Genomic DNA, 119,081 nt, shown 5'->3' with positions numbered 1-119,081 from the left:
ACCAACCCCCTCTCTGTTACTTGTAGTCAAATGCATTCCTAAACTGATTCAAGCTCCTTACCTCAAGCTGAAAAATATAGATTATTAAATACAGTCCAAGATCTTTCACATTCACATAAAAAGATTTTCCAGAGAAATGAGACTCTTTCTTAAATACAGGATACACTCTTTGCCTTTATTTCAAATAACTTTCAAACTTGAAAGTGTTTATTGTAGAAATTTGGAAATACAATAAAAGACAGAGTACTAAAAATTTTAAAATCACTCAAAATCCCACCACCCAGAAATAAATAAGGTGAGCGTTTTTGTCTGTTTTTTCCTTATATGTTGTGAAATGAAGTCGAGCTCACAGCAGTTAGTTTTTCCTTTTCTCTTTTTATTGATGTAATATATATGCATATACCATTGTGTATCCTGGTTTTATACCAAAAGCATTTCCTATGTCATTACAATTTTTCATAAGCATCATTTTTAGTGGCTGCATCGCATTCTGTCATAGGAAGGTGCTGTGATTTGTTTCACCAAGCCCCAAGCCCCCACTGCTGAACACTGAGGCAGTGGCCAGTTTTTCACTATTCTGTGAGTTGCAATAGACATCTGCGGGCATAAGTCTTTATTTATACCTAGTTTGCTTTAACAAAATGTCCTACAAATGCAGCCTCCACTTGTATCAAGGCATTCAGCAGTGCCAGCCAGGACAGCAACCATGGGTCCTGTGACCAGCCGCCTGGCAGCGCCCACAGGTGGCCTGTGGTTATACAGTGGCTCTGGGACCTCCCTTAGAGTGCGCTACAAATGTTGTTAAAGCCAACTCAGCAACTGTGGTTTGTGTTTGTTTTATGATAAGAATACTTAATATAAGACAGACCCTCTCAGCAAATGTTTGAGTTTTAGCAACTATATCCCTCTTTCTGGACCCTCCCTCCCTCCCTCCATGCACGTTTCTAATGATCTTCTTCTATTCTCCTCTGATCTAGGAAATCAAAGCACCACAACTGCATCAAAAAGGAGAAGAAATGGGCTCTGAGTGGGGCCGTGAGGGGCTCCCCAGGGAGAAGTGCCTGATGGGGGTGTGGGGACTCCAGCAAGACCCCTCTGAGCCTCAGTCTCCTGAGAGGATTAGGCGTGATCCGCCCCCCTCACGGGATCCTGGCCCCATGGAGGTCCTGAGCGCAGGACTAGCCCAGTCTCCCCGCCAGCCTCCCGCATCACGGAGACAAGTCCTGAGGCATGGGGCGGGGGTGCAGCGGTGCTGAATGGACCCTGAACAGAAGGGGCACGGCGGCTGTGGCCACAGGAGGCCTGGGGAGCTGCCCAGAGCCGCCTCATCTCCTGCTCTTCAGATGCACCACGCCTGGCTCACGCCCAGGGGGCCCCTCAAGCCTCTGCACGCATCCCCATCCTTGGCTGGGACCATGGGTCAGTCACAGCCCTGGGCACCAGGGCAGTTTGGACTCCCATTCTCAGTCGGGAGGCCTGGATGTGATCCTGGTGGTGACCACCATCAGTGCCGGGAGGGAGGGGGACCGCCATACCCCAGCCTTCACCTCACACCCTCCCGTCCTCCTGGACTCCCAGCAGACTCCGGGGCCCTCTTGTGGGAGAAGCTGAGGTGCGAAACTTCTGGGTGAGCTGTTGACTGGGGGTCTCGCTCTTTCAGGAAAAGCAACTGAGGCATTTTCCTACCCTCATTCCTCCCCAGCCTCCACCCAAAGTCAGGGGCAGCGAGCCTCCAAAACTTGCTGGTTGGGGGTTTACTGCTTCCTGAGGTGGAGAAATCTCCATCCAGGGGCAAGGATGTCCAGGTCCCAAAGGATGACGCACTCCTTTTGTGATCTCCACTGCCAGAAGGGCCCGTCCACCCACAGGGCCGGGTCCCCAACCAGTGTGGACCAGGTCACCAGGGAACCTGGACTGACAAACCCCAAGGAACGTCCCCGTCTCACACCCTGGACCAGTCGGGAGCGGCTGATGCTGCAGACAGCATCCTGCCCCAGCTTCTCACCCAACCTGCCTCTGCACCTCTGCCCTCCTTCCCGCTTCTGAGGCTCCCCTGCCCCTCCAAGCCCTGCTTCCCTCTACTGGCTGGGCGCCTCTCTCTCCCCCAGCTTTATTGACATGTAATTCACATACCATACAATTCACGCGTTTAAAGTACACAATTCAATGTTGTTTAGTATATTTATAGAGTTGTACAGCCATCACCACAATCATTTTAGGACACTTTCATCACCCCCCAGAATAAACCCTGTACCCTTTAGACATCATCCCTTAACTCCCTTAACTCCCCAGCCCTAGGTAACCACCACTCTACTCTCTGTCTCTACAGATGTACCTATTCCGGACATTCCAAACGGAACTTCTCTTGCCTCAGTTTCCCCATCTATAAAATGGGGATGGTAATGGTTTTCCCTCACAGAGTTTGTTGGGAGAATTTAAATAATACCAGGGCTTAGGATCATGTCTGGCCCAGAGTCAACGCTGTGTAACGTCTGCTGTCGACATCATCTCCAGGGCTGGGGCTCCTCCACCCACCCACATGCCTTCCACTTGCCCTATGAGCTCATTTCGCCCTCATCCAGACCACCCCGCCTAGACTCCAGACCTCCCGGACATCCCCACCCAGACACCCTAACAGCCCCTCAGACTCAGCGTGTCCTTCCTCCCCAAGCCTGCCTATCCTGCTGTGTCCCTCACTCAGGAAATGGAATGACCTTCCACCTGGTCATCCAGGCCAGAACCTAGGGGCATCCTTGATGCCTCCCTCTCCCAGGCCTGCCCCCACCATCTGGTCCATCAGTCTGACTCTGTCCCCCCACCTCTCCCTCCCCTGGCGGCTGCCCTGACCTGTGCCCTGACCTGTCTCCATCACCAGCTTAGTGGTCACAAGCGGGGCTCTGGTGTCCAGTGCAGTTCTGTCCACCACTCACCGGCCTCGGGGCCTCGGGCCAGTCACCTCACCTGTCTGATCCTCAGTTTCCTGGACGATAAAATTGGGATGACCTACAAAATACTGCCTTCTCCATTCACTTGTCTTGAAGATTATATGAATAAAATATGTGAAGAACTTAAGCCCTTTTTTTTTTTTGGCCACACCACGCGGCATGTAGGATCTTAGTTCACCGACCAGGGATCGAACCCACGCCCCCTGCGATGGAAGTGCAGAATCTTAACCACTGGACCACTAAGGGAGTCCCAGAACTTAAGCCCTTAATAAACATTATTGTTGTTGTTAATATTATTCTCTCACCTGGGTGACTCCACCACTCCTGACCCGAGTCCCTGCTTCTGTCTTGCCCACAGCACATGCTGCCTGGGTCGTGACGGGCTGACCACGTGCAGGACACCGAGGGAGGCCTTGCACGTGCTACTTCCTTTCACCTCCCAAGAGGCAGGTGTTGTTACCCTAGTTTTACAAGTAAGGAAACTGAGGGCCCAAGGTCCCACTGCTGGAGTCAACCACAGCCTCAGGGTACACTGTTGGCATTCGTGTATTGATTGAAAACATTTATCGAGCCCCTACTGCGTGCCAGTTACTGAGCTGGGTGCTGGGAAAACAGTCATAAACCAGACTGGCATAGATCCAGCCCATAAGATCTTTCTAGAACACAAATCCGACCCCTTTAAAATTCTTCAGTGACCACCCCACTGCCCTCAGGATCCAGTCCAGTCTTCAGGAGCCCTTCTTCCCTGCCCTCTGCATCCCACACGGCTCTTTCCCTCTGCCCAGCTCTCCCACCTTCCCTGCCCCAGCTCTGCTCCAGCACACGGGCCTAGTGGGGCCTCCCCCCACCAACACATACCGCTCGCCGTCTTCCCAGCCTCACCGCCGACACCAGCTCCGTCCCCACCTTCTCTCTCAATTTCTTTGCCTGGTGAACTTTCACTCATCTTTTGAGGCTCCATGCACGGTCACCTCCTCCAGGAAGCCCTCCTTCCCCCACCTCCCAGCCTGGTGATGAGCTCCCAGGCTGCCTGTCTTGCAGCATGCTGGCTCTTTACTGATATGTCACTCCTCCTGGACTGTGGCTCCTTGAGGGCAGGACTGGGGGCTTCCCTCTCCCTCTGGCCCCCTTGCCCCCCCCATCCCATCCATCACCATGTCGACCGATTTTTACCTCTTCTTGCCATGGCCCGAAGGCCCCAGCCCAGCACAGGTGAGGAGGTTACAGGTGACCGCACACTGCTAGCCCCGTGCGGGTGCTCCCCGAGCGGTCTCTTTGCTCTGCTTCATGTCACTGTAAATTCGGGGACAGCATGAGGTGGAGGAATTGGTGAATATTTGGAGCATCTGAGCACAACCTCCTCAGGCCTCTGGCTTCTGCGATTCCAGACGAGGGAACCAGCGTTGCTGGGATCTGCCTAAGTCCCCTCCCCAAGGCCCCAGACCTCTCAAGGGGTGCGTGGGCAGCAGCGCTGGAGAGAGATGACCAGGGCAGGAGTCACCTGGGTGAGCCCCCAGTCCTGGCTGGGCAGCCTCTCTGTGCCTCAGTTTCCTCATCTGAAAGATGCGTCGTCAGCCCATCCTCACCTGCCTTGCAGGGCTGTCAGGAGGGGAAAAGGAGGGGACAGTAGACAGAGACTGTCTTCCCTGAGAGCAGGCACTTCAATACCGACTGGCTTCCTGACACTCCCATCTTGGACATATTCTGTTTCATTTTCAAAAGAATTCCAGAAAACTTGGTTTTAGGTTTTCGCTGGAGGCTCAGACCCATCTCGGTGTTTCCCGTGGGACGGGGTGCATCCTGAGGGCTCTTTCCCGGGGAGGTTTTGGGGGGAGGGGCACACGGCTGGGTCCAGCCGCGGCACCTGGTTAGGACACTCACCCTCCGAGCCTCAGCCTCCGCCTTGGGGGGAAGATGGGTCGTCACTCCCACCCCACGGCTGCTGTGCCGTTGGAGCGGGATGGTGGATGGGAGGGGCAGCTTGTCTGGGAGCAGGGAAGAGGCCTGGGGTGGGGGCGGAGGGTCCCCCCTCCCTGGGGACACGAGGTGCACCACAAGAGCTCACATGGTGCCCCGGGCACCCCGTACCCTGCCCCCCGTGGCCTCCCAGAAGCCACCTGGCCGCCCGCAACGCGGTCGCCTCGGCCACCAGGCCCTGCGCCCGCTCGCGGGGCGCCAGGGGACGGAGGGCGCCACGGCCAGGCCACGGTCACTCCTGGCGGCCCGGGGGTGCAGCGCAGGGCGGGAGGCGCGGGCAGGAGGGAGTCGGAGCGGGTGGGTGTGTGGGGGGCCGGGGAAGAGCCAGAGAGAGGGGCAGGGAGGGGAACAAAAGGTCCCTTTGTGGAGCGGCCGGGAGAAGAGGAGCACATTACCCAATGCCCAGAAGCCATGTTGGTAACAAGAGAACCATTCTCTGCCTCGCTTGGAAAACAACTTGGAGCAGAGAGAGACAGGGAGAGAGTTAACCCCATGGGCGCGGGGCGCAGGAGCCTGAGGCCACTTTGGGAGGCGGGAGGGAGCGAGGGCCCACTGGGGGGCCTTTCCGGCCCTGAGCCCGCAGTTTCCTGTCTCCCAGGCCTGGTCTGCGGTCGGAGGGCCCAGAGCCCCAAGATGGCCGCTTGGCCGAGGCCCAGCTACCTTTAGACGGGGGACTGGAGCCATGGCTTCTGCTGCCTGGGCCTGGCCAGACGTGTGACCCCTGCCTGCTTCCAGCTTCAGGGCCGGCCCACCCCACCCCGAGGGCACCCCTCCACTCTAAGTCCTGAAAGTATGGCCGCAGGTCCTAGGGCTGGTCCCGGCTCCAGGGCTGCCCAGCCTCCACCAGCCTCCCTCTGCTGACAGGCGGTATATTTCCTCCTGAGGAAGTCCCTTCCATGTTTGCATAGTCTTGCTGCAAGTTTTTTCTAAAATTTAATTCAATCTCTTTCAGCCCCACCCAGCTTTCTCCCCTTCCCACTTCTACCCACGAGCCCTGGTTCTCAGGCTTCTAGAGACCACATCTCTTATGAAGGCAAAGGATACCGGAAGAAGTCACTGTGCTCTGGGCTCTTCACGTGCACCTTGGGGCCAGCCTGGCTGAGGTGAGCTGTGGTCCCTTCTGCTGATGTCCGTCGTTCTAAAAGCACCTAACACTGGGCCACGTGTGGGAGGCACCCCATGAATAAGCAGAAGAAAGAGGTCCTTCCTTCCTTCTGCCTTCCCTTCCTTCCTTCCTCCACAAATGCACACGGAGCCCTGTGCCCAGCACTGACCCGGCTCTGGGGCTCAGCAGTGGACCAAACAGACCACCCTGCCCTCAGGGAGCAGATGATGAACAAGTAAACAGGCTAATGGCAAGTGGCTACAAGCTCGATGATGACAAAGCAGGACAAAGGGAGAGAGTGACAGGGGGGGTTATTACATTAGAAATGGTGGTCAGGGAAGGCCCCTGCAAGGGTGTGCCATTCGACAAAGATCTGAATGGAGAGAGGAGGAACATCTGGGCAGAGAATATTCCAGTCAGTTGGTACAGCACATGCAAAGGCCCTGAGAGGGACTGTGCTGGTAAGTCTCAGAAGAGCTAGGAGACCAGAGTGACTGGAGCAGAGTGAGCCGGGGGTCAGACCACCAGGAAGGCTGGAGGAGCCCAGGTGTGAAGGGCCCACAGGAGCTTGGAGCAGGGCTCGTGTCGTCTGAGTTCCATTTCAACAAGGACCCTCTGGCTGCCGTGTGAGGGATAAACTGCGGAGGTCAAGGGCGAGAGCTGGAGACATAGCAGGACTTTTGCCGCAGCCCCTAACCCTGCGCGCTCCCCTCCCTCGCACTCCTCCTCCCCAGCTTCCCACCCTCCCATCAGAGATGCAACCATTCTCTGAGTAAGTGCTGGCCCAGCACCTTCTAGGTGCTAAGAATGGCGCACATGGTCCTTGGGCCAGGCAGGGCCCTAAAGAGAGCAAGGTTCCCCACCCCCGGGGGGGGCGGTTCACAGATGGTGGGGTCCCAGGCGTCTGAAGGGGACCCACTGGAGCACGATCCTTGCCTGTGGACCTGTGGTCGAAGAACGAAGCCTCTTCTTCGGGCAGTTTTTCGAGCTTCACAAAGGGCTCTCGGGAGCCCCCTCCCCCCAGCCCCACTGTGTTGTGACATCAGCAAACAGCCCAGAAAAGCAGGGGCTCAGCACCCTGCCTTCCACCTCAGGCAGGTCCCTGGCCTCCCAGAGCCTCAGATTCCTCATCTGTAACGCCACATGCGCCTCGCAGGTCTGGTGGGTACAGATCAATCCTCAGGGGGTGGAAATAGGCTCTAAGAGGTGAGAGATGGCACATGGTCACCAGCTGAAGGGGCAGTGCCTCCTGACCCCTAATGCTAGGCCCTTCCCTGCACCTCTGCGTGTTCCGATGCACCTGTGACCCCAGCTCAGCCCTGTCAAGTGCCTGGAGCTGTGAGGTGGGGCGGGGCAGTTGCTACAGAAAGTAGTGACAGTATCAGGGGGCTTCAGACAACAGAGGGGCCAGTGGGTAGGAGAGGGAGGCTGTGAGGCCCAGAGGGACAAAACAGGACAGATTTGGGGGTTCCAACTGAACAGAAAGCACCCCAGCCATGGTAGGCACCGTGGGACAGGTGAGAGAGAGACCCCTGTGATCCTGTCTGCCCTCACTGACTTTCTGTAGGCAGCCCAGGCCTCTCAAGCCTCTGCATCCTCATTTGTCAAATGGACCTCATCCTTTCTGGCCCGAGAGGGTGGTGGTGAGGATCAGATGAGGTGAGAGCTGTGCACACACTGGGGTGGGTGTAAAGCTGGCAGGGAGGCGCTATTGACGGCGGTTAATGGTCACGGGGTCCTGCTGGGTTCCAGGCCTGTGCACCACTTACAAGATGGTCTAACAGGGTGGATTTGTGCAACAGGCAGGGCTGCAGAGAAGTGAGAGAAAACAGGAGCAGGAGAGAGAGGGAGTGGGGGAGGGAAAGGGGCATGACCAGGGCAGGGGGCCCAGAGGCTTCCTGGAGGAAGCAAGTTGTAGTTGTACGTATCATGGGGGATGGGTAGGGTTTGCATAGGCCCAGAGGCACCAGGAGGGCTTGTAGGTGGAAGGACCAGCATAATAAAGGCACGGAGCAGGGAAGCAGCTGGGAGAGCAGGAAAGATGAGGGCAGCGCCCTAGCTGGCAAGGTGGGGTGGGGAGGCTGGGGTGGGATCCTGGGTAGCCCCAGCCCCTCCTAGGCCAGAGCTCCGAGTCTCACCTCCACCTCTTCCAGCCTCGGGCTTAAAGCTCCCAGTTTCCATCTCCAGCCTCTGCTCAAGCCCTGCCCTCCCTGTGGAGCACCCCCCCCCCCCTTGTCTTTGCGGCTGATTCTGACCCACCGTTCAGAGCTGTATGGCACAACTCCCTCTAGGGAGCCTTCCCTGAGCCCCAAGCCAGGTTGAGAATCCCGCCTGTGGGAGTAGTTCATTCCGTCCCAATGGGAAGGAACTATTATTATACCCATTTTACAGAGGAGGAAACTGAGGCTCAGGGAGATGTCATCATCATTGTTGAGGGGTGCACAGCTGGTGTCAGAGCTGGGATTCTAACGCTGGGAGAGGCCTGGCTCCTTTGAACTCTTGCGTTACCTCCCTCACCCCACCCTGTGCCAAGCACCTCTATCTCCTTAGATCCAGCACCAAAGCACAGAGAAGGGCTGCAATTCAACTGCTGCCACTCAGCCAGGAGGTGGCGGAGCGGATCCTGAAGCCAGGAGAAGCTGACCCCACTCCTCGCGCCACCAGTCTGAGAAGGTGCAAATAGGCCCAGGACGCAGGGGGGAATGAAAGGGGAGAGGCCAGGCCTGAGGCCAGGGACCGGAGCGAGGGCAGCCCCGGAAGGCAGGAAAGACAACCAGTGGGGACGTGAGCCCAGGGTGGCCAGGCTGGGGCAGTCAGGGACCGATGGCCTGTGGCAAGGCAGCGGGAGGAGGGGGAACTGGCCATGGAGCTGAGAGGGGCAGCTGGAGAGGTCGGAGGGGAACTGGGAGAACTGGGGTCCTGGGTGCCCGGCTATGGGGTTGTGCTGTAAGCGGGGTCAGGTGGCTGTCGCAGGCACTCACAGTCTAAGGTTTGGGCCCAGTGGAAAGAGCACTGGAGACGCTGCGGGTCACGCGGGAAGTCACCAAGCGCGGGCCCGGTGCCCTGGCCCACGTCACACCCTCGCCAGGACGGAAGCCTCGAGGCGCTTCCACGCGGCACTGTCGTCAGTCAGGGGAGTCACGTGGGGGGCGGGCAGGGGGGCCGTGGTGCCTTCCGGTGGCCTCCTGCCTCCACCCCGCCCCTGGGGATCCTGCCACCGCTCTTGGAAAACAACTGAGGAAATCAAGTGGAAACACAAATCCGCCACCCAGTCCCTCCCGCTTCCTCGGGCCAGACCCCCGCCCCCAGCGCACCCCAGAAGGGGGCTCAGTGGCAGAGGCCGCGCCAGCCCAGCATGGTTTGCCCTGGCGAGACCCAGTGGGCACGATCCTCGGTCCTGGGCTCCCAGCAGCTGGACCCATCGGCCCATCTAGTCCCACAGAGGCTGCCCCTCCCCAGGAGGACCTGGGGCACCAGGCTTGAGCCCCCTCCCTTCCTCCCTCTCTTCCCAGCAACCTCTAGACTCTGGGATCCAGGACCAGGGAACTTCCAGGCCTGACTCGGCCCAAGACCAGCTGGTCACCCTGGGCAAGCTCCTACCCCTCTGTGGGCCTCAGCTTCCTCATCTGTAAAATGCGAGCAACAAGCCCTGTCCAGTCCCACCTCACAGGAAAGAAAGACAAGGGCCTAGGGAAGGACAGCACTGTGTAAACTGTAAAGTGTCAGGCCCACAGATTGTCACTTTGATTTTTTTACAGAGGAGCTGCCTCTGTGGCTGGGGGAGTCAGCTCCATTCAGGGGACATGAATTACAGATGGCGATAAGGGGTCCCTGCCGTTGCTCGCCCCTGAGCAGCGGGGAGCCCGTCCCTGGCCCACCCGGTCCCTCTCAGCACTGGCCACGCCAAATGCCTCCCAGTCCCTCTACCCACGCCATGGGCAGGCTGCTTGCCCCGCCGGAAACATCGTTCCTCAACCGAACTCCTCCTCGTCCTCCAAGACCCAGCTGAGCGGTCCCTCCTCTGCGAAGCACCCTGATTCCTGGGGACTGAGCAGCACACACTGCCCCTGGTGTGTCCGGCCGGAAGAACGTGATGGGTGTGGCATCAGCCATCTTAGTGTCCCAACAAGTGCGTGAGCTCCATGGAGGCAGGGCCCGTGTCTTAACCATCCTGGGGTCCCTGCCCCACGCTCAGCACTAGGCATAACAAAGAGCAGAGTCAACAGATGTGACTGAGCCAATGTGTGCGTGGACATGTGTGTGCGAGCCAGGAGGGCTGGCTCGGGAGGTGACCCACTCGGGACATGACGGGGAAGGGTCGGCGTTTACTATGTGCACCCCCAGGCTCCACCCGGGGCTACCTCTAGCCCCAAGACCGAGACCCCAGTCTCCCCCCGGGCCCACTCAGCCTGAGGGAGCAGGCCGGCTCGTTGCTGACAGAGTCAGGGCAGCTAATCCCATGCCGGTCACAGGGGTGCGTTCCTAGGAGGAGCGTACTTGTGGCATTTCCGGAGCTCTGCTGGGTGTGATGGAAGGTGAGGGGACACTGGCCAGTTAGAAAGTGGACGAAGTCATCCAGACTTCAGACAGAGGGGACTAGACTACCAGGGAGGGACAACGGATGTGAGCAGCGTTTTGAAGGCAAAACTGTCGTGGCTGATGATTAGCTGCAGGGGGATGAAGGGGCGGATGAGTCGAAAATGACTCTGAAGTTTCACGCCCGGGTCGCTGGAGAACAGTGGAGCCATTGATGGGGCGGGGAAGCGGGGTGGGGGCTGGTTTGGGGGCAGGATGGTGACTTGGGTTTGGGACATAGACTCACAGCATTTGGGGCTGGAAACAACCTCAGAGATCATCCAGGTCACAGGTGAGGAAACGGAGGCTCCGGGAGGAGCAGCCACTTGGCCGGGACACTGCGTGGGTCGATGTCACGGCGGAGGCTGGGGACCTGGCCAGGATTAGTCCCGGAGGCAAATCAGACCCAGTCCCCACCTTCAGGGGTTCGGTGTCCCCTGGAAGAGACAGACATGGCCGTAATTGCAACCTGATCGAAGGGGTATCCACGAGGCAGTGTGGGGACACAGAGGGCATGGGGGAAGGGGGAGTAACAAGGAATAATAATATCACGGTTATCAGAAGTGGGGCCCCTGTGCCATGTGCATCTCATGTAACCCTTGCAACCATCCTACAAGCTACTAGCCTCCTTGTCCCCATTTTACAGGTGAGGTTGAGAAAACTGAGCAGATGGTCCAGGGCCTCATAGGTCTGATGAAGCCCAAACTCGTGCTCTTAAGCTCTGCTTCTTGGTAGAGGTGTTCTGGAACTGAGGCCTGATGGGTGAGTAGTTTTCCAAGTGACAGAAAGGGAGGTGGCAGCATCAGGCAGAGGCACCAACATGTATCAAGGCCCAGAAGCCCACCCTTCCATTGTCAGGGTTTGAGGTGTTGGTCTGTAAGCCCACCTTCATACCTCTCTCCCAGGGCCTCCTACCCTGCTCCCCACCCCCCTTCCCAAGCCCCTCACTACACAGGACCTCACCTGTGCCACCCCCTACTGATGATCTGATGGATTTGTCAGGCGAATGAGCTGGGGGTAGAGGGGTTGGGGGTGGGGCTGTCCCCTATCCCCAGGGAACCGTTGCCCCTGCTCCCATGGCCTTCACAGCCCAATCCTGCCCCATCCCCTCTTCCCCACTGTGCCATCTTCCCATCCCAGGAGTGATCCTGCAAAAGCGAGTCAGCACAGAGGAGGGAGGGGTTGGCCTGAGTCACCCAGCACGTGAGCAGCTGAGCTAAGGCTCAAACCCACAGGGCCTGGGGTCTCAGACGGTGGCGGAGCCCCCTGAGCTTGGACAAACCACAGAGTGGTCCCTTTCCGTACTTCTCCATCCTTGGGCTCCCATTTATGGTCACCTTGGGAGTGAATCAGGAGAGAAGGAGGGCTGAGGGTGCAGTAGTGTGCTGGTGTCAGCTCCTACCAGCTCGTGAGAGCCAATTGCTAAATCTTCTGGAATTTTCCAAGCCTGTTGATGTCACCTTGGAAGCTTGAAATTGGCCCCGGTGGGAGTTTTTACAGTGTGAACACTGGCAATTCATCCCTCTATGGCCACCCCCTCCCTGACAGAGCTGGTTGTTAAGCACTTACCAGCACACCACTGACCAGGAGTCCCACCTCCTTCTGGGTTCTCTCAGCCCAGTCTTGGGCTCTTGGGGGAGTTGCTCTTGTGCTAAATCCAGTGGGATCTCCTTCTTGCCACAGGGCAGTCCAGTCCCAGCATCAGCCAATCTTTCCTGTTGCATCTTGGACTGCTCCCTTCCTGCCCCTGCACTCCAGCTACAGAAAAGCAGATGATGCTTGCTGAATAGGCATTTGCTTATGTTGTTCCCTTCTTCTGGAATGCCCTTCCCTCATCTCTGCTTCTTGAAATCCTCCTTACTCTGTCAGAGCCTGGGGCTCTGGGAAACCCTGAATCCATTCCCCTGCCTCAGGACAGAAACACACCAATACCCTCCTGCCACCCCCAGCCTGCTTGTGGTCTCCAGCGGAATGGGGTGTTAATGGAGGACAGACTGGTTGCTGCCCTCAGGGGTGGCAAAAGCAAGAATCGACTTAAACCACCCAGGTTACCTGGAAACGAATCCCTTCATTCCCTGTTCGGCCTTTTGAACTCCTCTTCATCCTTCAAAGCCCAACTCAGATGCTACCTCTGCCAAGAGGTCTTGCCCAGATCACAGTCCTCCATCACCCCCTCACCCCTCTGCCTTGTACATGCTTTGATGGTTGCGCTCATGGCGCTGGGCAGGGCTTATCTGTCTGTGTGTCCATCTTTCCACTGAACCACGGCCAACTGAGGCACGACAGGCCCTTATTTAAGGCTGAGCCCGCAGCCTGGTGCCCCACAGGCTTAGGAACTGCTTGTTGAATTGGCTCCGTCGCTGTCTTGGGCAAGTCCCTCTTCTCCCTGGGCCTCAGTTTCCCCCCTGTATGAGCTAGACTTGAACGAGGTAATCTCCAAGGACCCACCTCTCACATTCTAAGGGTCTGTGAATATATCCCCCTCCCGCCCCCCATCAGTCTCTCACCTTCTAGTTTCCTTCCCTAATTCCCCAGTGGGTGACACCCCTTCCTCTGCTGCCTTCACCTCTCCCCGCAAACACCCTGCAGCCGACACACCGCTCAGGCTCAGACCCCTGGACTCCATCTTCCTGGGTGCTCTTTTCCGTCAGACCAGGGGTTTCTCCGAAAGGGCAGGGGCCTTGCGCGCCCACCCCTGGCCCTGCCCACAGGCCAGGCACGCGGTCAGCATCCACAAGTGCCAGTCAGCGGGCCGTGATGGAGCAGCCAGGACTTGCAAGGCCTTTGGCTAGTTTCAGCGTCCCTGTTCAGACAGGCCCGGAGCTGCCTGCCCCTCACAGCCGGGCCCCCCCTGGAGCCCCCGGGGGTCAACAGCCGCATCCCGCTCTCTGCCCGTTGTGCTCCGACCTTCATAGGGTGCGTGCGTCCGGGAGTGCGTGTGTTGGGGGGATGGGGTACACGACAGACAGCCCCTTCCTCCCCAGCCGGCACAGAGGACTCAGGTGGCTGTGGGGCCACTGTCCCTCTCACTCTCTGCCCTCTCCTCCCCTCCCGAGAGCGCGCGCACACACACACTCAGAGAGTCCTGAAGCGGCAGAGCGGTCAACCTGCGCCGGCGTTTGGAGCACAGAGAGGTGTCACTTGTGCCATCGGGCGTGTTGAGCAAGAGGGGACCAGATGGGATTGTTAGAAGGGGCTCTGAATCCCTTGTTGGTTCCGAAACCCAAGGACCAAAGGCTATCCCCGCCCCTCAGGAAGCGCTGTGCAGCCAAGCCTCCCACCCCGGCCCTGCCTCCTTGTCTAAGTCACCAAGCCCCTCACGGCTCTCGTGGGGCGACACCCTGAAGCTCAACGCAGGGTCTCACAGTCTCTCACAGGCACACGGGGCAGAGTCAGGGCCCAGGGATGAAGCGAACAGAGCAAACCACAGGACGTGGGAAGGAGAACCCAGTGTGGGCCAGTCCATCCCGGAAGGCTCCAGGGAGCGGTGGCTCTTGGGCGACGCTGGGTTTACAGCCCAGACTCTGACGGCTCCTCTCCTGGGAGCTGGACGATCTTTAGCAAAATCCTAACCTCTCCGTACCTCAGTTTCCCCATCTGTAGAACAGCGGTAGGTCACAGCTCCTACCTTATGTAGTTGTCACAGCTGAGTGAATTGACAGATGTGCCTGCATCTGGTGTCTGGCACGCAGTAAGTGCTCAGGAAACATTAGCGCTGCCGTTAGAAGTATAGCAGAGGGGCGCCCAGCCCTCCTTGCTCCATTCCTGAGCACGGCCCCTGTGCTGGGTGCTGGGAAGACACCCAAGGCCATGGCCTCCGTGAGCTTCTGAAGGTGGGGGAGGGTGCAGACAGGGAAAGAGCGGCTCTCGGGCTGTCTCTGGGTGTGCCGAGGAGACAGACCAGGACAGCTGAGGGCCCAGCCCTGATGGCAGAGGGTCAGGGGCCAGGAGAGGTGTGGTCTCAGAACAGAGGAGAGTGCGAGGAAGGAGTTCCAGGTGGAGGAACGGCCTGAGCGAAGGTGCAGATGGTGCACTCTGGTCAGGGAGGGCGTGCTGCAGAATCCCCCGGGTTTAGAACCATCACCACCAGCACAGGAGGCTGCTCTTGACCCCCTGTGCCCCCATACGCACAAGGCCCCCATCCCCATGCAGGACGACACACCTATTTTCATGCCTCTGCACATTCGATCATGAAGCCCCCTCCCACAGGTGTCACCTCCTCCAAGCAGCATGTGAAGTTAGTGCGCTTCATTGTAATCATCGGGGCCTCTCTATCTCTCTGGGACAGGCGCACCCGAGACCTGCCCATGGTGGGGACTCAATAGTGATTAGTTGAATGAATGAACAAACGAATGAACGAGTGAACAAAGCAGTGACTGCCGTGTCCCCCTACACACTGGCGATTCACCCGATGACGGACACCATCATGCACCCTGTAACCATAGGGCATAAGCCGCAGGAACTCTGACACACACCCCGCCAGGCCATCACCACCCCAGCGAGCCACGTGGAAAGCTGCTCTCTCCCCGCATGCCCCCGCCCCATCCATCCTCCCACCCGCGCACACTTTCCCTCTCGCCTGGGGCAGCTGGTGGGAGGGCGGGGGGCGGGGGAGGGGCAGGGCCAGAGGGACCTCAGAGGCAGTGGGGGCAGGGGGCTGGGGGAGGCTGGGAAAGTCCAGGCTGTCTCTCCTGGGGGGCGGTGGGCGGCATGGCGGGGCGCTCGCAGTGATGAGGGAGGGAGGAGGGTCTCGGCCCGGTACAGCTGCGGTCCCCTCCCCAGCAGCCTGCCCGGGTGCAGAAAGGCCTCTTTGTTCTCCGCCTTTAAAGGGTAAGAGAAACACTTATGCATGGCAAATTAGCCCAAAAATGTATTTCTCTAAAACACCCAATTGTCTCACCAGGCCTGCAGCTGCAGGGAAGTTCCAGGGAGCCGGGGGAGGGGGCGTCTTTGGGGTGACCCTGAGGGACAGGGAGAGGTGGTGGGGAGAGAGGGGCCATCGCTCCTTACCGCCTCTGCTCTCAGAATCTCACAGTCGAAGAAGGGCACAGCTGGGGAGGGCCCGAGGGTCAGGGAACCCCCCTCCAGTGGTACAGAGAGGGAAACTGAGGCCCAGAGAGGTGGCTGGTGGCAGAGAAAGGGCTGATCCCAAGTCCCTTGGACTCTTGCGTCTGTACCCACTGCCTTGTCCATGCTGGAAGGGAAGGGGACCCAGAGAAGGGGCCCCAGGTCCCCAAGGTCAACCAAGCCAGCTGCCCTAGGCATGAAGGAGAGAAGAAGAAACTGGGCGGCTCTGCTCGTAAGCTGCCCACTCGGGGCTTCAGTGCCCAGGAGGATGGCCAAGGGCACCCACCACGCCCGCCTCCTCCCCAACCTGGTGCATCTGAAGGCAGCATGCCTGGGGCGATGGGGGATTCAGGCAGTGGCACCTGTAGGGAGGCCTCCACCAAAGCCTTCCCAAGAGCAGGCAGGAGAGCCCCCCTTCGTCTGGACCTGAACCAAATGCATGTTCGGAGAAGGTTCGGGATCCTGCGTCGTTCTCCCACTCGAGGCACATCCCCGAGGAGCCTGATCTGTGTGGCCCACAGGAGCATCTGGGCTCCCAGAGTTGAATCAGAGACAGCCCTGTCCCCAAGGAGCTCCTAGTCCCATGGGGGAGACAGATGAGCAAACAAACAACTAGCATGAAAGAGTCCCGTGGGGAGGTGAGGTCCAAACTGAATGACGCAAACATGGAGGACGAGGATATTGAGGGGTGTCTCCCGACGATGGCCCCAGGGCCGGGCCCTGAAAGGGAGTCTGAGAGTGGGATGGGGGGACATTCTAGGCAGTGGGGACAGCACAAGGACACAACTGAGGCTCCTGAGACCACCCCTTGACATCAGAATTCGGAATCATTGATTTAAGAGAATTTATTTTTGTTTGTTTGTTTGTTTTTGGCTGTGTTGGGTCTTCGTTGCTTCACGCGGGCTTTCTCTAGTTGCGGCGAGTGGGGCCTACTCTCGGTTGCGGTGCGCGGGCTTCTCGCTGCAGTGGCTTCTCTTGTTGCGGAGCTCGGGCTCTAGGCGCACGGGCTTCAGTAGTTGTGGCTCACAGGCTCAGTAGTTGTGGCTCGTGGGCTCTAGAGCGCAGGCTCAGTAGTTGTGGCTCACGGGCTTAGTTGCTCCGCGGCATGTGGGATCTTCCCGGACCAGGGCTCGAACCCGTGTCCCCTGCATTGGCAGGCGGATTCTTAACCACTGCGCCACCAGGGAAGCCCTAAGAGAATTTATTGAGCATCTTCAGAGTTCCAGCCCACGTAGGAGAGACAAGAGGAGAGAACATGGCTCTGACCCTGGGGTCAACTCGACAAGGTGAGTCTATGACAGGGAAAAGCTCTGATCTGGCCGTGAAACGTGCCACAGGGAGGCTGCAGAGTTCGGACCCGGCAGCTCCTGGGGCACCATCAGCTCCCCAGGTGTTTGTGCACCTGTACGATGCGGGGATGGTAACCACCCAAGAAGACCGTCGTGAGGAGACGTGGGAAGAGCCAAACCCAGTGACTGACACCCATGGTTTCTCAGTAAATGTTAGTTCTGCCCCCTCACCCCCCACAGAAGTCTGGAAATGAGAGAGATGGGAGGAAGTGGGGGAGGGGAGATTGTGTGTGTGTGAGTGTTGCAGTCACATGTGTGCACGCGTATGAGAGAGTGTGTTTATGTGTGCACATGTGCACATAGGAGTGAGGGGCGTTGTGAGTGTGCGCATGCACGTGTGTGCGTGGTGCTGTGGTTGTGTGCAAGTGCACAGTGAGTGTGCATGCACATGTGTCTGCAGAGACAGAATCACATCCAGAATGCTTCTTGGGGAAGGGGACTGAGCTAAGACTGGAATGTCAAATGCGTGAAGAGGTCAAGCAGCCGGAGAATGTCTTCTCAAGGCGGCCGGAGAGACCAGAAAGGAGACCAGGCCCCTTGGGTGGGCAAGAGGCCGGGAGACACCAAGAAGGGAGAAACCTACTGTGAGGCAGAGGCCTCCTCTCCACCCGGCCTCCCCTGGTTCAGGGAGGCACCTGCAGTTGAGCCTGACCTTGGGGTGGAACGGTCTTACCTAGGTCCCCCTCCCAAGCTTATCCAAGAATCTCCCTGGCTTTCTCTTCCCTATAGGAGAAACTCGGGTTCTTCAAAGGGTCGACTACACCCTCTACGGCCTCGTCCCTGCCCCCCTCTCCCCACTCTTCAGCCAGGTCGATTCACGTGCCCTGCGCAGATGCACCACCTTCCAGCCACCCTCCGAGCCGCGCCCTCCCCACACCGTCGACCTGGGGAATCCCGAGTCAGCCACCAAGTGCCCGTACCGCCCCACTTGCCCCTTCCCCTGCCTTCCTGCGCCTCCATAACGTCTTGTGCTCCCACATACAACTGTGACCATCCTCACAGCATGCTGTAATTTACAAAACTGTGATCACTGGACCCAGAACCACGGGAAAACTTGTCAAAGAATCCTCTCTGTAAAAGGCACCGGGATTTGAAAGCAGGGATTCGAACAGGTATTTGTACCCCTGTGTTCATAGCAGCATTATTGACGATAGCCAGAAGACGAAAACAGCCCAAGTGTTCACTGACACATGAACGGATAAACAAAGTGTGGCCTATACATACAACGGAGTATCATTCAGTCTTATAAAGGACGGAAATTCCGACACATGCTACAACGTGGTGAACCTTGAGGATGTGATGCTAAGTGAGAGAAGTCAGACACAAAAGGAAAAGTAGTGTTAGCTTCCACTCATATAAGATACGTAGAGTAGTTAAACTCATAGAGATAGAAAATAGAACAGTGGTTATCAAGGGCTGTGGGGTGGGGGGAGAATGGGAAGTTATTGTCTAATGGGTAGAGTTTCTGTTTGGAAGATGAAAAAGTACTGGAGGTGGATGATGGTGACGGTTGTGCAACATTGTAAATGTACTTAATGGCATTGAATTGTACAGTTAAAAATCGTTAACATGGTAAATTTTATGTCATGTGTAGTTTACCACTGGGAAAAAAAAAGGCACCAGGCACAGACAGTTTTTCAAGGAAGTTCTGTTTAGATTTTAAGAAACCATTTTCTTAAAGGGAACCCTCCTACACTGTTGGTGGGAATGTAAACTGGTGCAGTCACTATGGAAAACAGTATGGAGGTTCCTTAAAAAACTAAAAGTAGAGTTACCATATGATCTTGCGATCCCACTCCTGGGCATATATCCAGAGAAAACCATAATTCGAAAAGATACATGCACCCCAGTGTTCATTGCTGCACTATTTACAATAGCCAAGACATGGAAGCAACCTAAATGCCCATGGACAGATGAATGGATAGAGAAGATGTGGTATATATATATATATATAGACAATGGATGGACCTAGACATTATCATACTAAGTGAAGTAAGTCAGACAGAGAAAGACGAATATCATATGATATCACTTACATGTGGAATCTAAAAAAAAATGACACAAATGAACTTATTTACAAAACAGAAACAGACTCACAGACATAGAAAACAAACTTATGGTTACCAAAAGGGAAAGGTGGGAGGGAGGGATAAATTAGGAGTTTGGGGTTAACATATACACACTACTATATGTAAAATAAACAACAAGAACCTGCCGTATAGCACAGGGAACTGTACTCAATATTTTGTAATAACCTATATGCGAAAAGAATCTGAAAAAGAATTTATGTGTATATATATATAACTGAATCACTTTGCTGTACATCTGAAACTAACACAACATTGTAAATCAACTATACTTCAATTAAAAAATAAATAGGGCTTCCCTGGTGGCGCAGTGGTTGAGAATCTGCCTGCCAATGCAGGGGACACGGGTTCGAGCCCTGGTCCGGGAAGATCCCACATGCCGCGGAGCAGCTGGGCCCGTGCGCCACAACTACTGAGCCCGCACATCTGGAGCCTGTGCTCCGCAACAGGAGAGGCCGCAATAGTGAGAGGCCCGCACACCGCGATGAAGAGTGGCCCCTGCTTGCCACAACTAGAGAAAGCCCTCGCACAGAAACGAAGACCCAACACAGCCAAAAATAAATAAATAAATAAATAAATATTTAAAAATAATAATAAATAAATAAAATTTTAAAAAAGAGAAACAGTTTTCTTTCTGTGTAACCTGTCAAGAACAATAGAAATAGATGAATAGACATCACCGACTCCCTTCAGGCAGATGTTGTGTCTCCTCCTTGACACCTCAGACCCAGCACAGGGTGAGGGTGGCACAGAAGCAGAGTGAAGTGTGTTGGTAACCGACGGCTTCTATGACTAGGTTCCCTCAGACCCTCTGGGATAACCACTCTGGATGCATCCTTCCCCCTCAACACCCCTCATTTCAGCCTAGGGATCTTCCAAGAGGGGTAAGGCACCCCAGGGGAAACACAAAATGACCCAGTGGGGTGCAGAAAGAAAATATTAGCATTTCTTTCCATTTAAATTTTGACTCTCTTGGGCTTCCCTGGTGGCGCAGTGGTTAAGAATCCACCTGCCAATGAAGGGGACATGGGTTCGAGCCCTGGTCCGGGAAGATCCCACATGCAGCGGCGCAACTAAGCCCGTGCGCCACAACTACTGAGCCTGCGCTCTAGAGCCCATGAGCCACTATTACTGAGCCCGCATGCCTAGAGCCCGTGCTCTGCAACAAGAGAAGCCACCGCAGTGAGAAGCCTGCACACCACAACCAAGAATAGCCCCCGCTCACCGCAACTAGAGAAAGCCTGCATGCAGCAACGAAGGCCCAATGCAGCCAAAAATAAATAAATAAAATAAATTAATTAAAAAAAATTTTTTTGACTCATTTTTTTGGAAACTTCTACTTTGCATATGTTTAATATAGAGTACACGTATATAATTTGTAAATAAATAAACAAACAGGTACGCCTTGAGATCTGACTTAGGAACTGAATAGATTCTGTTCTATCTGTTCTGTTCTAATAGATTCTGTGATATCTTTCATACCCCAAACTCAGGAACCAAACGTATTTCAATAATGGCCTCAGTAATCAAACTTGGCATCGTATTCTTGCCATTCAAACTCAGGAGCCAGACAGATTCTGATAGTGAGGAATATGTGTACATATTTGGGACATTGTGCCCCCTACACTTTTACTGAGAAGGACACACAATCAAAAAAGTCAGAGACAGGGACTTCCCTGGCGGTCCAGTGGTTAAGTCTCTGCACTTCCACTGCAGGGGGCACATGTTCCATCCCTGGTCTGGGAACTAAGATCCTGCATGCCGTGTGGTGCGGCATGGAAAAAAAAAAGTCAGAGACAGCTGCTTGGACCATTAGAGTAGTGAAGTCTGTGGCCCCATTTAAAGGATGGAAGAGGTGAGACTATCATTTTCACACCTCTCCCAGGAGACAGATGCCATTATGCCCTTTTATAGATAGTGAAACTGAGGCTCAGAAAGGTTCATTAGCAGGACTTCTCCGGTGGTCCAGTGGTAAAGAATCTGCCTTACAATGCAGGGGACGTGGGTTCGATCCCTAGTCAGGGAACTAAGATCTCACATGTTGCAGGGCAACTAAACCCGCACTCTCTCAGCTAGAGCCCACGTGCTGCAAACTACAGAGCCCACGTGTCCTGGAGCCCGCGCGCCACAACTAGAGAGAGAAAACCCGAACACCACGACTAGAGAGAAGCCCGCACACCACAATGAAGAGCCCGCACGCTGCAACGAAAGAGCCCACGTGCCGCAAATAAGACCCAACACAGCCAAAAATAAATAAAATAAATAATAAATAAATCTTTAAAAAAAAAAAAGAAAAAAAGGTTCATTAGCTTCTCTAAGGTTACAAGGCTAGAAAGCACCACCTGGGTCTAACCCTTGAACTATACCATTTCTTCTGGAGTTCATCCCGAGGAGCCATGAGGAGGAGCTTGGCAAAGCAATCCCGAGGCCAAGTTCCCTCTTTATCAGCAAGTTCTGGGCCACTCCCCGACAACACATACACCCTGCCTGGCCTTTTCCTCCTTATCTGCACACCTGAATAAGGTTCAAGGTCGCCTTTCCCCAGCTGGGCAGTCCCCTAGCCTAGCCCTCCCTTGCTGGCTGTTGTCCCCCAAGGTGGCAGTGGGCTCCCCAAGGACCCTCCTCTGTGCCCTGGATGCTTGGCCGGGGGCCTGGTACACAATAGGGCTCAGTGAATGGTTGAGTGAAGGGGCAGGAGTGACATACACAGAGCAGCCCTCTTACTCGGGCCGCACGTGTGGTTGTGGCACTCAAGTCCCTTCAGACAATGACACCCTATAATGACCCTGAGGTAAGTGAATGTGCAGCCGACCTTTGGATGAGAAAGAAACCCCAGAGATCTGGGGGTAGGGGGGCTAAGAAAAAGGAGAAGGAGAACACAAGAGGACGAGGGCATAGAAACGTCCAGGGGCCATATTCCACCTATTCGGCTCCTGGATGGTGACGGCAAAAAAGAACCAAGAAAACAGTGGCAATGTGGTGGGGGTGGGGGATAAGCAGGAGACCTTCAGATCGCACCTGACCTTCTCAAAAGGCACTGAAGATCCCGGCTGCAGTGAGCCGCCACACCCACGTGCTGAAGGGATGCTGCCTTCCTCCCTGACAGTGGCCTGGCCTCAGCTGGTGCCCCCACTCTGTGCCCACCCTTGTCCTCCCATAGGACCCCCTCTGTTTGCCTTGGGCTGGTCTATTTCCCTCGACAGGTTCCTGTGAATTTAGGTTGAGCTTGGGTGATCTGGGAAGTGTGTGGTCCACAGGCTCATAACCAGGACCCATAAGCTGAGAGTCTCACTCCCCCACCGCCTCCTGAGGATGCTCTCGGCAAGGTCATGGACTGTTCCAGAGAGGGCTGCTCCCGGAGCGCCTCCTGCTACCAGACAGTGGGTCACGGGCTCTCAGCTGATGGGTTGTCAAGGGCTCAGATGCCAGTCATGTGGGATGGCCAAGACCCTCGGGGGATGCAGAGGCTGAGGGCTGAAGAAGGGGCACCAGCAGCTTGGGGATGGAGGGAATGTAGAGGGTGGAGGACAGTGTCACCCTACCCCCATGTTGACGCCACCCACAGCCATACACGTGCCCCCCAAACACATGCATGCTGTTACCATCACACTCCCAGACACAGGCACATCCATACACACAAGCCCACAGGCACAAGTATTTCCCCATCGACACACTCCCAGCCCACATACCTGCACACATGTCTACACACACATTCACGATTCACCATGCAAGGCATGTCTGCGCAGAAAGAAGGGCCAGATGCGCCTGAAATTGCGCTTTCTCTCCTGTTCCACCCCGCCCCACCCTGGCCATTCTTCTCCACATCAGCCATGTTTCCCAACCCCAAACCACCCCCAGGAATCTGTTGGAAATCCTGAGGGCAGTGGCCTGGTTCTCACACCTCTGGAGAGTCTGGAGAGGATTTCACCTGCCCAGGCCATCTTGACCCTGACCCGTATCTGACCCGCAGCCTCCCCTGCTCACATGTACCGCACTCTGGTCTTCTCCCATGGGCTGCATGGAGAGATGTTGCCTCGCTGGCAACCCTTGTGCTGTGCTCTCCTGGCACACCCTGGTGCTGCCAGCTCTGGTGATGGCTTCTGGAGATTGGGGTCTGCCATGAAAAACCTTGGTGAGCTGAGCCATTGGAGAGCAAGATGCAAAAAAAAAAAAAATGCATGTTCAGGAGTTCAGCCCCAAACAATGTCACCTAATAGTAAAAAACACAACCTCCGACTGAGTCCTGACCCATATCACAGCGGAGCCCTGACCAGCCACAGACAGAGCCTTGACTCCAGTTAGAGATTGTCCATCAAACCTGGGTGATAGTCTGAGCCTCGACCCCAGCCTGCGCCTGAGGCCTGACCCTGACCCTGACCACAGCCAGAGGCCTGACCCTAAACCCAAAATGAATGCTAGTAAGCCTTCTTGGCCACAGATTGGATCCTGATCCTGACACCAAAAGCGAACACTTCCCCTGTTCACAGCCTGAGTCCTGACCCCAGACTGAGCCGTTACTCTAGCTCCAGGATAAACTATCTCAGACACTATCTATAAACTGAGCCCTGTTCCAAACCATAAGGATCCTGATCTTGACCCCAGAATGAACCCTTATCCTGGGTCAAGCTTGAATCCTGATCTTGACCCCAGACGGAGCCCTTACGCTCTCCCAGAATGAACTCACCCCAGCTACAGCCTGAGCCCTGACCCTGGCCCCAAACTGAGTGCTAATCTTGACTGCAGCCTAGCCCGGATCCTGACCAAAGCCTGGGGCCTCACCCTGAGCCAGTCCTCTCAGAAAACTCTGCCTTTATTCACAGAAGCAACGGCCCCACCTTCCTTTCCCAAGGACAGGAAACCCTAGCTGAAGTCTAGGAAAATCTGGAGAACTTTCCACAAGAGCCACATGACAGCCTTTGCCACGTGGCAGGAGGGCAGGGACTATCCTTCTCATTTTACAGGCAAGGAAACCCGATTCTCAGGGAGGCTTAACTTGTTCCCTGTGGTTCCAATGAATAGAACTGGAACCAAAAGGCAGAAGCTATAGGGAGACACATTTCAGAAAGAACTTCCCAAAATTCTGGGCTGGGCAAGGACAGAACGAGCCACGTGCAGAGGCCTGAGCTCCATGTCACTGGAGGTGTGCCAGCAGAGGTGGGTGACTTGTTGGCTGGTGCCAACGGAGAGGCCTACAGGAAGTGGAGGGCCCCTCCAGCCCTGAGATGTCAAGGAGGCTTCATGCCTCATTCAGATGCTCTGAACTCTTCCTCCCAACCCAGCAGCCCCCTAGATACAGCGCAGGTGGCCATACCTGGAAGGCCCAGAGTCCCACCATCTGAGGAGGGAGAGACCCAGCCCAACCAGGTGGGACCAGAGCTCCAGCGTCCCCTGCTCAGGCTCCTCCCACCAGCCCTCTACATTGTCTGGACCAGGCGTAGATGGGAGCTGAGGCCCACCTTCCCAAGCTGGCATCAGGCACTGTCACTCTCGGGCAGTGCCAGGCTCTCTGCCCCAGTGTGAGTCCCCACTCCGCCGCAGGCTCAGAAGTACACACCCAGGACTGGGAGGACATGCCACCGTTTTCAAAATGCCAGAGCAGCCATTCTCCCCCATCATCCTCATTTTGTAGACCTTGGACACCAAGACCCAGAGAGGCTCAGTGGCCTGCCGTGGGTGGCACAGCAAGGCAGGGGCACATCAGGATGTGGACCCCAGACCCTGGCACCTCTCCCACTCACACGGCCCCACAGCTGCCCCAGGAGGATTGGAGGATGGTGGGGGGACCTGGTGCCAGGCGGCAGAGGCTGGCATGGGGGGCTGCATGGCCCCTTGCGCCACCGCCCCCCAGGCACCCCGGCCTGGCTCCATCCACCGGCCGCCCAGCTGCCGGCACATCCGCCCAAGCCCAGACATCAATCCACACCAGGGCCCTTGCTCCCTCTTTCTCTTCTGCCCTCCTCTTCCCTCCCCAACTCACGTCTTTTTTTCCCTCCTCTCTCTCTTCCAACATGTCATTACAGTAGAAACAAAAAGCGCGGGAACAATGCGGGCATTGACGAGGGCCCCCTCCCGGCCCCCTCCCCCCACGGTGCGTGCCAGCACTCTTTCCACCCGCCCAGGGCTGGAACCACTGCCAAAGGAGCCCTGCTAATAAACAAGAGGAACCAGATAAACCAGGAACACAATAGAGGGATTTGTTGCACTTAGAATGGTGGGAACAATGTCAACGTCGCGCGCAGCTGCTTCTAAGCCCCCACCCCACCAAGTCCTGCCAAGCAGCCCCCTCGTCCCCTAGCCCCTCTGATTTATGAAAGGTCAGAGGGCATCATGGCTAAAGGGCCCCTTCCTCTCATCCCTCGTTAACCCTTCGGACACAATGGTCCCTTCTCTGGGAGGTGGCGAGTGGGGGCGGGTGTCATGCACAGCACTTCCTGGAGCATCCTGGAGTTGGCTGGCGCAAAGGGAGGAGGAGCAGACTCCAAGATGCCTTCAGGCCAGGGGCTTCGTCTGGAGTCACGGCCTCATTGGCGGAGGCCTTCTTCTTAGTGACCCCCCAAGGGTGTGACCAGAGCCACAATTGGGTCTACAAGATGGCGACCTGGGCTGCTGCCTGAGCAGTGCATTCAGGGCAAAGGATTCATTCTCTGATGTCTTAGTGGGTGCTGAGCTCCTCACTGGATGCTGGGATGTGAGGATAAGCCAGACATAGTCCCTAATTTGGGGAAGCACAGGTGATGAGTGTGTGGGAGCCCTGGGAAGTGGGCCTGAGACTGCTGGCGCACGGCAGGTAGTAAGGAGGACAGTCAAGGGAGAGTTCCAGGAGGAGGTGATGCTTGAGCTGAGGAGGCAGCACCGGCACGACAGAGAGTTCCCAGCGGGGCTCAGGAATCAGACACCCTCCTGCACCACTTTACCACAGCTTTTTCATTAGCAACTTGGTGATAAGAAAAATACCCATCTCACAGGGTACTTGGGAAGATGAATTGATCCAAATAAGGTACTTAGAAAAGAGCCTGGCACAAAGTAGTAAGTTTCAATAGCTGTGGCCATTTTTATTTTTGTTGGTGGTGGTGATGGTTGTGGTGCTCACAGCCACCCTGAGCTTCATAACATGGTCCCATAGATGGGGCAACTTAGGCTGGGACTCCCCTTGGATCACAGCTGGCATTTACAGAGCCAGGATTCCAACCCAAGTTTCCATACTCCAAATCCAGGAATCCTGCCTACTTAACTGCTTTGGGATGGACACTTAAATTAGGAATATGGGATTATGGGACAGAGGAGTACTAAACGACCTATTTGGGAGCTAATCCCACAATGAACTTCAGCCCGTCTTCCCTCAAAAAAAAAAAAAAAAAAATCACATGGAATCCTCTTAGTCCCTTCACATTTAAGCCCAAACTGGAAGAAGTAAGCTGCATAGGAAAGTCTCCTGTTCACCCACCTCTCACCTCTGCTAAGCAGGGACCTCCTGACAATACCCTGACCATTCCTGCCCCCACAACCATCCCTACTACTCCTGCTGGGGCCTCAGGCTCCTTCTGTGGGCACTGACTATTCCTCCAGCAGAAGAAAGCCAGTGTTCATAATAATCACTAAATATCAATCCTTTAGGAAATCACCTTAGCTTTATCTTCAAAAGATATCCAGAATGCCCAATCTCACTTCTATCCTACATTGTACTAGAAGTGCTAGCCAGTGCAATAAAGCAAGAAAATGAAATAAAAGCCATACAGAGTGGAAAGGAGGAAGGATTACTACCTTTATTCACAAGCAACATAATCATCTATATAGAAAATCATAAATACTCTACAAAAAAAAACTACTATAAAAAAATGAGTGAGTTTAACAAGGTTGCAAAATACAACATCAATATACAAAAAAACAATTATATTTTTATATACTGGGGAAACAGAAATTAAAATTTTTTACATATTATTTAAAATAAAACCATAAAATGTGAAATACTTAGGTATAAATTCATATTACAAATGCATGGGACTTCCCTGGTGGTCCAATGGATAAGACTTCACACTCCCAATGCAGGGGGCCTGGGTTCGATCCTTGGTCGGGGAACTAGATCCCGCATGCATGCCGCAACTAAGAGTCCACATGCCGCAACTAAGAAGCCCAAATGCCGCAACGAAGATCCCACATGCAACAACTAATACCCAGCACAGGCTAAATAAATAAATAAATAAATAATTTTAAAAGATTTTAAAAAGAAAATGAGTACTCCATTAAAAAAAAATGCATGATATAATAAGACTTAAGAGGCTAGAGAAGAAAAGACCTGACCTAAGTAACTTTGTACAATGGTATATTTACTAGATACTGTAAAGCAAGAAACAAAAGGAACTGTATACAAATACTATACATTGGTAAATTAGTTTTTCACAAGGCATGGGTTGGCAATTCTGAGGCAATTTTATATGTACACTAAGTTTGAACAAATAGGTAAATATGCTACAGATAATGAGAGCCATATTTCTCACCGTTAGAGAAAGAAATTACAAATAAGCAATGAGGAAAGCCTAGAATAAACCCTGTGGTGCTGGAAGAGGAGCTTAATTTCCCTCTCCTTGTCTGTGAGCCGGACTTAGTGACTCACTTCTAACAGATAGAGTACGAATAGGAAAAATAGTATCTTTACAGTGAAGGAACCTGGCAAACACAACCTTAACCAAATGGTCAAAGTTGACATCACCATTAATAGGGCCTATCAATGTCATGTTCCCCTTAATATGATGTGATGAGAAGGAGACATCCCCTATGCAGCGGTTTTCCCCAAAATTCATACCCTCAGATTAATAATGAGAAAATATCAGAAAAACCCAAATTGAGGGACATTCTACAAAATGCCTGACCAGCACTCTTCACAAATGTTGAAGTCATGAAACACAAGGAAAGACTCCTGAGGAACTGTCACAGATGGGAGGAGACTAAGGAGGCATGACAACTAAATGCAATGTGGGATCCTGGCTTGGACCCTGGAACAAAAAAGGGCATTAGAGGAAGCTGGATGAAGGATATATAAGGACTCTTTGTACTGTCTTTACAACTCTTCTGTAAGTCTAAAATTATTTCAAACTAAAAAAATTTTTTAACCTTATCACTTAATATAGCATAAAAATACAAAATACTTAGGGATAAACTGGACAAAAGGTGAAACCTGTAAGACATTGTTGACAGAAATTAAAGAAGGACTTCCCTGGTGGCTCAGTGGTTAAGAATCCACCTGCCAGTGAAGGGGACACGGGTTCGATCCCTGGACCAGGAAGATCCCACGTGCTGCGGAGCAACAAAGCCCATGCGCCACAGCTACTGAGCCTGCGCTCTAGAGCCCAAGAGCCACAACTACTGAGCCCGTGTGCCACAGCTACTGAAGCCCCCGCGTCTAGAGCCCATGCTCCACAACAAGAGAAGTCACTGCAATGAGAAGCCACTGCAATGAGAAGCCCACGCACCGTATCGAAGAGTAGCCCCTGCTCGCCGCAGCTAGAGAAAGCCCGTGTGCAGCAATGTGACCCAATGCAGCCAAAAATAAAAATAAATAAATAAATTTATTTTAAAAAAAAAGAAGTTAAAGAAGACATAGATAGAGGGATATAACATGTTTGTGGATTAAAAGACTCAATATTGTTAAGATATCAATTCCCCCCCAAAATTGCTCTATCGGAGTAATTGAATCCTAATAAAAATCCCAGCAAGCTATTTTGGAGAAATTAACAAGCTGATTCTAAAATTTATATGGAAATGCAAAGGATCTAGAATAGTGGAAACAATTTGAAAAAGAACAAAATCAGAGGAATTATACTGCCAGATCTCAGGACTTATTATAAGGCTACAATAATCAAGAGTGTGGTATTAGCATAAAGAAAGACATATAGATGAACGGAAAAAAACAGAGAGCTCAAGAATAGACCCACACATATGGTCAATTGATTTTCAACAAAAGTGCAAAAGACAAGTCATCAGGGAAAGGAGAGTCTTTTCCACTCAAACAATTGAATAGCCACTTGCAAAAAAACCCAAAAAACAAAAGGCAAAACAAAAAAAACAAAAACAAAAACAAAAACCTTGACACTTATCTCACACAATGTGCAAAAAACAATAAACAAAAATCAACATCTCATCATCTCCAAACAGATCACTATAAAATTTCTAGAAGAAAATATAGGAGAAAATCTTGGGGACCCTGGTCAGGCAAAGATTTCCTAGATACAACATTAAATGCACAACCCGTAAAAGAAAAAATTTATAAATTGGACTTCTTCAAAATTTAAAAATTTTGCTCTTCTAAAGGCACCATTAAAATAATGAAAAGACAAGCCAAAAACTGGGAGAAAAATATTTGCAAGTTGTACATCTAACAAAAAACTCTGATCAGAATAATGAAGAATGCTCAAAACTCAATAATAAGTAAATAAACAACCTCATTTTAAAAATGGGCAAAAGATTTGAAGAGACACGGCACCAAACAAGATATACAGATGGCAAATAAGTACATGAAAAGATGTTCAGGATGATTCGTCATTAAGGAAATGCAAATTAAAATCACTACACATTTATTAGATGGCCTAAAATTTGAAAGGCTGACCATACCAAGTCTGTGGAGGAAGTCGAACTCTCATACACTGCTGGTAGGAGTGTAAAATGTTACAACTACCTTGGAAAACGGTTTGATAGTTTCTTTTCTTTTTTTTTTTTTTTTTAATAATTCTTTACTTATTTATTTATTTTTGGCTGTGTTGGGTCTTCGTTTCTGTGCGAGGGCTTTCTCTAGTTGCAGCAAGCAGGGGCCACTCTTCATCGCGGCGTGCGGGCCTCTCACTATTGCAGCCTCTCTTGTTGCAGAGCACAGGCTCCAGACGCGCAGGCTCAGTAGTTATGGCTCACGGGCCTAGTTGCTTCGCGGCATGTGGGATCTTCCCAGACCAGGGATCTTCCCAGACCAGGGCTCGAACCCGTGTTCCCTGTATTGGCAGGCAGATTCTCAACCACTGCGCCACCGGGGAAGCCCTGATAGTTTCTTAAAAAGTTAAATATACACCTTGCATACAACCCAGACATTCCACTCCTAGGTATTTACCTTCTAGAAATGAAATCATATGTACACACCGACTTTACATGAAAGTTCACAGCAGCTTTATTTGTAGTAGACAAAATTTGGAAACAACCCAAATGTCCATCAACAGGTGAACGGATAAACAAATTGTGGTCTATCCATACAATGGCATATTCTTCCATAATAAAAAGAATAAACTGTTGATACACACAATGACATGGATAAACTCAAAACAATTATGCTGAGTGAAAGAAGCCAAGCCAAAAAAAAGAGAGTACACACTGTATGATTCCATTTAGATATAACTCTAGAAAATGTGAATAAATCTACAGTGAATGAAGCAGATCATGGTTGCCTGGGGATGGGGTGGGGGTGGAGGGAGGAATGACCAAGGGACAGGAGGAAAGTTTAGGAGGTGATGGATATGTTATTTTCTTGACTGTGGTGATGTTTCACACGTGTATGCAGGTGTGTCAAAACTCATCAAAGTGCACATTTTAAATATGTGCAGTTTATTGTATGTCAACTATACCTCAATAAAGCTGTTAAAAAATAGTAATTTTTAAATTTTTTTTTTATACATTTATTTTTATTTTATTTATGTATTCATTTTTGGCTGCACTGGGTCTTCGTTGCTGCGCACAGGCTTTCTCTAGTTGCAGCGAGCGGGGGCTACTCTCCGTTGCGGTGTGTGGGCTTCTCATTGCGGTGACTTCCCTTGTCGCGGAGCATGGGCTCTAGGCGCGCGGGTTTCATTAGTTGCAGCACGTGGGCTCAGTAGTTGTGGTGCACGGGCTTAGTTGTCCGCAGCATGTGGGATCTTCCCGGACCAGGGCTCGAACCCGTGTCCCCTGCATTGGCAGGCGGATTCTTAACCACCGCACCACCAGGGAAGCCCCAAAAATAGTAATTTTTAAAAAGGAGAAACAAACACAGCCAGGAATCTGCCTACCACTCACAGCCACGCTGGCGCCACCCTGGCCATTGCTGCCACCACCTATCCTCTGAATTACCTCAGCTGCTTCCTCACTGGTCTCCCGGCTCCTGCCCAGTCCCTCAGACGGTTCTCAGGCCCCCTCACTCACTGCTCTTGTCCCTCCAACACCCCAGACACACTCCCACCTTAGGGCCTGTGTCCTGATTGCTCCCTCCGTCTGGAATGTTGTTTCCAGACACCCCTATGCCCAACTACCCCAAAAACCTCAGGTCTTTACTCAGTGAGGCCTACCTTAATCACCCTGATTAAAGCTGTGAGCCACCCTTCCCTCCACTCCTGACACCGCTTTCCCTGCTTGACCTCCCCCCTTATCACATCATATACGATTAACTTATTTTGGGTTTTGTTTGTTTCCCTCGATTGGAGTTTGTATTTTTGTTATTGTTCACTGATGTAGCCTGAGGGCCCCTAGTAGGTGTTCCATAAATGTTTGTTAAAGGAATGTGTATTGTATTCCAAGTGTTCTAAGTGCTTTTCATAGCTCACAGTGAGCTCCAGAAGGGGCACTGTAATTCTCCCCACTTTACAGATGGGGAAACTGACGAACAGGGAGGCTAAGCGTGCCCAGGGTTACTCCAGAGCCTTGCTCTTAACCAGTGTGCTCTGCCATCTCCTCCCCAGGGACTGGGTCCCCAGGTCTCAGCTTCTGGTCACACCTGACAGCTACACCCCCATCCCTCCCAACCACCGGAATCCAGGCCCCGCCCCTACCCCAATTCCAGAGGTTGAACCAGATCTTATAACAACAACAACGAGAGCCTTCCTGGTTTCCTCTTGATGTTCTCTCTGCCTTGGTCCAAGAGAGACAGTAGAAGGGTCCATAAAATACAAATGGCTTCATTAAAAAGGGGGCAGGGGGGACGTCCCTGGCGGTCCAGTGATTAAGACTCCGCACTTCCACTGCACGGGGTACAGCTTCAATCCCTGATTGGGAAACTAAGATCCCGCATGCTGCGTGGCCTGGCCAAAACAAAAGGGGGGGGGGGAGGCAGGGAGTTAGAGAGAGAGAGACAAGGGGGAATGTGGCAACACGCAGACCGCACTCTGAGTGGGGCATGAGCCTGCCAGCGGGTCACAGGGAGCCGACAATACTGTAATTCACAATGTTCTCAGGACAGAAATCGGCCTCGGCTACGGCTAGTTTTAGTTCCCTGTCTCCCTCACTCAGGCATTCATGTGTTCACTATTCATTATTCAGCAAGTATTTCCAGGGCCTGCCGCGTGTGCACGGCACCTGTAAGGAGCAGAGTGCCCCAGGCCCGCCTTCTTGGGAACCAGAGGCCCCGTGGCCCCAGCTCTGTTGTTTGCCCCCCACCAGAACCCCCGGGAGGCATCGCTCCCACCCTCATCTTGTAGTCGTGGAAGCGGGGCTTGGAGGCACGGCGGCTGCTCCACAGTTTGAGCCCAGCTTGACCCCCCGCCTCTGACCACCAGATGCTTCGGCTTCCTCCACCAAGCAGGAGGAAACTACCACGGCTACCACGGCTCCTGCCCCTCTCCCCACCTCCTCTGAGCCCAGGGCCTTCCTTTTTCTGGCTCATCCTCACAGGTTAAGACCCCGGTGCCTGCAGCTGGGCGCCCCCTCCTGCCCGGCGGCCACCCTGCCACCCCTCAGGGTCTGCTATGTCCCCGAGCATAGGTCTGCCTGCTCCCCTCCGCCCGCCGCCCTCTCAGGAGGTGCCCCTACCCCCAGATGCAGTCTGGGGCAGGTGCTGTCAGAAGACCCAGTGAGGAAGGGGTGGGGCCCGGCCAAAGACACAGTCACTGCTGTTGTACTGCTCCCTGCAGGCTCGCGGGTGCCCGGCACTGTGTGCTGGACCTCAAGTCAGGAGTCAGGTTCAAGCTCCCAAGCTGCTGCTCACCACTGGCGACCTCAGGCTCGTCCCTGACCCTCACTGGACCTCTTGGTTTTATTCACTGAAAAATGGAGCTCTTGTTACTAGTAAAATCCAAGTTCCTTCCAGATTTTTCGAGCCTTCCCCAAAGACCTTTGGGCTTCTTGTCTCCATCCTCCAAGCTCCAGCAGCCCTTCTCCCAGCCACTTGTGTAGAAATCGGGTGCCCCACCTGGCACTGTTTTCAGTTCTGCATAGGAAAGTGCTCTCAACCCAGGAACACTGTAAGCGGCTACTCAGAAATCCTCGAATTGGGTTTCCCTGGTGGTGCCGTGGTTGAGAACCTGCCTGCTAATGCAGGCGACACAGGTTTGAGCCCTGGTCTGGGAGGATCCCACGTGCCACGGAGCAACTAGGCCCGTGAGCCACAACTACTGAGCCTGCGCGTCTGGAGCCTGTGCTCCGCAACTAGAGAAGCCGCGATAGCGAGAGGCCCGCGCACCGCGATGAAGAGTGGCCCCCACTTGCCGCAACTAGAGAAAGCCCTCGCACAGAAACGAAGACCCAACACAGCCAAAAATAAATAAATAAAAATAAATTTTAAAAAAAACTTTATAAAAAAAAAAAAGAAATCCTCGAATTCCCCACAGCACTAGGCCCTGCAGACAGCAGGTGCCCACTCGTAACAATCTTTTATTTTTTTATTGTTTTATTTATTTATTTTTCCTTATTTTTTTCGCTGAATCAGGTCTTAGTTGCGGCACGCAGTCTCTTCGTTGCGGCACTCGGGGTTTCCCTCTAGTTGTGACACGCAGGCTTCTTTCTAGTTGTGGCGTGTGGGTTTTCTCTCTCTAGTTGAGGCTCGAGAGCTCAGTAGTTGTGGTGCGTGGACTTTGGTGCCCCGCGGCATGTGGGACCTTAGTTCCCCGACCAAGGATCGAACCCGCGTCCCCCGCATTGGAAGGTGGATTCTTTACTACTGGACCACGAGGGAAGTCCCTATTTTTTTTATTGTATTTATTTTTTTATTTTTTTGCCATGCCGCACAGCGTGCGGGATCCTAGTTCCCTGACCAGGGACGGAGCCCGGCCCCCTTTAGTGGAAGCGGGGAGTCCTAACCACCAGGGAAGTCCCAACAACCTTTTATTTTTAATGCAAGACTTTTCTCCTCTAGTCACAATAACGCTGTGAAGTGGTTATTAGTCTCTTTCATTGAAAATGAAGATTTAAAATATTAAGGGACTCTCCCCCAGCCACACACCCAGTGAATCTCAGAATCAGGATTCCAACTCAGTTCTGTTGGCCTCTGGAATTCAAACGTTTAAACATCTACAGTGTGTATTTGTTTGCTGATGGTGAAGGCATACCAAGAAAACACTGATGACCAGGGCTTGCAACCTTATGATCTGACGAGGTTAAATTTAGGTCAAAAAGCATTAACAATGATGAGAAAGTGAAATTTATAAAGCTAAAACTGAACATAATAAGGATATAAAAATATAAATATTTATGCACCAAATAACATAGTGTCAACATCGATAAAGTGGAAACTATAGAAGATTCAAGGAGAAATTGAAGCCTGCTAAGAATAGGCGACTTTAGCCAGCTTCTCTCAGTCCCTGACAGATCCAGTGAGCAAAAATAAATAAGAACCCATGGGATTTCCCTAGTGACGTAGTGGCTAAGAATCCACCTGCCAACACAGGGGACATGGGTTCGATCCGGGAAGATCCCACATGCCGCGGAGCAACTAAGCCCTTGCACCACAACTACTGAGCCTATGTGCCACAAATACTGAAGCCTGTGCACCTAGAGCCCATGCTCCACAACGAGAAGCTACTGCAATGAGAAGCCACATGCCTCAATGAAGAGTAGCCCCCGCTCGCAGCAACTAGAGACAGCCCGCGCGCAGCGGCGAAGAACCAACACAGCCAAAAATAAATAAATAAATAAGTAAGTAAATAAATTTATTTTAAAAAATAAATAAGGACCAGAACAGCTTGCTGCCCATGAAGCTGATGTAAACCCAAACTCTCAGATACACACATGTACACAGATAAACCCCAAACATCTACTGTGTCCTCCACCTAGAGGCAAGCTCATCTACTGTGCGCTGAACTGTTCACACAGACACACAGGCACATTCAGATGTACACATAGCTGCACACACACAGGGATAAAAGTGTGGAAACATTTACGTCAAACTGTTACCACTCTCTGAACAATGGGATTAAGAGTGAGTTTTACTTTCTTCTTTTTGTTTCTCTATATTTTCTAATTTGTCTGTATCTCAGTTACATGTTTTTTTGACTTTTTTTTTTTTTTGGCCATCCATGCTGCTTGCGGCATCTTAGTTCCCCAACCAGGGATTGAACCCTCGCCCTCAGCAGTGAAAGCACAGAGTCCCAACCAGTGGACCGCCAGGGAATTCCCCAACATTTTTTTAAACGCAGGGCACCTAGGACTTTGGTTAGTTGAAGGATCACACAATGCAGATTTCCGTTAAGTGAAGCCTGTCTCCTGTTATGAGGATTCAGCCAGGAGATACATCACGAAAGCTCCAGGCCCACAGAGAGCACTCGGGGGATAGCAGGTGTTGGTATCACCACCTGTTTCCAGCAGCATCTTTCACTCCAACCACTGCCTGATTAGTTCTCAAACCTCTCCTCCCCTTCTCTCTCCATCTTGGCCCTGTTCCAGCACAGGTCCTCATCATCTTTCACCGGGATTAACACCTCAGCCTCTCCACTGGCCTCCCTGCCTCCAGTCTCTTCCAGCACCTCCATCTCCTCCCCCGCAGCATGCATCTTCCATGATGCTCTGAGAGTGAACTTAAAAAATCTGACTGTGTCACCACCCCCCTCTCCTTCTTAAAATTTCTCCATGGCTCCCCACTGTCCTCAAGATAAAGTCCCCTGCCAACCTTTCTAGTGTCACTCTGGACCCTCCCCTGTTCTCCATACCCTAAGTCCCAAACATCTTGCTCTTCTCCCAAATTCTCCATGTGCTTCCCTTTCTCTCTCCCTTTGCTTCAGTTGCCACTAGGCTGCTTCTACTTCAATTGCCATTAGGCTGCTTTTCCCTCTGTTCAACCCCTTCTCTCTCTTTAAGGTTTGCCCCCCAAATATCACCTCCACTGAGAAGCCTTCCTTGATTGCCGCAGGCAGAGCTCCCTTTGCTAAGCACCCTCAGTCCCTGGTGTGTAGAATCATTTCATAAGAGGGTACCAAACTGACCCCACATCATGTCAAACACATTAAAATGTATTCACATCACATACTACTGGGTTGGCCAAAAAGTTCATTCTGATTTTTCTGTAAGATGTTAGTTACGGAAAGACCCAAATGAACTTTTTGGCCAACCCAATAAATATAATCATTTAGCTTTAAACACGTTTTAAAGGACTTTCGTGATTCTTCATTTGAAATTTTGATTAATTTCTATTTTGCCGCTTTCTTCACATACTTTGAAGCTAGTGATTTTTTCTTTAGTTCTCAAACTTTATTTGGGTCAATAAAAAGCCTTCCCTGCCGAAAGTTAAGAATATACCCCCTGGTATTGTCACCCCCCAATGCTGACCACTATTGGGTACAATGAATTAGGTGTTTATCTACCATCTCCTCCTCAGGACCATGAACCTCAAGGTCAAGGGGCAGTGCCTGACTCCTCTCTGTATCCCTGGTGGCCAGCAGACAGGCAGCACGGAGCAGGCACTCAGGCACTGTCCACAGAATGAGTAAATTCATGAATTCCCCTGAAAACCTATCTTTCGTCGCTATGAATCTAAGACAATGCAACTTGTGTTTATTTCTGTATCTGTCAACTGTGTCTGTGTAAAATATTTCTATAATTTACATCCGTTCTCTCCAAAGACCTCTGTTCGTGCCACACTGTGTGAGTGCCCAGCGTGCATGCACTTGAGAACCTGCATGTTTTACCCCTCCTGAGTCTCAGGACAACACCTTGAAATAGATCCTATTATCCCTATTTGACAGATAAAGAAACTGAGCCTCAGAGCAGGGAACTAGCTTGCAAGTAGGAGGTCACAGAGTGAGGACATAAACTCAGGACTGCCTGACTCCCTGTCCTCGACCTCCGTCACCACCCTGCCCTCACCGGCCGCAGGGCCCAGCCATCGCTCCTCACTTATTCCACGTCCATTGCTCTGCTTCCAGGCAAGACGCGGACCTTGCCTCCATCTGTACACTTCATCTTGCCAGCAGCGGGGTTGTCTCAACCATCACCCCATTTGATCCCATAAACGTTTCCTTAGTACCATGTCCCAAGCGCTAGGCTGAGAACTAGAGCTAACATAACGAGTGCCAAGGTCACCAGGCTATGAGCTCCTCAAGGGCAGGGACTGAGCCCAGAGCAGAGAGACAGTGGGACCTCATCAGCCTGCCCTTCACTTTGAGGATGTTGGCGAATGTCACCTTCCAACACGGGGCCCACCTCCCAGGCTGGGCAGGGAACTCCTGGGCTGTCCCCACCTCTCACCCAAGGTGACTCTGTCCCTCTGGGAGGGGCCTCAGTCTAGCAGCCTCTGGACCTAGACCCCTAAACGGGGTTTGTAGAAGAGCACGGGGACAGGCCTGGCCAACTGCTGATCTCCTCCCAGGGCCTCTAGGCCAGCGAGGTCCCAAAGTGGCCCTCCTGATAACCCCCCAGATAACAAGCACTTTACAGTTTGCCAAAGGCTCCTTCTCCTTTCTTTCAGTTGATCCTCTCTCCATCCCAGCTGGGGGTATGGAATTTTCCAGGCCCACTTGGCTCCTCAAGGCAGAGTTTGGACCAGGACCCAGGAGTCTAGACTCCAGCCGAGTGCAGAGGGGCTTGCAAGCTCTGCTCATCTCTCAGTACCTCAGAAAAGCCCCTCTTTTTTCTGGATCTCCGTTCCCCACCTCTACCATAAGGGGATCTGATTGGACAACCTCTAAATCCCTTCAGCTTCAACATGCCCAGAGTCTACCACGGCGAGGAGGCTGGCCCTGTTACAGAGGAGGAAACGGAGGCCTAGAGCTTTCCAGAGCTCCCAGAACGGCTGCACAGTCTGTCCCTGCACCAGGCTGTCGGGGGAGAGGCACCAAGTTCCATAAGGACCAGCAGGATGAGTCACCAGGTGTGGAAATGATGCTGGCACCAGGAGGTTTGGGGGCTGGGAATCTCACCCCCACCAAAACCACAGCCCAGGAGCTGTAACCATGGGATTCCTAAGATTCACCCAAGAGGACACAGCCTGCCCGGAGCGGATTCAGGCAAATGGTGCGCAGGTGTGCCTTTCAGTCCAAGGGCAGTGGATGCTGCCCAGACCTCCAATAATAATGACAATCGCGATACAAATCACAACAGCACTCAGCAGCCTACCATTGTGTCAGGCACTGCACACCTGTTACCTTCTCTTACCTCACAACAAAGCTGCCAGGTGAGCGTCACATGACCTCATTTACAGATGAGACCGACCCCCCCCCCCGCCCCCGCGGGCTCAAGAAACTAACGAGCTCCACTCCTGTCACACAGGCAGGAAGCAGGAGCCCTGCTCCGATCGCCCCAAAGCCCCCAACCTCTGCCCAGTGGCCTGGGACGCCCTCAGTGGGGCGGAGTCAGGGCACTGGGCTGAGAGACAAATGACCCGGGGGCAGGCAGTGTCTTCCTGGGCCTCAGCCTGCAGGTCTGCAAAAACAGGAGTTGGACCTGGAGCTTCTCCAAGGCCCTTCCTTAGGCCATGACATTCAAGATGTCTCGGAGGCCTGCAGGACCTCACCCAGGGGCTACAGCCGAGGCTGACACAGAGAGGGGAGGCTGAGGCCTTGTGGTGGCTGAAGTGTCCCAGTGCCTACCACAAGCGCACAGCTGAAGGTGCCTGCTGTCACCAGACAGGAATGTGTCTGAGCTGGACCTGGAGCCAGGCCACTGGACCCTGGGACAGAGGGTACAAGTCGGGAGCCCAGGCTGGCAGTCCACAGCCTGGGGCCTGTTTCCAGAGGGAACACCAGGGACCCTTAGGCAAACACGGACTCAGACTGGGGACGCCCAGGAGAGCAAACCCGATGGTCCGCCCTGACAGGCCCATAGCCCAGGCTGAGTTCCAGGCCTCAGGGAAGACAGTCACGTGGGGATGGAGGGTGCAGCCATTCTGGGAAAGAGGGAAGACAGAAGGAGGAGACCCTTGGTGAGGGAATGACGGGAGGGGGTCTCCATCCCGAGTGGGGCAGGGGCACAGCTGTGACGAAAAGCCAGACTCCCATTTTAGGGCCATGGACCCACCCGCCAGGGCGGGCTCCTGTTCCCAGCCGGACCCTGATGCCCTTCCTCTGACATCTCTGCCTCAGGCCCCTCCCCCCACCCCCACCCCAACTCTTTTACTCTCTCTCTCTCTCCCTCTCTCTCTCTCTCTCTCTCTCTCTCTCTCTCTCGCATTCCTCTGGGAGCCGATCAGGGCTTGAATGACACCCCAGATGACTCTTTGCTATTAATTCCCACACAGAGAATGGGCCCCTTGTTCTCCTCTCCCGGAGGAATAGCCGTGGCCAAAGCCATCCCAAGAGTTCCTGACTTAACCCTTCTCCTGGCCGCTCCTCTGCATGTCCCCACACCCGGGGCCATGGGGCCATGGGGCCAGCAGGCGACGAGGTGCAGAGAGGGCATCCAGGAGAAACAGGGGCTCCTCCAGCCCACAGCACCTAGAATGAAGTCTCCATGATGGGAGAGTAGGACCACCCCAACCTTCCGGGGGGAGCCTGACCCCAGCTCCGCGCCTGAGGCTCTCGCCAGACCCTGGTGGCCAGAAGGCCTCTCCCCCGAAGTGTGGGAGGCCCAGGATCTACAGCCTTCCCCCCGGGCCAGCCTGATGTCTCTCCCGCTGAGAGGCTCCTTCAAGGGGCAGCTGGGAGGCTTGGACCCTTGGCCCTGCCCTGGCCCCGAGGGGGTTAACAGGACCAGAGGCCCGACACCACCTGTCCGGGCAGGTCACTGAGGAGAGACAAGAGGTGCCCGTGGCCTCTTTTGATCCTCTGAGCCTGGAGGACAGGGAGGAACTGGCCTGTTGAGTCAAAACCCACTGTCTCTTCACTCCCTGTCCTCACCCCCACCCCCACCAGTTTAGACAATGAGACTAGGAAGAGCTTCACGGGCCATTGAGGCCAGCCCCTCACTGCTCAGATGGGGAAACTGAGGCCCAGAAGGGAGAGAGCATGGCCCCCGTCCCTCCACAAGTCTGTAGCACAGCCCTGTCCCCAGGTCCCTGGCTTCTGGACCAAGACGCTGTCTCCTTCCCCATCTCCCCTCCATTTCCACGTTCCACTCTCCCCCTGCTGCTGTCCAAGTCCTGCAGGCCTGCTGTGCGATCTTGAGCAAATCATCTTGGCTCTCTGGGCGCTGGAAAACTCATGCACAAAGGGAACCCAAAGACCTGCTCTGCCACCAATATCTGCAACCTTTGCCTCTTGCCCCAGAATAAGGTACAGATCCTTGGGTCTGACTCAATGAGGAGCGTCCCAGGGAGGCTTGAACTCATCCTCCGGCCTCATCTCCTGCCTGTCCCCAACCCAGACTCAGAGCCGTGGGAGCACGGGGCAGGGGGTAGGGGTGGGGCGGAGGGAAGGCCTCAGAGGCAGCGGCAGTGATGCTGGAAATAGAAAGAGGGAGACGGGGTGCCGGCACAGGCCCGAGGGAGCAACAGGGGGACCAGGGCATGGCAGCGGACCGGGCAAGGTGGCCTGGGGTGAAGCAAGCTGGAGAGGTGGGCTGGAGCCAGGCGGGGAGGACCCTGAAGGTCGGGACAGGAAGCTCAGCACCCTCGGCGCCGAGAGCTGCTCTGCAGCGTTCGTTCGCACAAATCTCGGTCTCTCTAAGTCGCCTCTCCCCACCTCTCCCATTTTCCCAGGGCCCTCCGCTCCCTGGCAGCCTCCCCAGACTTCCCGGTAGACAGCGATAGGGCAGGTGAGGGATGGAAGGGGCGTGAGACAGAGATATAGAGAGAAACAGAGAGGTAGAGACAGACAGAAAGATGAGATTCTGAGAGCAGACCCAGGGGCTGGAGAGAGAGCGTGAGGACAGAGACAACTCCAGCCAGGGGCAGAGAGGGCCGGAAAGGGAAGGACACCAAGACAGAACCACCAACTGCAGGGTCAAAATGACGGAGCTTCCCAGAGGGGGCGGGCTGCGGACATAAAGAAGAAAAGTGGAAGTGATGGAGAGAGAGAAGGAAGTCAAGGCAGAGAGAAAAACAAGGCCGTGGACAAGAGGCGGTGACAGAAGAGGAAAAGGGAGAAAGCGAAGGTCAGGAGGAAGGAGAGGGGCGGACGAAGTGGGGGCAGCCCTGGCTGCTGCTCAGGCCCCTCCCAGGCCCCTCTGCGTTTCCAGCAGGTCCACACAGCCCCCATGGGCCCCTGCAGCCTGCACACCCACAGCGCTCCAGCGCCACGCAGGAGGACTCGGCCATTGGCTTTGGAGGGCCCGAGCCGAGCCTCTCAGGACACAGCAGGCAGGAGGGCACCACGGAAGTCCAGAGGGGCGGCCTGCCCAAGAGGCTGGAGACTTGAGGCTGAGGATGGGGGCCTTAGAGACCATCTCTTCCAGTAGTTCCCCCACCAGCTGCTGCATAATCACAGTGGAACTTTCAAAAAGAAATCCCACCCAAATCTACGACTTGGAATAAGACCTAGGAATCAGTATTTACAACAAGCTCTCCAGTGAGCTTGCAGCGACGCCAGGTTTGGACCTCACTGACAGATGAGGAGGATGCTGGTGGCCAGAGCGGGGCTGTGCCCCACCCAAGGTCACACCACAGTTCCCTGCAGAGCCGGGCCTCACAGTGAGGCCTCCCAGGTCCCAGCCCGGGGTCACAGGGTGGTCCGCACAGTGCCAGGCACACAGGAAGGGCTTAAGTGGGCAGTGCCCTCTCCCTTTCCCTCTGTCCCTCTAGCCTCAAGGTTCTGGATCCAACTCTCCAGGGGTAGCCAGGGCAGTCGCCATCCTGAGACCCAGAAATCAAATGGGGGAGAGGAAGGCATTGGGCCAGAATGGGATTTCTATCCCCCATTTCCCTGCCCCCGTCCCCCTAGTGCCAAGGCCTGGGGCTGCCAGCTCTAGCCAGAGATGGGGGTGGAGGGTGGGGCAGGAGGGAGGGGGAGAAGACCCGGGTGCTTCCTGTCCCCCAGTCCCCCACACACACACCCTCCGCTCTTTCCCTCAGCCTCCTTGGGCTCAGGGCTGGGTCCCCCGGGGCGGTGGTGTCTGAAGCTGACAGATCTGCCCTGTCCTTCCTGCCTGCTGGGGGAAGGGGTGGAGCTGGCTGGGGAACTGGCTCAGATGCCCCATCCCCTCCTCCCCTTCCCTACGTCCTCAGGGGCTTGGTGTCCCACTAAACCCAGCCTGACCCTCCAGGCGCCCCGCGTTCCAGAAGGAGGAAGAGCACTGGACCGGGAATCAAGACACTTGCCTCCATCACATGAGAGACCCTGGACAAGTCTCCTGCCCTGGCCCTCAGCCCCTCTCCTCTCGTCACCTCTCCAGCCCTCCCCCCACCCATCCTCCCCATGAGGCTATGTTTGTTCACTCATTCATTCATTCATTCATTTACTGGGCACCTCTGGTGTGCCAGGCACTCAGCTGATCACCAGGGGTTCATGAAGCTGACATCCTTGTGGGAGGAGAGACAATGAATAAATAATCTCGGGAATTCCCTGGAGGTCCAGTGGTTAGGACTCTGCGCTCTCACTGCCGAGGGCCCAGGTTTGATCCCTGGCCAGGGAACTAAAATCCCGTAAGCCGTAGCACAGACCAAAAAAAAAAGAAGAAGAACTAATCTCACAATAAATATATAATCATAAGTTGCAGTGAGTGCTGTAAAGGAAAAGGCCAGGGGGCTGCCAGAAAGAATAACTGACACTGGAGGATTGGGGAGGTGACTCTGCAGACCGTTAGGCTGAGCCCAAAGGAGAAGCCAACGAGGTGACAGTGGAAGCGCATTCAGCGGAGGGAGAGCATTCATGGGGGCTCAGAGGCCTAAGTTTAGGGAGGTGGAGGATGGCCACTCTGGCTGGAGTCCGGGGGTGAGAATGGGGCCAGGTCATGCCAGACCAGGCTAAAGATTTGGGATTTTGATCCTAGGAGCCATGAGAAGGAAACATTTATTTGATCCATCTGCAATCTGAGGCTTTATTCCCCTACATGCATGTGTGTCTGCGGCATCTATGTGCATTAGAACACATGGGTGAATGGCTGACCATGGAGAGTGAACCGAGGGTCCCGTCCGCAAAGGGCTAACAGGGTGCTGTGACGCAGGCCAGCGGACAGGCTCTCTGGGGAGAGGAGACGTGGGGCAGGGCTGTCAGTGGGTTCTCTCCCTGGTCAATGAGATTCAACTAGCACTCACTGAGCACCTGCTATATGCTCACATGCCCAGACCTTAGCAGCTGCCTCAGGGAGACAAAACCAGATACTAGCATTTTCCTATAGAACCCCAAAACCCCTGACAGTAAGTCTGAAAGCGCCCCCAGATATCTCAGAGGCCAACTCCTGCATTGTACAGATGAAGGAATGAGAGACCCCAGAGAGTGTGGCTGACCTGCCCAACGTCACACAGCAAGAGTGGAGACCTTGGCAGAGTCGGGAGCAGCTCCTCCCACTGCACCTGCCGACGCTGAGGCACGGAGACTTCCGCTCAGGGTTCTAGCCCCAAACAGGAGATCTTCAAACTCTGACTTCTCAACCTGCCACCTGGATACAAAATCCCCGTGCCTGGCAGCCTCAAGGATATATTACACATTCTGTTTGAATCAAAGCACCCCCAGGGCTGTGCCAAGTCCTGTGCTCTTATTGCAGTAAGTACAACTCTCGCCCCTAGAAAAGGAAGAGATTTTCCTGGGTGCATTATATCCACGGCATTATTTTACCTGACACGACCTGGAAAATGCTGGGCATCAGCCAGCAGTTGAGATGGGTAGAGAAGGCAATGACCAAAAGGCCTGCCTTTTGTCCCAGGCACTGTGCTAAGCACCTGCCTTTCCTTGTTTCTTTCACCTTTGCATTCCCATGAGGCAGGTAGCGTTATCCTCATTTTACAGATGAGCAAGTTGAGGCACAGGAAGATTACAGGACTGGCGCGAGCCCACTGCTGGTTAGCGGGGCAAGGACTGGATTTGAACCCTGGTCTCTCTGGCTCTGGGTCTCAGGCTTATCGTCACTCAGCTCCTTTTTTCATTATAAAGTGAAAAAATTATATTTTTATATATATAATATATATATTATAAAGTGACACCGATGAAGGATAAAGTAATCTCATTGTGGGGAGGCTGTCCTTCAAGCTCACACAAACACTAAAATCCCACTGGGTCACCCATTTCCACTTTCAGGGAACAGAGGTAACCTTGCGAGAGCAGGGATGCACTCACAGCACCAACTTCAAATGGGCGTCCTTGGCTCCATTTACACCCAGCCCAGTCCCCTGCCATTCGGCATCCACAGCCTGGCCCTGGGCAATGCCCTGGATGACAGAGAGAAAGGACAGGGAATCCAGAATGGGAAGACTCGGGTTTTTCCAGTCACCCCCTAAACTGGGAAACGTGGATAAGCCCCTCCCCACAAGCTGCCCCGCTGTTGCTCAGAGCAGCAGCCCCCTCCAGGGACAACACCAAGGGTCCCATCTGATAAAGGCCACCCTCATCCCTCCTCCCCCATCCTTTCTTTCCTCCACCATCACCACTCTCTTCATCCTCACTCAAGTCTGCCTAATAGGTGTGTGGGAAAGTCCGAATGAATGAACCAACTCCCAGCTCGTCCACAAGCTCCCTGAACACAAGCTGAGCGCTCGCCTCTCTTTATTACCTCACAGACAGCAGAGGGTGGGTCTTCAGGAAACCTGGGGCAAAAAGTCCTGGCAGAGAGGTCAAGTTCCAAGACCAAACAGTCATGTGATCTCAGCCAATCACTTCCCTTTCTGCTTTTGTTTAGTGGGATGATGAACCTGCCGATGGGAGAACATCTAATAGCAGCACTTGGACGGGACAAGAAGCAGTGACTTCTATCAAACCCAAGGTCAACCGACAGCCACCCTTTGAGGCAGATCCCCGAGATGCTAATAACAATAGCTGCCACTTACTGAGCCCCAGAATGTGCCAGGCACTGTCCTAAGTGTTTACACACGTTATCTGGTTTAATCCTCACCCTGACTTGGAAGGAAACTGAGATTCAGAGACATTAAGGCATTTGCCAAGGACACACAGCTAGTGAGTGGGGCTGCCAGGATTCAAACCCTGAGCTGCCTGACTCAAGAGCACCACACCTCGCTGCCTGTGTATGTCCATCGACCTGCAAGTCATTCGTTCATTTGCATCACGGTGCACCTTCTGTGCACCAGGCACCGTGGAGGAAGGTGAGAAAGACTCCGCTCACAGACCCACACGCCCGCAGGCACAATGTCCTGCTGGAAAGGTGACGGAGTCAGGACACAGGGGAGGCTCCATGCCTCGGCCAACAGGCAAGGCGTCCTGTGGGCAGGGCTTGGCCTGCGGGGTTCGGGCCACACAGGGTGGTGGGGAGAGTAGACGTGGCTGCAGTTTCAGTCAAGGGCGGGGGTAAAGGGGGCATGGGGGTGGTGGAGCTCTGTGCTGGCACTGAGGGGAGTGAGGAATTGAGGACCACGCCCTAAGGGACACCCAGGCTCCTCACGGGAGCACCGCACCTTCTTCTTGACTCTTAGGAGAAAGGAAGGAGGAGAGAAAAGGACCAGAGTCAGAGGAAAGGTGTTGTTAGGAGAAGAAGGATGAGGAGGAAGAGGAGTTGGGGTAAGTATTTTAAACAAAGATCCATTTCTTGGGGCTTCTCTGGTGGTGCAGTGGCTAAGGATCCGCCTGCCAATGCAGGGGACACGGGTTCGGGAAGATCCCACGTGCCGCGGAGCAACTAAGCCCATGCGCCACAACAAGAGAAGCCATCACGATAAGAAGCCTGCGCACCGCAACGAAGAGTAGCCCCTGCTCGCCGCAACTAGAGAAAACCCACACTCAGCAACGAAGATCCGACACAGCCAAAAATAACTAAATTAAACAAAGAAAGATCCATTTCTTAACTGCAGCAGTTAGAACTTTTAACACCCTCAAAGGCCCTGCATCTTTAAAAAGAAAAAGTGGAAAGCAGTATTTCCCAAACTTACTAGACCACAAAACTGTCTCTTCAAGAGATGCTGATCAATGTCTAAGGAACACCAAGGGCCCTGAGGCAGCACCTTGGAAACACTGGGTCAGGCACTGGCCTCTTGTTTTGAAATAAAATTCAAGGGCTATTGAATCTGGAAATACCCTCTGAGATAACCTAGCCTGCCTCTCATTTTATAGATTGGGAAACTGAGGCCTAGAGAGGGAAGAAGGCGACAGAGGCAACACAGGACCCCCACAGCCCAGCTGGGACTTGACCTCCCTCACCCCCGTTTGGCCATGGAGGACCTCGGCCGTGCCAGGGTTCCAGGTTTCCATGCAGGTCTCTCTCATCAAACTCTGAGCTCCTCAAAGCAAGGTCTGGCCTCCACCACCTCCCTACCCCAGCTCCTGGCCCAGTGCCCTGCACAGAGGGTACATTCACAAAAGTTCACTGCAGCGTGAGAGGTTTGGGGAGACACCAGGAAGGGCTTTCCGGCAGCTGGGTTCAGATGACAGGAACGAGCAGTCTCCGCTCAGGGCTTCTAAGAAGAGGGCAGAGGCCAACTGCCCTGAGGCAGCGCTGGGCACTGGCCCCGGCTTCCTTGTTCCCGGAGTGGGTGCGGTTGGGAGGGGAAGGAAGACACAGGCCCCAGGAGCTGCCTTCCTGGCGCAGGTCCTCAACCCTCAGCTTGGACCAGAAACAGGGACGGGCGAGAGCGTTTGTCGGGACAGGCCTGGAATGCTGTCCTCCCCCCTCCTCCTCCCCCCACCACCAGCACTCAGGCTCTCCACCTCCAGGAAGCCACTCCTGCCCACCCCAGCCTTCCTGATCTTTCTCCCCTTGGAACTCTGATGGCAACTCCACTCAGGGAAGACTCCCTGAGGTTGTGCTGGGGCCTCGAGAGGCCAAGACCAAGAGGAAGGCATGGCCCTGCCCTCGGGGGAGCTCCCGGGAGGAAGCGGAGACCGGCCTGGACGCCGGGCTGTGCAGTGAGGAGGTGAGGCAACTACGAAGCCATCATCCTCTCCTCCACGGGAAAGTAATACAGGAAAAGAATTCCAACCAGGGCATGTCCGGGAGTGCATCCCCGAAGAGAGGGCCTCTGAGCTGGGCTGCAAGCAGTGACGAGGGGGAGGGGAAACGCAGAGCAAGTGCAAAGGCCTGGGGGGCGGCGGGGAGGCTGTGCCTGGGGTCCAGAGGCAGTAGAGCAGCGTGATCAGAGGCTGGGCTGCGAGGGAAACTGCGGGCACCAGGCCGCGCCCTCCCGTCATTAGCTGGGTGAGCTCGGGCTCATCGCTGAACGTCTCTGTGCCTCAGTTTCCTTCCTAGAAGGAGAATAATGACAGCACCTACTCAGAGAGTTGTTGAGACTCCAGGGACAGAGGGGCCCGGATCTGGGCCGGCCCACAGTGGGGCTGTGGAAGTGTGGGCCTTCGCTGTTGAGGGGCACAGCAGGAGAGGCCTACCCATGAGGAGGTTACCACACACCGCCCTGGTCTGATGCTGGGATTCAACAGGCAGATTACAACACCTGTGCACTTGAACTGAAGTCAGCATTCCCCACCTCTCAGTCCCTAAACTACTTTTTCTAACTACCATTTATTGAGCACTTACTCCACACCAAATGTGTATGTGTGTGTGTTCTTTTTTTTTTTTTTTTTTTAATTTCGCCTCGCCGCATGGCTTGTGGGATCTTAGTTCCCAGAACAGGGATCAAAGCCAGGCCCCAGCAGTGAAAGCGCCAAGTCCTAACCACTGGACCACCAGGGAATTCCCTGTGTATTCTTATTTAATTCTCCCATCCACTTGGGAGACGGTGATATATAAAATCATCAACATTTTATACATGCAAAAACCAAGTCCTGAGAGGTTAACTGCATAATCCACCCAAGGTCATATGGATACTAGTGGCAGGATTTCCTGACTCCAAGACCAGTGCTCTTTCCACTGCACCCGAACCCAGAAGAACACACCTGTCCAGAGGCGGGGGAGCTCCCACCACCCCCCGACCATACACCCACCCAGGCTAAGCTTTTGTCTCAGTCAGTATTGTACCCTTGACCCTGACCTGTGCCCCTCAGCCCTCCCCCTTTCCAATGCACAGCCCCTCCCCTGCCACACCCCACAATTCCCCAGGGTCACTGCAGTTCTGGCCTCCAGCTCTGGGGTCCAGAGCCCAGCACCCTCCCCTCTCCCTGGAGATTTTGGGTCCTGCAGAGGGTCACCGCCGCCTCGGGGTTCCAGAGACCCCAGTGAGGGAAAGCAAGGCCTCCCAGAGAGCTTCAGAAAGGAAACATGTCTGGACCCCATGCCCAGAAATTCAGAATTAGCCAGGCTGCAGGGGGTCCAGGCTTCAGTGTTTCTTTAAGGCTCCACAGTGACCCTAACGTGGAGCGAGATTTAGAAGCGGTACTCAAGGCGATTGCTGGGAGCTGGTCAGAAACGGGGAGCTGGGCCCAGGCCTGAGGAACGAGTGAGAGGACAGCCTGGCCCACGCAGGTCTCACCCCCACTGTGCCTAGAGGTGGTAAAGTGCCTTCCCTGCTCGGCCCTGGCTCGGCTGAACAGGAGATTTCCCCATCTCATCTTGGGGTGTTCTGAGAGACAGGCCAGGCGAGATGATCATCACCCCAGGGGACAGATGAGCGACTGGGACCCAGGACGGGGAGCCAAGGGTGGGCCTTCCACAAAGCAGGACCAGTGCCCCAAGAAGAGGACTCGGGGAGCTAAGGGGTTAAGGGTCACGGCAAACCCGAAGCAGCTCCGCCAGGCAGGGGCATCAGCGGGCTTTGGGCTTTACGTTTGATTGACAGAATTTCATTTGCTCTCCTCCTCTCAGGGGCCCATCTGAGGAGTAAATCTGGGACCAGCTTCACAGAGCCCAGGTTGGATTGCAGAAAAACCCTGATACTCCTGAAAGGCCTCTGCCCAGGGGAGGAAGCCTGAACCTCACCATTCTACTCTCATGCTGGGCCCTCCTTGCTGGGGAGAGAAAACAGGCCAGAGAGTCCACCAGGCACCACACCTCACCCGGAATGGGCAGGTGGGATTCGGGGTGTGGCAAGGGGGTCACCAGCATCCTTGGGGAAGGGTCAGGAATGAGGGGGAAAAGGACCCCTCCCAGCCCGAGCAGGGAAGGGAGCAGAAGCGGGCGCTGGCCAGCAGGTTGTTCTGTCAAGGGCGGAGGCGCCGGTGTCCTCATCCAGGAGCCCTGCCCCTCTCCAAACTCCCTGCTCTCCAGGGATGAATATGGATCCTTCACCCTCCCCTGCTGGAGAGAGCTGGGCCCCAGGGGCCTGCAACAGATGGAGGGGATCAGAGTTGCCCGCGTGGTGGGCAGTGTGTTCACAGCACGGGGTACCCCACCCACGCACAGCCTTGGGTATCTCACGGCACTGTACCCCTGACCCCCTGCAGGCCCACCTGCCTCATCCAGCACCTCTCAGCAGAGAGCCCACACAGCACTGTGGAAACAGGAAGAGAGGGACAGAGAGAGACAGACAGAGGGAAGGGAAGAGAGAGGCCCCTTCTGTCCAGTGTGGCTTTTCTGCAGACCCAGAGCACCCACTGCCACCCCCACCCCCATCCTGGCACAGCTGGGCCAAGGAGGGTAGGGGAGGAGGCGGGGAGTCGAAAGGGGAGCTGTGGGACCCCACACCTGGCTTCCTACCCTCCACAGCCGCCTCTCCCTGCCCCAGGGGGTCTCAGGCCAAGTCACAGACGCCACAGGCACCACACCTCCTCGAGAGGAGGAACCCAGGGGTGGAAGGATGAGCGGGGACCCACCGGGATCGAGAGATGCCAGGCAGGCGGGCAGCAGCGGGTGTCGGAGACTGCTGAGGGTAGCCAGACACGACCGGCTGGAGGCTCGTCCCTCTGTCCCTCTGTCCATCCAGGGCGGCTCCTCTCTGGGCGGTTCTGAGGCCAGGCGGGCGCTGTTAAAAAGCTTTTTATGTGTGTGTGTGTTAATCACATGATTGCCGTTCACCTGTATTTCGAACAAAGACAGCTCACTGTTTCAAGGCCCCGAACAAGAGTCTGGGCACAGGGAAGAGAAGGGAGGCGGGGGGTGGGGGGGGGGGAACGGGGGGGAGGAGGGTTGGCAGCGCCGGGGGTGGCGTCGAGGAAAACTGGGGGGAGATTGTCCAAGGCCGGCGAGCGACAGAAAGAGAAAACCCTTATCAAACTCCTAATTCACTGGGCTCCGAGGGCCCAGACACACTGGCCCGATTGTCTGGCTGGTTGTGTGTGTGCGAGTGTGTGTGTGTGTGTGTATGTGTGTGTGTGTGTGTGTGTTCCAGTGTCCGCTCCTCCCACCCCCAACATGCCTTCGCCTCGTGTGACTACCTCATTGTGTCCCACTACCCACCCCCTCCACCCCCTTGGCCTTTCCCAAGCATGAGGCCTTGCCTAGACCCCCTTCCCAGCCCCACTCCAGACAGGACTCCCTTGGGGTGGCCCTGGGGCCTCGCCCAGCTGCTGAGGAGCTCAGAACCATCCATGGTCGCCAGTGCGGCCCAGGCTCCATCTGTCCTCCACACACACCCTCACCTCTGCCTCAGCACCCACCTTTTGAGAAGAGAGAGGGGCTGCGATCTTTGGAGGAGAGGCCTGGGAAAGCCTTAGGTGATGAGCAGGACAGAAAAATGGAGAGGTCACCCTGCTGGGGAGGGGACTGAGGGGAGAAGTGAGGAGAGAGGCAGGGCAACTCCCCACTCTTTCTCAGGGTGGGGAGGGGGAGACATGATAACCAGGATTGGGACTCACCCTACCAGGGTGGAGGGAGTTGGGTGCCAGGAAGTGGGGCCCCAGAAGCCTTCCAGACCTACTGGAAGAGGACCCCAGCCCAGCTGACGGCCAGCCTCCTGCACATGTTAGTCCTGTCTCTCTATCTTGAGCCAGCCCAGCCCTTGCGGTGCTGGGTGTCCAGTGAGAGGGGACCAGGGGTCAAGCTGGGGCATCTGCACTGGGCAGGGGGTGTGCAGCTTCTCCCGGCCCCACCAGGTATGGACCTGCGATCTTCCTCTCTTGCTGTTTAAGGTGAGAAAGAGAGGGCAGCCCGGGTGCGGGCAGGAGGTGGGGTGAGACAGGCTGGCACTCAATGAGAGGTCTTAAGTGAAGCGACACAGGCCAGAGGCCCCACATGTGACAGAGGCTTCACCTGCCTTCTCCTCATTCCTCCCCAGTCCTCTGCCAACTGCCCATCCGTCCACCTGAGGCAGAGGTGGGGGGGTCCCAGCTGAGCCCAATTTTCCTTCAAGCTACAGGTTGTGACCCTGCCCACCTGCATCCATTGGCTTTCCTGGCCTGACCACCCCACTCCTACACCTCCCAGGATGGGCCTGGGGCAGCAGCGCAGGGAGCGGGAGTTGGGGGGGGCCTGGCGGAGGAGCCCTGAGTGTTGGGGATGAAGGAAAGCGCTGGAGGCTCCACCTTCTGCCCTTCCCTCCCTCCCCTCCCCCTCCCCCTCTCCCCCTCCTTCCTTCCCCAGCCCTCGGCAGCAGCTCAGCGCTCAGTCAGTCTCAGGCTGTCCGGCCAGGGTGGTTGGTGGTGAGGATTCAGGCTCCGTCCTGACAAGGCCGTGGCCTGAAGCTCAGGGCCCCCAGCCCCTCCCTCCCAGCCCACCAGCGTCCCCCACCCAGCCCCGAGCTGGACCGCACACCTTGGGACACGGTTTTCCACTTCCTAAGGACGAGCCCCAGACTGGAGGAGAGGTCCGAGGTGAGTGAGTGCGCAGCCCGCTCCTCCCTTCCGGGGCCCAGGCCTGGGACCCTGCGGTGGGGCGTGGGGTGGCGAGAGGCTGACACCCGCATCTGCCCCCCACGCAGCTCCTCTAGGCACCGTCGGGGGCAGGCGCAAGGGAAGAAGGAAAGGTGAGAGAAAAGGTGGGAAATTCCAGGAGCCAGGATTAGAGCAGAATAAAGAGTCCGTTTTTCTTCCTTTCCATCAACAAACCTCCACCCAAGAGGAGGTTTTAAAAAAAAAAAAAACCCAAACCCACCCACACCAAGAGACGGTTGGGACCAGGTGACGGGAAGACACGGAGGCGGGAGCTAGGAGGCCGAGCCAGGGTCTGGCATGTGCGCGGGGCCCAGGGTTTGCGGTGGGTTTAGGGGGAGCCGGGCAGACGCCACCTCGGGGCTGTGCCTGCGTCGCGTCCCGCGCCGCGCCGCCGTCGGGGCTGCGCGCACGGCTCCCATCGCACCCGCCTTCCCGTCCAGGTGGGCGTCGGACTCTTCGCGAGGACCTCGGCGGCGGGCCCCGGGGAGGCGGCCGAGGCGGCGGCGGCCGGGGGCGACATGGCGGAGGAGCAGGACCTGTCCGAGGTGGAGCTGAGCCCCGTGGGCTCCGAGGAGCCGCGCTGCCTGTCCCCGGGGAGCGCGCCCTCTCTGGGGCCCGACGGCGGCGGTGGAGGCGGCGGATCGGGCCTGCGAGCCAGCCCGGGGCCCGGCGAGCTGGGCAAGGTCAAGAAGGAGCAGCAGGACGGCGAGGCGGACGATGACAAGTTCCCCGTGTGCATCCGCGAGGCAGTCAGCCAGGTGCTCAGCGGCTACGACTGGACGCTGGTGCCCATGCCCGTGCGCGTCAACGGCGCCAGCAAGAGCAAACCGCACGTCAAGCGGCCCATGAACGCCTTCATGGTGTGGGCGCAGGCAGCGCGCAGGAAGCTGGCGGACCAGTACCCGCACCTGCATAACGCCGAGCTCAGCAAGACGCTGGGCAAGCTCTGGAGGTGAGCGCCCCCGACCCGCCTCCGGGGAGCTCCCGCGGGCCCTCTACCTGCGGGTGGATTCGGGCTAGACGGGCACTGCCTGAGCCTTTCTCCTGGGGCAGCCACCGCCTTGATGGTGGGACTGGAAGGCCAGCTGGGTGCATCGGACCCGCCCTTCCCCCAGTACCCCTTTGTGGTTGCGCTTGCTCGGATCTCCAGCGGCCTAGGCCCGGCTCCCCAGCCGGGGCAGTGGGCTGGAAGGCGCCCCCTCGCGGTTGGAATTCTGTCGGTGGCAGGCGCTCGGGCCTGGGTTTCTTGGGGCGAGAGTGAAGGCGGAAGGGAGGGAAGGCTGGTGGAGGACTCCACACCACAGGGCTCCACTAACCCCTTTCCTACAGGCAAGCCACTCAAGGGTGCCACTGCCACCGGTCAGGGGGATTCGAGGGAAACGCTTGGGAAAGAACTGAAGGCCAGGCTGGAGAGGCAGGGAAACTGAGGCAGCCAGGTGGAAGGCTGGGGAAGTGAGATGGGGGGCGGGGGGGCAGACAAGGAATTCAGATCCAGGTCTTTGAAAGGGTGAGGGATGGAGAACTGCTGAGGACAAATCGGCCACTGCAGGATCTTGTCCTACCCCAGCTGCCTTCTCTGTGCCCTTCTGACCACCCCTCCTTCAGGCCAGGGGCTTCTTCTTCCCCCAGGGACAGGGACACATGCAAAGAAGCCTCCCCCTCCCACCCGGCCCCAGAGCTGCCAGGCCCGTCTCTTCCCCTCCCTCCCTCTCCCAGTCCAGGCGCCATCTTCTTTTCCAGGGCCCCACCCAGCAGTGAGTAACCTCCTACCACTCCAGCCCTAGACCTGAGAGCCCTGGCCAGGAGGAAACGTTGGTGCCTTGCCTACCCAGGGTCCCTCAGAGTCCCAGGTTCTCTGGAAGCAGCCCAAACCTCTGGGGAAAACATCCCTCGAGGAGGAAGTCGGCCTCACCTCAGGTCTGGGGCTTAGGCTGGCCCCTTGGGGATATGTTGTTGACCAGGGCAACCCCACGCCCCAAGAAGTCCTGGGCAGCTCAGAATGAGAGCAAGGGCTCCAGAAGATGCGCGTCTGCAGAGGTTACCTGATTCCCCACTGGACTGCCCAAGAGATAGGCCCAGAGAGGCAAAGGGACCACCAAGGCCACGTAACAGCTTGTGGCAGAGCCAGGGCCAGAACCGAGGTCTCCTGACTCTCCGTCCAGTGGTCTTCCCACACACCATCCTTGGTGACAGAAGTGGGTCACGCCTCCACTCTAAGACATGGTCAGGAGGTTGTGAGGGTGAGGGCAGAGGAGAGCAGGAGTGAGGAGCATCTGAGTTGCAGAAAGTTTGGGTTTTGTCAGAGGAGCCTGCCACCCTCCTGCTGCTGCCCTCCCCTTGCCGGCCCCAGCACAGTGGAGACTGGCCTAGAAGGCCAAAGGCTTAAGGTGGTGGAAGGAGCAGGAGGGCCCCCAAGAGACCCAGAGGAATTCCCATCCAGCCCCCTGGCCCCGTCCTTGGCCATGTGTTTGCTAAAGGCCTGGTGCTCCTGCCCCTCCCGCTCTCAGCGCTCTGCTCACCCCAGGAGGTGCTGGGCTCAGTGGCCAACCTGCTGCGTGGACTCAGAGGGTCTAACCCTGCCCAGGAGCAGAAGTCAAAGCTAGCTCCTCTGCCCAAGGTCCACCCACACTGTGGCAGGGCTCAGCGAGGCCAGTACCCTTGGTGCCATGGGACAGAGAAGAGCAAGTGAGAGACAGACAACCAGGAGGGAGACAGGCAGACAAAATAGGCCCTGGGGACCACGAGCAGACCACAGTGTGGGCCCAGTGAGGGCATCAAAGTGAGGATGGACACCCTGCTTCTCCCCCATGCCATTGCCAAGGATTTAAAATTGGACCCTCCATTGTCCCTGTCTGTCCCTGTTCCCTTAGCCCAGAACTCCAGGCATGGGCTCCCTCAGAAGGATTTGTTCCTGGCCGCCACCCAAGCTGTGCACACAGGGGCCCAGGATGCCCCCCAGGGGCCAACCTGGGGTGGGGCAATCAGGAAAGCAGGCACTGCTTACTCAGGACCCAACCCCAGACAATGGCAAGGATCAAAGGCTACGCCAACAGGGGGCGGGCTACCTAGATCCTGGGTGGGGGCCCCAGGAAACATCTGTATATGCACTGGGCTGGCCAGTCTCTCCAGGGGCTCCTCCTGAAATCCTCCCCCCGGCCCAGGCTCATGACTCCCAGGCTGTCAGGAAGCGGTATGGTTATCTGGGCAGAACTGGAAATCAGGGGCCCTATACCTGAGAAGAGAAAGACATGCATACAGACTGTGTGGGGTGCTGGAAGGGGGTTGGGGTCAGACACACCAGCGTCCAGGTCCTGGCTTCTAAGTGGCTGGGGGAGCGCCGACAGTCACGCTAACCTTCGGTGCCCGCCTGGGAAAGGACTGTTAGCTGTTGTTCACGTGGTGCTGGGGGTATATAGGTTGACCTGCCCGGAGAGAATAATTACAGCAGGCTGGAGCCTCTCCCGACCCCCAGGTCCCTTCCCTGACAGGAGCAGGTGAAGTGGCAGCCAGTGCCCCACCGTGGAAGCCCCCCAGATGGGGACTCCAGTTTGGGTGGGGAACCAGCCTACCCCCTCCCCATCCCTATTCCAGACCTTGGAGACCCAGAGATGAAGTGAAGTGCAGATGAATATGAGGTTTGTAGTTAGAGCTGTGGTGACTGAGGGCTGGCACTGGAGTCAAGATTAAGTTTGGGATTGGGTTTATGTGGTGGGGCAGGGCGGGTTTGGGGTCAGGAGAGAGCCTGAACAGAGCCGAGATTGAAGGTCTGGGTGCGGCTGGGTGGTTTGGGGGTGAGGTTAGCATTGGGCTAAAGCTGGCCATCCCCCCACCCCGCCCCCGGGTTAGATTTCTATCGAGGTTAGGGTACTGCTGGGAACCAGCATGGGAGGTGCCAATGGGATACAGTGTTGGAATCTTCCCTCTCTTCTGGCCTGTGCCCCGGCTCCGTGCCCCCTGCCATTTTCTTGCTGATTCACATCCGGTTGCCAGCTGGACAGAGGGCACAGGGAAGGTTTGGGGTGGGAGAGGGAGTGCAGTGTCCCCAGCCATCCTGGGAGCCTCTGTGCCGGGGCCACAGCTGGCTGAGGCGCCCTCACGTGCAGCTTCTTCTCCCCTCACCACACACACACCATTGGGCCTGCCCCACCTACTCCCCTGGGCTGGCTGGGGTTGGGGGGTGGGCACAGCTGGGGTGAAAAATGCTGCATCCCACTCCCTCACTCCTGAGGCCTTGGTCTGGGGTCTCCATCCCATCACTCAGCTAGAGGGACCCTTGGTGAAAGTTGCACTAGGGCTGGGCCGGGTGGCCTAGGGGGAGGGCAGCCAGGGGAGGCTAAGCTGCAGAGGAATGCCGCTGCCCGCTAGGAGGTGCCTGGTATGACCACCCCCTCCCATCCTGGGCAGGGAGGGCTCAGCCTTCTGCTGACTGGGTGAAGAGGGCGCCCACTGCAGGGGGGGGGCGGGGGCGGGCAGCTGGAGAGAGAGGCCCTTTGGGCCAAAGGACAGAGCTGCTCCCACAGAGTCCCTTATGTCTCGGAGTCTGAGTCTGTGTTCTTTCCCCTGAGCCCCTCTTTGAGGTACCCCATCCTGCCCTCCTCACCCTGGAGCAGCCAAGCCCTGAACTCCCCTGGCCCCAGCCCTGGCCTGAGGCCGGAGTACCCCTGCCTGAAGTGGGCAGGGGTACTGTCTTCAGGGGCTGCCTTCCATTGGCTGGGCTTGGACTGGGGAGAAGGTCTGTCTGCCCCTGTCCAGGGTCTCAGAAGAGAGTCTAGCTTCCTTTACCCTCCGTCACCCCCCTGGACAAGGAGATCTGATCTCCCCCAGGAGGCAGGGGCCCCTACATAGTAAGGGACACTCACATCCTGCCCTCTAGGCCCCACCACACTGGGATTCACAAAAATCCGGATTCTAGAGTTGAGGGGTTCCACGCCAGGTCCTCCTGTCCACCCACCCCACAAGCAGCATTAGAATCGCACCTGTTTCTCGAGGTGCCAGTCCCCCATCCCCAGGTCTGGTGCACAGCGCTTCACAGCCATTATCTTGGCCAATCCCACACCTGGTGAAGTAGGTATTATCATCCCCGTTTTATAGGTGAAGAAACTAAGGCTCAGAGAAGTGACTTGCCCACGGTCACACAGCTAGTAAGTAGCAGGCACTGGGCTCTTCCCCCTCACCATGCTGCTTCTGTTTGCACACCTCCAGTCTCAGGGAGCTCACCCCCTAACGAGGCAGCCAGCTCCACTTGCAGACAGCTTTGACGATGAGAAAGATTTTCCCTTCCTTGAGCTGAAGGAAGCTCTATGCCTCCCGTAAGCTCTATTCTAACTCCGTCCTCAGGGGCTGCCAGGAGCAGCAGGCGGATTCCTCTCTCAGACTCCAGCCCCCGAGAGATCTGGGGCAGAGATCACTGCCCTCTGAGGCTGTGGTGCCTTGGGCTCACATGTTCCAGTCCATAAATCAAACGGCACAGCCCCCTGCCCGCTGGGCTCCCCGTCCCGGGGCCTCATTTCCTCCAGGGCAGACACTCATGATGTCTCCCCCTCTGCTGCCTCCCCCAACCACCCCACCCCAGGCTGCTGAACGAGAGTGACAAGCGCCCCTTCATTGAGGAGGCCGAGCGGCTCCGCATGCAGCACAAGAAGGATCACCCAGATTACAAGTACCAGCCGCGGAGGCGGAAGAACGGGAAGGCGGCCCAGGGAGAGTCAGAGTGCCCAGGCGGGGAGGCCGAGCAGGGCAGTGCTGCTGCCATCCAGGCCCACTACAAGAGCGCCCACCTGGACCACCGGCACCCGGGCGAGGGCTCCCCAATGTCAGATGGAAACCCTGAGCACCCCTCGGGTGAGCACGGAGCTGGGAGCTTGGGTGGGGGGAGGCTGGGCAGTGGGGAGAGGCAAAGGCTGGATGGCTTGAGACCCGAGGCTCTGGGAAGGGCTGGCCGGGCTGGGTGGTTGCCCAGCTGGGGTGCAGGGGTCCAGAGGGAGCTCAGTGGGGACTCAGGTGTCAGGGGAGGCGGCTGGGCAAGAGGGCTCTGACCAGGACTGATAGAAGGGGCACTGCTTTGGGGTGAAGAGACCAGTTAAGGAGGCCATGGAGGCCAGTGGGGGAGTTACACCAAAGAAAAGTGGGACAGGACAATTCTTGAGAAATGGGAGAGCAGATGAAGGGGAGGTCACTGCCTCTTTCCTACCTCCCAGTCTGATGGGGGAGACACGGCATGTGACATTGAGCACGTGCCATGGATGAGCCAGACACAGGGTATCCTGTTTCCTTCTCATTAATGATAATAACAGCTAACATTAATTGAGTACCTACTGTGTGCCAGGCACACATTCAATCACTCTAAACTGTGATGAGGCAGTCACACTGCCTGGGGTTAGACCTCAGCTGGGGCAAATTACTCTCATTTTACAGAGAAAAAACTCTACAGAAAACTGAGAGTAACTTGCCATACAGCTAAGGTCTAAGCCCAGGTGGTTTGGCTCCGGGGCCTCTGCTGGCACCACAGCTGCCTCACTTGTGTTCATAGCATACAGAACACCGTGCTTGGGGTCAGACACGTTGGCAAGTCTCAGTGAGCAGAGCTCTGCCTTCAGAAGACACGCTCCGAGTACTCCTTTGTGCCAGACCTGGAAGCAGACACCAGGCATACAAACGAGAAGCCATGGTCCCTGGCCTCAGGAGCCCACTCTAGAGGGATGAAAACAACTGAATTAAGTACAGGATGAAACAAGTGCACACAAAGCCCATGAGGGGGCATGACCTCTAGGGAGGAGTCTTCGACCTGTCCACCCAGTCGGTCTCCAAAAATACCCAGCTACCCACCAGACTCTGGTCAAGGAAAGCTTCCAGAAGGAGGCCATGTCTGAGCTGCTTGGTATCATCTTTGTTTTACTGATAAGGAAACTGATGAGAAGATAGGGGGTCTGCCCAGGGTCACACAGTAAGTGACAGAGCCAGGATTCAAACTCAAAGTCTAGACACTCTGGCCAGCCCAGGACTCAGCATTGCCTCTGGTCTGATGGAGGCACAGGCCTGCCCTCAAGGAGCGCCTGGTTTCTGAGACCATGAACATGTTCTCTCTCCGATGGGATCCTCAATCCAGCCATTCCGCCCTCACACTCCTTCAGAGCTTCAGGGACACAGACCCACCAGAAGACCTTGGACCTTGTACAGAACAACCAGCTCACTATATTACTGTGGGCCTGGGCTTTCTCTTCCCCTTCAACAGCTCAGCTACTCCTCCTCAGTGAGACCTTCCCCACGTCCCCAGGGCAGGGTGAGCAGCTTCCTGCACTGGTCCCCTGAGCCCTTCACACATCCCCTCATCACAGCACTTCGGATGCTGCCCTCTAGCCACGTGTGGGTCCCTGGATCTCCCCCAAGACTAGGAGCTTGTGCAGACAAGGACCCATTTGATTTACGTTTGTATCCCCTACGCCTGGCACAGTGCCTGGCACTTAGCAGTGCCCCCTAAGTGTTTGCTGAATGAATATGTGAATGAGCAAATGGACAGACAAAGGAACGGGGTAGAGCAGGTCACTTATCTCATTGCTCTCCTGAACAGGCAGGGAGAAAGCTGGAGGAACAATGGGACAGCGCAGTGTGTGATGGGAGTTGAGAGCATGGTCGGGGGCACTGGGTCAGAGGGAAGCTTTCCTTGAATAAGGGGCACTTGAGGTGGCCTTGGGAGGATGGAGGGGGTTGGAGGTGACACATCGCTGTTCAGGGCCCAGGGCTGGAGGAGGCCCAGGCAAGCCAGCAAAAGTGATGAGGGCGGGAGAGGTCAGCAGAGGGAGCGGCCAGCAGAGGCTGAGTGTGCTTAACAGAGAACAGGCGAGCCCAGACCTACAGGCCAGACCCCATCGGGCTCAACAGTTAAGGAACAATGGGAGCAGGGAGGGAAGCCAACTTCAGCTGGTGTGAGGAAGAACTTTCCAATGGGAAGGGCTTCTCAAAATGAAGCAGGCCTCTCCAGGAGGTGGGTGACATGTGGGAGTCCTATTTTGGTAGGAGACAGGACTCATTCCTAAGATTGGGGAATTTCATAAATAACTGGAGATCAACCCAAGATCATTACATAATTACATGCCACCTCGGGCTGCCCAGACATGTAAAACTTACAAGGTCATGCAGTGATCAGTCCCTCAGCCTCTGGAGGCATCTTGTCTGAAAGTGAACCATCAGAATCCTGCAGCCTCTGACCTCGGTTCCTGCTTTCTCTCTCTCTGTCTCCCTACCCCGCAGGCCAGAGCCATGGCCCGCCAACCCCTCCGACTACCCCAAAGACAGAGCTGCAGTCGGGCAAGGCAGACCCCAAGCGGGATGGGCGCTCCATGGGGGAGGGCGGGAAGCCTCACATCGACTTCGGCAACGTGGACATCGGTGAGATCAGCCACGAGGTAATGTCCAACATGGAGACCTTTGATGTGGCTGAGTTGGACCAGTACCTGCCGCCCAACGGGCACCCGGGCCATGTGGGCAGCTACTCGGCAGCTGGCTACGGGCTGGGCAGCGCCCTGGCTGTGGCCAGTGGACACTCTGCCTGGATCTCCAAGCCTCCAGGTGTGGCTCTGCCCACGGTCTCGCCACCTGGTGTGGATGCCAAAGCCCAGGTGAAGACGGAGACCGCGGGGCCCCAGGGGCCCCCGCACTACACTGACCAGCCGTCCACCTCGCAGATCGCCTACACCTCCCTCAGTCTGCCCCACTATGGCTCTGCCTTCCCCTCCATCTCCCGCCCCCAGTTTGACTACTCTGACCATCAGCCCTCAGGACCCTATTATGGCCATTCAGGCCAGACCTCTGGCCTCTACTCGGCCTTCTCCTACATGGGGCCCTCACAGCGGCCCCTCTACACGGCCATCTCTGACCCCAGCCCCTCAGGGCCCCAGTCCCACAGCCCCACACACTGGGAGCAGCCAGTATATACGACACTGTCCCGGCCTTAAAGAAGGCCCTGTTACCACCACCCTCGCCCTGCCCCTTCCCCCAGCCCTCGCGCCCTGTTCCTCGCCCATCTCAGGCCCGGTGGCGGCTGTGGAGGCAGCTGCAGAGGCTGACAGCTGAGGGAAGGCCTTCTGTCTGGCCCACTGCCTTTGATGACCCCACCCCGTCCTATCCAGACTCCAGCCCAGGCACAGCCCTGGGCTACTCGGCTGGGCAGAGGAGAAGGAGGTTGCTTGTTGCCCCAGACTGAAAAACGAGGGGCTGCACCTTCCCCCCAGGAATGACCCTCGATCCCAGGATCTGAGCAGGCCCCGCTCACCCTCCTCTGGGAGGAGGGGAAGCATCCAGGGTCAGATGGGAATTGGAGGCCTTGCCACTCCTGTGCCCATGTTTCCTCTTCCGTGGGCAATAAGGGGACTGACATAACCCGTGCCACCCGTGCCATGTGCCTAAGAGCAAGGCCAACCAGAGACCTGTGTCAGTGCCTGCAGCAGGCTCCGTCTGCCCCTCGGGGGCTGAGGACAGTTCTGAATAGCCTCGAGGGAGAGGGGGTGGGGTGGGAGCTCAGAGGGAGGTCTCCTCAACCCTTCAGTGCCCCCTCCCCTCCTGAACACAGGAAGGAATTGGCACAGAGGCCCCCAGATCCAATTTCATGCCAGTAACCTCATTCTTTGTCTAATGGAGAAAGAGGGCCCAGGTCCTACTCCACTACAAGTTCCCAGACCTTGAGGCACATCCCAGGAGATGAGGCAGGGACCCCAGGAAAGGATTCGGAGACAATTCACAGAGCCTTCCTCCTGGCTCCCCACCAACTCCCTCTCCCCTCACCAGGCTCTGTGGCCCCTGCTCTGTCAGCCCCAACTCCTAGGGCTTCCCAGAGTTATAGGCTGCTCAGGCCCAAACCCTCGGTTCCAGGGGGAGACCCAGGGCCCAGCACCCAGGTTGCTGGCAGCAGGCTGAAGACACTAAACTCCTGACATGTACATTCTGCCCTGGCCTTTTGCCCTTTGCCTCCCAATGGTATTTGAATAAAGTATGTAGCTCTGTTCTGCCCCTATTTTCCTGTTCTGCAGCCCCCCAATCCACATGTAACTCATTACTGCCCCCCCTCTTATTTATCTCAGTAGCTCCCTCTCCCCCTTCCCCTCTGCTAGGTACTCTAGCCCCTATTAACTCTGCATTAAGCATTCTACATAATAAAATTAAAGGTTCCAGTTACCTGCTTGGTGGGCCTGACCTGGCCTGTCTCTTGGTCTCTTATCCCTGTACCTGTGCTTTTTCAAACACTTTCTGAAAGTGGCTAGGGGTAGAATGCAAAGAACAGACAATCCAAAGGTCTCCTCTCTCCCAGTGCAGCAGGTTAGGACAACTGGCATCGCAGTGGGGTCAGTGTGTGCTCCGAACTGAGGCCTCAGATGGGAGCTCTGTCCCCAGCCCAGCTGTGCCCACATTGCAGGTGGGCCACTTGCTGACCCAGCTGGAACTCAGCGAGAGCGCCTTCCAAGCAGCCCTTTCTCGCCCAGCAGAGAGGGGGCCTTGCAAAGAATTCAAGGAACAAGTATTTGAAAGGTAGATCAGGCCTGATGTCTTGCTGTCTGCAGCCAGCAGGCCTCGTCCTTTAGGATGGGTGGATGGGCCTTCTCTCACTGTACCCTCCACTTGCCACCTCCCCCAATAACACACACACACACACACTTGTCCAACACCAGGATCTAGCCGAGTCCTCATAGCAGCTGCCATCTAAGTATAAACCAGGATGGCAGACGTGCCATCTAATCCTTCAGGGCTTCCTCCCCAAAAGCTCTTTGCTCAGCGGAATTCCAGCCTGCACTCTGGCGCCAGGAGCTCCTCCACCTCAGGGACAGGGGAAACCTCTTCCCCTCTTCCCCGTGCTCCATTGATAGACACCTCCAATGGCTGGAAGTCCTTCCTTACACTCAGCTCATTGTAACAGTAATAGCTACCATGTACTGGGTGCTCCCTGGCCAAGTGCTTTATATCCTTCAGGCCTATGAGGGAGTGGGTCCAATCGTTATCCCCATTTCCCAGACGGGGACCTGACACTTTGAGAGGTGGGTGCTAAGAAGTGCTGGTGCAGATTTTGAAGCCAGCTGACTCCAAAGCTTGCGCCCTTAACCATCTCTTCCACCTGCCCTACTTCCGCTTGTAATCTGAAGCGATGCTTCTTTCACGGCTCCAGACCAGCATCCCCAGATCTTGTATCTATTTCTTCTGTCTGTGGGCTCCAGCCCCTCACCTCCTAGTCAGGACCTTGGGCGGGGTAGAGAGCACCAAGAACTAGCCCAGTCCTCCCGAGTGGCCAGACTGCCACCTGGAAGCTATGTCATGCAAGCTCTTCAGGCCACTTCGCCAAAACCGCTGGCTCCCATGAAGCGGAGTGGTAACTACAAACCCCTGCTCTTGTAGATGAAACCCGCGGCCAAGTCAGACCATCTGTATACAATAGGTTTTCTAGTGTTTTGTTGATGTTGTTGTGTTGTAGATAAATGCAGGATTTTATATTGATCTTTAACAGATTTCATCTTGTTGCATCTGACCATTTCCCCACCTATATTAAATCCTTCAGAATTCTGAATCCAACTTATAGTTCTCCTGAGCTTTATGTCTGAAACTTGAATATCCTCATTCAGGTCACTAATGAAAAAAGGTTGGAATGAAGAGGGACATGCCCTGTGTACACCACTAAAAACCTCTCCATCTATTCTATTATCTATACTCTTAGGGAAAAGACTGTCCAATCAATTCTGAATCTAATTTTATCACCTTGAAGTACACGCTTCTCCATCATAGCCGCACAGAAAGACTGCCTGATGCCTTGTTAAAATCAAGGTTCACTGTATCTGTGGCATTCTTCCAACCTACCAGACCAGTAACCACTGAAAAAAGAAAATTTGGTTCACTTGCTGATATTCTTAGAAACCCTATGCTAGCTCCAGGATCTTTTTATTATCCAATTGTTTTCAAATATGCAATAGCCTATTCTAGAATTTTGTTAGGGATCAATCAGTACCAACCTTATGTGCTCTTAATTCTTACAACCCACCCTTTCCCTCTACTGACAAGCAGGACATTAGTCCATTTCTAGTCTGTTCAGTATTTCCAGTCTTCTCCTGTGCTCAGTGGGATTGTGGACATGGAGCGGGCAGGGCAGGTGGGAGGGGCTACATCAAGAAGATGAAATCACCACCTCCAGGACCTCGTGAGGCTCACTGGAAAGTCACTGGGGATACGGGAGAAGGGGAAATGGCCCAAAAGAACAAATAACCCGACAGAAGTCGGGAGACCTGGCTTGTGCTCGTGCCTTAGACCTGAGATTCTGGATGAGCTCAGGCCTCAGTAAAGTAGTGGCTCCACATGTAAACAGAGAAGGCACAGGTGTATCTGGAGAGGGTTGAGGAGACTATGCCCTGGCCTGGCCAGCTGAGCAGGAAGGGGCTGACTCCGTGAAAGAGTAGCAGAATGGGAAGGGGGAAATGGGAGGAAAAACACCCCTTTCTCCAACTCCTCTACACCCTATCCCCTAAGGGTTAACCCCCTCCCTCTCCCAGCCGCTTCTCTCCTCCTCCACCCAAGCCCCATCTCCCTTTAATCACATCTGATACTGAGCGGCCCAGCAGGAACAAAGAGACCATTTAGAGAAACGGGGCCAAGAAAGTGACCCCCACACTCTGGGGCGGCCTGCTGGATGCCAGCACAAAGGCGGCATTTCAGAGCTGAAATTTCAGCACCCAACTTGATTAAAGGATTCCACAGGCTTGGAGGAGGGTGGAAGGGGGTGCGAAGTCCACGGCTCCCTAAATTAACCCTTCTCCAGAGCAGCAAACACCCCTCCTGCTCCTGGGGATGCTCATCACTCCCACCCTGTCCAGGGGGCACCCACCCCCAGGGTCCCTGCCTCTTGCAGAGGTCAGGCAAACCCAGCTCCTCCTCTTCGTGGAAGGGGAGCTGGCAGCAGAAGGGAGGTCAAGAATGGAATATTCAGGAAGCCAGTTTTCCCTTCTATCCCTGTTGGTGTCAGTATACACCCTCTCCCTGTCATCTGTTCCCCCCACCCACCAACTCCGAGAAAGGGAGGAACCAGCATGATTGATTGGGTAAGCAGAGTGAAGAGAACAGGACCCATTAGAACCTAGGGCAGAGAAAGGGGAGCTCCAGTCCTGATTTAATGTCACGCCTTGAACCCAGAAGCCCTGCTCCCCTGCCCACCACCATCCCAGCACCCATCCTAGTGAAGGCCTCGGAGGATCAGGGGCCCCACACAGAAGGGGAAGGACATCTTCCAGAAGCTGGGAAGGAGAGGGTATGGGTGTGGCAGACCAGAGAGGTGGGTCATGAAGGACAGTGTGTGGGGAGTGGCCTGACGAGTGGGGATTGGGGCGGGGGGGGGTAGGGGAGGCAGGGGTGGGCAGGTGCTCGGCCCTTGGTCCAGCTGCTGACTTGCCCGGCAGGGCTCTCTCGGGGAGGGCAGGAGATCACTGCATCCCCAAGCTTCCTGCTGGGGCACTGGCTCCTGAAAGGGGATCCGAGCCCACGATAAGAGGCTCGAGGCAGGTCCTTAGGAAACAATGGGTGGCTTGATGAGACCTGCTCTGTGATACTCCTGAGAAGGGAGAAGCCCCTGCAGCCAGTCCCCACTGGAAAGGAAATTGGGGGTTTCCGTGGCAACCAGCTCCCTGGGCACAAAGGCTCGTCTGTCTGCTGGGAAGGCAGCTGAGGTGTCTCCTGCAGCAGCCTCTGCTCTGGTGGACTGCGAGATGGAGGGAGGGACGTGGGGGAGCCACAGGGGGTCAGGGCCCCTGGTGCTTCCTAAAGAGCTGACAGTCGCAGGGCCACTGGGATGGGTGCACCCTCCAGGCAGCAGGGCAGAAGTGGGTAGGCCTCCCAGGCAGCTGGAGGCGGAGGGGTTGAAATGTTGAAGAATTTATTATTTACACGTATAAAGAACATGAGACTAGAAACTGGGGCTGAGGCAGTCAGGAAGATGATTCCGGCTCAGTCGGTGATGATAAGCTCGTCTACCCCCCAGTCTTCATAGCTCCCGTCAGGCAGGTAACGGCGAATGATGATGGGAATCTTTCGGGCCCTGTGGCAGGGGAGAAGTCAAGGTACACGAGGGCTGGTGACCCCAGCCCTGCAGCAGAGGGACAGAAGGTGCAGAATGCAAGGCAAGAGAAGTCTTAGCAGCATCCCCTTGAGACTATGAATGCACTTTGTAGGAAAGGAATTACAACAAAAAAAGTTCCTGCATCTCTGAGTGTGGGACTTGAGTCTGGAAGGGCTCTGCCATCCCATGGCTGAAGGGAGGAGGGGGAAAAGTAGAGGGATGTTGGTAAGGCCAACTGCAGTAGGAACAGGGAAATTCGGACAGACAGCAAAGGTCCATGTCTCATCAATGTCCTCCCCTCCCGCTTTGCCTGCCCCCTCCTCCCCCTCCCTCCTCCTCCCTGCAGGGCTGACTCCCAAACAAACTAAGGGTCTACAGGAACAAGAACCACACTTCCCCAGGAGGGAAGTGGGGGAAGGGAGTGCAGCAGAGAACCCAAGGGATGCCTCCCAGGGCTCTGGAGCAGTGAAGCATGATCTGGGCGACTTACTTGAGCTCTTTCATGGCGATGAGCAAGGGATCTGTCTCCCCCTCCAGCTCCACCATCACGGGGGCACACATCCTGTAGGTACAGGGACAGGTGTTGGGCAAGACTACAAACACAGGGAGAAGGGCCCAGCATGAAGTCGGGGGTAGCTTCACAAACAGGATCAGATCAGCATCCCAGTCCTCACCCAGAAAGGGCACCTTCCAGGTAGGCGGGCACAGCGGATGCGGAGCGGCAGTTCAGGGGCACTGACAGCGAGGGTACGCGAGTGGGAGCCTGCAGACTAGACTTAAACTTTGCCTCCAAAGATACTGAATTTTTTCCCCAAATCTCACTATCCTCATTTGAAAATGAAGACAAAAAGCCCTGCCACGCCTACACAACAATGATGCTAAAACACTACTGGCTAACAAGCAAAGACTAAGTGCCATAGCTGTTCTCAGCCCTTCACAGAGTACTGTATCTGAGGTAAGTACTCTTGTTACTTCCGTCTTACTGATGAAGAAACTGAGGCACAGACGGGTCAGTAACTTGCCTAAGGTCACACAGCCAGTAAGTGGTAGAACCAAGATTTGAACCCCGAAGGCTCCTCCCTACTGTGCTACAACACCTCCCATTATTTTTAAAAGCTGGTGATTCACAAACTGAAGACCGGTACCGTGAACGGGACAAGTGTGAGCTTTCATCACTGGGCCGTGTGACATGCGTCATGTCAGCTCCCCTGCCAAGGGCCTTCCCCAGGGCCCATCACAGACTCCTGAGCCTGCAGCCACAGCAGAGTGTTCCAGCACAAAGGACCCGCACGTGCACAAGCTCACCCTTCTGACCACTCTAACTCGACCCCGCAGCCCTGCCTCAGGGCCCAGCTCGCCTCATTTTCCTTCTCTGTCTTGGCAATACCCCCTACAAGGGTCCTGGCTCCTCCAGCCTCTACACAGGGCCTGTGGTGGGGCGCTCACCTGCTTACCACCCTTCCATGACACCCCACAGCCATCAGGCAGGCAGAACCTCACCTGGCCCCTGCTTACCTTTCTAGTACCTTCTCATGCTACCTGCCTATATTTACCCCACATTCCAGCCATACCAAATTACTACAGTTCCCTAGACATACCCTGTTGTTTCCTTTTTTGCATCCTCGTACAGCCTCTTCCTCTCCCTACATGCCTGCGAGAGGCTCAGATGTCTCCACTATGGAAAGCACTTGCTGAAGCCTCAGTGCCCTGACTCATTTTACATACACTTCTCTCAGCACCACTATCACTACACTGTGACTACTTGTTTGAAGTTTTCCAACGAGACCTGGTGGCCCAGGACCCCAAGCCCTAGCACAACACTTGGCCCACAGCAGAGGCTCTAGAAACAAACAGGCCAGTTCTAGGCCACCTCCTCTAGGAAGCCACACTTATTGATTCCAGCTCAAGTTTACACTAATGGATCCCAAACCTGATAATCATCAAAATTACTGGGAAAGTATGCTAAAAATACAGGTTCCCAGGTCCTTCCCCAGACCCTTCCCCCTCACTCTCTAGTGAAGGATCCTGAGAACCTGCATTAGCAAAGCTCTCCAGGTGATTCTGATAACCAGCCAGTCTGAGAGCCACCAGTTCACACTAAATAATCTGCTAATTTCATTGCTAAATATTCTGATGTCTGTTACTCCCCAAAGCCTGAAAATTTCCCAAGGGCAGAGACCAAGTTCTTTAACTTTCTCTATATCCTCTCTCAATAATTATTTGAACTTCCCCAAAATGTAAAGCTTTAAAGAATGGGGCAAAATGCTTTCCCTGATCTGCATATGCCTTATTTCTTTCAAGACACAAATAATTCAACAGCATTCATTCATCCAGCCCTACTATGTGCACAGGAAGTGTGAGAGTGCGCCCGGAACATCTCCACCTGTGGCAATCATTCAGCCGCCAGGTGGGGCTAATGAACCAGAGAGAGGCTTCATCCACAAATATCCAATAAACATCTGTTCAGCATCTGCTAAGTGCAGGATTGCAGGCCTAGTACTCAGGATAAGCTCCAGCCCTGGCTGTCCAGGGGCTTACAGCAGCCGGGGAACCACCAGACAGCATCCTAGCCCTCAATCGGAAAGAGCACTATAGACCAGACTAAGCTAGACCGAGTCTTGCTCCCCAAGGAAAGCAGGACGCTGGGCCTCGGTAGTGTTTTAAATGCCTGCTCCATACTGTCCACCAAATGCAAGCCCATCTTCTGAACTTCTCAGTCAATGAACCAGTGACATCTTTTCCAGTCTTGTGCCCCAAGCTACTTGCCATTCCCCCACCGCAATCCATACATGCCTGCCTCTACCTGGACTTTTCCTAGTGCTGTTTCTGGTGCCTGGGATACCTTCAAAACCACCTCGCTTTAATTCTAATCTCTTCATAAGGCTTCCCCAGTCACCCCTGCCATTACTCCCTTCTCTCTTTTGTTTCTCCTGTAAAGCAGCAATCCCATCCACCTTGGGTTCTGGATATTTAGAACGGGTCCATCTCTCCCACCAGACTGTAAACACCTAGAGACCTGGGGAATTGTGTCTTTAATCATCTCTGCATCCCCAACAGGTGCAAGCACAATATCTTATTCGATGCTGAAAGACTTTAACTTGCATACAGTCTATTTGTTTGAAAAATAATTTATGAATTGTTCTTTCTGCTTGATCATGTTTAGCAGACATAAGCACTGCCCAATCAGTGCTCTGCAATGATGGAAATGTCCTCTATCTGCACTACCCATTACGGTAGCCACAGGGAGCTACTAGGCACACGAAATGTGGCTAATGAGACCGAAACACTGAACTTCTATTTAGTTTTACTTTAATTTAAATGGCCAAATGTAGCCAGTGGCAACCATAACTGCGGTGCAGGCCTAGAGGATCCTGACCCCAGCGATACCAAAATCATCATACTGAGTGCAGCTCTCATTTCACCCAGACCAGCAAGGAGTACAACCAGGCTGGCAGGAGGCCTACTGCTGCCGAGCGGGTGAGGAACGATGCTGCCCGCCCATAAAGCCCTCTATCGAGGTGAACACGGTGGTCACGTTCACTCCACAGACTGGAGGAGGTGAAGCCCAATGCTGTTTAAAAACCTGGGCGGGGTGGGGACGGATGGATGCATAGACTGAGCGTCACCACTCCGCCAGCACGCGTCGCCCCACAACTCTGGCCCCAGCTTTTCTTTCAAGCCTTGTTTCCACTACTCCCTACTTGAAGCACCCCCTCCTCCAGGTACCCACCATTTCCCACAGCAGCTTGTAAGAGGTCTGGGGTAGTGCTCCTTTCCCCGGCCTCACGTTTCCCCGCGGAGGACGTTCCACAAGAGCCACAGTAACATGCCCGTCCCGTCTCTGTCCTCCCACTTACTCTCGCCACAACGGAGGAGGAACTCATCTGACAAGGGAGCCTGGCGGGGAAAGCACGCATCTGTGGTCCAGCCTCTTCAAGAGTCCCTGCTTCCTCAAAGCCGCCTGATCTGTCCTCCACGATGCCCACAAGCTTAGCAGGCAGGCTGACGCCTGCACACAGGGCCTCTGGTGGCTGCCGTGCCCGCGGCTGTTGGGGTGGACGCGGAAGCATCGCACGTTGCAATCCCCACCTGCCTACTGCTAGCTCCTGAATCGTGTTAGTCTTCAACTAGCTCCAAGCTTGGGAGACAAAGGAAAGGCTGCTAATTTCAAACCCCCAAACCCCCGCCACTGCTGTGCTTTCACATTTCTAGCGGGACCTCTGCATGGAGGGCTCCCCCACTCCTCTGGGCTGGCCCTCGTCTATCGACGCAAGAACCACCTTAAGCCCAGGGGGTGCTGCCGCAGCACCCCTAACTAACCAGCCCACAACGGTCGAGGGCTGATCTTATTTTATTTATTTATTTATTTCTGCTTCCCTAACTGACAGGCACTCGTTACACTCTGTATTCTTATCACTATTCTTCTACTGTACTGTTATTTGACTTCTCAGATGTTTATGTCCTATTTCTCCACTGGATCACAAACTCTCTGAGGGAAGGGGCTCTAGCACAGTGCCTGGCACACAGGGACAGCACCACCCTTGTTTAGCGTGTGAGAAGAGGGAAGGTCTGTGGTCAGATGCCAGGCTGAGCCGCATCAACAGCTTGGAGGTTCCCTGTAGCCTGTCTGATGGAAAAGATGGTTAGGAGGCTCATACTCACGCGATCTGGAGGGCTCGGGTGCCCAGCACACGGGCTCGCTCATACTTGGTCATATATGGTGTGGTGATTCGCTTCTGGTTGGCCTGTGGTCGCTCTCCAGAAGGGAGGATCTCAACGTTCTCCTGGCCCTCCTGGACACCAAGGAAGAAAAGAGGGAAAAATCTCAGGATGCGTTATCGGGGGTGAGGGGCAGGATGACGACGACAACGATTATAACCACCACTATGCTACTGCTTACTACGTGCCAGTGACCGTGCAACTGCCTTATTGACACCTCATTTAATCCTCACAATAACCTTATGCGGTGGGGATTACAATGCCCATTTTAGAGGCTTGGAGAGTTAGCTAACTTGGCCAAGGTCTCAGACCTAGTAAAAAAGGACTCATGATCAGGGAGTCCAAAGCCAGCTGCCTCATCCAGAAGAGAAGTCCTTGAGCATCCATACAAAGAAGTCCTTGAGCACAGACAACAAATCACCCTAAGCAGGAAGAGGAACAAGCACCCCATCTTCACATATTCATATATTTAACAATCACTTATTAAGCATCTGTCATGTGCCAGAAAACATAATAGGTGATGAGACAGAAAGCTAAGAGTTTCTGCTCTCAAAGAATACATAGTCTGGGGAAAAAGACAAGAGTAAACAAAACAACAAGTGCTATAAAAGTATGCAAATGTGATGTAAAAGAATGAAATTAGAACACTCCCTAACACCATACACAAAAATAAACTCAAAATGGATTCGAGACCTAAATGTAAGACCGGACACGGGGGCTTCCCTGGTAGCGCAGTGGTTGAGAATCTGCCTGCCAATGCAGGGGACACGGGTTCGAGCCCTGGTCTGTGGGGATCCCACATGCCGCGGAGCAACTGGGCCCGTGAGCCACAATTACTGAGCCTGCGCGTCTGGAGCCTGTGCTCTGCAACAAGAGGGGCCGCGATGGTGAGAGGCCCACGCGCCGCGATGAAGAGTGGCTCCCGCTTGCCGCAACTAGAGAAAGCACTCGCACAGAAACGAAGACCCAACACAGCCATAAATAAATAAATAAATAAATTTAAAACGCACCTCATTTAAAAAAAAAAAAAAAGACCGGACACTATAAAACTCTTAGAGGAAAACAGGAAGAACACTCTTTGACATAAATCACAGCAAGATCTTTTTTGATCCACCTCCTACAGTAATGGAAATAAAAACAAAAATAAACAAATGGGACCTAATGAAACTTAAAAGCTTTTGCACAGCAAAGGAAACCATAAACAAGACGAAAAGACAACCCTCAGAATGGGAGAAAATATTTGCAAACGAATCAACAAAGGATTAATCTCCAAAATATACAAACAGCTCATACAGCTCAATATTAAAGAAACAAACAACCCAACCCAAAAATGGGCAGAAGACCTAAACAGACATTTCTCCAAAGAAGACATACAGATGGCCAAGAAGCACATGAAAAGCTGCTCAACATCACTAATTATTAGAGAAATGCAAATCAAAACTACAATGAGGTATCACCTCACACCAGTTAGAATGGGCGTCATCAGAAAATCTACAAACAACAAATGCTGAAGAGGGTGTGCAGAAAAGGGAACCCTCTTGCACTGTTGGTGGGAATGTAAATTGATACAGCCACTATGGAGAACAGTATGGAGGTTCCTTAAAAAACTAAAAATAGAATTACCATATGATCCAGCAATCCCACTACTGGGCATATACCCAGAGAAAACCATAATTCAAAAAGACACATGCGGGGCTTCCCTGGTGGCGCAGTGGTTGAGAATCTGCCTGCCAATGCAGGGCACACGGGTTCGAGCCCTGGTCTGGGAAGATCCCACATGCCGCGGAGCAACTAGGCCTGTGAGCCACAATTACTGAGCCTGCGCGTCTGGAGCCTGTGCTCCGCAACGGGAGAGGCCGCGATAGTGAGAGGCCCGCGCACTGCGATGAAGAGTGGCCCCTACTTGCCACAACTAGAGAAAGCCCTCGCACAGAAACGAAGACCCAACACAGCCAAAAATAAATAATAAATTAATTAATTTAAAAAAAAAAAAAAAAAAAAGACACATGCACCCCAATGTTCATTGCAGCACTATTTACAATAGCCAGGTCATGGAAGCAACCTAAATGTCCATCGACAGACGAATGGATAAAGAAGATGTGGTACATATGTATAATGGAACATTACTCAGCCATAAAAAAGAACGAAATTGGGTCATTTGTTGAGATGTGGATGGATCTACAGACTGTCATACAGAGTGAAGTTAAGTCAGAAAGAGAAAAACAAATATCGTGTATTAACGCGTGTATGTGGAACCTAGAAAAATGGTACAGATGAACCGGTTTGCAGGGCAGAAGCTGAGACACAGATGTAGAGAACAAACGTATGGACACCAAGGGGGGAAAGCCGCGAGGGGGTGGGGATGGTGGTGTGCTGAATTGGGCGATTGGGATTGACATGTATACAGTGATGTGTATAAAATTGATGACTAATAAGAACCTGCTGTATAAAAAAATAAATAAAATTCAAAAATTTAAAAAAAAAAATAAGAAGTTCCTGTGGATGTAATCACACCTTATGTACTGTTTTCTGTATAGCTTCTTTCACTCAATGTTATATTTGTAGATTTATCCATTTTGTTGTGTCTACCAGTACTCTGTTCATTTTCATAGCCATCTAGGATTTTATTGTTGGAATATACCACAATCCATATAATCGTTCAATTATAATGAGCATTTGGACTATTTTGCTATTATGCTATGAATTTTCTTGTACATGTCTTTTGGTCAACGTAAGTACGCATCTGTGTTGGGTATACACCCAGGAGCAGGATCACTGGTTCATAAAAAATATACACATATACTCCCCTTTAGTACATAACTCCATAGAGTTTTCCAGAGTGCTGGCCCAATTTACACTCCGACCAGAATAATATAAATGTTGCTCCAATTGCTCCACATCTTTCTTCCTACTTGGTATTGTCACTGTAAGATGTTTGTTTTGTCTGGTTTAATTTTAGCCATCTCAGTGGGTGTGGAGTGGTGTCTTCTGGTTTTACTTTCCAGTTTCCTGATGACTAATGATGTTAAGCATCTTTTTTATATATTTATTAGCTATTTGGATATTCTCTTTTGTGATGTGCCTGTTCAAATCCCTTGCCCCTTTTTGTACTGGATTTTCTGCATTTTTATGATTGATTTGTAGGAATTCATTGTATAGATGTACTTTCTTAGTTATATGTTTTGCAAATATCTTCTTTAACTCTTTGTCTTTCCTGTTCACTCATTTACTGGTTGTAATTTAATTCATCCAATGAGTGCCATTTCACTAATTTACAGAGTTGTAATTGTGTGTGTGAGTGTGTGTATTTAAATAAATAAAATGGAATATTAAAGCACTTCAAAAACAAAAAAAATTAACAAGAAAAAAAAAAAGTATGCAAGTGTGCCACAAACTTAACAAGAAAGTGAGAGACATCTACCTCATACTGGGGGTTACAAATACAGTCCAGAGATGAGACTTGGGCTAGTCTAGAAGCATGAGTAGGAGCTGCCAAGCTAACGAGGAAGGAAAGGGCATTCCAGGCAGGCTAAAATGCATGCACACAGGCACAGAGGAGGGAGAGAATGTACTAGGTTTGGACACCTAATTGTGGAGTATGATTAGAGCAAAAGGTGTGTATAGGGTTATAGGCAGAAGAATAAATTCTATAATAAAGAATTAAGTCAACAAATATTTACTGAGTGCTTACTACACGTCAGATAGTATTCTAAGCACTTGGGATAGTGCAGTAAGACAGATAAAAATTCTTTCTCCTATAGAACTTACATTATAATGAGATGAGATAAACAATAAACAAAATTAGTTAAGTACAATGTGTAGTATAAGAACAGAGAAAAGACAGGGAGTGCCAGGGTGGTGATGTTGGAGGAAGGGGTTAATGCGGCAATTTTAAACAGGATGGTCAGGAAGGCCCCACTGAGGTGACATTTAACAAAGACCTGACGAGGCTGAGGAGCAGGTCGTGTGCGTATCTAAGGGAAAGGAAGAGGGAATAGCACCGTCAAAAGTTCTGAGCTGGGGTCTCCATGGCATGACAGGGACAACGAGAAGAGATAAGGTCACAGAGGGAGCAGGTGGCCGGATCATGGAGGACCTTGTACATCTTTTTTGGCATTTACTCTGAATGAGGTAAGAAGCCACTGGATGCAGATTCTGAACAGAGGAGAGACAAAGTGACTTAAGATTTAAAAGGATCACTCGATACTTTGTTGAGAATATTCTGTAGGTGGAAAGGGCAAAAGCAGAGAGACCTTTTAGGAAAACTAACAGTAATCAATCATGTGGGTAGGTGAAAAAGACGACTCTGGCAGCAGAAAGGCAAACAGCAGACTGAAGGCAGGAAAACCGGTAACACATTTCTGCAGTAATGTGGGTGAAAAGCAATAAAGATCCAAACCAGGCTGAGGCACTAGGAATGGAGAAACAAAAACAGGACCGAACCACATATAGGAGGCAGAATCAATAGGACAGAGATGGAAAGGGATCAGAAGGATAGAGAAGGAGGTTTCTGACTCAGAGAACATATAACCTCAGAGTGCCAGGCAGACAGGAAATCCCAAAAGAGGGCCTTCAGTTTCCTAGCCTTAAAAAAAAAAAAAAAAAAAAATCGGGGGCTTCCCTGGTGGCGCAGTGGTTAAGAACCCGCCTGCCAATGCAGGGGACACGGGTTCAAGCCCTGGTCCGGGAAGATCCCACATGCCATGGAGTAACTAAGCCCGTGCGTCACAACTACTGAGCCTGCGCTCTAGAGCCTGCGAGCCACAACTACTGAGCCCACGTGCTGCAACTACTGAAGCCCGCACGGCCTAGAGCCCGTGCTCAACAAGAGAAGTCACTGCAATGAGAAGCCTGCACACCGCAACGAAGAGTAGCCCTCGCTCACCACAACTAGAGAAAGCCCACGCACAGCAACGAAGACCCAATGCAACCAAATATAACTAATAAATTAATTAATTTAAAAAATAAATAAAAATCTTTATAAAAAAAAAAATCGAGGGATCACTCTCTCTCCAAGAGACATAAAGCACTTCTCCCTCCATCAGTCACAAGAGACAGAAAGCCCTATTTTATCTATGACGCTAGTAACTCATTCACCTAGTTCCTCAAGCTAGAAACATGGGAGTCATCCCTGTCATCTCCCACTTTCTCAGCCCCATATCCAAACCACCAAAATATCTCTTTCATCCGTTTTCCCATCACCGACACTACCAGCACCCAAGTGCAAGCTACAGGTCTCACCTGGAGGTCTATGAGAGCTCCCTAGTTGGGCTCTCTTTTACCCTTGCTCCTCCCCAATTCACTCCTCACTGGATCATGCCGCTCCCCAGCTCAAAACTTGTCAGTGGCTTCCCGATACCTTCACGCTACAAAATCCTGCCTGATCTTGGCCCTTACCTCTCCAGCCTTATCCCAGGTCACTCTCCCCCTTGCTCTTTATGTAGCCCCACCTTGCAGAGCTCCTGGTACGTAATAAACATTCAACACGTTTGCTCAATGAATGAAGGGAATATTTCAACTGTCAGTAAGCTAACTGCCCCAGAAGCCATGCGCTGTGCTCCAAGTGGACAAAAGCCTTCAGGCCCACCCTGAGGGGCTCCTCCACTACCCAGGACCAGATCTCTCCTCACTCTAACTGGCGGTGCCCTGACCACAAACAGGAGGCAGATGCATTCAGTCAGTCATCACTGGCTGGGCTATGTGGCAGCTTGGGCTGCAGAGAGGGGAGCCCAAGGCTAAATACTGACCTCCTCGGCATTCTCCAAGTCATCTAGCCCTTCATCCTCCTCCACGTCATCAAAGTCGTCGCCATCAAAACTGTACAAGAAGAAGAAGCCAGTTAGAGCACCACTTAGTAGAATCAAAGAGGGCAGAGATCTGTGTCTCATCTGAGTTACTAGCATAGGAGGCGCTCAATAAATATCTACTTAATGAGTGAATCACTTAATAAATCATTAAGTCATTTGATTTCCTCGTCTAAAAAAACAAACGGAGCTTACTTTTCTACTCCCTCCTCACAGAGCTCTAGTTCCATGCTCCCCTTGGGAGCAAAATTCTTGCAAGAGTTGTCCATCTTCACTGTTTCCGATTCTTCTCTTCCCATTCTGTCATCATCTCGCTCCAAAAACTTTCACCTCCATGATTCCACCCAAACCATCCTTTCAAGTTTGTTAATGTTTTCCACATTGCTAAATGTGGTGGACTATTCTCGTTCTCATTTAGCCTGATCTGTCAGTTGGCCCACAGGCCACTCCCTCTCACTCAAAATACTCTCCTCACTTGACTGCAAGGACACCTCATGCTCTCGGTGTCCTCCCACCTCACTGGCTACTCCTTCTCAGTCTCCTTTGCCGGTTTCTCCTCTCTTCCCCCGAAGCACTCCACGTTGGGATGCTCTGACACGCAGTCATCTCCTCTCCTCTACTGACACCCGCCTGATGATCTCCTCTGTTTCTCAGCTTTGACTAATATACTTATGCTGAGAACTCCCCTATTTTTATCTTCAGGATAGACCTCTCCTCCAACACCACACGTCAGGCAATCTCCTGGGCTCTAGCTTCAAAATAAATCCAGACTTCAAAACCACTCCTCACTACTTCTACTACTATCACCCTAGTACAAGTCACTACCTTTTCTCGCCTGGATTACTGCAAGCCTCCCAGACCTCTACCACCTCAAAGTCTCCCCAGACCCTCCTCTGGATTACTTCTATACTACAGACCTACTACGCAATGCACACGACCCCGCATTATGTCTATGGGCCTGCCCCCTCTTCTAGAAAGGGACCCCACCTGGAGAGCAGAGACTATGCCTAATACACCTCAATATGAGGTATTGACACAGAGCCCGACTCAGCGGAAGTTTGCTAAAAGATACCTTTTTCAGTGATCCTCTCTGGACCCTCGAGCCGGGGTCTTTCTGTGCCCAGCCTCTGGCCGGGTCTATGCTGCCGGCTCACCGCCCTACCCTTCTCCAGCTTCGCGGGCCCCCTCAGCACCCCTAGTCCCCTCAGACACTGCCCCTCGACGCCTGGTTCCTCAACTTCCTTCGACCCAGGCTCCCGCTTCACCCGTCCCTTGCGAGGCTCCGCAAAAGTCACTTCGCTTCCGCACTCACTTGTCCTCGTTGTCTGACATGACACCCGCGCCGCAGCTACCGGGTTCTGCGTCCCAGACCCGAGCGGAGACCCGCAAACAGCGAGCCTCTGCCTCGCTCAACGCCACGCGTACTCTGCGCCTGCGCCGTGACCTAGAGGTAATCACTTCCGGGAGGCAGGCGGGGCAATAAATGTGCGCATGCGCCGAGCGGCGAGTGCGCGTTACCATGGTAGCCAGACAGGCTAGCTGCGGGCTCTAGTAGCTGAGATCTCAAAAGTATTTCTGCGGCGCCCCGGCGCGGGTGCTGCTTCAGAGCCCTGGTTACGATCTACTGAGCCCAGCCTCCGCTCTCTGTGAGGAGGGGCTACCCAGCCAGGGTCTTACTTTAGGGTGAGGTTTCCGTTTGGGCGTGTCACCCAGCGGGCACGGTTACCCTAACGCCCCTTTCCTCCCGAGGGGACTTCTCTGACACAGGCGCCAGGTCAGGTTGAGGTCTCTGTTCGCGTGTGGATCTGCCAGTGGATCTGTTCGGGGTGGGAGGATCGGGCACTGTCGCGATGTTCACAGACGGCATCACGATTCTCTTGCGACCCGACCCCTGCTGCCAAACTATGAGTGGTGTTGGGGGTGTGGGAGCAGAGGTTGGATCTGGGAGACAGGGGGTGTGTCGTTGCGTTTTTCCCTCCTCAGAGCCTTCCCATGGCTTCCCAGGAGAGGGTGGAGACAGTGACCAAAGGAACAGCGTTCTGGCGCTGCCCCAAGCCAGCCACTTACGCCCCAGAGACCTGCGAGCTGCTCAGAGGTCAGTGCGTTAAAGGACACAAGAAGAGCGGTGGTCACAGTTACCCTCTGTAACTCAGTTCTCCCCTACATGACTTATGGTTTAGCAATTGCTGTTTCCATTTTACATATAAGGAGCCTGGAGTTCAGAAAGATTCAGGGGTCCTACAACTTGGAAGTGGCCAAAAGTCAAAGAACTAAGAATTTTAGAGTAGTTAACTCCCGTGCGTCCCTTAGATCACACTTTCAATTTCTCCAGGGAAGCTTTATTTCTTCCCCACCCACCACCACAGTGCAACCAACTGTTAGGCGCCAGCACTCTACCAAATACCTTTTCCTTTGTGGGCTTAGTAGTCAGATACTTAGTAGTCAATTTCCTTCATTGGCAACCTGTAGTCAGATACCTAGTGTGTCCCGTTGAACTAAAATTGAATTAACAGCCATCTGCCCCTCTAGTTCATGAACTCCATCAGGACAGGATGCCTGTTTTAGCTACATTTGTAGCTACAATTGTAACTCCAGCCCCTGGCACATGCTTAATGAATACTTGTTCATTCATTCCTTCATCCACTCAACAACAAAAAAATTTAAGCCCACTATGTGTTTTAGACATTGTTCTAGGTGCTGAAAATACAGCAATAAAAAAGAGAAAAAAAAAAACAAGCAAAAATTCTTGGTCCCATGGAGCTAATATTCTAGAAGGAAGGTAACAAATAATAAGTAAGGTACATAGAACTTAGGTAGTGATGAGTGCTATAGAAAAAAAACAAAGCAGGAAAGGAAAGGAATTCCCTGGCGGTCCAGTGGTTAGGACTCGGTGCTTTCACTGCCAGGGGCCTGGGTTCAATCCCTGTTCCAGGAAACTAAGATCCCACAAGCCGCAGTGCGGGGTGGCCAAGTCTTTCTCAGGTGCTGAATGGGGGCAGGAGGTGATACAATGTTAAATTTCAGTGGGGTGAGATGAAGGCATCTGCCTGCAGCTCAGGAGGCCTCACTGAAGTGCTTTGTCCTGCAGTGATGATGAAGGAATCCAAACTGACACACTTCCAACAGCGCCACATCATGGACACCATGAAACGTAAGAGGCCATCCGCAGAAGCTTCCAGGGCAGAGGGATTCTGGGCCACATTTTTCATGCTTCTCCATATTAAGGAGTAGGGGACCTCATTTTAAAAGAGAAAAAAAAATTGAATAGTATTTCTGACTCTTGCTCCTGGGGAACTGACTTTGCAGGGTCTTTGCTTCTTCCCCAGACATGGGTCACGGCACATGAGCCCCTCCTGCAGTCTGGCTCCAGCCATCCTTCCCAACAGATCACAGCCCATTCGAGACTTCCTGCCCAGCCAAATACTCTGAACGCTGTCAAGTCTACAATCTAATCCCGCCCTCTTACACACATACCATACGAGCTCTCCAGAGGAGAGGACTGTGTGTGTCTCATTCATAGTTTTATTCATTCATAGCTTAGCTGGCAGGAACAAGATTACTGGCAGGCTTCCAACTTAGGAAAAATATGCAAAACCTTTCCACAGCTCACCTCTGACCACACATTGTATTATTTATTTTTAAGGAAAACAAAAAAGTGGATGTACATGGGCACAATAACAAGGTGCTCTCTAAGATCTTAAAAACAACCTTGCTTTCTGAGATTTAACTGAATCAACATGTAGTGGATCAGAACAGAGATCTGTAAAGTTACCTTTAAGAGGATGCCAGAAGGTCAAAACCTGCCAAATTTCACTTGAATCTACCAATAGCTATTGCTGTCTCTCTAGAAAGAAGGTACCTATCAGGAGGCATCTGGTCAACCACAGAGGCATAGGGATGGGAAAGTCGGAGAGACAAATATTGACAGTGCCTGCCCAGCCCTGGCAGGGGGAGGGAGGCTCAGGCCAGTTCAGAAGTCAGATCTCCTTCCTCATTGTAGACAAGGAAAACTCAGGCTGCCATTGCCTAGCACCACAACACAGCTGAGTCACATAACTCAATCTCCATACTCAGCAATCTACTAATCATTTTGTGTCCCCTATAACATGACTACAAAGAGAATATGCTAGAAATTCCACTAAAAGTAAATACCAGGAGACCAAGAACTGGGTCTGCCTTGTTCACCATGGTACCTTGGCTCCCAGGCGCTCAATATTAGTTGAAGGACTAATTGCATTAGTGGTTAGGGCAACACAAGTCACCGGTTTGCCTGGCAGTTTTGTTCTCCTTAAAAGGTTTGTCTTTAAAATATTGCCTCCAAGCATTGGTGTTGAGTCTGGTTTCTTCTCCTAGAATCATCTCTCTATTCCTCTCTCTTTTTTTTTTTTTTTTAATTTATCTTATTTATTTATTTTTGTCTGTGTTGGGTCTGCTGCACGCAGGCTTTCTCTAGTTGCAGTGAGCGGGGGCTACTCTTCGTTGCGGTGTGCGGGCTTCTCATTGCGGTGGCTTCTCTTGTTGCAGAGCATGGGCTCTAGGCGTGCGGGCTTCAGTAGTTGTGGCTCGCGGGCTCTAGAGCGCAGGCTCAGTAGTTGTGGCGCACGGGCTTAGTTGCTCTGCAGCACGTGGGATCTTCCCGGACCAGGGCTCGAACCCATGTCCCCTGCATTGGCAGGCGGATTCTTAACCACTGTGCCACCAGGGAAGCCCTATTCCTCTCTTCTTAACCAAGTCCTACTTGTTGGTTTGAGGCTTAGTTCAAATTCTGTTGCAAGCCACAAATTCCTCTCCTTCACCTGGACTCCCAGAATTACTTGGGCCATAATTATCTGCTGAGACTGAGCCAAAGGAAGAGGTAGCATTTGGTACTGGACAGGTAGAAATAGCAGAGAGAGTAGGAGGAACATTCTAGAAAGCACAGCATCTCTTCAGAGAAGAGAGATAAACCATGGTGTGGCCCTAGGTAGAGGGCGTAAGAAGGGAAAGGTAGTGGGGAATAATGGCAGCTCTATCCTTCCGGTTCCTCAGGGCAGACACCTCAGAGACATCCTGTCTCCTCTTTCTCTTTCTCCCAGACCCCACATCCAACCCATCAGCAGTCCTGTCTGCTTGCCCTTCAAACCATATCCTGACTCTGACTACCTCTACCCTCGACCCCCAACGCTGTATTTTTTTTTTGGCCGTGCCGCGCAGCTTGTGGGATCTTGGTTCCTGGACCAGGGATTGAACCCATGCCCCCTGCAGTGGAAGCACAGAGTCCTAACCACTGGGAAGCCAGGGAAGTCCCAACGCTGTATTTTCAAGGGCAGCTAAAGGTCTCATGTCACTCCTCTGCTCAGAACCCTCCGATGGCTTCCCACCTCGCACACAGTAAAAGCCAGTCTTTCTAGAGGCCTACGAGGCCCGGTATGTCTCTTGCCCTCTGTGACCTCTGACCTCTATTCCCATTACACCCCACCCCTTGCTCAGTCCACTCCTGGCACCCTAACCTCCTGGCTGTTCCTCAGACCCTCCAGGCACATTCCCACCTCAGGTCCTTTACTCTTGCCATTCCCTCTGCCTGGAATGCTCTTCCCTGAAATAACTGCAGGGCTGGCCTCTAACCACTTTTGGGTCTTTTCTCAAATGTCTCTGTCTCCGTGAGGCCGTCCCTGGCTACCCTATTTATAATTGTAAATCCTGCTCTGACACACCCTGTGCTCCATCGCTGTACTGTCACCATCACCATCTAACGTACTATATATTTCACTTGTTTTATCATCATCTACACCCCAGATGTTAAGTGCCATGAGGGCAGGGCTTCATCTTACTTACACTTTACCCCCAGTGCCTTGGGCCTGGCACAGTGTACACGCTCAATACATATTTGCCAGGTGGATGATAGAAGAAGGCTGGAAATGTAAGGGAGGTAGACAGGGGCCAGATCAAAACAGTGGCTGGGCACTGTGCTGAGCTGGGCTTTAAGGCAATTGAGAGGAGGGGCCAGTCAACCAGGTAGGAGGTGACACATTTGGCTGGCCGGGGGGAGGAGCCCCAGATCTGGGTCAAGGCAGTGGGGGTGGACAGTAGGAGGGATTGGTGTCTAGCACCAGCCAAACCATCCCTCCCTGCCCAGGGACCAAGCAGGTTTTAGGAATCCATCTATAGAAACAAAAGCACCAGGACCAAGGCTTGATGTACAAGAATGTTTATTACATCATTGTTTGAAATAGTTTAAAAAAAAAATAAAACTGGAAATTGCCTGAATTTCTGAAACTAGGAGACTCATTGAATAAATAATGTTTCCATTCTAAAGACTAGTATATAGCTATAAAAAATAAGTTATATGTAAATGGAGTGATCTGGAAAGATGTCCATGATAGATTGTCAAGAGTCTATTACTGAATAGAATACAGTATGATCCAGTGTTTGAAACATGAATCTTATATATGCACACGTATCTTTGAACATGTTTATGTAAGCATCAGAAAGAATGGGCTGAGACCACCAAATTGTTATCATGGCTTGTTGCAGAGGGGGGCTTGGAGGGGAGAAGGGAAGACCCTTCTGTACTGTTTGACTTGTTATAACAGGTAGGGACCACTTTTCTAAATTAAAAAAAAAAAAGCCAGGTGGCCCCCTCCCCCACCCTGACCCTTCCTTCCCCAGGAGGAGACACTCTCCCCCTACAGTGCAGCCCAACTTCCAGCCAGAGGGTGTTGCCTTCCAAGCAGCCGGCCTCAGCCATCTACTTGCCTCCCATCCTGGCCGTCCGGTCCCACCTCCGGCCTGCCAGCATGTGCCAAGCCAACGGGGCCTACAGCCGGGAGCAGTTCAAGCCTCAAGCCACCCGTAAGTGAGGGGCCTCCAATAGAGCCCCTCTTCTACCTCCCTCCGAGGGGGTGGGGGGCAGGGAGACTCGCAGCCCGCAGAGCACCGAGCAGGCAGCTAATCAAATTCTCACGTTGTTTATACCGATGCTCTTGAACCTCAGCACATGTTAGCTTGGGGGCTGCATGGGAAACCAGTTCGGTGTTCGTTTTCATACATTTTTCCAGAACTCTCTGTAACAATTAACTGGTTTCCGCCCATCTCTGCTGAATGTTTGGCAGTCAGGCATCACAGCCACTGCTCTCTCAAGCTCAGACGGTGCCTGGAACCCAGGGCTCTTCTGCGCTCCAGCCTATTTCAGGGAGCCCTTCCCCCGCACCCGTTTCTACTTGGCACCTGACATGGCTCTTGGCCTAGCCCCTCCGACAGCTCCACGCAGCCTCCCCATCCCGGCTGCACCGCGGCGGTCACTGAGTGTTCTTAGCCTTGCTCTGCACCCAGGCAACGTGTGGGTTTTGACGAAGCTCTCTTGTGGGTTCTTTCAACCCCTTCCTGCCTATCATGACATGACCAGCTCAGGGGCACCCAGGGTAGAAGGTGCTGGGTTTGCAGAAGCCCTACCCATGTTACCCTGGAGCGAGCGTGCCCAACTGGGAACACAGACCATGAATGGGGGTGCTCTTCACGCCTTAACTAGGCCACGTCCGGGCCCGACAGGAGATCTGGAGAAGGAGAAGCGAAGACTTCAAAATATTTTTGCCACCGGGAAGGAGCCAGCGGAACGGAAAAGAAAGCCCCTTCCTGTGCGGCAGGAGAACCCAGCCCCTGAGCTGGACCGGTTTGAAGAACGTGAGCCCCTGATGGGCCAGTTACGCTGGGGAGGGGAGTGTGTGGAGGGGGGAATCCCTGAGGGGCAACGAGTGAGAAACTGACCGCAGAACTGCTTCCTGTTCCCGAGAGAAGCAACCTGCCGTCCCTGCCATCCCTCCTGGGAGCCTGAGGGCCCCCGTTGCCCTGTACACTGACGGCCCTTTCCCTTTCCAGTGGTAAAGGAAATCCAGGAGAGGAAAGAATTCCTGGCTGACATGGAGGCCCTAGGGCAGGGCAGACAGTACCGAGGGATCATCCTCACTGAAATCTCCCAGGTAGGAGAAGCAACAGGGAAATGGAGTGGGGGGGGGGGAGGGGGCGATGCACCCCTATGAGTGTGGAGGACGAGATGTGAGCGGGAATAAAGGGTCAGCTGCGGCCGTTTCGGGAGTCCAGCTCTACCCTCACATCTGTGGTGGCTCCTGGAGTTCCTTCCCTGATCCCCAGCTTTCCCTGATGCCCTCTGCAGAAACTACAGGAAATGGAAGACCTTGACCACAAGAGGAGTGAGGAACTTAGGAAGGCTCTTGCCACCACTTAATCTGCCTCCGGAGGGGGGCGGGGCAGCCCAACCTCTACCACTGGAGCCCACCCCCTTGCCAAGCAGGGTCACCCCCAGGTCAGCCCACCCACCCCGGCCTTCAGCCATGTAAATGGTTATATAGCACTGCCCCCACCTAGGGTACCCTGGACATAGCACCCTAGAAAATGGACCACGTCTCAGAAAATGAGCTGATTCTCCTTGAGACTCTGCCCAGGGATCCTCGGTCAGCTGAGCCTCTGAGACCAGTCACAGATACAGACACAGACACACATACGAGTCTCTTCTTGGGGAAAGAGCCCCACACACAGTGAAAGCAAGGATCCAGGTCTCACCATCTTGGGTGTATGTCTAAGGGCATCCACTGGGCTCCCTTCCCACGGCCTCACCCACTGCGTGTCCCTGTGTCCGGCACATTAGGTTTTCCGAACTTAGTAATGAATATGATTCCTTTCTTCCTACCTGTCTTAGGACCTACTTATTTGACTTCCTACAGCTTTAGGCAAATATTTGACCACTATGATTAACAGGCTAATAAGACACATTTAACATAGGTCATTACGCACACCATTTTGTTTTCAGAGGGATAAACCTTATTTGTTCAAGGAGTTAGAATTTTTCAAGCCCAGTTGGTTTCTAGCTGTTTTGCATATTTCAAGTGAAAATGGAACGAAGGCTCCTGGAGCACCCCATGGCCGGGCGCTACGGTAGGTGCCGGTGTCACTCTCGGCTGATTCTCTCAATAAACGCCTGCAATGGTTCATTATCCCTATGTGAAAACCAGAGCTCACCAAGATGCTATGACCAGAGTCATTTAACTAGCAAGTAGCCTACTCAGGATTAAAAGTTAGCTTTCTGTCTTTCCACCGAACGCACAGCCCATAGAAAGAAACCCAAAGGGGTGGGAGGGACCCAGACTGAAGGGGCCCTGCTTTGGAAGTCCACTCCCAGCCCGTGCAGTCTGAGCCCGGCAGCCTCGTCTCCGACGGCTCGCCTGTGCGGCCTGCCTCAAAGGGCTGCTGAGGTGACATCCGCCCACAGGAGCAGTGCCCCAGGCCTGGTGCACAGCACATGGCAGTCCCCATGTCTTGACAACCACAAGCCTTATGGTCTCCAGTATTCTGTCATTTTCCTGTCCCCATAAATCAAAGTATTTCAGAAATTTCAACCAACCATCCCACTTGGAGGGATTCATATAATCCTCTCGGGCCACATGACCCAAGTTTGGGTTTGCAGAATAAACATGGCCCTGCAGCCTCAAACAAATAAACAGAGAGGACCAGATCAAGGGCTGGGCTCTGGAACATTCCATGAGAAGCCTGTATCCACACACCCTCCAGAACCTGAGGGCCAAGGGTGCAACATGACGAGGACAGCCGCCCTCCACCTTGAAGGCCCCAGCACGTGGCCCAGGGGCAGCGAACCAGAGAACCCAGGACAGCCCAGGACAAAGTCAGCCCACCCGTGACACCACAGCAGCCTACCCTAGATTTAAATTCGGATTCGTTGCCAACATTTACAAAGTACACACACGCACCATCTGGATTTCCAGTTTCTCTTGAAAAATGGAAAGATCTGGCCCCACTGGGCCCACATCCCACAGGCTACAGTCGACTTAAATGAGGGAGAACTTCCCCTCTAGTTGCGGCGTATCCACCCCCATTCACCCCAGTCCCCACCACCCGGGTATCGGGGCCGTCCCTCAGGACACACCCAGCCCGGTTCACGTGTGTCACCTGCCGCTGGAGTTGGTGACCCCAGCTGCAGGTCAACAGGCATGTCAGGAAGGAGGTGGCCGGGGGCTGCACAGGCGCGGGAGCCACCTGTCCCTGCAGAGGAAGGGGTCCTGCCTGGGGGGCAGGCAGTGAGGGCCAGGGCCCCCGGCGGTGGACAGCCCCTCCACGCCCTCCTCGGCAAGCAGAGATGCCGGCCTCGAGGCCTGGCAGAGGCAGGGAAGAAGGCAGGCCTGGCGAGGGGAAGGCACCTCGAGGCTGCAGGGCACTGGCGACTGAGATGGTCTCCGTTTATTGTCGGTGAGGAAAACCCTCTCAAATTAATACAGTGCGATCTTTCCCCATAGGTGTGCTGAGGGAAGGGGGCCCTAGAGGCACCCCGGAAATAGCTTACAGCAACAGTGCTTTGACCAAGAGCTGCTGGGCACATTCCCTGGGGGGAAGGTGGTGGTCCCCATCGGCTCCTCCGCTCCCACAGCCATCCCAGGGGGTGAGCGACCATGAGTCCTTCGGTAGCAACAAGTCAGGAGAGAACAGACAACAGACGAGTGTGAGAAGACAGGCTGGCGATGACCGCCCGGGAGTGGGTCCACTGCGCCCCAGCCCTGGGGTGGCGGGGAGAGCCTAAAGGAGGGGCCGGGCCGCAGTGCCGTAAAGGACCAGGGTTGGCACCTACGGCAGCAGCCCCGCCTGCTGCCGATCTGGCTGAGGGGCAGGGGCCAGAACTGCAGCTGGGGCCTGCCTCCCCGGGACCCTCCCTGCGGGGGCTCAGCACTCGGCTCCCACCCACCCCAGCACGGTGTCCTGGACAGGGAGACCTCCTACAGAATAAGGGGAGACGAGGGAAGCTCCTAGAACTCTGAGGAACAGAGGGAGGGATCTGTCCCGGCCCACTCGTGTCTGAGGACACAGTAACTACCTCAAACTTAATTAAGAGACTTCATAAATAGAGGTCCTGAGTGAGGAGAAAGAGAGTCAGGGCCGCCTGCACCGAAAGGAAGACAGGGACTCAGAACCAGGGCAGGGGCGGGAAGGCGCCAGCGTGGCCGAGCCCGGCTCACTGGCCTGCCAAGAGGGCAGAGCCCTGGGGGCAGGAGACCCAGGCCAGAGGTCCACCCTGGGCAGACCTCGTGGGCAGAAAGACCCAAAGACTCTGAGAGGTAAGGATCCCCTCTGCACGTGGTACAGAAGGGAAGAGGGACCAAGGAGCTGCCCGGCACGGCAGGCCAGGTGCTGGGTGGGACGAGGGGCGGGTGTGCTCGGCTGCGGCCGCTCCCCGGACCCAGGAGCCGGCTCGCTCCCTGGGTCAGTCACAGCATCTGGGGTCATCACAACCAGGCTGGGCAGGGCTGAGGCGCAGCTGCCGGTGGCTCAGAGGAGAGGGAAGAAAACTCTTTGGCCCAGACCAGCCAGAGGACCCTGAGGAGGGAGAGGCCATCACCCAGAGGCTCCCTCCCCTTAAGTCATCTTTCCCCTGGACTGATCCTGAAGGGAAGCTGGGCGTCCCTGGCAGAGCACAGCCCGGGGCCGAGCCAGGAGCGGTGGAGTCCCCAGCTGGCAGCCCGTGCTGTTAGCTCTTGTCTCCCGGGGACTTGCTCTTGGTATCACGCTTGTTTCCTAGCAGCTTCAGCACCTTCATGGTCTTGAACTTCCCCTTCTTCTTGCCCTCGGGTTCAGCCTCCTTCTGGAACTCTGCAGAAGGGAGAGGGGAGTCGATCGGAGCAGGCCGGGGGTGGTGGTGATGGCCTAGGAGCGCCGGCCAACAGGCTCAGCCCACCGCTACCACCTCGCCTGGAACCGTGGGCACGCCCCTTCACCTTTCTGAGCCTCCAGGGTTCTTCGACTCTAGGACGGAACCCTACCCCTTCCCAGTGTTTCGGCAGGGATCAGGAGACGAGCGCCGTGAAAGCAATGGGGGAGCCCTACAGCGTGGCAGACATTCATCTCTAAAAGGCTTGGTTCCCCTAGGCTGGTGCTCACAGCTCTGTGGGTTACAACACGAACACTGACTGTCAGAGGTAGAAGAGACCTCAGAAATCATCTGGCCCAGCCCCTAACTTATTACGGACGAGGAAAATGTGAGTTTTGAAACAGACTAACACCAACCGAACTTTTTGCAGGTGCCAGGCCCTGGACTAAGTGCTTTATACACATTACCTCAGTCATCCTCAGCACACACCCGGGAGGTGGGTGCCTCCATCACCCCCATTCCACAGACAAGGAGAGCGAGGCCTAGAGGGGTGAAGTGGCTGGCTCCAAGCCACCCAGCTGGGAAGTGCCAGAGCTGGGACTGGAATCCAGTCTAACTGGAGCCCAGACTTAACCGCAAGGCCACAGAATGAGTCACTGGTGGAACCAAGATTAGGCCCAGGGCTCGTGCCTCCCAGTCCAGTGCTCTCTTAACCATTCTAGGCACTATCGTATCTGCGGGACGGCCTGCAGTTTGGTCCCACAGACCCCTCCTAGACCAGCTGCAGATCTCAAGGAGGAAAGCACAGTTTAAGGCAGACGCGCCCTGGGAAATGCTCCCATACGCCACCGTCCTTGCTGTGGGCACCAGGGCATCCCACACCCACTCTCCTGGCCGTAGGCTGACCTGCCTTGCTATACACGGCCTTCTTGGCAAAACAGGGGCTAGGAGTTTGCACACACCGTCCCTGTAGAGCCCACTCCAACCCTCTGTTCAACCTACCCCCCACCCTCCAGGAGTTCAAGTGGGCCAGAGCCCCAGGAGGGGCCTCACCTTTCTTCTTGATCATGGCTTCCAACATCTTATCTTCCTCTTCCTCCCTGAAATGAGAAAGGGAAGCTGAGTGTCCCACAGGAGGAAGGACGAGGTAATCTCTCAGGCCCCTCCAGACTCTGAGTCCACGCAGGCTGAGCAAGCGGCGCTGGGATGACTGGCAGTGAGGGCCCTGCCCCCAGGAAGCCCCAGGGAACCCCTCCCCCAGCCACGTCACCTCTGCCGGTCCTCATCTAGGCAGCTGACAATGGCGTTGCGCTGCTCGATGAGGGTCACGAGCTCCTGCATCAGCACCTTCTCTCGGCCCCGGTCCTCTTCTGTCCAGTCCTTTTCTGCCCAAGGAGAAAAGTTGGGGACATGAGTCCCAGGAACTGAGGAACTAATGCCTAAGTGCTAAGGGTGGCTGCGGACCAGCCCCACGCTGGACACTCTGAGGGAGGGGGCCCAGATGGGCGGGGATTACAAATTTTTGGAGAAAGGAAGGTTGTCACAGGAGAGACCAAGGATACCAGTCTGCCTACCAAAAAAACTCTCCAAGGGGGCTCCGGGAGGTCCAGCACAATACGTGTTCTGAGAACACAGACCAGCACGTGCCAAAGAGTTTCCTGCTTTGTTCATGCACTCATTCAACAAATGTTCACTAGGTGGTTTCTTGGGGGAAGGATTCAGGCTGGGCCTGCTGAGAGCCTCCAATGGCGAGCTGGCCAGAGTGGGGCAGGGGTGGGGAGATAACAGGGAACCCCAGGGGTCCTCATGCAGGAGAAGCAATGTGACCCAAGGGGCATATTGGGACATTCATCTAATGCCATGAAGGAGGGTGGACTAGAGGGGTCCCTGGGGGCAGGGAGCCCTGCCAGGAGGTGTCCCTGATGTCTCAGACACCTGCTGCCCCTCCAGCCTCCTCTCAAGAACCTGAGCCATCCTACGGAACCACCCTCAGAGGCCCACCTGCACCTTGGTATTCCTCTCACCCAGCCCACAGGCTCCCAGCGGAGGGATGCCCACACTTGACCTTCCCTCCACAACATCTGCCCCTACCACCTCCTCTTGCCAAAACTGGAACCGCTGACCCAGCATAGTTCTGGGGACAACGTGGGTTTCAGAGCCACCACCCCAGTTCAAATCCTACTCTGCTGCTTCCCAAATCTGGGGCCTGGGTAAGTTATGTCCCCAACCTACATGTGGGAAAACCGAGGCTTGCAGAAGTTAAGTCCTTGACCAGTGTCACACAGCAAGGGTGGAGCCAGTGCTTGTACCCGGCCAGCCTTGGAACGCTTTGATCCAAGCTACAGCCCTTACAGTGTCTTATGGATCTCCAGCCCACCTGGGGCCTTATAAACCAGTCTCACCCTCCAAAGGCAACAACCAGGACAGGATGACAAGCCCTGATGTGTTGCTACCACACAGAGAGGATTGGAGAAGCAACACAAAAAGCCCAGGGCCACGCTGGCCTGGGGTACAGAGGTGCTGTCCCCAATCCGGCCACAAGGTGTCGCTGCGGCTTCCTCTGAGTGGTGGCCCCCAGCCTCCAGAGAGTTGGGAGTGATTCATAGGTGGCAGCAAAGAGCTGGGACATTCTGTGACTTCCTCAGGGACACTCCTGCCTCTGGGTCACATCCAGCCTCCCAAGTTCCCTGGTCAGTGGAAAAGCAGGGCCACTGTCCCAGCCGGCAGGAGGGGCTGCGTGTGCAGGGTCATGCCCAAGTCAGAGACATGGCTAGAAGCCCAGCTCCACCCCCAGTGTGCAAGACTCAGCCTCTCTGGCTCTTCATTTCCTCATCTGTTGAATGGGAACAACGATTCCTACCACCTGGGCCAGAGGAAGTGGTCAAAAGCCCTGGCTCCAGCCTCTGGACACTCCACAGTCCTGTGGTCTCTCTCAGCCCACAGCTGTGCTCACCCCATGTCGTGGTCAGACCCCAGCTCAGCCACATAATAACCATCAGCCATCAGCCCCTCATAGGGCACAGAGTGTTTCCACATCCACCGGCTCCTGGGCCTTAGAATACCCTCCCAGGTGGGCACCTTCATCCTTGTCTTACACATGAAGCCATTGAGGCTCGGTGGGGCTAAGGAAGCTGCCTAAGGGCACCCAGCAAGTTAGCAGCAGAACGCAGGACTGTGTGACTCCACACCCAATCCTCCCATTGCCCCCCTCCATTCTCAGCACATCTCATCCCTCCCTCCCAGAGTCACCCTGAGCCACGCTGTGCAGGGGCACTTCCACCGGCCCTCCCCCCGCCAGCAGAGCCCTGCCATGCTCTGGCCTAATGGCCATGAGCCCAGAGCTGCCTCTAGACAGGTACCTGCTCTCCCTAGCTCAGCAAGGCAGCCCTGGGCCCTGGAGCCTGACCCCTCCCTGCCAGGAGCCCACCCACACCTTCCAGGAGAGGAGGGTACCAAAACAAGCCAGTCGAGACTTCCCTGGTGGCACAGTGGTTAAGAATCCGCCTGCCGATACAGGGGACACAGGTTGGATCCCTGGTCCGGGAAGATCCCACATGCTTCGGAGCAACTAAGCCCGTCCGTGCACCACAACTACTGAGCCCGAGTGCTGCAACTACTGAAGCCTGCGCGCCTAGAGCCCTTGCTCCACAACAAGAGAAGCCACCGCCGTGAGAAGCCCGTGCACCGCAACGAAGAGTAGCCCCCGCTCGCCACAACTAGAGAAAGTCCACACGCAGCAACGAAGACCCAATACAGCCAAAAATAAATAAAATTTTAAAAAATTAAAAAATATTCTAAAAAATTACTTTATAAAAAAAAAAAAAAAGCCAGTCTGCTCCTGGTCTTGGTGTTCTCTGCAGGCCTGTCATCCCAACACCACAGATGTCACAGCCCCACACTGGCCATGCTGTTCCCTCTCCCATCTTGGCTTGAGCTTATTTTTCACCTGTTATGACCCAGACAGCACCTCCCGCCCTGTTCCCAGACTCTGCCTGTGCATCCTCATCAGGGCCCGGTCTGTCCACTCCCCAGCCCACTCCTCCATGTCACCAGGCCCCAGGGCAGGTGTCTGGGGAGTGGGTGTGGCCACACTCACCTGGCTTGTTGAGAAGGCACCGGAGCTCATACTCCACGTCGGCCTGGCGGTGCTCCAGGTTCTGCTGCTTGAAGCTGGAAGGTGGGAATAAGGTGACGGTTAGTTCTGCGGCTGCCTGCCCCGTGTTGTCACTGATAAGGGAAGAAGGTGAAGATTCCCAGTCCTAAGCTCTATGGATCCTGGGGAGAGGAGCCAGGAGCCAAGGGGAGCAAGGACTCACACATAGATGAGCTCGGACTCCCGCCGAACCAGCAGATGCTTCTCGTGGATGAGCTTGAACCAGTCCACCAGCATGTCATCCTCACGGCCCTCTGGAAACCAGATGCCCACTGAGGCCAGGGCTGGGGGCAGTCCCCACCCTCAAAGGGGCCATGGCGGCTCCTACCCTGGAAGAGAGGCTCCCCCTACCCGAGTCCCACCCGCCAGGCCCCCGGCAACTCCCGCACCGTTCACTCCACCACGCAGCTTCTCCTCCAGCAGGACCCCACGGTGTTCCAGGGTATCCAGCTGGCGCTCGATGGTGTCCATCTCTCCATGGATGTCCTCCTCGGGGATGTACTGGTCAGCCTGAACCTGCCCGACAGCGCCCAGTTACCTGAAGGTCAGCCCGCCCTCCCACCTGTTGGCTGCCAGGTGCAGGAGCTTCCCTCTTCTCTCCGGCCAGCACTGGCCTCCACAGGCCCTGCGCCCTGGCTCCGTCCCACACCCCGGTGTGGCGAGGGGTGGGTGTAGGGACGGCCACGCCCCTGCCATGCCCCTGGTCCCAGCATCGACAGGCATGCCCAGAGGGCGATACAACTTCCTCCTTTTCACGGCAACTTCCTCCCCTCCTCTGCCACTCCAGAAAATATATCACAATGTGCGAAAGTGATCCTATTAGAGGGAGAAACCTGAGAACACTCTAAGCTGTTTAAGTAGAAGTATGTCATGTGAACGCTTTGATCCTTGAACTATTATTAGTAACAATTTAAATGCATCACCCAATGCTTTTGGTCAGAGCAGCGAATCTGCTCAAAATCCCCCTGGCTGCAAGTTAATAAATCTCCCAGCTGGGCCTCCCAAGCATGCCCCCTCCAGCATCTGAGGGAAGCTGCCCAGGCAGCCCATCCTGTGGCAGAGTCCCACGGGAAGCCTGAGGCGGCCAAGGGCGGGGGCCCGGGCCCAGGCAGCCAGGTGTCTGGGGCTCCCAGCTGTACCTTGCGTTTGATGAGCGGGAAGCCGTGTCCTGGGGCAGGTGGTCTCGCTGGCTTGGAGCCCTTGGTGGCCTTCTTTACAGTTGGGGACGCTGTGGGTGATGCCTTCCGGTTAAAAGGATTCTCCTTGCAGGAAGACTAAAGGCAGGGAGACGTGGCAGAAGATAAGTCAGGGAGGGGTCAGTAAGACCCAGGCAGCTTGGTCACATGGGACCATGGAAAGCAGGCGGTAGGGATCAGGCAGAGAGAGAACCCCACAGCAGCCAGTCTCTGAGGAACTCAGTCATTCAACAAACACTTCCACTTCCCAGCGCCTCCCGTGTGCTGCTGCCGCACTGGATACTTCTCTACGTTCCTGTTCAATTTTCACAACCACTCCACAAGGTGGGTAGTGTCGTGCCCATTTTACAGCTGAGTAAACTCAACTTCAGAGAGGTTAAGTAACTGGCTCAAGGTCACGCTCTTCCCACGGGCCCAAGCTGCAGTGAGACTCTATTTCAGGCTGGGGCAGCCCTCCGGCGCTGGGGGCAGTGGTCAGGACGCGCAGTTTAGGGTGGGACAGAGCTACAGTAGCTCATCCAGGCCTCACAACCACGCCTTTCCCAGCGGGGATTCCGGGGTTCAGCTCCTTGCCCAGGGTCCCCCAGCCAGGAAGAGCAAAAACAGGGAACACACTAGCAGTAGAGGGAGGAGGAAGGTAGCTCCCTTCCTGCCCAGGAAAGACCCCCATCCTCTGCTGCCCCCTAGCTCTGCATTTTTCTGTCCTTCTGGGGTAAACCCTGTCCTGAGGCCAGCACAGCCGGGCAGGCCCCCCACTGGGACAGGTCTTGCCTGCCACGTGGGCAGTGCCAGCATCTTCCAACCACCCTCCCCAGCTCATCAGAAACAGGCATCACTTGAGGCCATGGAGTGTTCCCAGGAGTATTTACCGGGCTTTCCAACAGCTGGGGGGAGGAAGGAGGAGCCCCGCTCACCTCACCTGTGCCAGCCTGGGGGAGATTCCTTCAGGCTGGCAGCTGCTCTGGGATCTGAAGCAAGGAAAGTGCCAGGCCGGAGTCCAGGCGCAGCAGGGAGATAGTCTGGGCCCCACAGGGCAGCACCCGCCCAAGGGGCCTGCCTGTCTCCTGCCCCCAGTGTCTCGGATTCTCTCCGAATCCTGGGGTTAGGGTAAGGGATGGGGCACCCCAGGAGGAAGTCCACTTGGGCTCTGCCCACACCCTCCACAGTCACACCCAGAGGGGCCCAGCAGGGCCAAACAGCCCAAAGGCCCCTCAGTCCCTCAAGGGTTCTCAGCCACAGAACTCCTTCAGACCAACCTTTCACAGACCTCGGGACAGGAAACATGCTGAAAGGCAGCTGCCTGTAGGGGGCAGGGGAGGGGCGTCCAAAATCAACTCCCTCCCCCACCTCCCACCGCAAGGAACCCTGGGGCTCCTCAGAGCATCCGGAGGCCCAGAGATGGGATGGGCCTTCTCCAGGTCACACAGCAGGTGGTGACAGAGTTGGACAGGAGGCGGTTGGTTGCCCAGGCAACCGGGAAGGTTAGTGGCATTTGAAAGGTGCACAAACCAACAGCTCAGGCTCCTCCCCAGACTTATCCTCTGTCAGGTCGGTCAGACCAGGACTACAGCCGGGCCCTCAGAGGGCTGCAGAGTACGGGAAAAAATGCAGAATCAGAACCTGGTGGCGCAAAGGGACTCTGGTGGCAGGAGAGGCCCCCTCATGAACTAGGTGCCCAGAGGAATGTCCTGACCCCTGGTGACCCCTGGTTCTTGGCGTGACACTGAGAAACAAGTGCTTCACCAGCCACAGAGGTCAAGTGGAAAACGAGCTCCCAGGGATGGGTGTCCAGCAGACCCTCCTCGTGCCCACTGCAGCCCCCAGAGGGGATGGAGCGCAGGGCCAGCCTGGGAAGGGGCCTGGTAAGGGGAGCCCACAGCACGGGCTGTCCGCACCCCTGCAGTGGCACACAAGAGAAGCACCCAGTAAAGCTGTTTCCTCGGCCCTCTGCCTGTTGAGGGCCGACCCCTCCTCTACCCGTCCTCCCAAAAAACAAACTCTACACAAGGCACAGTCACCCCAGTACCCCACCCCGACCTGGCTGTGAGCACCTGGGGGGCAGGGATCGCCACAGTCATCTCACCTCTGGAGCCCAGGCCAGCCCATACACACAGGAGGGACTCAATGAACACCATCTGCCCCATTCTATAGGAGGGGAGACTGAGGTCTCTGGAGAAGGAAAATGACCCCCAGAAGGGAGTCATCCCCTCCCCTCTGTGCTCTACCCCAGGGGGCCTTGTAGAACAATCATCTAGGCCTGTCTCCCTGAGCAGCTTGTGAGCCCCTAGAGGGCAAGGACAGGGTCTCAACGCCACTGTGCCAGGGTCTGGCACAAACAGGACCTCAGTGAACGGAAGGGTGAACAGAAGGATGTGTGGGTAAGTGGTGGCTGGTGGATGCGTCCCAAATGGGCACGTGCGTGTGCTAGGCAGGTAAATAAGAGCTAGACGCCTCAAGACATGGAAGACCAGGCAAGTGGAGACATGAACAGATGGACGGGAGGTCTGGCTAATGGGTGAAAGGTTGGAGAGGTGGAGCTGTGCCTCAATGAATGGAGTGGTGAATGGGTAGATGGGCACAGCCAAGGTCACCCCACAAGTCAGGGCCAGCAACGATGGAAGGGTCAGAGACCCTGCCCTGAGACCAGGCCCATGGCTACTAGACAGGACAGCAGCCTTTAGCGAGGGTGAGGCACTCACCTTTACCTGGAGCTGCGGGGACGAGGTTCCAGGGGAAGGCGCAGGGCTCTTGTCTCCAACCAGCACGAGAGGGGTGGGAGCAGCGCCACTGCAGGGCTTGGCTGGAGGGGGACCTGGGCTGCCCCTAGTATTGGGGGCAAGGCCAGGGCTGGCTTGAGCTGTCCGGTCCACACTGGGCTGCACCAGCTCCCCAGAGGAAGACAGGGAGGAGTTGGCAGAGAGGCTGGCCGAGGTCCCAGGGGTGCCAGGGGCATGGACAGCAGGCTCTGAGGAGCTCTTGGGCACAACTGGCGGCTCCAGAAGCTCCCCACTTGGGGGCTGGCTGGAGCTCTCAGATGACAGGCTTTCCACGCTGAGGGCTGGCGACGGGGTAGCTGAGGGTGGCTCCGAGTGTGACAGGCGGGAGGTGTGGAGAGCTGTACAAACAAACACACAAGTGGGTGCCACATGAGGGGGCACAGTCAGGCCTTCCGGCCTCACCTAACACGCTCCACTCTCGACAGAGCTGCAGGCCCTGGCAACCCAAGTCCTCCACGTCCAGACAGGCAAGAGCCCAGAGGACAGCAAAGGTGTGACTGGACCAAGGTCACTGGCAGACAAATCATCCAAATTCACCCTGCGCTCTTCGGGCTCTGGCGTGCGCCTCGTGGCGCGTCGTAGCCCTGGTTTCCTTACGGCCCTCGCTTCCTCATCCAGCGTGGCTGCAGCCTCCACTTCCCCTCCCACGTCTGATCTGACCCAAAGCAAAGCCAAACTGAAAAGGCCAAAAAAAAGCCTTGCTTCTGGGCTTCCCTGGTGGCGCAGTGGTTGAGAATCTGCCTGCTAATGCAGGGGACACGGGTTCGAGCCCTGGTCTGGGAAGATCCCACATGCCACGGAGCAGCTGGGCCCGTGAGCCACAACTACTGAGCCTGCGCGTCTGGAGCCTGTGCCCCGCGACGGGAGGGGCCGCGATAGTGAAAGGCCCGCGCACCGCGATGAAGAGCGGTCCCCGCACCGCGGTGAAGAGTGGCCCCCACTTGCCTCAACTAGAGAAAGCCCTCGCATGAACCGAAGACCCAACACAGCCAAAAATAAAATAAATAAATAAATAAATAAAGTAGCTATAAAAAAGAAAAGTGCTTTAAAAAAAAAAAAAAAAAAAGCCTTGCTTCTGTCTGCCTTCTCTGCCTCTGACCCAAGCAGAGGTGGGAGGGAGGGCAGCAGGAGAGGGAGGAGCAGGCAGCCCTGGCGGTGGCCGGCTCCAGGCCAGGCATTGCCCCGTGCCACTTTCATCATCATGCGTTGAGGGACACCATGCTTCAGAGTATCATCTGTGCTTTCCCAGTGAGGCAACAGACTCAGAGAGGAGAAGGGCTGGGATTGGACCAAGCTGTGGCCGACTCAGAGCTCATCCCATTGGCTGCATCTCCCACCCGCCCATCACCTCCAATCAGCTGACCCACCACGCTCAGCTGGAGGGTCCCAGGGCACCAGCAGGGGCCGGAGAGGGGGGCCTGGGCCACCTGAGCACCGGCCTCCGGTCATCTCTAATGTGCTCTCGGACCCACTGTCTGAGGGGCTCCCACTGAGGTCTCAGAGGCAGCTGGACCCCAGCCGTGGTGGAAGGTGACCAAGCACAGGGCCCGAGAAGATTGCAAGACGGCGAGAGGGAGGGCTGGGCAGAGGGAGGCACAGCGCCTGGGAGCTGGCCCACCACCTCCATATTCCGGATGGGGAGACGGAGGACAGACACAGGGGAGGAACTGCTCAGAGTCACTAGCGCCCGTGTCACACAGCCAGGTCAGAGCCCGAGCGCCTGGCAACTGGAGGAGAGTGACTAGATGGGCAGGACTGGAGCTAACCCCTGCCCAGCGCTTTCCACGAGCCTGACTCGGTGTTATGCACATCGATGGATAACACGTTTAATTCTCATAACAGCCCTGTGAGGTGGGTTACAAAGGGTTAGGAGTATAGTCAGGAGTCTGGGTTCAAATCCTGCCTCCACTGCTTAAGCGCTGTGAGGCTTTGGGCAAATCACTTACCCTCTCTGTGCCTCAGTTTCCTCACCTGCAAAATGGGGTATGATACCTACCTCACAGGTTTGCTCAAGGACTGAGGACAGACATGACACACACGGCACCTGGCCTGGAGGGGATCCTGTGGCACCACGTGCCCTTCCCTGGCCCTGGGCTGACCCAGGTGCCCAACCCCAGAGTCCCAACTGTCAGGAGAGCTCCCGAGAACGGCACTCACCAAGGGGGGATGCACTGGGTGCTCGGGGGGCGGGGCGCTTCTTTGTCCTGGGGCTGCTCGTGGGGGTGATGCCGTACCAGGGGTGCAGGGACTTGGGTGTAGACTCCGGGTGAGTCGGGGCAGGGCCGGTGGCTGGGCTGGGTGCAGCTGCGGGCTCTTCCTCCTCCTCCTCAAAGGGGTTGTAGGGCTTGGGCTCCGGGCCAGCCACCTCCGGGCCCCGTGGGGCCACCTCATCCACACCTCCGTTCTCCACCTGCCTGCTGTCCCGGCCCGGTGGCGGCGGCCTGGGGCTGCTGCTCGGGGGCAGCGGGGCTGGCTTCTTCTTTGGCTCTGCCTGCACCAGTGTGATCCATGGGGGGTCTTTCCTGGGGGCTGGTGTCCTGGATGGAGGCAGGAAGCAGCAGAAACCATTAGGAGGCAAGGGGGGCAGTGTCCTTCTCTCCCCAGACAGTCTTGAGTGCAGCCCAAAGGGGGTGGATGAGAAACTGGACACTTCTCCTCTCTCACCCCAGCCCAGTGGGGCCAGTCTGGGCCCAGAGCTGAAACAGAAAGAGGGGGGCCTCTCTCTTCCCCTTCCTCTGTTTCTGTCTCTGTCTCTCTCTTCCCTGCCTTCTCTCTCATGGACCATACAGGGGAAACACAGCTCCCAAAGAACAGCTGGCAATCGATGTCCTCGCCTGTGACACAGGGTCCCAGGGCTGGAGGATCTGAGTCAGGTGTACAGCTGAGCTTTGCTGGGTCTTCTATACTCTGCTGCTGATTCGCAGAACGACTCTAGTAGCGAGGCCTAGGCCTCCCTCGTTCCACAGGCAGCAGAGACTTGGAGGGGTGAAGGGACCCCAGAGGCAGCCGTCTCCACCAGGCATTGCTGCCCACAGGAGAGGGGGTCCCAGGGGAGCCACAGGGAAGGGGATGCGGGCACAGGCTCCTGCCCCCAGAGATGAGCCCCACACCTTCTCGGGAGGGTGTGCTGGTGGGTCACATGGTCTTGTTACCCGCCCAGACCCCAGGGCACTCCCCTTCCCCCTACCAGGGCCCTGAAACCCCTCAGGGCCAGCATACCTCTCTGACAGCTTGGGTGTCCCTCTGGGCTTGGGGATGGGGGGTTCATGCAGCTTCCCTGGATGGGAAAGGAGAGTGAAACAAGTCTTCATGCGCAGCTGTGAGCTGGGCAGCAGAGTGGGGCACCCAGGGAGCCAGCCCAAGTGCCTGCCTTACCAAGGATGCCCTTCCGTCCCACCTGGCAAGTCATGGACTCCAGGTGGCCATGGCAACCTCACCTGCACCCTCGTACCTCCCCAGCCCAGCACTCAGGGAGATTAGATAAACACCAAAGGTGACAGGTAGAGAAGGTCAAAGGGGCAAGGCCAGGACACCTAGAGACCCCATTCGTATTTCACTTAAGAAGGGGGAACCCTGGACTTCCCTGATGGCGCAGTGGTTAAGAATCCGCCTGCCAATGCAGGAGACATGGGTTCGAGCCCTGGTCTGGGAAGATCCCACATGCCGTGGACCAACTAGGCCCGTGCGCCACAACTACTGAGCCTGTGCTCTAGAGCCCGCGAGCCACAGCTACTGAGCCCGCGTGCCTAGAGCCTGTGCTCCGCAACAAGAGGAGCCACCTCAATGAGAAGCCCGCGCACCACAACAAAGAGTAGCCCCCGCTCACCACAACCAGAGAAAGCCCGTGCGTGGCAACCAAAACTAAATAAATAAATAAATAAATTTATTTTTTTAAAAAAAGAAGGGGGAACCCAAGTGCCCCTCTGACACTTCCCCAAAGTGGACAGGAAATACTGTCTCAACTCAGCCCCAGGGTCACCTCCTCCTGCAAGCCTCCCCTGACTCCCAAGTGTCCTCCGTGAATCCCACCATAGCCTCTGCTCCCCCATCTTAACAGACATCTACATTCTACCAAAATCCTCATGTCTCTCTCCATCTCTCCCTCGAGACTGGCAGCACCTCAAAGGCACAAACAGGTCTGAACAGTATCTCTATCCCCAGCGCCCAGCTCAGGAAGAGGCCTCTGCGAGTGCGAAACAGAATGAACAAGTCCCAGGGGGAGACCCTGGGAGTCTCCCTGCCCTGGGCCTCCTCTGATAAGAGTTCCCCAGCACGTCTCAGGTTACAAGGAACCATGTTTCCATGAGCTCATGGAAGCCCAGGGAGGTCATGTGGGAAGGTCTGACAATGAGGGGTGAGGCAGGGGTCTCCACTGCAGAACAGGTCAGCCTGGGGAGTGCCCCAGGGGCCCATCTGACCAGGGACACCCCCTCCCCTACCCCCAGCCCCTGAGCTGTCCCCTGCCAGACATCCAGATGTGGACAAGCACACAGGCTGGGCCTGGGAGGGGAGGTCACCTGAGTGTGGACACAGAACCAGACACACTCGGGACACAGGGACACATGATGTACACTCCCTACACCCCGAAACTGAAGCACACAAGATGGACACAAGAGGACACACATCCTGGGCACACAGAATGGGGCAGGGATCTGTGTCCTTGCAGCATGGAGAACAGAGCGTGCACCGGGGGGCCTCAGTAACTATTTGCTGTGTGAATTAATAACCTCAGCACCACGGTCGTCCCCAGCACATCCACAGCACACACAGGCACGGACAGCGCGGCCCCACGAATACTCCCAGGCACGTGTATGTTTAAACGCCAGGCACACCTCAGGAAGCGCCCAGCCCCAGTCGGGCCCTTGCTCACCATTCACCAGGCCGCTGCTGCCTCCCTGCTCCACCAAGTTCTCCTGCTGCAGGCTGGACCGGGGCCGGGGCGTGGGGAGCATCAGGGCTGTGCTCTCAGAGGCCTTCCTGGGGGCAGGTGTGGGGCGGCTGCCCGGGGGGCTGGCCAGCTCCTGTGGTTTGCCGGGAACCCGGGGCTTGGAGGGGATCTGGGGTCGGCCCTCGGGGCTGGCCTTGGGTACGTCCACCTCGGCCCCGGCAGCCGCGTTAGGGCTGGGGCCGCCTCTCTCCACATCCTTGGCTTCTTCTGTAAGTTGCTGCTGCTTTGGCTGTGGGGGGAGTGCAGGCCTGGCCCCTGACCGCCCACCGGGGCCCAGCCTGGCGCACTGCTCCACACACACGAAAGTGCCCTCCTCTGGCCCACTCCTGTAAGCTCCGGGGAGCAGGGTGCTGGAGCACCGCCGACACCTGCCAGGGAGAACAGGGGTGGGGTGGGATGGGGGGATCAACTTAGCCAGGCAGCCCGGCCCAGGGTGCTGGCCACCCCTCCTCCCAACTGCCAGCCTGGATCCCGTCTCAGTACCCAGAACTTCCCAGCAGAAAAGAAAAAGGGTAAATGTCAGAATCACAGCACAACAATAAAACCATGTGAAATCAGCAACATAAATTGTGAAACACGCCTTCAGTTTCTGCTGCAAGAGGAAGTAAAGGTTCCCCCAGCTCCACCGGAGGTTCCATCCAGCGTGCGGGCTGCCACTCATTAGTGGCTCAAGAAATCAATTTAGTGGTTTTCAACCAACCAGGTTTTTTTGTTTTGTTTTGTTTTGTTATGAAATAGAATAAAATACGATATATCAGAATGTATCACACTTGTTTTATGAAACTCTAATTCCAGTTGTGCATCTATTTATACAAGTTTGATTTCAGGGATGTACTTACAACTGGTCACACTGTCAAATGTATGTCACCATAAAAAGTTTTTAAAACACTGCCCTGATGGCCAGACGTGACTGTGTTTGTGCAATGGTTCCCTTCCTCGAGATTTTTCCCCCATGACACCTCAGTTCTGCAATCAGGTGCCTGGGGTTCCAGGTCCAGCCACCACACACACACACACACACACACACACACACACACACCCACACACACACCACAAACACACCACACACCCACACACACCACACACACACACCACACACAACATACCACACACACACCACGCACACACCACACACAACACAAACACAGACACAAACACACACACAACACACACACAACACACGCACCACACAACCCACACACCACACACACACCACACACACCATACACACCACACACATACACCACACCGCACACACACCACACACACTACACACCACACACACACCACAAACACACACACACCACACACACCACACACACACCACACACACCACACGCACACCACACCACACACACCACACACACCACACACACACCACACACCCCACACCACACACACACACACACACACCACACACACACACCCCACACACACACACACACACACACACACTCTAAACCACAACTGAATACACACTATAACTCCCAGTCACTGGTTTCCATGGACTATTCAATTTTCTTTGCTGATTTTTTTTTCTAACATATAAAACGTTTTCATACATTCTCTAAGCTATTTATATTTTCCCTGCCTCTTATTCCATTTTCCTTAGACCTGGCTTCCCCTGGGAGCCACACACTGAAAGCAAGTTGTTACTATGATTTCTTTTTTTAACTGCTTTCTTTTAGAAAAAAAAAAAAAAAAGGAAGAAAAAACAAAAAATAAAATAAGATTTTTTAAATGCTTTCTTTTTTCAACAGCTTTTAGAGCACATTCTGCCCCATAATCATCATCAGGTACTTAGTCTCAAACAGCTCTGGCCCCATTTCTGTCTCTAATTCTGTGACTGACCAAGTCTTCTCCCCTCACTAGGCCTTCGTTTGTTCATCAGTAAAATGGGGAAAAGCAAGATGCTCCAGCATGACGAGCCTGCCAAGGGTCTTGGCACACCATGGTGCTGAATCGAGGGAAGCTCCCTGCCCCCCCCAGGATCCCCCACCACTCACCGGAAGCAGTGCCGGTGGTACAGCTTGCCGTCGGCCAGGTAACGCTGCACCAGGTGCACGTGCTGCTGGCAGGCCGCACACGTGCTGCTGGGGGTCCGGTGGGCGCCCTGCTCTGACAGGCTGCCCGAGGAGCACTCACCGCCCTGCAGGGAACGGGGTGGGCAGACTGGGGGTGGGGGCGGGGTCACCAGCCATCCTGTTCAAGAACACTCCCTGTTCCCCGCTCTAACGGTGGCCACCTCCCGAGAGTGCGCAGTGCTAACACACTCCATCAGAGCCCCAGAGGGGCAGAGGGTGGGGACTGTCACTGTTTTGCACGTGAGGAAACTTTTAAGTCCAGAAAGGGGGAAAGACTTGCTCAAGGTCACTGAGTCAGGATGGAAACAAAAATCCGGACTTCCAGTTTCTGGGGCCCTCTCTGCCAGAAAGGCAGCTTCCGGCTGTATAATCCCTTCCCCTGAGCCTCTTGTCCCTCTCCCGTCCCCACAGGTGGGCCTTGCCTGACAGGTGGCTGCCCTCTTAGGCCCACCTCGTCTGCCTTCTCTGTCCCCGCAACTAGAACCAAGCAGATTTAAGTCCCAGTTTCTCAGCTTCTAAGCACTGTGACCTTGAGCAAGCTGTTTTCGTCTCTGAGCCTTGGGTTCCTACCTGCCAAATGGAATCCTGTCACCCCTGCCTGTCTCAGCCCTGCACATGCTCACTGGGCACCGACCATGGGCTGGGCTCCCTGTCCCTCAAGAGGTCCTCCAGCAAGGCGCAGATGGGAGCAGGTGGGAAAAGCCCTCTGCACACTGTGAAGTGCTGTCCAGATGTGAAACGCTGGTGTCACCCCCTAAGCATCTTGGAGCAGGGGGCTGGCAGTGCGGCCCCCACTTCCCAGCTGAGAGATCTTGAACAAATGACCAAACCTCTCTGAGATTCAGTTTCCTCATCTGTACGTCGGGACACACAATACCCACCTCCCAGTGTTGTTGAGAGGATTAAGCAGAATCACGCTAGGAAGTTTAAAGCTCTGTCTCATGGGAATCAAGGGGAGAATCTGCTGTATTGCATGGGTGAGTCCTGTCAGTCCCATGATGGAGAGTCAGTGCTGTGGACGCCCTGTGCCCCTCCCAGGCCGGCCATCCCCTGCCCCTACCGCCCTGGCCTGGTCTGTGAGAATCTAGTTCCAAAGCCAACAGGAAAGGGACCAAGAACACCCGCTGAACGCGGCAGTGGCAGCTGTCCCCCCACCCCACCTGCCCACCCCCGGCATCTGCCTACCTGAGCCCTGTCTCCTGGTTCCGCGGGAGTGGGTGCTTCGGATGGCGGGGAGGATGCTGCCAGGCCCTTTCTGGGTGATGAGACCCCGGCTGCCAAGAGACCAGAAAGAGACTCTGAGGCAGCTGGAGACCCTGGAGGTCCAGGAGGCCCAACCTGGCCTGAGCTTTGAGCTCCATGGCTACCACCTGAGGACAGAGCACCGATGCAGTGGGACCAGGCTCCCGCTTCACAGAGGCAGGGGATGCCTCCTTCCAAACTAAGTGCCGAGGGCAAGCTACCCAACCCTGCCAGGCCTCCGCAACGCGGGACAGTGACTCCCACCGCACAGAGCAGCGTGAAAAATAAGGCACCAGGGACTTCCCTGGTGGCGCAGTGGTTACGAATCTGCCTGCCAATGCAGGGGACACGGGTTCGAGCCCTGGTCCGGGAAGATCCCACATGCCGCAGAGCAACTAAACCCATGCGCCACAACTACTGAGCCTGCGCTCTAGAGCCCACGTGCCACAACTAATGAGCCCGTGTGCCTAGAGCCCGTGCTCTGCAACAAGAGAAGCCACCGCAATGAGAAGCCCGTGCACCGCAACGAAGAGTAGCCTCCGCTTGCCGCAACTAGAGAAAGCCTGCGTGCAGCAACGAAGACCCAACGCAGCCAAAAATAAATAAATAAATTTATTTAAAAAAAATAAAATAAAATAAGGCACCAGGACAAGCACAGAACCATCAGCGCCCAACATGTGAAAGGACGGGTAGCTTCCTTCCCACGAGGCTGAACGGGTGAAGGGAAGGAAAGGAGAGGAACCACACGGCGCCGGCCTGAAGGTTCAGGAAGATGGGCTGGCTCCCTGGGGCCGAGGAGCTGCCCCACCCAAGCCCAAGTGGGCAGGTGCGGCCTGGAACCCTGCCTGCACGCCCTCGAACCGGAAGAAACCCACCCCGCAGCCCACCCGCCTCCTCCATGACTCCGCTCCTTCATTACTTCAGCAAGTATCCACTAAGCACCTACTCTGTACTCAGTGATTAAAATAAAACCCCCAAATTCAGAGAACTGTATACCAAAAGAAAAATCAATACTACTGTACGTTAATTCTTAAAAGTAAAATCCAGGGAATTCCCTGGTGGTCCAGTGGTTAGGCACTTCCAGTGCAGGGGGCCCTGTATTGGATCCCTGGTTGAGGAACTAAGATCCTGCAAGCTGTGAGGCCCAGCCAAAAAAAAAAAAAAAAAAAATCCAAACTCCTTACTGTGGTCTAAGGCAGCAGCATTGTCAGAACCTCAGGTCACAATCCATTAACGGACCCTGAAATCAACTGAGTAGACTGCAATCAGCCTATCGTAAAGATGAACTAGAAGGAAATATCCGCGGGCATCTCGTGTTTTAAGGGGAAGAATCGCTTCCTGAAACCTGTTTCAGTGATGTATGTGTACATGAACATGGATAATAATGGGAAACATATTTCTTACCATTAGTCATGGTCAAAAATTTTGGGCCCACTCCCTACCACCACCACTACCCTACCCCCCCACCCCCTACCCCCACCCCCACCCTGGCCTCACCTCCTCCTTCCCCCTCACTCCCCTGGAGCACACAGGTCCCCTGCTGCCCCCTTGCCTGGAATATTCCTCCCCAGATCTTCACATGGCCTCTTTCTCCTCCTTGTTCAAGGCTTAGCTCAAATGTCACCTCCTCAGAGAGGGCCTCCATGACTACTCACCTAAAATAGCCACTTCCTCCTCTCGTTGCTTTTTATACCATTACCTTATTTTGTTTCCTTATCGGACTCATCTGCAATTATATTACTTTGTTCTCTCTCTCCCTCCCCCATCCTTTAGACTGCAAGCTCTGTGAGTCTGTATCGTTCTCAGCTCTCCCCCTAGCACCTAGCACAGTGTCTGGCACACAGTAGAGGCGCAATAAATATTTGTTAGATGAATGAATAAGTGCCAGGTGCTGGAGTCATGTAGCTGTGAACTAGACAGAGATGGTCTACAGGGGAGAGGGAGTAATCGAGATACTATGACCAGAGTCTTATATGTTCACCACGGGGCAGGGGGTTATAAGAGCACCTGGAGTATATCAGGGCAGGCTGCTTGGAGGAGGCAAAATGTGGGATGAGAGGATGAGTAGGAAAGAATGTGCCAGAGCATGGGGGGTGGGGACAGGGACTGGAGGATCACCAAGAAGAAAGGCTTAGCAGTAACGGAATGTGATATATTCAAAGCAGCACAAGAAATTCAGTATGACTACAGCTGGGGCAGTGAGTGGCTTAAGCTAAGTGGGGAGAGGCCCTCAGGGGCCCCACTAAGAAACTGGGCTTCATCCTGATGACACCACCCCTGTCACCCTGGTAGGGGGGAGGTACCCCTCCTCTGAGTCCCTCAGCCACTGGGCCTCCTTCCGTCACACTCTGGTTCCAGACTAGGCTGTGGCTCCTGGAGGTCAGGGGTCAGCTGACGTGCCCAGGGTCACCGGTCTCCACGGAGCCTGGCACAAGATGAAAGGAGAGCACGGCACGGTGTTGTCTCAGCCACAGCCAGCTTCCAAAGTTACCCGGTCCAGCGAAAGTCAAGCCTGGTCAAAATTACCCTTGAAATCCCTCCCCTCACCCAGAAAGTACAGAACAGGACCATCTCGGGGAGCCTAAGAGCCAGCTTCGCCTCCAGCGTTGGAACACCTCGCTGCGTTTCCTCTGGTTGAGCAGCAGGTGGGATAAAAATGGTTTGCATTTAGGGGCTAAGCCGTATGGAAAGCACAAGCTGTGCCTTTAGCGACAGGAGTTCCCCACAGGTCCAGGGGGTGCTCTCGCCTCGGGCAGAGCACAGGGAGCTGGGCCACCAGGGTGACCTCACCCCCAGGGTGCCTGGTGAGGACCGGGAACAAAGTGGGCACCACCGACAGTATTACCAAGGGCCCTGCCCCACCTGCCCACCCCGCAGGTTCCCGGAAGGAGGCCCTCCAGAGAAGAGCTTGGTAGAGGGAGATTGGGGTTTAGCCAAAGGGAACCCTCCAGAAGATAAGACTGAATTGTGATTCTAGGTGAGCAAGCTAAACTCTAACCAATGAAATAAAAAAGTAATAATAATAGTAACCTTGAGTCCTCAATAAGGGCCAGACACAGGTCATTATTCCTCATTTGCTCCCATCAACCCTGTGAGATGGGCGCTGTTCTTATCCTCACTGCAAAGGGGACCCTAAGCCGAGAGGTGACCCTGTGGCCCACTGTCACCCAGACAGTAAATGGCAGCACAAAAACGTTCAGTCCATGCTGCCTCTCACCAGACACTCAGCAGTTGAGAAATACTTTCATTTTTATTTCTAGTAAAATATATATAATGTTATTTGTTCAATTATAATATTAATCCCTAGCATTATGGGGGGGATGGGGAGTAACAGATTATTTTAATCTTTTAATTTTTATGCTTTTTTCTATGTTCTAATTTTCTACAGTAAGCATGTTTTACTCCCAGTAAGAAAAAAAAAAATCCGTACTTCCTAGAATACTTTTTTTTTAAGAGATGGGCTGAGATTGTCCTCATGGAGAGCAGAGGTTGGAGGAAGGACTGACATGGAAGCAGAGGGGCAAGGTGCCCACCCCCAGAGGACCCCTGACAGCAGTGACACAGCGCAGGAGTCGGGACGCCCGAATTTGGTTGTCCTGCTGTATGACCTTGAGCTCCTTCCTTCCCCTCTCTGAGCCCATTTCCTCTCTGCGGAAGACAAGGCCCAGGAGAGATTCCCACATGGGGACTCTCCAGGCAGGAGGCTCAGTAGCCACCCAGTGACCTGACTCAGGGCAGAGAAATACCCTTGTAGCCTCCCATCCCCCCACCCCCACCCCCCTATCCCACCCCACACAATTCCCCAGCCTCTTAGTTCTCAGGCCTTGAAGGTCACTGCTGAGGAAGATGGTGCACAACAGCCCTACAGGACCACTTCCCCGTTGGAGGAAAAAAACCCCAGGGAGGTGTCTGCAAACAGGAAGTGAGGGTGGGTGCCAGAGAGGTGAACTCACAGACAGCGGATGAACTCGCCCTGCTTTGTCTCCTCTGACATTATTAATTTTTTTTTGTTTAATTTTTTCCCACACCAAGTGGCTTGTGGGATCTTAGTTCCCCGACCAGGGATTCAACCCGTGCCCCCCGCACTGGGATCGCCGAGTCCTAACCACTGGACCACCAGGGAATTCCCTCCTCTGATGTTATTTCGCTCAGTTACTGGTTCACGCGTTTGTTGTCTGTCTCCCCCGCCAGACTATGAGCTCCCCGAAGGCAGCGACCTCCTTCACCGCTGCACCCCCCGGGCCCAGCACAGTGTTATTTTACTCAATTAATATTTCAGTGAGTGAATGAATGATGAGTTGCCTCCCTGTGCCTGTGTGCAGCTCAGAAGACAGTGGGACACGTGCCCCGCCCCCAGGGCCAGCCTCCCTGAAGGGCTGCACCCCTCTCACCTTGGCCAGGGCTGGCGAAGTGGTTGTAATATTGGGACACGTAGGTCATGATGCTGAGGCAGTCAGGGACACTCATGGAGACCATGTCATTGGGGTCCAGGAGAGCAGGGATACCCAGCTCCTTCTCAGCCACTTCAAAGGCCTGGGGGGTGCAGATGCCAGGGTGGGGGAAGGTTTGAGGCGGGGGGGGGAAACGTGTGGGGTGGGGGGCAGATGCAGGGGTGGGAGAAGGATGCGGGGTGCACAGAAGCAGTCACAAGCAGGAAGAGGAAGACGAGGCAGGGTCAGCGGGCGCCACTCTGCATAGACCCAGCTTTGCTCAGCGGGATGAGGGGGATGAGGGCAGGGGTGACTGTTACCTGGAGAAGGGGAAGGTCTGGCGCTCCAGGCACAAGCAGGCCAGAGGGGAGCAGGGGGTGGGGAGAGGAGCAGCCAGGGCCCCAGTGCAAGGCAGCTGCTCTGGGAGCTGGTCCACGAGCCCCTCACCTCAGCTCCTGCCCTGCAAGACCCCTGCCCTCCGATACACACCCTCCCAAAACACACAGCCTCGTGGGCTTCCATCTGTCTGGGGGACTCACCAAACGGTTATTCTCGAAGACATTGTCCTTGGAAAGTGAATCAAACTCTCTGAAAGAGACAAAGTGGGGGAGGAGCATTGAGGAGAGGGCTGGGGCAGGGGTGTGACCAGTGGAGGTGACCACATCCCAGCCAGCCTGGGTCTCAGCAGGGTTGGGGGAGGGGTCTGTGGACTGTGGAAGAGGAAACTGAGGCAAGGAACGCGTGCTAATAGAGCGGGGGCTGCCAGGTGGGGCAGAGAATGAGCACATGGCCCCGGGGGGCCTCCAAGCAGAGGCTGGAAATCACTCAGAAGGGGCGGGGTTGAGAAGCCCCAGCTTCAAGTTTATCCCCCAGGAAGCCATGTCCTGACTCAGTGGCAAAGATAAAACTAAGACCAGGACCAATGCTGGTGACAACAAGGACACCCACGGATTGCTGACCTCACGCTGAGCACTGGGCTGAGCTCCTGTCTTGAATTTATTTTCAACTCTACTTGGCAGGTATTTATCCCACTTTACAGATAGGGACACTGAGGTCCAGAGAGAGGAAGCCACCCCGGGAAGAGGAAGCCGCCCTGGGAATCCACATTTCTGTTCCTTCCACTGCATGTCACAAACCTGGAGAAGCCACACCAACTTGCTGAAACCCTAACCCAGGCCGAAGAGGAATGTTGTTTCAGTGGGGCCAGGAATAGAACAAGTCTGAACCAGCCTGGAAATAGTACATTCTCCAGAGCTGCCGACGCTGAACGGTTGGCCAACCCTGCTGCGCCACTCCTGGGGGCACCATCCTTCGGGGAGCAGTGAAGGGTGTCCCAGTTCCTAAGCTGGGACAGGTGAGAAGTGGCAGGGCCTGCCGGAGTAACCTAGCTTTTATTTATTCCCCTCCCCGCCTCCTGGCTCCAGCTGCTGGAGTGGCTGAAACCAGCAGAGGAGACCCAGCCTTCTTGCTCAGCAGCCTCCTGGGTGCACCCGCCCCACGCCTTGTCCTTCTATGGCTGGAAACTGCAGCCTGACTGCCTGAGACGTGGGCCCAGAGGCCAGAGAAGGCAGTACAGCCTCCAAAGTCTGGGTCCCAGGCCCTGTTCTTCCAGGTCAGGCTGTGTGACCTTGGGCAGGTCGGCAGTCCTTGCGGCCTTCGTTTTCCCATCTGCAAACTAGGGGAAGCCCTCGTACCACCTCCCAAGCTGGTGGGGAGGACCAGGCTTGTTAGAGGCAGGCCTCACAGACACACGAGAGCCCTCCTCCTCCTGCCCACCTGCCTGCTAACTTCTCCAGGCAGAGATCAAGGTACAGTGAACCGTGGGCCAAGACAGGAAGGGGTAGTTTGCAAACCCCAGGAGGTGCCCAAGGCCAAAAGGCCGAGTGGACTGGGGAGGGGATTGTGTATGCACTTCAGCCCCTTTTGCCACCTCTGGCCAGATTGCTTCCTTCTCCCCTCAGCTGGGTCCCGAACTCCTCCCCTCGCTTGGCCACTGCCTAAGAGTGTGACCCTGAGCAAGCTACACAACCTCTCTAAACCTCAGGGACACTGTGACACCAGCCCAGCCCCCAACAAAAGCTTGTTCTGAGGCCGAATGAGACAAAAGCAGCTTGTCTGGGCCGTTTATTTCAGTCTCCCAGCAGTGTTCTTAGAAGGCTAGGGTCACATTTTGTTCACGGCGTGCACTCCACACCCTCCACAGTGCCCGGTACTTAGTAGGCACTCCATAAATGTCTACTGAATGCATAAATGCCAGAAACAGCGTGAAAACTGTAAAGGTCCCCAAGATACTACGATTTTTCCTCCACTTCTCCCTCCCCTACCTTTGTCCCTAATCAACATCTAGGCTTTGGAAACATATTTTCTGAGAGTTTTCAAAGGCTGGGAAGTTCTATTTGGCTCTGGGGGAGATGAGGAGCACAAAAATGAAACCCACATGGTCCCTGCCCTCAAGGGAGCTTAAAGATGCCTAGATTTGGGGAGGGGGAATGACACAGCTTGAGAAGCCTGAACCACTTTAGAAGATGGTGCTTGCCCTCGCCCCTACCCCAGCCCTACTCTCATGGAGATCCTCCCTAGCCATCACTGAGGTCCTCTCTATGCCTCACATAGGACCTGGGCCTCAGTTTTTCTCCCGTGCAATGGGCTGGCAGCCTAGATGCTGGCCTGCCTTGCAAATGAATGCCTGGACCTGATTCTGGATCTCTTCTCAGGAGGGAAGCCCCCTCCGCTCGACACGAACTCTAGCCGCATCCCTCCCCGTGGCCCCATCCACCCTCCTTAGCCAGCAGGAAGCCCTAAGCACTCTGGCCCAGCCACATCTCCCAGTCCTCCCTGCCCTGTGCTATGGGCTCCAACAGTGCCGCCTGTGTCTCTGCTCAGGTGGTCCCCTCTGCCGGGAATGCCCTTCCCTCGGCCCTGACCTGGCTCCTGCTATCTCCTTGAAGACTATGTGACGGCTGGGAGGCCTTCCCAACCTAGCCCTTTGATACAGCACTTCCCACGTGGAGTTATCAGCACTGCTTATACATCTGTTACCCCCATAGGCCATGGGAGACCGTGTGGGGTTTGCCTCTTGGTTGGTTAGTAGCTATTTCCATTACCAGGCACAGTGTCCAGCACAGAGTATAACTCTGCAGACACCTGTGGAATAAATGAAGGAATGAGACACTTTCATCATCCCTTCCTGCTTAATAACACTACTTATAATACTAATGTTAATTGAATGTTCATTGTCCCATTTAATTTCTCCCAACAATCCCGTGAGGTAGGTCTTATTATCAAGCCCACTTTACTGACCAGGAAACTGATGCCTGGAGGGATCCAGTGATTTTCCCAAGGTTGCACACCTAGGACATGGAAGAGCTGACCGGAAACCAAGCAGCCTGCACTTTGTGCTGGCAGGCTCAGGTCCATTGCGTGGCTTAGCTTGACACCCGAGTCCTGTCACACACTGGCCAACCCTGCCTCACCACTTGCCCCCCAGCCAAAACAGAAGACCCCTTGAGCCCTCCGCCATAATGCGTGGGTCCAATCTGGGTGCCCTTCTTCTCCATCTTTCAAGGCCCGGCTCCTGAGCCCCCTTACCCCGTGTCACAGGTCCCACAAGAGGCAGCGGCCCACCTACATCTCCACCTCATCTCGTTCACTTCTGCATCCACACCCCCCAAAACCCTCTCCTCCAGGGCCCACCCCACCACCTACATGGTACAGAATAAACTAAATGCATCTACACCATCGAATCCTTGAGGCAATCCTTCCCTTCCTTCCCTCCTTCATCAAAGCCTCCCAGGTGCTGTCTTTGGGGAGCACAGGTCTGGAGGTGGAACAGACACACAAAGACTCCAGACCCTGTGAGGCTTGGGGAGCCCTGTCCGAGGGGCTGTAAGCAAGACAGACAAGGACCATGACTCTTGTCCCCAATTTGCAGATGAGACCGGAAGTACAAGGAATGGCAGCTGCCAGATAAACATGCACTCAGTGTTTTATGAATGAATGAATGAATGAATGAATGGATGAATGGAAGAGGTTCCAGGGCCCAAGGAAAAGGGAGCTGAGATAGAAACACCAAGTCAACTGCTCTGGGGTCTGAATAAATTTTCCCGTGGAACCTCACTGGGCAGCTGGGGGCAAGAAGAGGCCATTTCACACCCTGGAGCAGCCCATTAGGGCTGTAGGTCAGACCCTAGGAGTCTTCACTCAGCCTCCCTGCCCCACTGAGGACAGCAGGACATGGGGCACACACCTGGGGAGACAGGTCTGTGTCCTAATGGGGAGGGGGTTACATCCATTCATCTGACCTCTATTAACCTAGGGTCTCCTCTGTGCCAGGCACTGTGCTAGTGCCCTGGAAACAAGATCGCATGGGGGAATCAAAGCAAGGGGGCCCCACAGAGGGAACAGGCCTCAGTGCCCCACGTGGAGGGGGCTGCTCAGAGCGCCTGTTTAAGAGTTTAGTGTAAGAAAGGCCCAGGGTTCCCGAGGAGGGCTCGGTGCTCCTTCAAAGAGGCAAGGCCTTGGGGGCTTCGGTGTCCCTTTGGCGGAAATCAGTGCCCTGTGGGCGGGGCCGGGGCCTCAGCAGAAAGACCAGCATGGGGGGCGGGCTGTGTTCCAGTGGGCGGGGTCAAAGAGGCCAAGTGGGGGAGGGGTGTGCTGGATCAGAGGGTCTCCGCGAGGCGTTGGGGGCCCGCGGGAGGGTGGGAGTCTTGGCCTCCGGGGGCGGCGCCTGCCGCAGCCCCGGCTCCGCGTCACTGAGGGGGGGCGGGGGTCCCCAGCTCGAGCCCGCGCCGCCCTGCGCCCCGACCGGCCGCCCGCCCTCCCAGCACTCACAGCAGGTCGGGCCGGTGCCGGTGCAGGATGGCGCAGAAGGCCAGGCCGTCCCGGAAGGAGCTGCTCAGGTCGCGGATGTCCACGCCGCTGTAGCCCTCGCACTGGCGGCGGCACCAGGCCAGCAGCGCGACCCGCGGCCCCGCCATGAGCCGCGCGGGGCTCGGGTCCGGCTCCGGGCGCCGCCGGGACCGGGCTTCACCCTCGGGCCCGGCTCGGGCCGGTTTCCGGCTGCGGCTGCGGCTGTGGCTCCGGCGCGGCCCTGCCGCCGCGGCTCGGAGCTCGGGGCGCGACCAGCTAGCGGCCGGCGCGGGGCGGGGAGGAGGCGGGGCCGCGGCCTCGGAGTCCTCGCTCGGGCTCCGGAGCGGGGTCCCGGCTCGGCTGCCTGCTTCCCACCCGGACCTGCCCGGACCTGCCCGAGCAGCCGCTGCCCGAATGGCCCGGCCCGGCCGGCCGCCGCCTACTCACCGCCGCCAGCTCCCCTCGCTGTGGGCCGGCCGCGGGCGCGGGCGTCCCGCTGGCCTCGGTCCCCGCCCGCCGCCGCGGGGGAGCGGGGAGGGGGCGGCGGCCTGGCGCCCCACCCAGCGGCGGCTCCGCCCCACAGACGCGGACCCCCCCCGACCCCGCCTCACGGACCCAGCACCCCACCGCCCCTCTCCTCGGCGATCCCGTTCACCCCTTCCCACCCCCCGCCGTGGACCCCTCAGAGAACTCTGGGATGGCCCCTGAACCCCTCACCCACCGCAAACTAGCCCCTCCCCACAGTGACTTCTTCCTCCACCTCCACCAGGCTGCCCACCGGGAACTCTCCTCTTGCTCCCATCCTGAGTGCTTCCCACTCTAAGGACCTGCAAATCCCCCACATTCCCCTGGCCTGAAACTTTGCAGAGGCATTCTCCCCACCCCCGGCCAATCAGGCAGTTCCCCTGCAGACCCCAAAGCACCCCCTTCATTCACCCTGTCTCACCACTCCCAAACACCCTTGGCCTCCAGGTAGTTCTGTCTGCCACCTTCCCCTCCCCCCATGCTCCCACCCATGGGACCCCGGGGTCCTTCCCATGGGACCCCCCACCGCCACCACCACAGTGGTCCACCTGTCCACTCAGTGATGTATTGAGCCTGACAAGGGGTCCTGCAGAGTTTTCCTCACCCCCTGTGTAGGGTCAGGAGTCTCACCCCTCCCCACCGGGGCATCCTGACTAGGGTTGGCGGGGGGGGGGGGGGGGGGGGGGGTGGTTGGGGTCCCATGGGAAGGACCTATGGGAAGCAGGCCCTTGTCTAATGTGACATTGGGTGTCTGGCCTTGGAACCTCTGCAGCCTCATTCTCCTGCTCCCCCATCCAGACCTGGGTTAGCCACCCTCCCCAGAGGCTTCTCCTGCCCTCCAGCAGATGAATCAGCTTCCACTAGGCTGCCGTGGCAGTGACATCACTCTGACCAGTGCAATAGTTAGCTGGGATGATCCGTCGCACCACCCCCCAAAGGAAGGAGCAGGAGCCTAGTCATCTCTGTCAGCCGTCAGCCCTTGGAGGAATGGAAAGAATAGGGGTGTGTCAACCCAGGCTCGAATCCTGGCTGTTCCCACTCACTCAGCCGTGTGACCGTGTGCCTCCATGAACCTCAGTTTCCACATCTTAATAATGGGGATAATTCCTGCTTTACAAAGTGGCTGAGAGGAGTAAGATGTGCCTCACGATTAGTCATCACTCATAAATTCTAACTATTGATACCTGGTGCCTGGTAAACATGTGATAAAATGGATTGAAAACATTTTGTACCCAGCTTGTCCCTTGGACCTTTGTGAGTAAATTATGGAGGAAAGAGGCCAACTTGGGGAATCCCACCTCCTCAAAGGTTCACTGAGTCCCAGCTCGGAATACAATTATTATGACCCAGGGGACCCCAGCTTACCAGCCTGGGGCAGCCTCACCCTGGATCTGTCCACAGCTGGGAGGCCACCATCTTGGCCCAGAACGCCGACTTTCAGGTTACCTAGGAAAGGGCTGCCATGAGCCAGGCTGCCTGGCCAGCCCCCTTGGCCCCTCACCAACCCTTCGCTGCCACCTCCGGCCCTGTCCCTGTGGGAAAGCAACTCTAAGAAAGGAGGGTTCCAGGTACTCTCATTAAATCAGGGACTTGGGCTCAGGACCCTGATACCACACCCACCTCAGCCTCCAAAGCCCACCAGTACTCTTCATTAAAGCCCAGGAGGGATTATATTCCTCCCCTCACCAGCCTAAGGGGCTCCCTTCAGGTCCCTGAAGACAGTTTCAGATCTGACCTTGATCCCTTTGCCATGATAATAGCTCATCATGATAGGAGGTAAGGGCCTGCATGACCATAGCTGTGTGACCACAGGCCAGACAACTCCACCCCTATGAACCCTAATTTCTTACCCTATAAAATTGGGATAATAATGTTTGCCTTGCCTGCGTCCCAAGGTTGTGGGTAATCCGGTGAGATAATGAATGGAAAAATGCCGTGCAGACTGTAAATCCAGGGTTCAGGTGGGAGGTTGGGACTGTGTTTACAGGTGAGGTCAGAAGCTACAGACAGCTATGCAAGTCAGGTCACCAGCCCAAAATCATACCAAAATATCAGGATTAGGACTAAGGGCTTTGGGCCCTTCATTTGGTGTATTTATTTTTTAACTATCAGTTAAGAAGTAAATACACTCTCCCTATCAAAAATTTTAAAATAAAATAAAGCTAAAGTTCCTACTTGACTGTCTCCCTCAACCCCAGTCCCCTCCTAAGATGTAGTCACGCTTGTCAGTTTTTTGTTTTTGTTTTTTTAATATTTATTTATTTATTATTTATTTGGCTGCTTAGGGTCTCTAGTTGCGGCATGCACGCAGGATCTAGTTCCCTGACCAGGGATCGAATCCGGGCCCCCTGCATTGGGAGCACGGAGTCTTAACCACTGGACAACCAGGGAAGTCCCATGGTTGTCAGTATGAAGTTGAACCTTCCAGACCTTGTGCATGCATTTATATTCAAACATGGATTCAACAAATATTGACCAAGTACCTGCTCCTTGGCTGGGGAGCTCCAGGGTAGATGGGGTGAACAAGACAGGATCCCTGCCCTCATGGAACTAACATTCTAGTGGAGAAGACAGGCAGGGAACAAATAAAGCAACGAAGATCATTTCAGATGGTGAAACGGGCTTGGAAGAAAATAAAGTAAGACACTGTGACAGAGAACCATGGGAACAGACGGGGCTTCCAGGGAAGGCCTCTTTGTGGTGGGGACATTTGAGCTGAATGACACCCATCCCCCAAGAAAGCAAGTCGGATGCGAGCCAGTGAGAGATGTCATTGCAGGTAGTTTGGATCCTTCTAATTTATTCCCAGTAATAGCACGAGGCAGGATGCTGGCAGGGAAGTGCTGGTTAGTGTGGTGAGTGAGACAGGCTAGTGGCTACTCTTCGTCCAGAATGATAAGGGGCAAAGGAAAAAGAAGCCCCAAGGAAGAACAGGCGTCCAGAGGAGGGCCCTGACCAGTCTGGGAAAGGGTGCCATACTTTCCACTTCCCATTCTTCCTGCCAGCTTGCTTTGCAGGAGGGCTGTGATGGAGGGAGATGCAAAGGCAGAATGAAAAAAAACCCCACGGGGTGGGGGGTGGAGTGGGGGGAGAAGCTGATGTCGAATGAGCACTGGTGGGAATGGCTGAGTGAATGAATGACCAGCACTTACAGCTTACACTTATTTTCACACACAGATCTCAAGGTAAATTTCAGAAGGATGAAAGGGAGAGGAACGGCCATGGTGGGGACCTGGAGAGGCTGAGGGGGAAAAGAATGTCATCATTGCCTCTGGGAATCTCTGGCTGCTGAGTCCCCACCTGACTCTGCGCCTGCTCAGAAGAGGGGGCTGGGGGGTTGCTTCTCTCTCAGAGCCAGAAGTCCACCTGTGTCTGTGCGTTCCTGGGAGTGGGAGGTGATGCCTGGCTGGCCCCATTTCACTCACCACCTACTCTCTTTGCCACTGACTTGCTGGGAGACCCTGGATAAATATGTCACCTGTCAAAGGTTCAATGTCAACATCTATAAAAGGTGGGCCTTTGCCCACCTTATGATGCAGCAGGCCTGTTTCTAGGACTCTATCCTCCAGAAATACTATCCCAGGGGCCCCAAGATGCACATACAAAGATGGTCATTGTTCGCTAACAGCAAAGCACTGGGAACAACCTAAATGTTCATGAGGGACAGCATAATTAAGTTTCAATACAGCTGGAAAACAGAAAACCACCAGCTGTTAAAAAGAGCATCCTGGGGGATTTCCCTGGCAGTCCAGTGGTTGAGACTCCACGCTCCCATTGCAGGGGGCACAGGTTCTGGTCGGGGAATTAGGATCCCACATGCCCCACGGTGTGGCCACAAAAAAAAAATGTCCTGGAAACAACAAGGTCCTACTGTATAGCACAGGAAACTATATTTAATATCCTGTGATAAACCATAATGGAAAATAATATGAAAAAAAAGGATATATATATATGTATAACTGAGCCACTGTGCCATACAGCAGAAATTAACACAACATTGTAAATCAACCATACTTCAATAAAATTTTTTTTAACAAGTGTCATGGAAATATATCCTCAAAAGAAGTGAAAAAAGCAAGCTGTAAAATAACAGATATACTAGGATTCCATTTTTGCAAAACAAAATTTATATATATATAGCATATATATCATATATACTTATGTATATAAACATTTACATGTGCAGATATATGGAATTTTAAAACATCACAAAGAAAGGACAAAATCTACCTAAATGCTGTCAATGATTCACTTTGGGAGTGAGATGGGGGTGTGGCAGACTCACTTTTTTTTTTTTTAATAAACTTATGTATTTATTTATTTTTGGCTGCGTTGGGTCTTCGTTGCTGCACGCTGGCTTTCTCTAGTTGCGGCGAGAGCGGGCTACTCTTCCCTGCGGTGCACGTGCTTCTCATTGCGGTGGCTTCTCTTGTTGCGGAGCACGAGCTCTAGGTGAGAGGGCATCAGTAGTTGTAGCTCACGGGCTCTAGAGCACAGGCTCAGTAGTTGTGGCGCACGGGCTTAGTTGCTCCGTGGCATGTGGGATCTTCCCGGACCAGGGCTCGAACCCGTGTCCCCTGCATTGGCAGGTGGATTCTTAACCACTGCGCCACCAGGGAAGTCCCAGACTCACTTTTTACAAGTCATTATGGTCCAAATTTGTAACAACAGCAGGCGTAACTTTTTAAAATAACAGTTTTGAGATATAATTCACAT

The 119,081-nt window shown here is 54.6% G+C and overlaps 4 protein-coding genes and 1 pseudogene across 8 annotated transcripts; 2 read left to right on the top strand and 3 right to left on the bottom strand.

Annotated features, from left to right (window-relative positions):
* Positions 1-48,957: 48,957 nt before the first annotated feature.
* Positions 48,958-52,441, bottom strand: LOC132373796 (uncharacterized; annotated as a pseudogene).
* Positions 51,699-62,044, top strand: SOX10 (SRY-box transcription factor 10). Its single transcript, XM_059934850.1, has 4 exons — positions 51,699-51,861; positions 52,362-52,873; positions 57,494-57,762; positions 60,169-62,044. The coding sequence occupies exons 2-4, from the start codon at positions 52,440-52,442 to the stop codon at positions 60,870-60,872; spliced, it is 1,407 nt and encodes a 468-aa protein (XP_059790833.1). The 5' UTR covers positions 51,699-51,861; positions 52,362-52,439; the 3' UTR covers positions 60,873-62,044.
* A 3,751-nt stretch (positions 62,045-65,795) lies between these two features.
* Positions 65,796-77,955, bottom strand: POLR2F (RNA polymerase II, I and III subunit F). The gene is made up of 5 exons (XM_059934851.1): positions 77,831-77,955; positions 76,462-76,531; positions 70,658-70,788; positions 66,486-66,557; positions 65,796-65,974 (listed from the first exon to the last, which is right to left on the bottom strand). The coding sequence occupies exons 1-5, from the start codon at positions 77,848-77,850 to the stop codon at positions 65,884-65,886; spliced, it is 384 nt and encodes a 127-aa protein (XP_059790834.1). The 5' UTR covers positions 77,851-77,955; the 3' UTR covers positions 65,796-65,883.
* A 90-nt stretch (positions 77,956-78,045) lies between these two features.
* C10H22orf23 (chromosome 10 C22orf23 homolog) lies at positions 78,046-85,205 on the top strand. Of its 3 annotated transcripts, none has more exons than XM_059936939.1 (7): positions 78,046-78,201; positions 78,502-78,613; positions 79,607-79,669; positions 83,167-83,349; positions 84,046-84,177; positions 84,373-84,473; positions 84,668-85,205. In XM_059936939.1, exons 2-7 carry the CDS (start codon positions 78,511-78,513, stop codon positions 84,737-84,739), a joined length of 654 nt encoding a protein of 217 aa, XP_059792922.1. In that variant the 5' UTR covers positions 78,046-78,201; positions 78,502-78,510; the 3' UTR covers positions 84,740-85,205. The 3 variants fall into 3 exon arrangements, with proteins under 3 accessions (XP_059792922.1, XP_059792923.1, XP_059792924.1); XM_059936940.1 differs by having other exon boundaries at positions 78,046-78,292; XM_059936941.1 differs by lacking the exon at positions 79,607-79,669.
* A 1,075-nt stretch (positions 85,206-86,280) lies between these two features.
* On the bottom strand, positions 86,281-114,342 carry MICALL1 (MICAL like 1). 3 transcript variants are annotated; one of them, XM_059936935.1, is made up of 16 exons: positions 113,823-114,342; positions 109,532-109,580; positions 108,954-109,095; positions 104,506-104,594; positions 103,243-103,385; positions 101,159-101,604; positions 99,508-99,565; positions 98,446-98,825; positions 96,211-96,626; positions 93,455-93,589; positions 92,705-92,831; positions 92,479-92,569; positions 92,259-92,332; positions 89,433-89,547; positions 89,216-89,262; positions 86,281-88,164 (listed from the first exon to the last, which is right to left on the bottom strand). In XM_059936935.1, the coding sequence occupies exons 1-16, from the start codon at positions 113,966-113,968 to the stop codon at positions 88,043-88,045; spliced, it is 2,580 nt and encodes an 859-aa protein (XP_059792918.1). In that variant the 5' UTR covers positions 113,969-114,342; the 3' UTR covers positions 86,281-88,042. The 3 variants fall into 3 exon arrangements, with proteins under 3 accessions (XP_059792918.1, XP_059792919.1, XP_059792921.1); XM_059936936.1 differs by having other exon boundaries at positions 96,217-96,626; XM_059936938.1 differs by lacking the exon at positions 86,281-88,164 and adding an exon at positions 88,172-88,456.
* Positions 114,343-119,081: the final 4,739 nt, after the last annotated feature.

This window comes from Balaenoptera ricei, chromosome 10 (assembly GCF_028023285.1).
Source record: "Balaenoptera ricei isolate mBalRic1 chromosome 10, mBalRic1.hap2, whole genome shotgun sequence".
NCBI lineage: Eukaryota > Metazoa > Chordata > Mammalia > Artiodactyla > Balaenopteridae > Balaenoptera > Balaenoptera ricei.
Note: the sequence above shows the minus strand (reverse complement) of the source record. Positions and strands in the feature narration are given on the sequence as shown.

Bases quoted from the DNA above. Each gene is read 5' to 3' on its own strand.
- SOX10 (XM_059934850.1), top strand. From the start codon at position 52,440: ATGGCGGAGGAGCAGGACCTGTCCGAGGTGGAGCTGAGCCCCGTGGGC. The intron at 52,874-57,493 runs GTGAGCGCCCCC...ACCCCACCCCAG, and splicing joins ACGCTGGGCAAGCTCTGGAG to GCTGCTGAACGAGAGTGACA. The intron at 57,763-60,168 runs GTGAGCACGGAG...CCTACCCCGCAG, and splicing joins AAACCCTGAGCACCCCTCGG to GCCAGAGCCATGGCCCGCCA.
- C10H22orf23 (XM_059936939.1), top strand. From the start codon at position 78,511: ATGGCTTCCCAGGAGAGGGTGGAGACAGTGACCAAAGGAACAGCGTTC. The intron at 78,614-79,606 runs GTCAGTGCGTTA...TTTGTCCTGCAG, and splicing joins GACCTGCGAGCTGCTCAGAG to TGATGATGAAGGAATCCAAA. The intron at 84,178-84,372 runs GTGAGCCCCTGA...TTCCCTTTCCAG, and splicing joins GCTGGACCGGTTTGAAGAAC to TGGTAAAGGAAATCCAGGAG.
- MICALL1 (XM_059936935.1), bottom strand. From the start codon at position 113,968: ATGGCGGGGCCGCGGGTCGCGCTGCTGGCCTGGTGCCGCCGCCAGTGC. The intron at 98,826-99,507 runs GTATGCTGGCCC...GCCTCCATCCAG, and splicing joins ACACCCAAGCTGTCAGAGAG to GACACCAGCCCCCAGGAAAG. The intron at 93,590-96,210 runs GTGAGTGCCTCA...CCCTGCCTTTAG, and splicing joins CCCCGCAGCTCCAGGTAAAG to TCTTCCTGCAAGGAGAATCC.
- POLR2F (XM_059934851.1), bottom strand. From the start codon at position 77,850: ATGTCAGACAACGAGGACAA. The intron at 70,789-76,461 runs GTCAGTATTTAG...CTTGGTGTCCAG, and splicing joins ACTTGGAGAATGCCGAGGAG to GAGGGCCAGGAGAACGTTGA. The intron at 66,558-70,657 runs GTGAGTATGAGC...CTGTACCTACAG, and splicing joins ACCCGAGCCCTCCAGATCGC to GATGTGTGCCCCCGTGATGG.